Source organism: Pseudophryne corroboree, chromosome 10, assembly GCF_028390025.1.
Source record: "Pseudophryne corroboree isolate aPseCor3 chromosome 10, aPseCor3.hap2, whole genome shotgun sequence".
Taxonomy (NCBI): Eukaryota; Metazoa; Chordata; class Amphibia; order Anura; family Myobatrachidae; genus Pseudophryne; species Pseudophryne corroboree.
Window position 1 is genome coordinate 257,491,620 of NC_086453.1, and position 144,179 is coordinate 257,635,798.

A 144,179-nucleotide genomic window follows, 5' to 3' on the forward strand; every position below is an offset into this window, starting at 1 on the left:
GCATCTCAGAGGCCATCAGGGGCTCAAAAACGCCCGCTACCTCAGATGGCAGACACAGATGTCGGCACGGAGTCTGACTCCAGTGTCGATGTGGATGAGACAAATGTACAATCCACAAGGGCCATCCGATGCATGATTACGGCAATGAAAAATGTGTTGCACATTTCTGATATTAACCCGGTTACCACTAAAAAGGGTATTATGTTTGGGGAGAAAAAGCAGCTAGTAACTTTTCCCCCATCTGATGAGTTAAATGAATTGTGTGAAGAAGCGTGGTGTTCCCCAGATAAGAAATTAGTGATTTCTAAGCGGTTACTAATGGCGTACCCTTTCCCGCCAATGGACAGGTTGCGCTGGGAAACATCCCCTAGGGTGGACAAGGCGCTCACACGCTTATCAAAAAAGGTGGCACTGCCGTCTCAGGATACGGCCGCCTTAAAGGAGCCTGCAGATAGAAAGCAGGAGGCTATCCTGAAGTCTGTGTATACACACTCAGGTACTATACTGAGACCGGCTATTGCTTCAGCATGGATGTGTAGTGCTGCAGCAGCTTGGTCTGATTCCCTGTCAGATAACATTGATTCCCTTGACAGGGATACTATTTTGCTAACCATAGAGCATATTAAAGATGTAGTCTTATATATGAGGGATGCACAGAGGGACATATGCCGACTGGCATCTAGAATTAATGCAATGTCCATTTCTGCCAGGAGAGTATTATGGACTCGGCAGTGGACAGGTGATGCAGATTCTAAAAGGCACATGGAAGTTTTGCCTTATAAGGGTGAGGAATTGTTTGGGGATGGTCTCTCGGACCTCGTATCCACAGCAACAGCTGGGAAGTCGACTTTTTTACCTCAGGTTCCCTCACAGCCTAAGAAAGCACCGTATTATCAAGTACAGTCCTTTCGGCCTCAGAAAGGCAAGCGGGTCAGAGGCGCGTCCTTTCTGCCCAGAGGCAGGGGTAGAGGGAAAAAGCTGCACCAGACAGCCAGTTCCCAGGAACAAAAATCCTCCCCTGCTTCCACTAAGTCCACCGCATGACGCTGGGGCTCCACAGGTGGAGCCAGGTGCGGTGGGGGCCCGTCTCCGGAACTTCGGCAACCAGTGGGTTCGCTCACAGGTGGATCTCTGGGTGCTACAAGTGGTATCTCAGGGATACAAGCTGGAGTTCGAGACGTCTCCCCCTCGCCGTTACCTCAAATCAGCCTTGCCAGCTACTCCCATGGAAAGGGAGGTAGTACTGGCTGCAATTCACAAGCTTTACCTTCAGCAGGTGATAATCAAAGTTCCCCTCCTTCAGCAGGGACGGGGTTACTATTCCACAATGTTTGTGGTACCGAAACCAGACGGTTCGGTAAGACCCATTCTAAATTTGAAATCCTTGAACACTTGTATAAGGAAGTTCAAGTTCAAAATGGAATCGCTCAGGGCGGTTATTGCAAGCCTGGAAGAGGGGGATTTTATGGTGTCCCTGGACATAAAGGATGCTTACCTACATGTCCCCATTTACCCACCTCACCAGGAGTACCTCAGGTTTGTGGTACAGGACTGCCATTACCAATTCCAGACGTTGCCGTTTGGTCTGTCCACGGCACCGAGGGTATTTACCAAAGTAATGGCCGAAATGATGATACTCCTTCGAAAGAAGGGAGTTATAATTATCCCATACTTGGACGATCTCCTTATAAAGGCAAGGTCCAAGGAGCAGTTGTTGGTCGGAGTAGCACTATCTCAGGAAGTGCCACAACAGCACGGCTGGATTCTGAATATCCCAAAGTCGCAGCTGGTTCCTACGACGCGTCTGCTGTTCTTGGGCATGATTCTGGACACAGAACAGAAGAAGGTGTTTCTCCCGGAGGAGAAGGCCAATGAGTTGTCCTCTCTGGTCAGAGACCTCCTGAAACCAAAACAGGTGTCGGTGCATCACTGCACGCGAGTCCTGGGAAAGATGGTAGCTTCTTACGAAGCAATTTTCTTCGGAAGGTTCCATGCAAGGATCTTTCAGTGGGATCTGTTAGACAAGTGGTCCGGATCGCATCTTCAGATGCATCGGCTGATCACCCTGTCCCCGAGGGCCAGGGTGTCTCTGCTGTGGTGGCTGCAGAGTGCTCATCTTCTCGAGGGCCGCAGATTCGGCATTCAGGACTGGGTCCTGGTGACCACGGATGCAAGCCTCCGAGGTTGGGGGGCAGTCACTCAGGGAAGAAACTTCCAAGGACAATGGTTGAGTCAGGAGACTTCCCTACATATAAATATTCTGGAACTAAGGGCCATTTACATTGCCCTAAGTCAAGCAGAACCCCTGCTTCAAAACCAGCCAGTGCTGATTCAGTCAGACAACATCACGGCTGTCGCCCATGTAAACTGACAGGGCGGCACAAGAAGCAGGATGGCGATGGCAGAAGCCACAAGGATTCTCCGATGGGCGGAGAATCACGTGCTAGCACTGTCAGCAGTGTTCATTCCGGGAGTGGACAACTGGGAAGCAGACTTCCTCAGCAGGCACGACCTCCACCCGGGAGAGTGGGGACTTCATCCAGAAGTCTTCCAGCTGATTGTAAATCGTTGGGAAAGGCCACAGGTGGACATGATGGCGTCCCGCCTCAACAAAAAGCTAAAAAGATATTACGCCAGGTCAAGGGACCCTAAGGCGATAGCTGTGGACGCTCTAGTGACACCGTGGGTGTACCAGTCGGTTTATGTGTTCCCTCCTCTTCCTCTCATACCAAAGGTGCTGAGGATAATAAGAAAGAGAGGAGTAAGAACTATACTCATTGTTCCGGATTGGCCAAGAAGAACTTGGTACCCGGAACTACAAGAAATTATCTCAGAGGACCCTTGGCCTCTGCCGCTTCGACAGGACCTGCTGCAGCAGGGGCCCTGTCTGTTCCAAGACTTACCGCGGCTGCGTTTGACGGCATGGCGGTTGAACGCCGGATCCTAATGGAAAAGGGCATTCCGGTTGAAGTCATTCCTACGCTGATAAAGGCTAGGAAGGATGTGACAGCAAAACATTATCACCGCATATGGCGAAAATATGTTGCTTAGTGTGAGGCCATGAAGGCCCCCACAGAGGAATTTAAGCTGGGTAGATTTCTGCACTTCCTACAGTCAGGAGTGACTATGGGCCTAAAATTGGGATCCATTAAGGTCCATATTTCGGCTCTATCGATTTTCTTCCAGAGAGAACTGGCTTCACTACCTGAAGTTCAGACTTTTGTTAGGGGAGTGCTGCATATTCAGCCCCCTTTTGTGCCTCCGGTGGCACCTTGGGATCTCAACGTGGTGTTGAATTTCCTAAAATCACATTGGTTTGAGCCACTTCAGACCGTGGAGCTGAAGTATCTCACGTGGAAGGTGATCATGCTGTTGGCCTTGGCCTCAGCTAGGCGTGTGTCAGAATTGGCGGCTTTGTCCTGTAAAAGCCCTTATCTGATTTTCCATATGGACAGGGCAGAATTGAGGACTCGTCCCCAATTTCTCCCTAAGGTGGTATCAGCGTTTCATTTAAACCAACCTATTGTGGTGCCTGCGGCTACTCGGGACTTGGAGGATTCCAAGTTGCTGGACGTAGTCCGGGCCCTAAAAATCTATGTTTCCAGGACGGCTAGAGTCAGGAAAACCGACTCACTGTTTATCCTGCATGCACCCAACAAGCCGGGTGCTACTGCTTCTAAGCAGACTATTGCTCGCTGGATCTGTAGCACGATTCAGCAGGCTCATTCTGCGGCTGGACTGCCGCATCTTAAATCAGTAAAAGCCCATTCCACGAGGAAGGTGGGCTCTTCTTGGGCGGCTGCCCGAGGGGTCTCGGCTTTACAACTGCTTCTACAAGTTTGATACCCTGGCTGAGGAGGACCTTGAGTTTGCTCATTCGGTGCTGCAGAGTCATCTGCACTCTCCCGCCCGTTTAGACAATAACAGCATAATTGCTGCACCAAATAACCAAAAAAGGTACCGTATATACTCGAGTATAAGCTGACTTTTTCAGCACTTTTTTTTGTGCTGAAAAAGCCACCACAGCTTATACTCGAGTCAGTGCAGTGACAGGGAGTGCAGTGTGAAGGAGGGACACAGAGAGCACAGCGCGCGGCTCTACTGTGTCCCTCCTGCATCTCCGGCGGCAGCGCCGGGTCTATTAAAGGAAGTACCCGTTCGTGACCTCTGACGGAGGGGTAAGTAACAGCACTGGGGGAGCATATTTGGCACTTGGGGAGGGGGCATATCTGGCAGCAGCATGAGGGCATATCTGTCAGCAGCATGAGGGGCATATCTGGCAGCAGCATGAGGGGCATATCTGGCAGCAGCATGAGGGGCATATCTGGCAGCAGCATGAGGGCATATCTGTCAGCAGCATGAGGGGCATATCTGTCAGCAGCATGAGGGGCATATCTGGCAGCAGCATGAGGGCATATCTGGCAGCATGAGGGGATATCTTGCACATCTGGCACTGTGGGGCATATTTGGCAGCATGAGGGCATATCTGGCACATCAGGCACTGTGGGGCATATCTGGCAGTATGAGGGCATATCTGGCACTGTGGGGGCATATCTGGCAGTATGAGGGCATATCTGGCACTGTGGGGGCATCTCTGGCAGTATGAGGGCATATCTGGCACTGTGGGGGCATATCTGGCAGTATGAGGGCATATCTTTCACTGTGGGGGCATACCTGGCACTGTGGGGGCATACCTGGCACTGTGGGAGCATACCTGGCACTGTGGGGGCATATCTGGCAGTATGAGGGCATATCTGGCACTGTGGGGGCATATCTGGCAGTATGAGGGCATATCTGGCACTGTGGGGGCATATCTGGCAGTATGAGGGCATATCTGGCACTGAGGGCTGTGTACGGCTAGAGCTGCATTTCCCACCCTAGGCTTATACTCGAGTCAATAAGTTTTCCCACGTTTTTGTGGTAAAATTAGGTGCCTCGGCTTATATTCGGGTCGACTTATACTCGAGTATATACAGTAATCTAAAATGTTCTCTGTGAGATCTGTTCAAAAATGAACCAACAAATATTTCTCTGACGTCCTAAGTGGATGCTGGGACTCCGTAAGGACCATGGGGAATAGCGGCTCCGCAGGAGACTGGGCACAACTAAAGAAAGCTTTAGGACTACCTGGTGTGCACTGGCTCCTCCCTCTATGACCCTCCTCCAGACCTCAGTTAGAATCTTGTGCCCGGCTGAGCTGGATGCACACTAGGGGCTCTCCTGAGCTCCTAGAAAAGAAAGTATATTTTAGTTTTTTTATTTTCAGTGAGATCTGCTGGCAACAGACTCACTGCTACGAGGGACTAAGGGGAGAAGAAGCGAACCTACCTGATTGGAGCTAGTTTGGGCTTCTTAGGCTACTGGACACCATTAGCTCCAGAGGGATGGAACACAGGACCCGACCTCGATCGTTCGGTCCCGGAGCCGCGCCGCCGTCCCACTTACAGAGCCAGAAGCATGAAGATGGTCCTGAAAATCGGCGGCAGAAGACTTCGGTCTTCATCAAGGTAGCGCACAGCACTGTGCGCCATTGCTCCTCATGCACGCCGCACACTCCGGTCACTGATGGGTGCAGGGCGCTGGGGGGGGGGAGCCCTGAGCAGCAATATTAACACCTTGGCTGGCAAATTAATCACAATATATAGTCCTAGAGGCTATATATGTGAAAAATACCCCTGCCAGAGATCCATAAAAAGCGGGAGAAAGTCAGCCGAAAAAGGGGCGGGGCTATCTCCCTCAGCACACTGGCGCCATTTTCTCTTCACAGTGCAGCTGGAAGACAGCTCCCCAGGCTCTCCCCTGTAGTTTTCAGGCTCAAAGGGTTAAAAAGAGAGGAGGGGCACTAAATTTAGGCGCAAAATTGTGTATTATAGCAGCTATAAGGGAAAAATCACTGCGGGAAGTGTGAATCTCTGTATTATATAGCGCTTTGGTGTGTGCTGGCATACTCTCTCTCTGTCTCCCCAAAGGACTTTGTGGGGTCCTGTCCTCAGTCAGAGCATTCCCTGTGTGTGTGCGGTGTGTCAGTACGGCTGTGTCGACATGTTTGATGAGGAGGCTTATGTGGAGGCGGAGCAGGTGCCGATAAATGTGATGTCACCCCCTGCGGGGTCGACACCAGTGTGGATGGATATGTGGAAGGTATTAACCGACAGTGTCAACTCCTTACATAAAAGGTTTGATGACATAACAGCTGTGGGACAGCCGGCTTCTCAGCCTGTGCCTGCCCAGGCGTCTCAAAGGCCATCAGGGTCTCAAAAAGGCCCCTACCTCAGATGGCAGACACAGATATCGACACGGAGTCTGACTCCAGTGTCGACGAGGTTGAGACATATATATACACAATCCACTAGGAACATCCGTTGTATGAGCTCGGCAATGAAAAATGTATTACACATTACTGACATTAACCCGAGTACCAAAAAACAGGGGTTTTATGTTTGGGGAGAAAAAGCAACCAGTGTTTTGTTCCCCCATCAGATGAGTGAATGAAGTGTGTGAAGAGGCGTGGGTTCCCCCTATAAGAAACTGGTAATTTCTAAAAGTTACTGATGGCGTACCCTTTCCCGCCAGAGGATAGGTCACGTTGGGAGATATCCCCTAGGGTGGATAAGGCGCTCACACGTTTGTCAAAAAAGGTGGCACTACCGTCTTAGGATACGGCCACTTTGAAGGAGCCTGCTGATAAAAAACTGGAGGCTATCCTGAAGTCTGTATATACACACTCAGGTACTATACTGAGACCTGCAATTGCCTCAGCATGGATAGTGCTGCTGCAGCGGGGTCTGTTACCCTGTCAGGACAGGGATACTATTTGGCTAACCATAGAGCATTTTAAAGACGTAGTCTTATATATGAGGGATGCACAGAGGGATATTTGCCGGCTGGCATCCAGAATTAATGCAATGTCCATTCTGCCAGGAGGGTATTAGGGACCCGGCAGTGGACAGGTGATGCTGACTTTAAAAGGCACATCTGCCTTATAAGGGTGAGGAATTGTTGGGGATGGTCTCTGGGACCTCGTATCCACAGCAACAACTGGGAAGAAAAATTTTTTTACCTCAGGTTTCCTCACAGCCTAAGAAAGCACTGTATTATCAGGTACAGCCCTTTCGGCTTCAGAAGAGCAAGCGGGTCAAAGCGCTTCCTTTCTGCACAGAGTCAAGGGAAGAGGGAAAAAAGCTGCACCAGACAGCCAGTTCCCAGGATCAAAAATCTTCCCCCGCTTCCTCTGAGTCCGCCGCATGACGCTGGGGCTCCACAGGTGGAGCCAGGTGCGGTGGGGGGCGCATTTCGGGAACTTCAGCGACCAGTGGACTCGCTTACAGGTGGATCCCTGGGTTCTGTAAGTAGTATCACAGGGATACAAGCTGGAGTTCGAGGCGACTCCCCCTCGCCGTTACCTCAAATCAGCCTTGCCTGCTGCCCTCGGAGAAAGGGGAGGTAGTACTGGCGGCAATTCACAAGCTGTACTTCCAGCTGGGGATAATCAAGGTACCCCTCCTTCAACAAGGCCGGGGTTACTATTCCACAATGTTTGTGGTACCGAAACCAGTCGGTTCGGTGAGACCCATTCTAAAATTGAAATCCTTGAACACTTATATACGAAGGTTCAAGTTCAAAATGGAATCGCTCAGGGCGGTTATTGCAAGCCTGGAAGAAGGGGATTACATGGTATCACTGGACATCAAGGATGCTTACCTGCATTTCCCCATTTACCCTCCTCACCAGGAGTACCTCAGGATTGTGGTACAGGACTGTCATTTCCAATTCCAGACGTTGCCGTTGGTCTGTCCCCGGCAGGAGGGTATTTACCAAGGTAATGGCCGTAATGAGGATACTCATTCAAAAATAAAAAAAGGGAGTTATAATTATCCCTACTTGGATGATCTCCTTATAAATGCGAGGTCCAGGGAGCAGTTCTTGGTCGGAGTAGCACTATCTCGGGAAGTGCTACAACAGCACGGCTGGATTCTGAATATATCGAAGTCGCAGCTGGTTCCTACGACGCGTCTACTGTTCCTGGGTATGGTTCTGGACACAGAACAGAAAAAAGTGTTTCTCCCGGAGGAGAAGGCCAAGGAGTTGTCATCTCTTGTCAGAGACCTCCTAAAACAAATACAAGTGTCGGTGCATCAATGCACGCGAGTACTGGGTAAAGATGGTAGCTTCTTACGAAGAAGTTCCATTCGGCAGGTTCCATGCAAGGATCTTCCAGTGGGATCTGTTGGACAAGTGGTCCGGGTCGCATTTTCAGATGCATCGGCTGATAACCCTGTCTCCAAGGGCCAGGGTGTTGCTGTTGTGGTGGCTGCAGAGTGCTCATCTTCTAGAGGGCCACAGATTCGGCATACAGAACTGGGTCCTGGTGACCACGGATGCCAGCCTTCGAGGCTGGGGGGCAGTCACACAGGGAAGAAACTTCCAAGTACTATGGTCGAGTCAGGAGACTTCCCTACACATAAATATTCTGGAACTAAGGGCCATTTACAATGCCCTAAGTTAGGCTAGACCCCTGCTTCAACACCAGCCGGTGCTGATCCAGTCAGACAACGTCACGGCGGTCGCCCATGTATACCAACAGGGCGGCACAAGAAGCAGGATGGCGATGGCAGAAGCCACAAGGATTTTCCGATTGGCGGAAAATCATGTGTTAGCACTGTCAGCAGTGTTCATTTCCGGAGTGGACAACTGGGAAGCAGACTTTCTCAGCTGGCACGACTTCCACCCGGGAGAGTGGGGATTTCATCCAGAAGTCTTCCAAATGATTGTACACCATTGGGAAAGGCCACAGGTGGACATGATGGCGTCCCGCCTCAACAAAAAGCTAGAAAGATATTGCGCCAGGTCAAGAGACCCTCAGGCGATAGCTGTGGACGCTCTAGTGACACCGTGGGTGTACCGGTCGGTTTATGTGTTCCCTCCTCTTCCTCTCATACCCAAGGTACTGAGGATAATAAGGAGAAGAGGAGTAAGAACTATACTCATGGTTCCGGATTGGCCAAGAAGAGCTTGGTACCCGGAACTTCAAGAAATGATCTCAGAGGACCCATGGCCTCTGCCGCTCAGACAGGACCTGCTGCAGCAGGGGCCCTGTCTGTTCCAAGACTTACCGCGGCTGCGTTTGACGGCATGGCGGTTGAACACCGGATCCTGAAGGAAAAGGGCATTCCGGAGGAAGTCATTCCAACGCTGATTAAAGCTAGGAAAGAAGTGACCGCAAACCATTATCACCGCATTTGGCGAAAATATGTTGCGTGGTGTGAGGCCAGGAAGGCCCCAACGGAGGAATTTCAGCTGGGCCGTTTTCTGCACTTCCTACAGTCAGGGGTGACTATGGGCCTAAAATTGGGTTCCATTAAGGTCCAGATTTCGGCTCTATCGATTTTCTTCCAGAGAGAACTGGCTTCACTACCTGAAGCTCAGACTTTTGTTAGGGGAGTGCTGCATATTCAGCCCCCTTTTGTGCCTCCAGTGGCACCTTGGGATCTCAACGTGGTGTTGGATTTCCTAAAGTCACATTGGTTTGAGCCACTTAAAACCGTGGAATTAAAATATCTCACGTGGAAAGTGGTCATGCTGTTGGCCTTGGCTTCGGCCAGGCGTGTACAGAATTGGCGGCTTTGTCATGTAAAAGCCCTTATCTGATTTTCCATATGGATAGGGCAGAATTGAGGACTCGTCCCCAGTTTCTCCCTAAGGTGGTATCAGCCTTTCATATGAACCAACCTATCGTGGTGCCTGCGGCTACTAGAGACTTGGAGGCTTCCAAGTTGTTGGACGTAGTCAGGGCCCTGAAAATTTATGTTTCCAGGACGGCTAGTGTCAGGAAAACTGACTCGCTATTTATCCTGTATGCACCCAACAAGCTGGGTGCTCCTGCTTCAAAGCAGACTATTGCTCGATGGATCTGTAGTACGATTCAGCTTGCACATTCTGCGGCTGGACTGCCGCATCCTAAATCAGTGAAAGCCCATTCCACGAGGAAGGTGGGCTATTCTTGGGCGGCTGCCCGAGGGGTCTCGGCTTTACAACTTTGCCGAGCAGCTACTTGGTCGGGGTCAAACACATTTGCTCTACAAGTTTGACACCCTGGCTGAGGAGGACCTAGAGTTTGCCCATTCGGTGCTGCAGAGTCATCCGCACTCTCCCGCCCGTTTGGGAGCTTTGGTATAATCTCCATGGTCCTTACGGAGTCCCAGCATCCACTTAGGACGTCAGAGAAAATAAGATTTTACTCACCGGTAAATCTATTTCTCGTAGTCCGTAGTGGATGCTGGGCGCCCATCCCAAGTGCGGATTGTCTGCAATACTTGTATATAGTTATTGTTTAACTAAAGGGTTATTGTTGAGCCATCTGTTGAGAGGCTCAGTTATTATTCATACTGTTAACTGGGTATAGTATCACGAGTTATACGGTGTGATTGGTGTGGCTGGTATGAGTCTTACCCGGGATTCAAAATCCTTCCTAATTGTGTCAGCTCTTCCGGGCACAGTATCCTAACTGAGGTCTGGAGGAGGGTCATAGAGGGAGGAGCCAGTGCACACCAGGTAGTCCTAAAGCTTTCTTTAGTTGTGCCCTGTCTCCTGCAGAGCCGCTATTCCCCATGGTCCTTACGGAGTCCCAGCATCCACTACGGACTACGAGAAATAGATTTACCGGTGAGTAAAATCTTATTTTCTTTAACATTCTTATTGTGGCACAATACAATAGTATGCCACAATTCTCTTCCTTGCTAATAGTAAAAATATGTTCTATACATAATATGGTCTCCATGTAAATGTGTAGGTACTATATATGATGTCTAAAAAATGGTATTTTAGAGTCCTATACAATATGGGAGGAGATAAAAATTAAAACAATGTCAACAGGGTTCTATGAATTATTTTAGTTATTGGCACTGAAGACCTGGGGGTATATTTACTAAAGATCCGATTTTGTCCGATTTTTTTCTTCTTTTTTTTTCAAAGTGTCAACACAGGAATTAGTAAACACAAATCTCAGCAGTGTTGGGGCTGTTCATAATGTTTTTCACTGCAGAGGTCAGAAATATGAATGAATAGACCATCGCTCAAACACGGCTATTATTTGATACAACTCAGTAATTTACTAAGAATTTGTATTCTCAATCACTGCCGACAATAGCCAAACACTGCCGGGAAAGCATAGAATGCGTAAAAAAAAAGCAGCTTAAAAATAGACCTGCTTTTTCCTGTCGTGTTTGGATATTCATGCACGGATCAGTGAGAACCATGCATCCTTATCTGTGGGAAAGGGTCTGTTTGCCTTAAACATGTAAAAAAAAAAAAAAAAAATTGCATGGGGTCCCCCCTCCTAAGCATAACCAGCCTCGGGCTCTTTGAGCCGGTCCTGGTTGAAAAAATACAGGGGGAAAAATGCGTAGGGTCCCCCCATATTTATACAATCAGCATCGGGCTCTGCGTCGGGTCCTGGTTCAAAAAATACGGGGGAGAAAAGATGTAGGGGTCCCCCGTATTATTTAAATCAGCACTGGGCTCCACTAGCCAGAGAGATAATGCCACAGCTGGGGGACACTTGACCCCAATTAACTTCGCAGTTTACCGCAGACCGCGAAGTTTCCATCATTGGGTAGAATGGAGATGCTAAGCTCCATTCTAGCCATTGCGCTCCCCCTGATTGACAGGCTAGGAGTGCACAGCCAATCAGGAGAGCGCCATGACGTGGCGCTCCCTGATTGGCTGGCGGAACCTTCCGTGACAGAAGTCACGGGGGTCCCGACATTCGGGGAAATGGTTCCATGTGTAAACATGGAACCCCTTTAGGTGCGTGGATCGGGTTTTCGGGTTGTTATTTTATTCAAGTCCCTAGATTACTTTGTGAAAGAAGAGGACAAATCTTCACTGGATTGGTTATAAGTATAATTTTATTTTTACAGGTACCCCGTGGATTCTACATGGACAAGTGGACGTGATTTTCAGCGTTGGATGTAGGTAAGTATGTGACTGTGTAAGTGTGTCTGAGTAAAATGTTACTTTCACGGTGTGTGTCTTGTGTTTTTTTGGGGGTATTTTTTGTTGTTGTAGAACTACAGGTACCAGCAGGCCCATTATTTCCCTGCATGCTGGTACTTGTGGTTCTCCAAGTACCAGCTTGCAAGGGAGGCTTGCTGGGACTTGTAGTTCTACGACAAAAAACAATATTCTCTTTTTACACAAACAAAGGCAAATCAGCCCAGCACCTACGGCCCAGGGGTGCCAGGGACAGCCTCGGGCTTCACCTCCAGGGAACCTCAACCAGGGGTGATTAGTTGGAGGGGTTAAGGCCACAGGGACCTATATAAAAGTGTACCCCGGCTGTGGCATTATCTCTCTGGCTAGTTGAGCCCGGTGCTGGTTTAAAAATGTCCCCCGTATTTTTTGAACCAGGACCGGACGCAGAGCCCGATGCTGGTTGTATAAATATGGGGGGACCCTACACATTTTTTCCCCTGTATTTCTTCAACCAGGCCTGGCTCAAAGAGCCCGAGGCTGGTTATGCTTAGGAGAGGGGACCCCACGCAATTTTTTTTATTTACTTTAACACTTTAAATACTGTACACAATGAAGACCTGCACGGATCTCACTGATCCGGCCGGGCTTCATTGTGTGATGTCCGGCAGTGTTACTAATCACTCCCGTAAAATACTGCCCGACAATACGAAGGACATCGACATCGGTGAGAAAAACTCGTCAGTTTAGTAAATTCCCGAAAATTAGTTCAAAAAGTTGCAGTAAAATACGTCCGTTAAAATTCGAGATTAAATGCCCATCAAATCGGTACAAACACGAATTTTAGTAAATATATCCCCTGATGCCTACTTAAATGCAAATTAGCCATATATGCTCTCACATTCCATGCGTGGAAGTAAATGCCTAACTTTGGGGGTCATTCCGAGTTGATTGCTCGCTAGCTACTTTTTGCAGCGCTGCGATCAGATAGTCGCCGCCTATAGGGGGTCATTCCAAGTTGATCGCTCGCTAGCTACTTTTTGCAGCGCTGCGATCAGATAGTCGCCGCCTATAGGGGGTCATTCCAAGTTGTTCGCTCGCTAGCTACTTTTTGCATCGCTGCGATCAGATAGTCGCCGCCTATAGGGAGTCATTCCGAGTTGATCGCTCGCTAGCTACTTTTTGCAGCGCTGAGATCAGATAGTCGCTGCCTATAGGGGAGTGTATTTACGCTTTGCAAGTGTATGAAGGCCTGTGCAGCCGAGCTCTGCAAAAACATTTTGTGTAGTTTCTGAGTAGGTCTGGACTTACTCAGCCCTTGCGATCACTTCAGCCTGTCCATTCCCGAATTTGACGTCAGACACCCACCCTGCAAACGCTTGGACACGCCTGCGTTTTGCCAAACACTCCCAGAAAACGGTCAGTTGACACCCATAAGTACCTTCTTCCTGTCATTCTCCTTGCGATCGGCCGTGCGAATGGATTGTTCGTTAAATCCATCGCTCAGCAACGATCCGCTTTGTACATGTGCGACTCGCCTGCGCATTGCTGTGCATACGCATGCACAGTAGTGACCTGATCGCTGCGCTGCAAAAAAAAAACGGCAGCGTGCGAACAGGTCAGAATGACCCCCTTTGTAAGTACAAGGACCCTATTTAGCTCCAGTTGCAGATTCTGCTATAAAGCAGAATCTGCAACTGCTTCTGTAGCATGCTAGGGAACACCCAGTGTAGGGCAAGGCCACTCAGCATGATAATTGGTGGCCAGCGATGCGATTGCAAAACAATTGCGATCGCATCGCCGAGTTCAGAATTAATGATGGCCCCCTGCAGATGCAGCTAGGATGTGTATGCAGACGGTCCGCTGCCATTTTCTTCATCGGAGCGGCTGTGTATGACATCATGCAGCCGCCCAGAAAACAGTCCGGCCACGCCTGCATTGGCCGGACCACTCCCCAACAGCCATCCCCGCAGCGTCCACCGCTGTCAATCATATTGTGAGTGCATCCTTCAGGGATGCGATCACAAGTGAATGCTAACGCATGCGCTGTACGCAATGTACTGAAAATTGCTCAATTGCGATCTGCAATCCACCCACACACTCAATCTATCCAACCTTGAAAAACCAGCATGTCTACTAAAAGGCTGTCAAGGAGTCTTTACTGCTTCTGTTCGTTACTATTATTCCTCTGTAATACCCCTTTCAGACCGATATGCCAGGTCACACCCGGGATTTTGTACAAGGGTCCTTCCCGGGTGCGACACAGCTAAGACCCCTTTCAGACTTGTTGCTCGACCTCGCTTGCTGCCTGGTTGGTGACGTCATTGACGACTCGTCCTGAGGCGGCGCTTGGAGATGAGATGATCTCCAAGCACCGCCTATTCCTATGCATTGAATGGGTCCCGGGTCACATCGACTGGGCTTACCCATTCACACTGCACTGAGAGCTGAGTTGAGCTCGTGTTCAACCCTGCTCACCACCCGGGCTATTTCAGCTGGCCCCTTTTAGACTGCGCCACAACCCGGTGACGCCTTCATTCTTTGTTGGTGAGCACCTATAAAGGTATGTTTGTTATTTGGTTTTCTTATCCTGATGACAACGGCCCTCATTCCGAGTTGATCGCACCAAGCAACTTTTTGCTGCTGGTGTGATCAACTAATCTCTGCCTATAGGGGTGTGTATTTTAGCATAGCAGGGCTGCGATCGCTTGTGCAGCCCTGCTATGCTAAAAAAGTTTCTCACAAATCAAGACCAGCCCTGGACATACTTACCCTGTGCGATGGATCCAGCGATGATGGGCTCTGCTTTGACGTCAGACATCCGCCCTCCGTTCACCTGGACACGCCTGCGTTTTTCTTACTACTCCCTCGAAAATGGCCTCCAATGGTCAGTTGACGCCCCCAGAACGCCTTCCTGCAGTCAGTCTTCTTGCGGTCGCCGCTGCGACCGCTTTCTCCGCTGTCAGCATTGTTGCCCGGCGACGGCTGTCACCGGGCAACGATGCAAGTACGCAGCTCATGTGCATTCCAGACCCAATCTCACCGCTGCGAGGAAGTGCAGAGTGCGATTGGGTCGGAATGAGGGCCAATATGTATAAATATTGAAACGTTGATCAATATCCACCAACTCGTGAAGTTTGTAAAAGCCTGAGTGCCGCACCTCTGCACTTTATTTATATATATATTTATTTATATATATATATATATATATATACATCTATAAAATACTAACATTAATGGTAATGTATGGATGCATGTATTATAGAATATTTAAATAGAATGTATAAGACACAGTGCTGTATCTGTAACTCACAGTAACAGTTCTCAGCTCAGAGTGCTGCAGCCTAACAGACTAGCTCCCAACGAGGTGACCAGCCCTGCTGCTGATTCTTACAACTAAGCTAAGCTGCGCCACCTCTTAAACCCATTGGCCATGCCCAGCCAGCTGCATGTCTGCTCCTTCCAGTTCCTGACCACCTCCCGGAGCTTGCTGATTCTGAAGAGGTCATCCAGAGCAAGCTGCAGAGATTGACTTGCAAGAAGATGAAGATGATATCATCTTGCGAGATCCTAGCAGTGGTGCGGCAGCTGGAAGTGGCTGTGATTGACGTACACAACAAGGGATAACACACAAACATGACACACACAAACATTCCCCCTCCCGGCGTCCTGACCCGCCGCTCACACACCTGCCCACTGATTTATAATAAAGAAAAAAAAATTATCCCACAAAAAAAAATGTCTACTGGTGTGCTCTGGCCCTGGCATGCCCGGGCCCGGGTAATCTGTACCCCCTCCCCCACTCTCTCGACACCACTACTCCTACCAGTGACAGCCTGCCTCCCTTGCTCTCTCCTGCATGTGCCTGGCTACCTGTCCACCTCTCCTGAAAGTGACAGCCTGTCTCCTCTCATACTCTCTTTCAAGTGTATAATAGCAAGTCAGTCCGTGTCCTCTCCTGCTTTTAACATCAGACTCCCACATGTGTCCCCTCCCCAATATGTGTGACATCTTCCTTCTCCTACCTAACTCTTAGCCCTTCTGATACACCTATCACACTTCACCCTTCCCTGTGTGTGACAGCTTGTCTTCACCCTTTGTGTGCACAACAACTGTCTGCCTCTTTCCTGCTAATCACTGACTGCATAATTACCCACTGCATGTCACAACCTTTTGTCTCCTACCTGTCATCACCTAACCCAGCGTGTGTCAGCTTCTGTCTCCTCCCCATGTGACAGTTCTCTGTTTCCCACCTTTGTGTGTGACAACTGTCTCCCTCCCCATCCCTTCTATGTGTGACAGCTTCTCTCTGTCCCTTCTCTCTACTCTGCATCACCTTCTGCTACTATTCTTACGCCTGTGCCAACCAACATTTTCATATTGCACCCAGGTCCGCCCTAACCGTTGCACGGCCACGGACAGCACCACACGTGAAGACCGCTGCCGCTGCCTTCCCCATCCCGACTGCTGACCACTGCCATCTGCTGCTGCTTACCGAGAAGTGCTCGCACTTCTGCCGCACTGCATGCAGAGAGAGCCCGGGCCGTGGGGTTAGGCGGGGAGCCGGGGGGCGTAAAACCACTGGGACAGGGTTACACGCTGCGGGCGACATCTTTCTGTAAGCACACTCATTATCTCCATGTCACCCCTTCCTCAGTCACCCACTATCTATCTGTCACCCCTGCATAAGTCACCCACTATCTCCCTGTCACCACTGCCTCAGCCAACCACGATCTCCCTGTCACCCCTGTCTCACCAGTCACTCACTATCTCCCTGTCACCCCTGCCTCAGTCACCCACTATCTACTTGTGTCACCCACTATCCCCATGTCACCCCTGCCTCACCACACCCCTTTTTTGTGGATGCGCACTTTCTTTTTAAAAGGTTTATCCAATCGGGGGGTGCCAAAATTTATATTTGCTTACCCAAAATAATAAGCTTGGGCCGGCCTTATAAGAGGAGTGTTTGTATATAAACTGCTTCCCCTTACACAAGTTTACAGTATGTCTGCTGTACAGATACAGTATATTGCTGCCCTGATTTATACCTGCAGCAGGGTACGCTGCACAAAGGCATTCATCTATGGGAAAGGTGGGAGATAGGTTTGCTGAGCTGCTGTCTTTGTACGTGAGACAGGGAGGCTGACCCCAAACCTGCCCCCTCTCCATTCCCTTCTACTTTCCATCCTCTTCCCCTGCTTTTACTTATTGCTGATGCCCATACATGCCTTCTCCCCCCAAAAGACTGGGAGGCTCCAGAAAATTAGTTGGTGCTCACGAATGCCTAGGAGAGCAGGCAATTCTACAAGTGCCGGGTTCTAACCACCCACTTCATTGAGTCCCGCAGGTGATGACGTGGTTCTCACTAAATCGTCTAATCGTAGCCACACCCCCGCTATACAATGGCAGTAATATCTGCATTATGTGTGTGGGGGCATGATGACACAATCGCAGTTACCACGTCTGTACCGCCTCCTCTTATGTTTTACCCTATGCCTTGCCATGCCCCCACATATATTGCCTCATGTGCAGACCTAGCTGCAGAAAGTCGGAAACTTTGCTGATGCCTCTATAACAGCAGAAGAGATTTACCCTTTTAGGGGCATGTTTACTGATTATATGGTTTTCAACCCGATAATTAGAATTTCTTATTGCCGCTTTTCAGCTACTGACAGAAATGAAGGGACTACAGCAGATATTTGCAGGTATCCGCTAAATATAAAGCAGACACCATATACTTACCCACAGGTGTAATTACAGATGCTTATCCACAGGTGTAACTGTATAGCACTTTGTTTTGTGTTTTGAGTCCACCACATACCTTTGTATTCGCACATAAGTCTCCAATATACAGATAATATATGCTCATCCAGTGTAAGGTATTCACCGCTGCTTGCCATATGATGTATATTGTCCATCACAGATAAATAATTGGTATATGTTTTATACTGTTCATTCAATTTACCTATAGTCTGGACTAAAGGTCTGGCAATAATACTTTCACCGCCCACAGGTTGGAAAGAAAATAACCCCTCTCATATTCCCTTTTCACCATCAGGGACTCTCATTGGTGATCCAGTACCTTCACCTACGGCTGTTTTCCAACTGGTAGGTTTATCTTACTGCCTAACACCAACAGCAAATCCGGTTCTATATCTTCTATCTGAATATTTCCTATGAACTCTCATCAATGATTCTGGAGAAGAGGTGATTAAGGACTCCTGTGACCTACTACCACACCATACTGCATGTGCCCAATCTCGTCTGATCTTGGAAGCTATATAGTATAGGGCCGTGCCAGTACCAGGCGGGAGACCACCTGGGAATACCCGGTGTAGTAGGTCAGAGACTTGGGGACACTCCGGTCTAACATTGGCAGCAGATTCACTCTGTCACTATACCCTTATCCATTACTAACCTGTGGCGGATAATCCAGATGCCATCCCACCACATATCTCTAGGTGGATAAGGACTATCACCTTGACTCTCAGATGCATTTGGACCCACATACCATATGTGGTTAAGTAGATATCAGGTACAAGTGATCCAATACTACAAGGTAGCATAAGTTTATACAGGTTGCGCATAATAATCCAATTCAGGATTCTTAATACCGGGTAATCACTCCCGTTACTACTGCCGCTTATCTTTATACTGATATTCATCAGTGTGTTTTAATTTAATTTCTTTAGGGTACTATATTTTAATAAATAATGAATAAAAGTTAATTTTTATACCTCTATTATAATACATATTGACATACGTCCTTTTCCTAAGAGTGCACCAACCAAAAGTCTTCTTCTTGCCTTGTACAGTATATCAAATTGTATACTGACTTTTTGGTGCACCACCAGCAGGATTGATAGTGACTATTTAGCCACATAAATGAGCAAATGCTGTTTTTCCCTCTATCCATAATAAATTAGGATTTATTCTAGACTGGTGCGGAGTCACCCCCATTTTTTTGAATTAGGTGTCGGGATTCCCAGTGTCGAGATGTTGCAGTTGGTATTTTGACTACTGGGATATTGTATGTATTCCGTATCCAGCTTGCCTCAACATTTTAGTCAGTTTTGTTAAGTAAAACCATCTAACTTAAAAATAAGTGGAGAGAGTATACTGTATACCCCTCATCTGCTGGTTTCACATATCTGGCTCCTAGCAAAGTCCAGCCTTCCCACATCGCTGTTCTCCATGCATCAGCTAAACTTCCAAAACTGAAACAAACAACCAAGTCATGTTGGCCTCTGTCAGGTGATTCACCTGAGTATTCCAGCCACTCAGGGCCGGCTCAGGGTCTTTTTGCGCCCCGGGCGGCCATAGGGGGCGTGGCTTCATACAGGGGGCGTGGTCAGTTACGCCCCTGTACAGTAGTAGCGCCGCTGAATTGATGTGCAGTGCACGATGACGTCATCGCGCACCGCACAGCAAAGGTCCTCTCCACGAAGGAAAATTAGACGCTACGCGTCTAGTTCCCTTCGTGGAGAGCACCTTTGGTGTGCGGTGCGTGATGACGTCAACGCGCACCGCACATCATTACAGAATAGGTCCTCTACACGGGCAGCGTGGGGGCACATCAGCAGCGGATCTTGCCGTGGTGCGGCGCCCTCCGGATGGCGGCGGCGCCCTCCAGAAGGCGGCACCCCGGGCAAAAGTCCTGCTTGCCCGTGGCAAGATCCGCTACTGCAGCCACTATCACCTGATCATCTGCACCAGTGAGCTTGAACTGCTTCCTATTAAAACCTGCAAGCCACCACATTGCCAGAATAACTTATGCCTTCCAGAAATATGTTCTTGACACCAGGCCTCAGTATTTCTAGTGTTTCCTGTTCACCACTGTGACTTCTGTATTCTCCATCAATTCCAATGCGTGTAATTGTTGTCTTCACTTGCTACATTCCAGTACCATTCTAATTCATCTGCCTTCTGTGTAGTCTGCTGACGCTATTACACCTGTGTGCCTGCAGTTACCAACTGATGCTGCGAGCACCTTAAGCCATAGGTCCCATCTGTGCCTGTCTCTGGTGTTCCATCTGTGGGGGTAATCCAGATCTGATCGCTGGGCTGCAAACTTTGCTGTCCTGCAATCAGATAGTCGCCGCCCCCAGGGCAAGTGTAAATTCATTGTGCAAGTGTGCGATCGCATGTGTATGCCGAATTGCGAAAATCCACTGTGTGCAGTCTGTGCGCAGCCCAGGGCTTACTCCTCCAGTGCAATGAGAACAGGCTGATCCGGCCCAGAGGTAATGTCAGACACCCTCCCTGAAAATGCTTTGGAACGCCTGCGTTTTCCCTGACACTCCCAGTGAACAGTCAGTTACCACCCCCAAACGTTCACTTCCTGTCAGTCACCTTGCGAACGCCTGTGCAATTGGATTTTTCGCACCATCCCGTCGCTGACCAACGATGCTCTTTGTTGTTGTCTGACGTGCGTGCGCATTGCGGTGCATACACATGCGCAGTTAGGACCTGATCACCCGCTGGTGTTTCTGTATCATCCTGCAGAGTCTGGGCTTATCACCTGCACTGGATCTGCTCATCATTGGGTGTCTGTACAGCAGAGCCGGATTAAAGCAGGGGCGACAGGTGCGGTCGTCCCTGGGCCTCCACACATTAGGGGCCCCCACATGCGTCTGTGTCCTGGGAGTAAGCCGGCAGCACTGAGCATCAAAGCACTCTGCTGCTAGCTCAGAGTCAGATGCTGCACCTGTGTGATGCGCCGTATGACGTCAGAGGTCAAGCAGCGCATCCCCAAGATGACCCGCCCATTCAGCCGCGCCTGCGCAGCAGTGCTCACTGTCCCTTTGCTAATGGAAGCAGGCACCGGGACTCGGGAGGAGGAGGAGGAGGGTACCCTGCTGCTGCTGCAGATGAGACAGTGCCACATCCTGTTGCGGACCGGGGGCTGGGTGAGTCTATTAATTAGTTATTTTATTCTGGGGAAGGGGTGTGTGATTATGGAAATATGATTATGTATTGTGTGTGTGAGGGTCTGGAGCGGCAGGCCTGTCTTCGTGTGTGTGTGTGTTATGCACAGGGGGCGGGGGTTGTTTATAAGCAGTTTACTGGGGGGGCCCCCACAACTTTATTGCCCCTGTGTCCCCACCAGACATAGGGGGACATTTACTAAGCAGTGATAAAAATGGAGAAGTGAGCCAATGGAGAAGAGGCCCATGGCAACCAATCAGCAGCTCTGTACATGTTTGTAGTATGCAAATTATAAATGTTACTTCAATGCTGATTGGTTGCAATGGGCAACGTCTCCACTTTTAGTACATGTCCCCCTTAATCTGGCCCTGTTGTACAGGATATTGGTAACACGATCCTGTTAGCTAGTGACAGGTCTCCTTGCTATGGTGTTCTCATACCCAGTGCCGTAACTACGTGTGTGCCAGGTGTGCCTGGCACACAGCGCAGTCGCACTGAGGGTGCAACGGCTAGCGGCTTGTAATGAGTCAATTTGACTCATTACAAGCCGCCTGTGCCGGAGGAGGAGAGGGAGCAGCGGAGAAGGAGGAGGAGGGAGGGGAAGGAGGGAGCCGCAGCAGCGCTATGTAATTGGTAGTGGCGCCCCTGCAGCATTGACTGGCCCGACACTGCTGTGAATGCTGGGATGCGCTTCCCTCATCCCAGCATTCACAGCGGCGGCGGCCAGTAATTACAGTGCGCTGCTGCGGCTCCCTCCTTCCCCTCCCTCTTCCTCCTTCTCCCCTGCCACCGGAGACTGCCTGAGAGATGGTAAGTATCATCTATTCTATTCTATTCTATTCTATTCTATCTATCTATCTATCGGTCTGTCTACATAATGTGTAAAAGGGGGATGCTGTCTGCCGTCATGTGTAAAAAGGGGGACGCTGTCTGCCGTAATGTGTAAAAAAGGGATGCTGTCTGCCGTAATTTGTAAAAAGGGGGACGCTGTCTGCCGTAATGTGTAAAAAGGGAACGCTGTCTGCCGTAATGTGTAAAAAGGGGGCGCTGTCTGCCGTAATGTGTAAAAAGGGGACGCTGTCTGCCGTAATGTGTAAAAAGGGGACACTGTCTGCCGTAATGTGTAAAAAGGGGGGTGCTGTCTGCCGTAATGTGTAAAAAGGGGACGCTGTCTGCCGTAATGTGTAAAAAGGGGGACGCTGTCTGCCGTAATGTGTAAAAAAGGAGGACTGTCTGCCGTAATGTTTAAAAAGGGGACGCTGTCTGCCGTAATGTGTAAAAAAGGGAGGCTGTCTGCCGTAATGTGTAAAAAGGGGACGCTGTCTGCCGTAATGTGTAAAAAGGGGGACGCTGTCTGCCGTAATGTGTAAAAATGGGGACTGTCTGCCGTAATGTGTAAAAAGGGGGACTCTGTCTGCCGTAATGTGTAAAAAAGGGAGGCTGTCAACCGTAATGTGTAAAAAGGGGACGCTGTCTGCCGTAATGTGTAAAAAGGGGACGCTGTCTGCCGTAATGTGTAAAAAAGGGGGACTGTCTGCCGTAATGTGTAAAAAGTGGGACGCAGTCTGCCGTAATGTGTAAAAAGGGGACGCTGTCTGCCGTAATGTGTAAAAAGGGGGCGCTGTCTGCCGTAATGTGTAAAAAGGGGACGCTGTCTGCCGTAATGTGTAAAAAGGGGGCGCTGTCTGCCGTAATGTGTAAAAAGGGGACGCTGTCTGCCGTAATGTGTAAAAAGGGGACACTGTCTGCCATAATGTGTAAAAAGGGAGGTGCTGTCTGCCGTAATGTGTAAAAAGGGGACGCTGTCTGCCGTAATGTGTAAAAAGGGGGATGCTGTCTGCCGTAATGTGTAAAAAAGGAGGACTGTCTGCCGTAATGTTTAAAAAGGGGACGCTGTCTGCCGTAATGTGTAAAAAAGGGAGGCTGTCTGCCGTAATGTGTAAAAAGGGGACGCTGTCTGCCGTAATGTGTAAAAAGGGGGACGCTGTCTGCCGTAATGTGTAAAAAGGGGGACTGTCTGCCGTAATGTGTAAAAAGGGGGACGCTGTCTGCCGTAATGTGTAAAAAAGGGAGGCTGTCAACTGTAATGTGTAAAAAGGGGACGCTGTCTGCCGTAATGTGTAAAAAGGGGACGCTGTCTGCCGTAATGTGTAAAAAAGGGGGACTGTCTGCCGTAATGTGTAAAAAGGGGGACGCAGTCTGCCGCAATGTGTAAAAAGGGGGACTGGCTGCCGTAATGTGTAATAAGGGGACGCTGTCTGCCGTAATATGTAAAAAGGGGGACTATCTGCCTTAATGTGTAAAAAGGGGGACTATCTGCCATAATGTGTAAAATGGGGACGCTGTCTGCCGTAATGTGTAAAAAGCGGGATGCTGTCTGCCGTAATGTGTAAAAAAGGGGGACTGTCTGCCGTAATGTGTAAAAAGGGGACGCTGTCTGCCGTAATGTGTAAAAAGGGGGGACGCTGTCTGCCGTAATGTATCAAAAGGGGACGCTGTCTTCCGTAATGTGTAAAAAGGGGGACACTGTCTGCCATAATGTGTAAAAACGGGGACTGTCTGCCGTAATGTGTAAAAAGGGGATGCCATCTGCCGTAATGTGTAAAAAGAGGGACTATCTGCCGTAATGTGTAAAAAGGGGGACTATATGCCGTAATGTGTAAAAAGGGGGATGCAGTCTGACGTATTGTGTAAAAAGGGGACGCTGTCTGCCGTAATGTGTAAGAAGGGGGACGCAGTCTGCCGTAATGTGTAAAAAGGGGGACGCTGTCTGGCGTAATGTGTAAAAAGGGGGACTGGCTGCAGTAATGTGTAAAAAAGGGGGACACTGTCTGCCGTAATGTGTAAAAAGGGGACGCTGTCTGCCTTAATATGTAAAAAGGGGAAGCTGTCTGCCACAATGTGTAAAATAGGGGGACGCTGTCTCGCGTAATGTGTAAAAAGGGGGACTGGCTGCTGTAATGTGTAAAAAAAGGATGCTGTCTGACGTAATGTGTAAAAAAGGGGGACGCTGTCTGTCGTAATATGTAAAAAGGAGAAGCTGTCTGCCACAATGTGTAAAAAAGGGGGATGCTGTCTGCCGTAATGTGTAAAAGGGGGAAGCTGTCTGCCATAATGTGTAAAAGGGGGACTGGCTGTTGTAATGTGTAAAAGGGGACGCTGTCTGCCGTAATGTTTAAAAAGGGGACGCTGTCTGCCGTAATGTGTAAAAAGGGGAATCTGTCTGCCGTAATGTGTAAGAGGGGCTGTACCTGGTGTAGTGGCGCTACTGTGCGGCGTAATTTGAATAATGGAGACTACTATAATATGTAATGTGAATTGGTATTATTTTGTTGCCACACCCCTTCCCCATTAAGCCAGGCGCACAGCCCTTTTTTTACAAAGAGGGGGGCGCCGATGCCCTATCTTGCACACAGCGCTAAAATGTTTAGTTACGGCACTGCTCATACCTAATTAGAAAAGATAGTGACATGGCTGAATTGATGTCCTTAAGTTCACTAGATATAAAGATTTGAATTTGTTGTTAAGTTATGTACATCTTGTTGTTCAAGTTGTGGTCGATTTGTCATGTGTTCTTTGTCAATTCAAGTGAGGTCCAAGTCTAACCACCCTGTTCCAGTGATTGCCTGCATTTGTTTATATAATCGTTTTGCTCTTGTATTGTATATACAAAAATGTACCAGATGTGTCTGCATTATGAAAAAAGAAAGTTGGATAATTTAGGGAACACAGTGGAAATGTTCTACATTACAGAATCTACACCAGTTGCTTGTGATCATATATTACTGTATTTGGGCAGTGAAAGGAATTTGTTTGTCGCTACCTAACCACATCTTCGGATAACGATAAGAGTGTCTGGCCTCCAAATTATATTTGCTGTATTCATATCAAATAAAGAAACATGTGGTAAGAGACACACACAAATCTAGACACTTTGACAAGAAATATATTGAGAGTCATCCAAACTTCCATTTATCTTTTTTTACTGCAAATGGCACCATTCTGTTTGCTAACAGATAGCAACGTGTTTGTCCATTTTGCAACAAAGTTCAGATATATTGTAAAATGTTTGTAATCTCGTGTTTTATCAGACACAAAGGCCTTGCAATTAGGGTTGCAAAGCCAGACTTTCCAAATGATGAAAGAAGTCTAGACAGAAAAACCTGTGGCAGAACAGAGTATTTCACAAGTTGGATATGTTAATGTTTCAGGAGGCAGTGACCTGAAAACTCATGTGATTTAGTAAGTTAGGACAGGGCTGCATATGACAAGTTGTTTTTTTTGAGGGGATATAATTGAAGCCAAGTATGAAGCCACAGACTGAGGGTTGTATTCTCATTGTAGGTTATAATACCATGATGATTGTAGAAGGTTCAGTGGGCCTGATTTAGAGATGAACATCCGATGGTTTCCGTACATCTCTGATGTTTGTAGACTACGAATGTGCAGAGTGAGTCCTGTGAGAGCCCACAAAGGACTCATGATTGACATGCTGCAGCCATTTTGGAGCTACGGGGGCTGCCAGCATCTCCAAAAGATGTGGGCATGTCAGCACTGGTGAGACCAGTGTCTGTGTCTTCTGATGCAGATTTACTGGCCTAGTAAGCGTGCAGAAGGGTGACTATTCTGAGCAAGCTTAGGCTTACTCAGATGGCCGGTGCTGCAAACGTCATGACAGGTGGATGCGATTGTGATCCAATGCGGTGTCTTCTGACGCAGCACTCGGATCTGAGATGTTGGCAAGAGGCGTCTTTTTACTTCAGACGCCTCCTGCAGGCATTAACATATTTTTGCATAGCAGCTGCGTCCCAGGGGATTGATATAAGCCTTGGGACTATTTGGAATATTTGTGCAGGAAGGTTTTTGCATTAGATAGCTTATAGCCTTGTTGAATAAACATTATGTCAGAGATTTACAGAAATTCAATATTTAGGTAAATCCCTGATATTATTTGATCTGCACGCGGCCACTCTGAGCTTGTGCAGATCAGGTTCTACAATGTCACTTGCAGTACCTTGAAAGCCGCAGCATAATTGACATCCTTCTAGCGCTTGGGGGTGGCAACGGGCAGTGTTCCAGAAAATGGAATTGTGTCAGTCTTGTTTTCTTGGAGTGCCAAAGCCAGTTGCTTCAGCTTCCCTGGCTCTTGCATTGTGTTTTCTCCGGACTTCCTGGGTACGCTCAAGGTTAAATGTATACAGTAGGGAACCCAATCCCAGTCCATTTTCTCAATCCCGAGTATCGGGATTGAAAAGTGGTCAATCACGGAATTAGAGATGGGAGGGTTCGGTTCGTCGAGATCCGAACCCCCCCGAACTTCACGTGGTTTACACGGGTCCAAGGCAGCCTCGGTTCTTCCCGCCTTACACGCAAAACTCGAATGGGGGAAAACGTCATCATCCCGCTGTCGGATTCTCGCGAGATTCGGATTCCATATAAAGAGCCGTGCGTCGCAGCCATTTTCACTCGAGCATTGTAAATTGAGCGGAGAGGACGTGGCTACGTTCTCTGCCTGAATAGCCCAATATCAGCTAAATATCAGCTCAATATCTGTGCTCAGTAACAGTGCTGCATTGTGGTGACCAGTATAGTAGTCCATTGCTGTACCTTGCTGCTCCGTGTCAGTTCTAGTATCCTGAACAGTGCTCAATATCTGTGCTCAGTATCAGTGCTGCGTTGTAGTGACCAGTATATAGTAGTACAGTGCTGTAGTCCAGTGCTGTTCTTGCTGCCCAATGTCAGTTCTAGTATCCTGAACAGTGCTCAATATCTGTGCTCAGTATCAGTGCTGCATTGTGGGGACCAGTATATAGTAGTACAGTACAGTAGTCCATTGCTGTATCTTGCTGCTCCATGTCAGTTCTAGTATCCTGAACAGTGCTCAATATCTGTGCTCAGTATCAGTGCTGCATTGTGGTGACCAGTATATAGTAGTACAGTACAGTAGTCCAGTGCTGTTCTCGCTGCCCAGTGTCAGTTCTAGTATCCTGAACAGTGCTCAATATCTGTGCTCAGTATCAGTGCTGCATTGTGGTGACCAGTATATAGTAGTACAGTACAGTAGTCCAGTGCTGTTCTCGCTGCCCAGTGTCAGTTCTAGTATCCGGAACAGTGCTCAATATCTGTGCTCAGTATCAGTGCTGCATTGTGGTGACCAGTATGTAGTAGTACAGTACAGTAGACCATTGCTATATCTTGCTGCTCCGTGTCAGTTCTAGTATCCTGAACAGTGCTCAATATCTGTGCTCAGTATTAGTGCTGCATTGTGGTGACCAGTATATAGTAGTACAGTACAGTAGTCCAGTGCTGTTCTCGCTGCCCAGTGTCTGTTCTAGTATCCTGAATAGTGCTCAATATCTGTGCTCAGTATCAGTGCTGTATTGTGGTGACCAGTATATAGTAGTACAGTACAGTAGTCCAGTAGTCCAGTGCTGTTCTCGCTGCCCAGTGTCAGTTCTAGTATCCTGAACAGTGCTCAATATCTGTGCTCAGTATCAGTGCTGCATTGTGGTGACCAGTACATAGTAGTACAGTACAGTAGTCCAGTGCTGTTCTCGCTGCCCAGTGTCAGTTCTAGTATCCTGAACAGTGCTCAATATCTGTGCTCAGTATCAGTGCTGCATTGTGGTGACTAAAAGTCCAGTGTCTTGTGCTGCATCTTGCTGCTGTAGGGTGCTGTGGTAGTGTCCTGTCACTGTGCATAGGTCATCATCATTCCAGTCACAGTGGTATCTGGTATCAATTCCAGACATTACTGCCGTCTAATTCCAGATATATTACTGGCATATAATTCCACACATTAAAAAATGAAGAACAAAAATGTGTAGGGTAAAATAGGGAAAGATCAAGATACACTTCCACCTAGTGCTGAAGCTGCTGCCACTAGTCATGGCAAAGACGATGAAATGCCATCAATGTCGTCTGCCAAGGCCGATGCCCAATGTCATAGTAGAAAGCATGTAAATTCCGAAAAACAAAAGTTCAGTAAAATGACCCAAAAATCTTAATTAAAAGCGTCTGAGGAGAAGCGTAAACTTGCCAATATGCCATTTACGACACGGAGTGGCAAGGAATAGAATGCACCATATTCTTTTGCAGTATAAGGTAACATATGTATAATGTATAATTTTTGCAGTCTACAACCAGATGCCCAGAGGATAAGATGCCCCCCCCCCCCCAACCCCCTCCCCCCCTTCCCGGCCATATCACACCACAAATCATAGAGATGCTGCTTTTCGTATGATTATATAATCACTTCTACTTTCAAGGTTGAAGTATAATTACAGTACTACAGGTATTAACTAGAAATAGTTAATTTAGGCAAATTGTCCATATGATTTATACCTGGATTTCTGGCAGAAACAGATAAATGGAGAGTTTTACTGCATACAAATTAAAACATCACTTAGATATGCATAAAAACTCTGTGAAAATCATTAGGGATATTAGTAATCTTTCCAGCATGAATGTACCATTGATATATTGTTCTGATCAGTACATGCAGTTTTTCTGTATTCTTCACATCCATACAGAAATACAGTAGCTTTGATCACAATATAATACATACACATATATGTCTGGTATATCTCTTATAACTCTATGTTGATCATACAACACCCATTGCACATACATTTTTAAAACAATACAGAATCATCATCTATACTATTAATAAAATTGTTCATTTGTATGTATGTCCGCAATAGGCAGTGGTCAGCCACACATGGGTAATGGAGGGGGGGAGGGGGGGAGCAGAGGCACACATTTCGGAAAATATTTTATTTAAGTGCAGCAACACAGTGTGCAAAGGTGCGTGCTTGTAAGGTTGAGGGGGGGGGGGCAAGGGGGCACAAGTCAGTGACGTGGGGTGCAGTGCACTGGGGGAACATAATATGATTTGCTGGTTGCCTGCATGCTCCTTACTGTAGTGGTGATGACTTTGCCAGCTACTGGCTTGTTACTAAGGGTCCCGACAGGAGGAGGAGCCTTTCAGGACCTTGAGCAGCCAGACAGATACCTCAAGATGGCTGCTGATCACCCAAATCAGCAGCACTGCAGTCAGCGACATGCAGGTGAAGGTCAAATGTTATTAGTTCCTTCAGTGCACTGCATCCAGCAACAATGACTGTCACCCCCTGCCCCACCCCCACCTCCACCCCACTTCTCCTGTACTGTGTGGGTCTTTGCACACTGTGTTGCTGCACTTGAAAAATACAATAACATTTTTACAAAATGACTTGGTGCCCACCCTACCCCCTGAATCTACGCAAGGCCAATCCTTTAATGCTGTTGGTGTGGAAATCTGCAGCAGTGTCTTCTCACAGCCAATAGTCTTCTCACTAAAGTACCAGCCAATAAGCTCCTAACTGCCATGTTACAGGCTGTGTTGAAAAATGACAGGAGCTTATTGGTTGGTAGTTTATCACTCTCACCTTTATCACTCGCCAAAGTTTAGTACATCTGCCCCTTGGTCAGTTATACCTGGATCTCTCCTGTATTGATAATGCCACCAATCAAATCATACCCATAACTGTTGACAGTAATAAGACGCGTAATGTGGTTTACAAAGAGGTCTTTACAAACTGAAGGAACTAGTAAACAATAAGACAATAAAAATAATTTTTTATTGCAGAAGATATTAAGACAGATGACTGAACTACAAAAATGGGAAATAAAAAATGTATCAATTAATAATCACTCAGCAAGCATGAGTAGGCATTGCTACTGTAGTATATTAACACAATGGAAAAAATGTGCAGCAACAGTGTAATAGATAATAGTAGAGCACACAGTGTCCCTCTGTTTCTGCTGTCATCTGTCATACAGTATAGTGTGTGGATGCTGATAGAACAGTGGGGCTGTGCTGATAGAAACATTAGTAGAGGTGGGTGACTCTTCATGGCTGCAAGGGAGTTAGATGACCCCTGATGCCATTTGGCAGTGCAAGGGTCAAATGCACCCAGGTTGAGCTGTTGCACCACCAGAAAAGAGAGATACTGTAGTGTATCATTGTTATGAGGGTTTAATCCCTCCACAGTATAGCTCTGAGTAATACTGTGATTATAAGGTCTCGTGCAACTAGTGAAAAGATTCCGATGTCCACTGAGGGCAATACTCTCTTCTGAAAATCAGCGTAGTATTGGATACTGACTTGCAGACAACTGACCAGAACCAAAAGTGACACGCTTTTACTGTTTGGCTTGTTCACAAAGGATGCCCAGATCCCAGTGTGTACGCAGTAACAGCACTGTCCCTGCTTTGGAGATAGGACAACGACATCTGCAGCTGACGAAATTGATAGCTGCAGGTGTTGGAATGGTCAGTGCCACTGACCGTTCACACATTGCCTCTATGTTAAAGATAGCAGCATCGAAGATGACAGGGACGCATAGCACCCCTGTAACTGAGCACACACCGCTGCATTAATACATAAGGGAAATGGTATCAGCACTCATAGTATGTGCTGATACCTCTCCCACCATACTGAATGTTCATACATCTAACCATCTATCTCTGTCCACTTTATCTCTCATCAAGGCTTAGTACATCTAGTGATGAGCGGATTCGGTACCGAACCTCGCTCATCACTAAGTACATCATTTTTCAGCCAAACCTGGATTTGTGAGTAAAATGGGCCAGTATTCCTGGACATTATTTTTAATTTCCCTCTAGTCTCTGGAGTCTCTGATTTTATCAGTGTTTGGCATCAAAGATAAGATACTCTCTTTTGGTTAGAGAGGCAAAATGTTGGGCTACTTTGATGGTCTTACCACTATACCCCAGTTCCTTCAAACAATTGGTAATATCTGTTGTTTTGTCTTTGAAGGAATTATCATTAGAACAATTCCTTCTCAATCTCAAGAACTCCTCTTTGGGGATAATATTTAGAGTGGGAGGAAAGTGAGAACTAGAATGATGCAGCAAGCTATTAGTGACTGTGAGGTCTATTCATGAAACTGTGAAAAGGTTGGAGAAGTGAGCCTGTGGAGAAGTTGGCCACGGCAACCTATCAGCTGCTCCGTACAATTGCATACTGTAGTATGCAAATTATAAATGTTACTTCAATGCTGATTGGTTGTCATGAGCAACTTCTCCACTGGCTTACTTTCTACACTTTTCACTGCTTCATAAATAGGCCGCTGTATTTTTTTTATATATATATATACACATGTATATATATATATATATATAGCTCGGTGGCTATCATATCCTGATCATCCCTATAGATCTTTATATCAAAGTATGAATTGTTTATTTTGTTTGCTTCATAGTTGAGTTTTAGATTGACATTATTTCTTTAAAGATCATTAACATATTTAAGTCACATAATGACATATTGAGTGTGGTGGTCATTATTCTCCCCAAAAACAATCTCTTGCTCCCACCACCCCAAAAAAGATTAGCAAATGTGGGGGCAAAAGCAGCCCCCATAGCCATACCTCTAACATCAGGGTTACTCAGATGTCCGATGTTTATGCAATTGATACAGTGCTGCATCTGTAGACCCAGCAGTGGATCACAAAAGACTGCAGTGGGCATCTTTTTACTTAAGAAGTCTTCTGCAGATTTTACATATTTTAGCCCAGACCAAGGGTGTAGCCACAACTTTCTGGGCCCCATAGCAATATTTTGAAGGAGCCCCTGTACCAATGCTTCTAGAGAAACACCTCTCCACAGCATTTGTTAATTTTATGCTCCATAATAGTGACCTTTTTAATTTTCTGAGCTATAGTAGTGACTTAATTTATGTTATGCTCCATAGTAGTGCCTAGTTTATTTTATGACCCATAGTAGTAGCCAGACCCCAATTCAAATGATGACATACAGTACCCACAGTTCATATTATGTCATACTATCAGGGCCGGCGCAACCATTAGGCAGCTTTAGGCAGCTGCCTATGAGCGCCGGCCACTGGAGGGCGGCGCCGCACGCTGCAGATGATCATGAAAGAATGCTTGCTTCCTTTATTCCCTTAACTTAGCTGAGCTTCACAGCTGAGCAGGGATGCTGCATCGCCCACAACTGTTCTCATCCGTCACTGTTGACAGCGTGCAGTGGGTAAGTATAAACGATCAGGCGATAACCAGGGCAGCGCTTGTTATGTAAAATGTTATTGTCTGTGGCATGCTCCTTCTCTTTCCGCAATCTCCGCCCCTCAGCAATAGAACCCTGCATATTCCCACCCAGCACAATGACAGCACCCACCCTCCTCAAGTTAGACTCCCTGCAATTGCCTCCTGAGTCCCACATGATACCCAGCCACCCCCCTCCCGCATGTTCCCCGCCCCCCTTCTCGCAATTGTATCCTACATGTTGTTACCCTTCTGCATGTTGCACCCCCACGGCGCGATTGCCTCTCGCATGTTACCGGCCTTCCTGCCTCCAGAGACTAGAACCTCCCGCATGTTAACAGCCGCAACTGTCTCCTGCGACTACCCCCCCCCCCCCCCCGAGTGCCAGTCTGTTGATGGATCTGGCACCTGCGGGGACATATAAGAAAGAAAGCAGCACTGCTCCGTTGTGTCAGCACCTTAGAGAAGGTGAGCATCCAGCACACAGAAGGGTACTGTATGTTATCATAATTTTTGTGTACCTGGAGGGGACCAGGACAACGTCCTCCAGAACACACCACCTAAAAAATCATTCACGATGCTAATATCTCAGTTAGAATTTGGGATTAAGAGTTTAACTCAAATTAGGGATTTGTGGAGAGATTAATTAACTATAAAGATGAGTGCTATGCACATGAACTCAGTATCAATATTACTGTTAGCATCAATGTTAATTCAGGGGTTACTAAATCTCTCCAGAAATCCCTAATTTGAGTCAAACTCTTAGGGCGGGATGTACTTTAAATTAATTTATTAATTTGGGATTAAGGGCGGGATGTACTATCCTTTGCCCCTGCGTTAAGTGACGTTTTCTCTCCGTTCACACTCACTGCTCCGCTGCCCGCCGCTACCCCTTTAACTCCCCCGTCTGCTTTCTTATTTCCCTCTCCCTCCTCTTCACCGCCGCGGCCACGGAGTTCAAATTTATTGAAAACATAATGTTTCTCCTTTGAAAGGTCTTGCTCACCTTCTCATTCTAGGCTCTGGCTGCTTTGTTAAAGCCATCAATCTCTTCCTGCAGCTTACCCACTAGAGAGATAAATGTAAAAAATGCCCGTTTTGCACCTATGTGCGTCTGGATACTTTCATTACCAAATTTTCTTTTTGGTGACAGATGTGTCCTTTCTAAAGATGCATACATAGGCAATATCACTCATTTTCTCCCTTCTGAGCGATATTGTTTGGAATATCGCTTAGTGTGGATGCTATGAACGATGTGCGGGCCCGCGCATCATTATTGAGCCCTGCTGTCGCCTGTGCATGCAGCTTAATTTAGACTTATCATCCAAAACTGCATGTACGGGTCGGCCGCGGTGTGACATCACTGTACTATATCATTAGCGATATCGTACAGTGTGTATGCACAATATCGTCCACCAGAGAGGGTAGAGAAAACACTATGCGATATCTCTCATGGAGCATGTTGCCTAGTGTGCATGCACCTTTACTGTTTCTAAATAGACTCTATCATGGCATTAGGTCTATGAGACTCGGCCCACCAAGTGTTTCTCTCGCTGAAAATGTGTGACAAGACTACATTGCTAGCTTACACTAATCAATGTAATGTGCGAAATTAGTACGCCTGTGCGCGACCAAGGGTTAAAGTCAGGGACGTGCAGTCAGGGGAGGCAGTGCCTCCCCTGTCATAATAATTAAAATAATAAAAAGAAGATATTTATAACAGAGTCTGTGATAAATATCTTCTTTTATTATTTTAATAATCTCCCTCCCCCCCCCCCCGTGAAAATGTTGGGCTGGGAGGCAGCGGGGGGCAGGCAGGGGGCGAGGCGCTGCAATGGGCTGTGAAAGCCCATTGAGAAAGTACAGGTAAGCGGCACCTATACTGGTGCCGCAATGACAGGGGCGTGCATTCAGCCCCGATGAATGCACGCCCTTGTCACTGCCCCAGATGTGATTGGCCCAGCGGATCTAGTGCTGGATCCGCTGTCCAATCACTAGCGAGCCCCCTTCCCGACTGCAGCAGGCGCCGTGGGCTGTGTGGGCGCCCGCTGCAGCCGGCGCCGCTGACTGACAACAGGTGTCATAATTGACCCCTAGTGTCTGAGCGGCGCTACAGTGGGAGAGACGTCTCTCCCATAGTACAGCAGAGACGAGCCGGCGGCCGGAGACGGAGGACGGCACTGCAGGAGCGGTAAGTATGTTTATTTTTATTTTTATATATGTGTGTGTTTGAGGCGCAGCTACGGGGGGCACAACTACCAGGGGCGCAGCTACGGAGGCACAACTACCAGGGGCGCAGCTACGGGGGCACAACTACCAGGGGCGCAGCTACGGGGGCACAACTACCAGGGGCGCTTCTACGGGGGCACAACTACCAGGGGCGCAGCTACGGGGGCACAACTACAAGGGGCGCAGCTACGGGGGCACAACTACCAGGGGCGCAGCTACGGGGGCACAACTACCAGAGGCGCAGCTACGGGGGCACAACTACAAGGGGTGCAGCTACGGGGGCACAACTACAAGGGGCGCAGCTACGGGGGCACAACTACAAGGGGCGCAGCTACGGGGGCACAACTACAAAGGGCGCAGCTACGGGGGCGCAACTACAAGGGGCGCAGCTACGGGGGCACAACTACAAGGGGCGCAGCTATGGGGGCACAACTACAAGGGGTGCAGCTACGGGGGCACAACTACAAGGGGCGCAACTACAGGGGCACAACTACAAGGGGCGCAGCTACAGGGCACAACTACAAGGGGCGCAGCTACGGGGCACAACTACAAGGGGCGCAGCTACAGGGGCACAACTGCAAGGGGCACAACTACAGGGGCACAACTACAAGAGGCACAGCTACAGGTGGCTCAGCAACTGGGGACACAGCTACAAGGGGCACAGCAACTGGGGGCACAACTACAAGGGGCACAGCTACAGGGGGCACAGCAACTGGGGGCACAGCTACAAGGGGCACAATTACAGGGGGCACAGCCACAAGCGGCACAGCCACAAGGGGCACAACTACTGGGGGCAATGCTACAGGGGGCACAGCTACTGGGGGCACTATTACAGGGGGCACAGCTACTGGGGGCACAACTACTCAGGGCACTGCTACAAGGGGCACAGCTACAGAGGGCACAGCTACAGGGGGCACAACTACTGGGGGCACAGCCACAAGGGGCACAGCTACTGGGGGCAAAGCTACAGGGGGCACAGCTACAAGGGGCACAGCGACTGGGGGCACAACTACAGGAGTCACAACTACTTGGGGCACTGCTACAGGGGACGCTGCAACAGCGGGGAAAGCTACTGGGGGCACAGCTAGAGGGATCACAACTACTGGGGGGCACAGCTACTGGGCTCATAACTATTGGGGGCGCCTGCTCTATCCTGCCAGCCGGCAGCAGCAACTGGGGGCACAACTACAAGGGGCACAGCTACAGGGGGCACAGCAACTGGGGACACAGCTACAAGGGGCACAGCAACTGGGGGCACAACTACAAGGGGCACAGCAACTGGGGGTACAACTACAAGGGGCACAGCTACAGGGGGCACAGCAACTGGGGACACAGCTACAAGGGGCACAGCAACTGGGGGCACAACTACAAGGGGCATAGCTACAGGGGGCACAGCAACTGGGGGCACAGCCACAAGGGGCACAGCTACTGGGGGCAAAGCTACAGGCCAGCCGGCAGCAGCACTCTCCCCTGTCTGTGCTAACGTCTTCCCGGGTCATTCCGAGTTGTTCGCTCGCAAGCTGCTTTTAGCAGCTTTGCACACGCTAAGCCGACGCCTACTGGGAGTGAATCTTAGCTTATCAAAATTGCGAATGAAAGATTAGCAGAATTGCGAATAGACACTTCTTAGCAGTTTCTGAGTAGCTCCAGACTTACTCGGCATCTGCGATCAGTTCAGTGCTTGTCGTTCCTGGTTTGACGTCACAAACACACCCAGCGTTCGCCCAGACACTCCTCCGTTTCTCCAGCCACTCCCGCGTTTTTCCCAGAAACGGTAGCGTTTTTTCACACACTCCCATAAAACGGCCTGTTTCCGCCCAGAAACACCCACTTCCTGTCAATCACATTACGATCAGCAGAACGAAGAAAAAACCTCGTAATGCCGTGAGTAAAATACCTAACTGCATAGCAAATTTACTTGGCGCAGTCGCACTGCGGACATTGCGCATGCGCATTAGCGACTAATCGCTCCGTTGCGAGAAAAAAATAACGAGCGAACAACTCGGAATGACCCCCAATATTCATTCATCTCTCTCTCTCTCTCTCTCTCTCTCTCTCTCTCTCTCTCTCTCTCTCTCCTCCTGTGGATTACTTTGTTTGTAAGTATAATTTTCATTTTTACAGGTACCCCTATTGGATTCTACTGGACAAGTGAACGTGACCGGCGTGGGATGTAGGTAAGTATGTGTGAGTGTTTAAGTGTTTTTTAATACATTTTTACTTTCACGGTGTGTGTGTGTTGTGTTTTTATTTGGATATTTTTTGTTGTTGTAGAACTACAGGTACCAGCGGGCCCATTATTTCCCCACATGCTGGTACTTGAGGTTCTCCAAGTACCAGCAAGCGGGGGAGGCTTGCTGGGCCTTGTAGCTCCACAACAAAAAACAATATTCTTTTTTTTACACACTTATGGCTATCAGCCCGTCACCCACAGCCCAGGGGTGCTGGGGACAGCCTCGGGCTTCACCCCTAGCCCTTGGGTGCCTGGAGGGGGGGAGACCCCTTGATTTAAGGGGTCCCCACTCCAGGGAACCCCGGCCAGGGGTGACTAGTTGGGGAGGTAATGCCACGGCCACAGGGACCTACATAAATGTGTCCCCCGGCTGTGGCATTATGTCCCTGGCTAGTGGAGCCCGGTGCTGGTTTTAAAAATACGGGGTACCCCTACATCTTTTGTCCCCCGTATTTTGGAACCAGGACCGGTGTAAGTGCCCGGTGCTGGTTGTCTAAATACGGGGAACCCCTGTCCAATTTTTTCCCAGTATTTAAACAACCAGGACCGGCTCAAAGAGCCCGAGGCTGGTTATTTTTAGGAGGGGGGACCTCACACATTTTTTTTTTACATTTTTTAACCCATTCAGACCCTTCTCCATTAAGTTAATGGAAGCCATGGACAACAAAATTGCATTCATATCCTCCTCCCACTCCCTTCCCAAACACTAATTTTTATTTATTTTTCTATAAAAATGTACAATATATCACAAGTATGATGAGCAGGCAGGCAGCGGGCATTGGCGGCATCGGACTGAGATGCAAATGGAGGGCTGGGTCAGTTGATGGTAGGCAAGTTTGTAAGCCATTGGCGGTGGCAGCAGACATTGGCTCAGAGGCAGTAGTGGGCATTGGCTTGGCGGCGGTAGAGGTCATCGGCAGGATCTGGCGGACATTATGGCTGTAGTGCCTCACCAGCCACTGACCTCACCGCACGCCACTGGTTAAAGTGGTCAGGCAGTTCTAATTGGAGGCGGAACCAGTTCCACATCCACTTGCCCACCTTTACTACACACAGCGCCACAAATAGATAGTGCTCTACTGGGCTGCGACTAGGGAGGCCAATCCCGGGCCGTTTTTTCAATCCCGGGATTCAGGATTGAAAAACGATCAATCCCGGGATTCCCGGGATCCCGGGATTGCAGTAGGGATCAGTGAAGAAGGGTGTAGGGAGCAGCGCTGGAGGGTAGGTAGCGGTGCGGGGGGTGTAGGTAGCGGCGGGGAAGGGAGGGAGGGTGTAGGTAGCAGTGCAGGAGGGTGTAGGTAGCTGGACAGGGGGGTGTAGGTAGCGGTGCGGAGGGTGTAGGTAGCTGGGCGGGAGGGTGTAGGTAGCAGTGCAGAGGTTGTAGGTAGCTGGGCGGGAGGGTGTAGGTAGCGGTGCGGAGGTTGTAGGTAGCTGGGCGGGAGGGTGTAGGTAGCTGGGCGGGAGGGTGTACAGTAGGTAGCGGGGAGGGTTGGTAGCGGCGTGGGAGGGAGGCTGGGTTTAAGTAATAACACTTACTATTAGGTGGGCGCCAGCCATGGACACACTGAACGCGGCGGCATTTCAAATGAAGCGCCGGCCGCCAGCCAACCAGAGCTGGCGGACCAGCAGCCAATCAGGGAAGCGCCCGCAGCAGTCGGTCCTGACTGGCTGCCGCGGCAGCTTCCCTGATTGGCTGGCGGCCGGCGCCACATTTGAAGTGTCGCCATGTTCAGCGTTCGTCTATGGCTGCCGCCCGCCTAATTGTACGTAGTATTACTTACACACACTCCCTCCCGCACATGCGCAGTGTAATCCCGTGAATCCCGGCATTTTTGGGCCCAAATCCCGGGATCCCGCCGATCCGATCCCGGGATTGGCCTCCCTAGCTGCGACAAGTCAGCAGGCAGCCAGTACCACTAACACAGCAGCACCAGCCTGTTTGGCTCATTTGTATGCAATGTGCGGTGTGACATTATGATGTCACGCCACAAATTGCAAGAAGCGCAAACTGTGCTGGGGCTGGACCTCGCCGCAGATGGACATGGAGACACGTATGTAAGCGGCACTACTACTTTGTGTATTATATGTAATCAGTACTACTACTGTGTGTATTATATGTAAGCGGCACTACTACTGTGTGTATTATATGTATGCGGCACTACTACTTTGTGTATTATATGTAATCAGTACTTCTACTGTGTGTATTATATGAAAGCGGCACTACGACTGTGTGTATTATATGTAAGCGGCACTACTACTGTGTGTATTATATTTATGCGGCACTACTACTGTGTGTATTATATGTAAGCGGCACTACTACTGTGTGTATTATATGTAAGCGGCACTACTACTGTGTGTATTATATGTAAGCGCCACTACTACTGTGTGTATTATATGTAAGCGGCACTATGGCTTTGTATATTATATGTAAGCGGCACTACTATTGTGGGCATTACATGTAAGTGCAGGGCTGGCCCTACCATTAGGCAGCTTTAGCCAGCTGCCTAGAGGGCAAGGATCTGATGGGGCAGCCCTGGGTCTATTTATCACAAATTTAAGGATAACTCTGACAGATGTATCCTTGTTAAACTTAATGCAGATGGTAGCTGTTGAACGTCTAAGATGTTACCTACACACTTTCTCCGGAGGGGCTGGGTAATGGTTGGGGGGGAGGGGGGTGCATGCTGAAGTTTTGCCTAGGGTGTCGAAAATCCTTGCACCGGTCCTGCATACTATAGTGCTCCAGCTTCATGTTTTGCCACATTCCCATGCCCCAGTTTATATTGTGTCACATTATAATGCCCTCCAGTTTATTTTATACCACATTACAATAAGCATTTCCAGGGGCATAACTAGATATATTTCAGGCCACACGGCAATCATTTGTAAGGTCCTCTTTGTGCCACCCAATGGTGCAAAATGTAAATAACATGTGTAACTTTTTCAGGGAAGTTGGGCCTCTCAGCTCTGGTCTCCATAACAGCAGCACTCCCTGCATCTATGGTAGCTACGCCCTTGGCTGTGCTTCTGCATACAAAGATGCAGAGGCTGTGCCCTTAATGCAGAGGCTGTGCCCTTAGCATCCAACTCTGAATCATCCACATAGAGTAGTATGTAAACACAAATTTATTTATGTTTCACTTGTGGAAAGCCCATAATCCCACTTCCAAAGATTTTACCGTCTATTCCTCCACTGCTCTTACTCTTGGACAGCACTTTTCCTGGCCTGTAGCACTTCTCTGCTACTTTTTTCTGACACACCTTCCTTCGCCCATATGCACAATCCCTGGGAATGACCCTTTTGTCACCTTAAAGAGACTTTGCACTTAACAAACTTTTCTATAATCTAGGTGGCAGCATGAAAGTGTAGGAGCTAGGCCACCGCCCCCCCCCCCCCCCCCCACCAGAAACACAAACAAAAATTAACTGAACCCCTCCTCCCCTGCAGCAACATTACTAAGCAGCTACCCCCACCCCCCTGGGCAACCAACCCTCACGGCCATACAGCTAAGGGGTACCCCCAGGCAAACCATCCCTCTGTAGCCACTCCTGGGCAAACAATCCCCCCTGCCCTGTGGCCACGTCACTACCCCTTTTGAGCCACAATCCTTGGCCACGCATAGATCCTCTTACCGGAGAGCTCTATGCAGTCGGAGCTTGGAGACCGCAAGCAGCGCAGGTAGGAATGGGCAGGAACAACAGTCTGCGCAGGTTGGGACAGACAGGTACAGCAGTCAGCGCAGGCCAGGACAGTCACGCAGCACATGCACTCCTGTGCATTAAATGTTTGCCATTATAAAGGCACGTCCACAAATCTCCGTTGGTCTGCTGGGGCTGAAGAGGCTTTGCTTCCACCCTCCCTGCATAATCTGGTAGCCAGGCAGCGAAATCTAGGGCCCATGGAGACCTGGCTCCTGGGATTTGTTGAGCCCTGCATTAAGGAATATTTTAATCTAACTCACCAGCCTGTCAGCTCCACCTTCTGTAATTCGACTGCTGCTCAGCGATAACTTGTTCAAAACATGACAAAATGATGGCCTCCGAATTGTACTTAGACTGTATGGAATAAGAAGCTGCTGAGTCACGCAAGACCCTTATGTCCTCTAAAGCCCCAGGGCCCGATGGGCTACCTATGTCCTATTATAAGGCCTTATTCTCCATTTTGCTGACTCATTTAGTTTTCAACCTTCAACTTAGTTATGCATGGTGGTTTAATTTCATATTGAATTTACCTGTTCCAATTTAATTGTGATCCACACACCCAATAAGGACCACTCTAATTGCACTAGTTACAGGTCCATTTCCTTCCTTAATACAGATATTAAGCTGTTTGCAAAAGGCCTAATAGACTTAATCACCATTAACCTTCCCTAATTGATCCCATCTAAGTGGGCTTTGTTCCTACATAGCAAGCTCCTGATAAAACCACGATAACTGTTTGCAGTACGGACGGTGTAATGGTTAGAATTACTGCCTCACAGTACTGAGGTCATGGGTTCGATTCCCACCATGGCCCTAACTGTGCAGAGTTTGTATATTCTCCCCGTACTTGTGTGGGTTTCCTCCGGGTACTCCGGTTTCCTCCCATAATCCCAAAAATATACTGGCAGGTTAATTGGCTCCCAACAAAATTAACCCTAGATTGAATGTGTCTGTGTGTACATGTGGTAGGGAATATAGATTGTAAGCTCCACTGGAGCAGGGACTGATGTGAATGGGCAAATATTCTCTGTAAAGCGCTGCGGAATATGTGTGCACTATATAAATAACTGGTAATATCTGTGTAACCCTGATCATTGGTTATTAGTATACAGCATGTGTAGAGTATAAAGTTTGTAAGAGCATTTGTATAACACAGCCTTGTTATTTATAGTTATGTATAGTTTAGGTTTGATAATAAACCTTAGAAATGACGTTGAGGGCTGAGGAAGTTTCTAGAGTCGCCGCGAGGAGAGAAGGGAGTCACGGGTTACAAGACCCGCAAGCGGCGGGTGCCGGGAAGAAAAACCGTTGAACGTTAAGGTGAGGGAAGGAGGTGACGCAGCACAGAGAGAAGGAGAGGGACGGGGGAGCTACGGGCATCATCCAGAGGGAGAGAGGCGGTATTGCCGTAGACGCTGCAGTGCCCCATATTACGATACCTCCGGGAAAGGACAGGGGACGGACCGCCGCTACCGCTGACCAGACACCTCACGGACGGACCGCCGCTACCGCTGACCAGACACCTCACGGACGGACCGCCGCTACCGCTGACCAGACACCTCACACTGTTGGTAAATACGTAAATACCGGAGAAGTTACTAAGGCGGCTAGGAGTGAGCGTGAGCGTGACTGGGGTGATCTCAGCGTTAAGCTGCATCGAAAGCTGCACAGTTATCGGAGGAACATCCGAGGAAGGCTGCTAGAGGAGAGCAAGAGAGCAGTGTGGCACCATAGTATCCCGCATGCATATAGCCGATAGCCCAGGTGAGAGGGGAGTGTCGGAGTATATAGAGGCAGACAGAGAGGCGAACCACAGCTAACAGAAAGGGAGCCAGAGAGGAGAGGGAAAGAGCGTCTGCTGGGCCACCTACTAATCATACACACAGCCTGGATCTCCACCCTCCCTCCTGAGTGTATTAAGCATCCCCAGCAGCAGCTGTGGAGGTAGGGGAAGCTTCAGTTTAACTGAAAGCAGTAAAGGACAGGCAGGCTAATAAATATTGCTCTGCAGGGACGGTCGCACCTGGTCCTCAAGTAAGACTGTTGATAGGAGTGTTCCTTCGAAGGAGGCGGTCAGTCATTCAGCACAGAGAAGGGGGAGTGGCAGCAGTTAAGAGAGCCAGCCAGAACACCCTAAATCCAGGTATGGATTAGAATAAGGGTCAGCTCCAGTCCATGTGGAAAGTAATTCTTCACCCCTTCAATTATTGAATTACCAGTCCTCTTAGTCTCCAGATATACTTACCAGCATAGCATTGTCGCAATGGGAACCTATACGGTTCTATATTACTGACCGGAGATCTCAAGACATCGGGTCTCCGCAACCAGGCATCCACCAGTCATCTAATATTTAAAGCAGACTGACTGAGTAAAGTCCCTAGGGAGGCTGAATCCAGCACGGAGGGTACGGTTCGGTAACGTTTAATATAGCTGAATCCCTAATTTCTGCTGCCTGCCCGTATATGCTATTTAATGAAGCAGTACATCTAAACAAAGGCATCATAACTGTAAGAACGGTAGAATAAGGAGCATCCTTTATTGCCCAGTTGCCCAGATTAATTTCATTGCAGCTGAACTAGAGATATTATAGCGGCAATCGGTCGTTGTGGATTTACAAATCTTCGGGTAGAGAAGCAAGAGGCGTTCATCGCTCTGAGTCTGGCATCCAAGCGCTAAGTAGCTGTACTGGGCCCCAACTGTGCACCAACGTTCTGGTCAGGTATACCTAACGAGTGAACCAAACTCCAAATGCTGGTTACGAGTATAATTGTTGAATACTGTGAGCATATACAAGACCCTAACTGTGCACTAATATATATTGTATAATATAAAGAGAGTACCCGGGTTACTCTGGTACCAAAGGTGCCCTTTTTGAAAGAAAAGTGTTTTTTTGTCTATTGCATGCAAGATAATTGTATAAGAGAGAGTAAGCAAAATTTATTATTCAATTAACTGTTATGTATATATATTACATTAAAGTATTCTATGTGTAATACTTACCGTATTGTCGGATCATATTGGGATTGTCGATCTGAAGAATCTGAAAACCAGAAGAAACAGGTACTTAATTATAGTTATTTGTACAGTTCATATTGTTCTGGAAAAGACAACACTACATCAATCTATATAAGGTTTAGGCTTACTCAAGCGAGCCTTACCAATAATAAATTATATTCACTATTAAATCAGAGAGAGGAAGCTTGAGTGGAGGCACAATTGTAGTATATAATAACCCATGGTTACTATTGGAGAATAAAGCCCATATACAGTATTGAAAGCAGGGTTACAAGTGGAGGCACTGCTGAGATCTTTAGTTCTCACTACCTACTTAGGAAATAACAATGGAGAGATTCACTGAAGAAGATATAAGTGAGTGGTGCTGCAGGAAAGGGAAAGATCCCAAGAAATGTTTTGGTATAGGGGGAAACTTTACGGAGTTTTCTGATGAAGAAATTACAGAGAGATTGACACAGTTGTATGGAGTATTTAGACCCAAAATTGTCGACAAGTGGATCGGAGGGTTGGGGAGAATTGCAGCTGTATTGATAGAAACAGACAGAGAATTGGACGTTGAAGTGATACCCTCAGTGGTGGTAGCTAGTGAAGAGTCTGGAAGGAGATGGAGTGTTATGTGGCCTAACACGCAAGATAAAGAAGCTACCAGTGCACCCGTGTCAGCTGTTATCGGCCCTATACTGAGCAACCCTAGTAGAGGTGAAGAGAATGGTGAAGGGGGAGATGCTCATAACAGTAATACTAATACTAATGAAAACAACCAGTTTGAAGCTGTCATGGATAGAGTAGTAACTCAACTGGAGAGGTGGCATTATGAAGGGAGTTACCGACGGTTACGGATATTTTCTGGAATTACCCCTGTGCCTGTAGGAGAAGAGACGTATGAGGCATGGAAAGAAGCTGCAGTGCAGCAAACAGAAGAGTGGCAGTGTCCGGACCGCATTAAGAGACAAAGGGTAGTAGAGAGTCTGAGAGGACCAGCAATGGGAATCATACAAGCCGCTAGACGTAGCAATCCCAATGCCACCTTAGATACTTACTTTGAATCATTAGATTATGCGTATGGGACTTTAGAAGATGTAGGAGATCTTACTTCCAGACTGCATCATACATTTCAGGAATCTGGAGAGAAGTTGAGCGTATTCTTAATAAGATTGGACAAATTATTATATAAAATAGTAGATAAAGGAGGCATAGCTAAAGAAGAAGTTGACAAAAGCAGGATGAAACAACTACTCCGGGGTGCTTCTACTATGGATCCTGTTGCCCAAATATTGAGGTGTTCAAGTATTAGAGATCCCTCTCCCTCTTTTAATGAATTATTGAAGGAGATAAAGCAAGACGAAGTGTTAATAGATATGAGAGAGAAGGTCGTGAAAAAGGTTAAAGTGGTTATGCCAGTAGCCGAAGTCAATACTTTTGAGGATAAAATCCTAAAAATGATGGATGAACAAAATAAAAAAATTGAACAGTTTATTACCAGGCAAAGTGCCAACGCCGAGATTCCTCCACCAAGGTCTTCCAGTGATAATACTCTAGTAAGGGGCCTAGGTCGAGGGTGTAATAACTATGGGTATGGGCGAGGGTGCTTTAGGTGTGGAAGAACAGGACACCGGGCACTTGAGTGTAATGCGACAAGAAGTATTAACCGGAATAATTCTAGGATCACCTCGAATGAGAATCAAGACCGAGAGCAAGGGCCGGGAAACGGTCGAGGGCGGTCTGTGGACCCCGCACAGGCCCCCTAGAAATCAGTAGTTGTGCCATGGGGAATTCCTGGTGGGGTGGAAGATTACCTGAAGGATTGATTGGACCCGCTCCATTATTAACAGCAACAATAAATGGGTGTCCCTGCAAAGTCTTGATAGACAGCGGTTCTCAAGTCTCTATTATATTCCAAAACTGGTACGACAACAACATCCCTAATATACCCATTCAACCATTGAGTGGTTTGGTAATATGGGGTCTAAGTGTGGAGAAATACCCATATTTGGGGTATGTACAGGTTACCCTGGAGGTTAATAGTGATACCCAGGATAAAGCAAGGTTACAAGTACCTCTCCTTGCTTTGGTGTGCCCCGAGATTCCTGAAGGAAGAGACGAACCCCCTGTGATAATCGGGACTAACACCAGGATTTATCACATCCTCACTGAATGGCATAATAAAGAAAATGAACACTCGGCTGCAAGTTATTGTGTATCTTATGAAGAAGAGAAAAAAAGTTCTGTAGGATGGTTGGACAGATTCGGTCCATGTTTTCAGGGGAGCGACATCGCCCAGGAGGAGAAGTTTATATTAATTAAAGAACTGGAGTCCAGAAGTCAAGTTTTTTCCAGCAGAGAGTGGGATCTTGGAAAAGCAAAAGGAGTGGAACACTGCATTAGATTGACCGATGAAGCACCTTTCCGTGAGCGATCTCGAAGAATTGCCCCTGCTGACTTCGAAGACGTGAGACAACACCTCAAAGGTCTATTAGAAAATCAAGTGATTATAGAATCTAGAAGTCTCTATGCCTCCCCTATAGTGATTGCTCAGAAAAAAAATGGAAATATAAGAATGTGCGTCGACTATCGAACGTTAAATTTGAGAACTGTATCAGATCAATACACAGTACCGAAGGTGGATGAGGCTCTTGACTGCTTACAAGGGAGTTCATGGTTCTCAGTATTGGACCTAAGAAGTGGATTTTATCAAATTCCTATGAGACCAGAGGATCGGGAAAAGACCGCATTTATATGCCCTCTAGGATTCTTTGAATTCATACAAATGCCACAAGGAGTAAAAGGAGCCCCCGCTACTTTCCAGAGGGCAATGGAAAAAACGGTAGGAGACATGAATTACCGTGAGGTCATCGTATACCTAGATGATATTATCGTTTTTGGGGCTACTTTACAAGAGCATAATAATCGACTCCTCAAAGTTCTAGAGAGACTGATGGAAGCAGGACTAAAATTGTCTCTGGAGAAATGTCATCTATGCCAATCCAAAGTTAAATACCTTGGTCATATAGTTAGCAGAGAGGGGGTGGCTACCGACCCCGATAAGGTGGAAGCTGTCCGGAATTGGCCCCGCCCAACTAAACTCAAGGAGCTGAGATCTTTCTTGGGATTTTGCGGGTATTACCGCCGATTCGTCCCGAATTACTCTAATATAGCCAAGCCTTTAACGGACCTTACGAAAGGATATCCGCTCTCCAACAAGAATAAGAAGATAGGACAGAAGTTGGAAGTATCGGGACTAAGATTTAAAATTAGTGAACCTTTTGGAGAGCGATGGACTCCTGAGTGTGAGAATGCTTTTGTGACATTAAAACAGAAATTAACTACTGCTCCTGTTTTAGCTTACATTAACCCTGAGCTACCCTATGTTCTGCATATAGATGCATCATTAGATGGACTAGGAGGAGTTTTGTATCAGAAACATCAAAAAGAATTGAGGCCAGTATCTTTCATCAGTCGAGGGCTTACTAGTAGCGAAAGAAGATATCCAGTTCATAAATTAGAATTTCTCGCTTTGAAATGGAGTGTGGTCGATAAATTTCACGACTATCTATATGGGACTACTTTCGAGGTACATACGGATAACAATCCATTGACATATGTGCAGACGACGGCCAAATTAGACGCAACTGGTCACCGATGGTTAGCTGCTCTAGCTTTGTACAATTTCTCCTTAAAATATCGGCCTGGCGTCAATAATGTAGACGCCGACTCTCTCTCAAGGATCCCAAATCAACAACTATCGGACGATACTGAAAGGGAAGATGCATGGATTGAAGTACCGGCGGGAGAAGTCAAAAGTATGTGTCACAACATATTTGTGGATACTACTACTGGGAACAAATATGTTGGAGCATTAGGTACGAGGCCTACTGCATTACCTTTGTCCTATTGTTGGATTAGCCATGTGGAATTGGAAGGCCTCCCTAGGATAAAACGGAGTCAATTATGGCAAGAACAACGACAAGATCCAGGGATTAAATATGTGATTCAGGGGAATGTGGGTCAAGCTATCCCGACTGAATTGAGGGAAGAAGTCATGTTATTAAAGAGGCAAGAGAGGAACTTGCACTTTAAGAAAGGAATCTTGTATCGTTGCGTAAGACAAAGAAATGGACAACAACGATTTCAACTAGTATTACCACAGAAGTATCGGTCTTCAGTAATGCATGCTCTACATGATGAACATGGTCACTTGGGATTCGAGAAAACCCTGAATTTAATAACTGATAGGTTTTATTGGCCCAACATGAGGAAAGAAATTCATAAATATTGCCAAACCTGTGGGAACTGTGTTATCCGGAAAACCTTACCTATTAGAACAGCACCATTAGTAACATTTAAAAGCTGTGGACCCATGGATCTTGTTTGTATGGATTATCTCACGCTAGAAGTAGAGCCGGGGAGAAAATGTAACATATTGATAGTAACGGACCACTTTACAAGATACGCTCAAGCATATGTTACCCCGAATCAGAAATCATCTACTATAGCAGACACACTTTGGGATAAATTTTTCATTCACTACGGTTTGCCCAACAGATTACATACCGACCAAGGGAGAGACTTTGAAAGCCGATTGATAAAAGAATTGTGTCGAAGTTGTGGGATTGCTAAATCCAGGACTACTCCCTATCACCCGCAGGGTGACCCGCAGCCTGAAAGGTTCAATCGGACTTTGTTGGATATGTTGGGAACACTAAATCCGTTGAATAAACAACACTGGAAAAAACACATTAATCGCCTAGTCCATGCATACAATTGTACTCGTAATGAATCAACTGGGTTTTCACCGTATTACCTGATGTTCGGAAGAGAGGCTAAGCTTCCCATTGATGTATGTTTGGGAACTTCATCTGATGGGTGTCCTTTCAGGTCACATATAAAATATGTAGAAAATTTGAGAAAAGAATTAGAGGAAGCTTACATTTTAGCTGAACAGGTTGCCAAGCGATCAGGAGCAAAGAACAAAGTCTACTATGATCGGAGAGTTCGCGATCTAGTATTATCTCCTGGGGATAGAGTACTATTGAAGAGACTGGGAACATCAAAGAAGTTCAAGATTGCAACTCGTTGGAAAGAAGAACCTTATATAGTGATTGAAAAGTTTGAAAATTTACCTGTGTATAAGATATAATTAGAAAGTGGGATGGGTGCTGTTTTGACCCACCATCGACAGAATCTACTCCATATAGGAAGAGAAGTACGTATAGAGGGTCAAAATCAAGAGAAAAAGGTAATCAATATAGCTAGAAAAGAATCAATTGGTAGCATAAGTAATCAGCTAGTACAAGACGAAGATATGGAAGATGAACCAGATATGGAAAATGGAGGAAGTTGGGGATATTACTATACTGAACAAGATACAGATTTTAAAGAGGTTAATGGAGTGAGGGATGCGGGAGAGGAACCCGGGCCTTCGAGAGTTCAGTTGGAATTCAACCAAGGAATTAACTATGCTTCCGATATGGATAATAGTATATCGGGTAATGAAAGCAGTAGTATATATGGGGGTTTGGATATTTATCCTCCCTATAATGAAGAACATACAGAAAGTGAATCTACAAGTAGACCTCAAAGACAGAGAAGACCCCCTTTAATACTTACCTATGACCACCTGGGATCTCCACGAACAGTCCCCAGAACTGTTCACCCCAATACTATACTTACCTGGCCTTACTTTGACAGTTGCTATCAAGTAGCTGATAACATATCAGAAAATAGTTATATTTATTCATGGTGATCGAATTCAAATTAATTTAATTGATCACCAGGGGGAGAGTGTAACCCTGATCATTGGTTATTAGTATACAGCATGTGTAGAGTATAAAGTTTGTAAGAGTATTTGTATAACACAGCCTTGTTATTTATAGTTATGTATAGTTTAGGTTTGATAATAAACCTTAGAAATGACGTTGAGGGCTGAGGAAGTTTCTAGAGTCACCGCGAGGAGAGAAGGGAGTCACGGGTTACAAGACCCGCAAGCGGCGGGTGCCGGGAAGAAAAACCGTTGAACGTTAAGGTGAGGGAAGGAGGTGACGCAGCACAGAGAGAAGGAGAGGGACGGGGGAGCTACGGGCATCATCCAGAGGGAGAGAGGCGGTATTGCCGTAGACGCTGCAGTGCCCCATATTACGATACCTCCGGGAAAGGACAGGGGACGGACCGCCGCTACCGCTGACCAGACACCTCACGGACGGACCGCCGCTACCGCTGACCAGACACCTCACGGACGGACCGCCGCTACCGCTGACCAGACACCTCACACTGTTGGTAAATACGTAAATACCGGAGAAGTTACTAAGGCGGCTAGGAGTGAGCGTGAGCGTGACTGGGGTGATCTCAGCGTTAAGCTGCATCGAAAGCTGCACAGTTATCGGAGGAACATCCGAGGAAGGCGGCTAGAGGAGAGCAAGAGAGCAGTGTGGCACCATAGTATCCCGCATGCATATAGCCGATAGCCCAGGTGAGAGGGGAGTGTCGGAGTATATAGAGGCAGACAGAGAGGCGAACCACAGCTAACAGAAAGGGAGCCAGAGAGGAGAGGGAAAGAGCGTCTGCTGGGCCACCTACTAACCATACACACAGCCTGGATTTCCACCCTCCCTCCTGAGTGTATTAAGCATCCCCAGCAGCAGCTGTGGAGGTAGGGGAAGCTTCAGTTTAACTGAAAGCAGTAAAGGACAGGCAGGCTAATAAATATTGCTCTGCAGGGACGGTCGCACCTGGTCCTCAAGTAAGACTGTTGATAGGAGTGTTCCTTCGAAGGAGGCGGTCAGTCATTCAGCACAGAGAAGGGGGAGTGGCAGCAGTTAAGAGAGCCAGCCAGAAAACCCTAAATCCAGGTATGGATTAGAATAAGGGTCAGCTCCAGTCCATGTGGAAAGTAATTCTTCACCCCTTCAATTACTGAATTACCAGTCCTCTTAGTCTCCAGATATACTTACCAGCATAGCATTGTCGCAATGGGAACCTATACGGTTCTATATTACTGACCGGAGATCTCAAGACATCGGGTCTCCGCAACCAGGCATCCACCAGTCATCTAATATTTAAAGCAGACTGACTGAGTAAAGTCCCTAGGGAGGCTGAATCCAGCACGGAGGGTACGGTTCGGTAACGTTTAATATAGCTGAATCCCTAATTTCTGCTGCCTGCCCGTATATGCTATTTAATGAAGCAGTACATCTAAACAAAGGCATCATAACTGTAAGAACGGTAGAATAAGGAGCATCCTTTATTGCCCAGTTGCCCAGATTAATTTCATTGCAGCTGAACTAGAGATATTATAGCGGCAATCGGTCGTTGTGGATTTACAAATCTTCGGGTAGAGAAGCAAGAGGCGTTCATCGCTCTGAGTCTGGCATCCAAGCGCTAAGTAGCTGTACTGGGCCCCAACTGTGCACCAACGTTCTGGTCAGGTATACCTAACGAGTGAACCAAACTCCAAATGCTGGTTACGAGTATAATTGTTGAATACTGTGAGCATATACAAGACCCTAACTGTGCACTAATATATATTGTATAATATAAAGAGAGTACCCGGGTTACTCTGGTACCAAAGGTGCCCTTTTTGAAAGAAAAGTGTTTTTTTGTCTATTGCATGCAAGATAATTGTATAAAAGAGAGTAAGCAAAATTTATTATTCAATTAACTGTTATGTATATATATTACATTAAAGTATTCTATGTGTAATACTTACCGTATTGTCGGATCATATTGGGATTGTCGATCTGAAGAATCTGAAAACCAGAAGAAACAGGTACTTAATTATAGTTATTTGTACAGTTCATATTGTTCTGGAAAAGACAACACTACATCAATCTATATAAGGTTTAGGCTTACTCAAGCGAGCCTTACCAATAATAAATTATATTCACTATTAAATCAGAGAGAGGAAGCTTGAGTGGAGGCACAATTGTAGTATATAATAACCCATGGTTACTATTGGAGAATAAAGCCCATATACAGTATTGAAAGCAGGGTTACATCTGATTGCCCACATTAACTGAAACTCCCCTCGGTTGTTTTGCTATTGGTCACAGAGAAGACCTTTGATACTCTTTCTTGCCCTTTTATGTGTCAAACCTAAGGTGCTTTAGGTAGCATTTTCGATGACAACTGGGCCTTATATATCAACCCCACCTCTTTTGCGTTAACAAGCGGTCTTTGTTCCCTTATGTTTAACATTAGTAACTGGAATTGTTAGGGCTGTATCCCCTTGTTTACACTATTTGTATGAAGCCATTAGCTGACAGGATTCAACAGAACCCACATATAAAAGACATTCTGGCAGCTCACTCTCAATACAAAATCTCATTACTTTTGAATGATGTTTTGCTGACCTTGTCATCTCCTTTTACTCTTCCTCCTTGTTTGGAGAACGTGATTTGTATGCAGTGTTGGACGGTTGCAAGAAGGGCTCACCGGGAAAGGTAGTGGTAATGGCCCATGCTTAGAGGCTTGGCTAACCATTAGAGAGCGCATTGCTTGGGCCCCTTGATATATATATATATATATATATATATTTATAGTAAATACTGCTAGTGCATGCATGATAATGTACCAGATTAATAACAGCAACGCATTTTAGAGAATGCACCATAGTCCTGTGCAGTATAAGGTATCATATGTATAATATATAATTCATGTGCATAGTCTGGAATCAGATAGTTTGAGGAGGGCAGTGGGGCCCACCGTGGGGTTCCCCTGTACCGCTATCAGCCAGTCCAACCCTGTTTGTATGGAACTGTAAGTGTTAATTTACAAACTTCATAACACAAACTTAGAGGTGCTTGCACTTTATCTCCCTCCCCACTCTCTGAAGCTCAGGAAATGTATTTTTTTCCTTTGGAGACCAATGGCGATTTGATACCTTGGTTTCTCCATTATTGAAACTTGACCAATATTTTTGCCTTAATTACCCTCCTTGATGCGTATAGTCACATCCTTGGATCCCCATTTTGTGAAGGTCAGTTTCGTAAAAATCAACATCCTACCCAGGTTTCTGTTCTTTCTCAGAATACTTCAGTTGATATGTGATAAATTTGAGTGGAAAAGGACGAAACCAAAATATAATAGAGTAATTCTACTTCAGTTGACTGTTAATGGTCTTTAGGTCTCCCTACTATTACGCCACTTACCTAAGCCACATACTGTACTTTCTTGGCATGTTCCATTGTGATGCAAAAAGTGAATGGTCATATAAACAGCTTTAACTAAAGACATAGTAGTGCAATTCCTGTCTTGGATACCAAGACGCATTAGGCCAGCCTCGGCCCAGCCTATCCCCCACTGTACAATTTATGTTGGCTCTTTGGGATCACCTGAACATACAGCTTAATTTAGCTCTCTATCCATCTCTCTTGACTCCTCTCTGGCACCATCCACACTTTCCTTTCAGATGTAACAACACTTAGGCTCATTAATGGCTTTTCTCAGGCAAAGAGAGGGTGTTACACTTGCTCCACGTAGACATGTGTGACAAATGTGATGTATCTCTCACATTGCATTTTCAATATCCATTTGAAAACTTCTATTCAGCGTCAATGTAAAATACCCAAACTGTAGCACTCTACTGAAAGGAAGTGTATATGCAAACGTGGTCAACCTCAGCTTGACTATTCACACCCACTATTAGCTTGCCGCGATTAGTGTGCGTATGTGTGTGTATTCGCACCTGCGGCTCAAAGAAAATGTATAAGCTAATAGCTGGTGCGAATAGTCATAGCCAGGCACATCTAGTCATAGCCTCCATGCATGTGCATGTAAATATGTATCATGGGATAGATGAGCCTGGCTACATCTTTATAATCCTGAAGGTACAGGGTCAGCTTCTCTTCTTTATGCTATAGTTGTCCCTATTTACCTTGTTCTGAGGAATCCTTCAAAGTGGCCTGGGAGAGGGATTTCAGGGATTCGAGGGGCCAGGAAGCGTAATCACTCAACCGCAAAGCTTCAGCTCATGTGAGTGAGCCAGATGCAGTCTGTGACTTCACTGGCTACACCGTGACTGAGAGTGACTTCCTACCTGCCAGTCACTCGCAGGACAGGTAGTCCCATTGGGAGGTGCTACCTGCCTCTGGGACTGCCAGACCAGGCTGCGATTAGCAGAGAGCTGGCTTTCTCTGGGAAGCCACTCCCTGCCTTTTGGGCAGCCTCAGCCGGCTTTTATGGGCTGCAGGCAATGCAGTCCATAGATGACGTGGTTTTGCACATGCGCTGTCCCACCGCCACTGGTGCGTATGTGCCATTCCTAGTGCATGTCAGCGGTGGCCAGGACCAGGCATTTTTTTTTCAGAAGAAATGGAGCGTATACCATATCCCAGTTAGTCATTCAGCTGACAATACAGGAGAGGCTGCACATCAGTGTCACACACACTGTTAAATCTTGATAAAGACGCCGGTGAGCGTCGAAACGCGTTGATACAGTGCCTATTGATGTTCTAACCTGTCATATTCATGGAGGAAAACTTATGACATATTGATACCTGGGTCATATTGTGTCAGCTGGTTTCCATCTCAGTTTTCTTCCATGGTATGGCTGGTCGTCTATTTGTATTTTATTCTCAATAAAGGGGTTAAGCTTTGCCCTAATTGGCTCCCTTTCTAATTTTTTCATCCATTGCACGAGTGATACTCTTCCTCACCATATTGGTTAAAGAAGAAAGTTAACACTTCTAACAAAGAAACCTTTATGTGTTTTCTACTTCGCCTATACAAGTAAGCATACATGTACGAATTCCCTGTTCCGTGGTCATGACATCACTTTGGTTGATCCTATAAGAAGGCGGATGTTTGAATTCTCTCTGGGATTATTTTCCATCACCTATTCTTCAACCCCACACAGTGGAAAGAACTTTTTCATATAGACAATATTACACTATGTTGTGATTTATGTCTTTCTGTTTCATGTAATACCATTATCTTGGTGAGAACTATACAATCAAGGGGACATTTGGAGCGCAGAAAGTGAGGTTGTACTTTTTCTATTATCTATCGTTTTATAGGTTGGTGACCTATTTTTGTACCGCCCATTGCTGCTCCATTGTGCAGCGCCACAAGAGGTTTTTTCTTTTTTCCATTGTCATATCCCAGTTATGTTTATCAACTACAGAAATAGTGCAGCCTGTAGTGTTTCTATAATGCAGTGGTTCTCAAACTTACTCCTCAGGACCCCACACAGTTCATGTTTTTCAGAAACCTAGCAGGTGCACAGGTGTATTCATTACTGACACATGAGCCTGCACATGGGCGCCTTCCTCTCTTACTGTATATTGCCCCTGTATATGGTGACTGTGGTTAAGGTTGTTTATCTGTTCTTTTTATATATTTACAGTCACCCTTTTTCTTTATTCTGTTATTGAGCAAGTGTGTACATAGTTGTTGGAATTTTTTATTGTTAGAATGTTATTATGTAATGTGTGATTATACCTTTTATATAAGCTTTTAAAGCACATCAACAAAATAACAGTGAAATAAAAACAAAACCATACACCTCAATGGCCTGACCAAGTGGAAATGTGGACAGTTCAGCATACAGAGACCGATGGTCCAATCTTTCTGTGAACTGGGCATTTTGGGTGGCAGATGAACTGCAACATTTTGGAGGTATAGAACCGTCTAGTAGGAATATTATGTAAGTGTTGTGGGAGTGTACACTGACTTTGATATTCATTGTTAGTGTACAGTATGGACAGCAATGGATTTCCTGTGTTTGTCAAATATTTTGCACCCAGCATGTGGTGGGTGTAAGTCTAGATACTAAAGATGGTAGCTGTGGCTGTGAACAGAAAAACAGAAGGTGGGACTCAGCAAATGTGTCACCAAATTCCATTATAACTTTCCAAGCCTCAAAATTAACAGTGAATTTAAAATCACAATAGTTTTACTTACTGGGTAAAAAAAAGGAAACTCTAGAAACGTATTGTTGATCATGGACACTTTATAGTTTTTCAAAGTGTCACTTAAGGACAAAAAGTCTGAGAAGCATTTTTGTTTCTAGAATGGGTGCAATGTGTACAGTGTACACGGGCTCCTGGGTCCAAGTGGGTCCTCACTGCACACACTGCACCCATGTTTTTTTTACTTACCTTTCAGGAGTTGCATATCAGAGCTTCAGTAGCGGTAATAAAAATGACCGGCAAAATGTCCGCTGTGCATGCGCAGTAAGGTTTTAGTCTCCGGAACATGGCAGCGTCATGTTTCCGGAGACCTGCGCATGCGCAGTAGACCCCGCCGACCCTCTGTTAAAATGGCCAGCTGAGAAGTAGATTTTTGTCTATGACCAAAATATAGCTTACTGTTGTTTAATACCGTATATATATATATATATATATATATATAGATATATATATATATATATATATATATATAGATATATATATATAGATATATATATTGAAATCTGTCACTAATTATGTTCCAAAGGGTCATGGGTAGTGGTGGCTACTGCTTTGTATGGCTGAGGCTCTGCAATTGTACACATGCACAGGATCGTGATTCCGCATGTGTGCACAAATTAGCAAGCTAGCATGCTTCTAGGTGCATTTCTTTTTTTTTAAACATTAACCCCAAACAACAAGACGGGGGAACACATTTTATATTGGGGGTTCCAACCTTCTGAGGATTTCCAGTACTGGGCTGACCAGTTTGGGGCTGGTTAATGTTATGATGTGAGAACCCCACGCTATGTGTCTCCCTGCTGTGACATGATCCTCCCAGCTGTTCCAGCACAGTGCTGATTATAGGAAAATAGGGGCGCCTCACACCATTTTTTCCCCTATTTTCCTGTATTTGCCCGGTTGAAAGGTCTAGGGCTGGTTATTGATTTGGGGGGGGGGATTCCACATACTTTTTTTTTTATTTCACACCGTCATTGCTTTTTAACCTAATGAAGCCTGCACTATGCACTGCATAGTGATCTAAGCAGTGATTCTATTTTGATGGGTTCTGTTATCATTTTTTCACTTCTATTTGCTGTTGGTTTTAAACTAAAATATCAAAACTGATGGCATTTAGAGCTCCAAAACCAACTGACATCGATGTCGGGTTTTAATTGAAGATGAAACCGGACAGATGATAAATGACCAGTTTTTACTCTTCTAAACAGAGGCAATATCTGCCATTATCCATCAGTGCCATCACAATATTAGATGGCACTACTGTCTTTGTAAAATTAATTCCGCTGAGCAACAACAGACATCCACGTGAGTGAAGCCACGGGCAAATGCTAGTATACAATAAAGAAATGATAAATACTTAGGGGTCTATTTACTAAACCTTGGATGGAGATAAAGTGGACGGAGATAAAGTACCAGCCAATCAGCTCATAACTGTCATTTTTAAAACAGCCTGTGGCGTGGCAGCTAGGAGCTGATTGGCTGGCACTTTATCTCCATCCAAGGCTTTGTAAGTAGACCTCTAATAAAGGAAGTACTTTATATACAATCAGAGAACAATGCTTGGGGACAGAAATGATGATGATGATGATGATGATGATGATAATAATAATAATAATAAATCTTCTGATAGGTGGGTTGCAGCAGGAAAGTTGATGCAGTCTCTCCAACTCAATTGTGCCCCACCGTACAAACAGTACCTTTTAAAATCTTCACCACATCACTCTTGACGTCAGTCCCATCTCTCCTTTGACTGATTTCTGTTACTGTTTTATTATGGTTGGGACATCTTAGCCAGTTTCCATCTTAAACGTTAAGTATCAATAATAATATATAGGACACTTGGAAACTAAACTCAATCTATTTTTTATAAATGAATCTCTAGAATGATACCAAACAATAGGTGACTGAGCATATACCGCAGATATACAGATACTCCCTTCCCCATGGCGGTATATACCCCTAATGTAGATTTATGTAAGGGATTGGCGATGGGCTAATAGAAGAGACCCACAGACTATGGGTTCTATTCATCATCCTTTCATTTCTAAAAAAAAAACGTAGTTGGCTCGGGCAAGGAAATAGGCATCAGAAGATTCAGAACTTGGCCTTGACACTTTTACAAACAAATGTTAATAGAAAAACATGAAGAATTAGGCAGTGTCCGTCTACCTCTGTAATATCAAGAGTTGCACAAAAGTTGGATGGCCTGCTAAAAAAGTTGACTGGTTGGCTGGTTTGATGAAAAGGTTGGTTAGGTGTGTGGAGCACCGTTTTAGCTGTAAAGAAAAGTTGAATGGTTGGAGGAAAGTTGGTCTGTTGTTTGGCCGACAATAAACTCAATTTAAGTTTTCATGCTGACACCATCTTCCATCATTTTGTGTTGCAAAAACAAAACTTTTATCTGATATGACAAACTCTGTTCCTACCTTATCAGGTTACGCAGAGGCCAGTCTGTAGATTGGAAAAATTTAATAAATCTCCAGCACGTTCCCAGTGAATATTTGATGCATGACTGATGGTCTAAAGTGGCATAAATTATAGAACTGTGAATGGACCATCTACTACTCTCTGTAACGGAGAGCTATAACTGAAGTACGTCTGTCCAATTAGTTTTCACAACTTCTTACCACGTCTACTGTAGGTCAAAACCTTTTTACTCACTACTTATGTGAGCTGCACATTGCAATATGACCTGAGAATAAAATAGTATACATTCTTTGATTAATCAAGGAATATCAAATAAACTATCAATTTTTTATTTTTTATACTCTTTATAAAAGTGGAGAGTAAGAGTCTAAAACACATGCAAAATCAAAAGAATACAATGTCAGAATACAACTGGATGCACCATGAAATACTAAACAATAAAGTACATCTCAAACAATGCAAATGTTGTCAAGTCAACTTATTTTTACATTTTTTGGGGGGCGTTAACAAACAAGTCGACAGTATTAAAACAACTACTGAATATTAGGGAATGAGAGGGGGGAAAGGGAGAGGAGGGGGAAAGGAGAAGGGAGCGGGGGGTGGGGGGGGACGACAATACCGCTTCAGTCTGTGCTAATTAGGATAAGGTGGAATAAATAGGATAAGAGGGGCTAGAGTCTTACAACAATAGAGGATATTAGAATTTATAAGGTACACGTCAGTTGGGTGCCAAGTGTCTAGAAATTTGACCACTGAATCATGGAACAAGGCAGTAATGTATTCCATTGATGCTGCAAACCAAATGTTATTTATTGCATTGTGTAAAGATGGGGCTGCACGCTGCTTCCATTGTGACGCAATTAAATGCTTGGCGGCATTAAGGATATGATTGCAATTTTGTCTGAGAGAATGAAAAAATTACTCCCAAGTTTGATTAATGAAGATCAAACTGGCTTTGTATGACGGAGTCATTCAGTGACTAATATCAGGAAGATTTTAATGATTAAAAAGGCCTTGGAGTCGTCTCGGGTGGGTGGTCCCGCTTTCCTGTTGTCTTTAGATGCTGAGAAAGCCTTTGATCTGGTTACGTGGGATCACCTGTTCGAGACTCTCCGGAGATTCGGCTTTCCCCCACAGTTTCTTTATACGATACAGGCCCTATATCATAATCCCCTCACTCAGATTTTCACCAACAAATTCCTTTTGACTCCATTCCCCACTCAGAGAGGCACTAGACAGGGATGCCCACTATCACCTCTCCTGTTTGCGGTAGCCCTGGAACCCCTAGCTGTTGCCCTTCGACAACTTCAAACTTTCACAGGTATTATGGTAGGTGATGTGCACACTAAATTGAGTTTGTTCGCAGACGACATGCTCTTGTTTGTAAGCAACCCTTTGACATCTATTCCGGCCCTTTTTGATACCATAGCTAAATTCGGTTCATTTGCTGGATACCGAGTGATGCTAGCAAATCGGATCTTCTCCCTATTGGCCCCCAGATAGTCCCCACAGATCTCTCAGGACTTGTGCCCCAACTCAAACTTAATACGGCCACACTGAAGTACTTAGGAATACACATTCCTTCGCAGACTTCTCAAGTATACTTAGCTAATTATGCCCCTATCTTACACAAACTGAAGCATCAGTTGGAAAATTGGATGGAACTCCATCTTTCCATTCTTGGTAGGACTGCAGTGATAAAATCAGTTTATTTCCCCAAGTTGGCATACCTGCTCCAAATGCTTCCTATAATAATATCCAGGAAGGATGCTTTACTATGCTCTAGAATGTTCTCTAAATTTATTTGGAAAAATGGAAAACCTTGTATGCCCAAAACCCGTACGTACCTTAGTAAACAGAACGGGGGACTCAATGTCCCGAATATCCAGTTATTCGCTAGGACAACCTTGTTCCGGTACTCCTCGGACTGGCTCTTAAACCAAAACTCTTACACCAATCCATCCCTGGAAGAAGCGCTTTTCTACCCGTATTCCCCGGCTGCTCTTTTACATATGCCTATGAGAGATATCCCAAAGGATGTCAGGTCTAACATCTTATTTAACAACACTTACAAAGCTTGGGTAGCAATCCACAAAAACCTCCACAGTAATCCCTACTCTACCCCTTATATCCCTATTTGGGGCAACCCTGGTTTCCAACCGTCATTGCTAAATAAAATGTTCTATACATGGAAATTGCAGGGCATCCATGCAATTAAAGACATCCTTGACTCAGGTGGTCACCTCCTTTCTTTTTCCCAACTACGCGAAAAATTCCCCATACCATAGAGACAGTTTTTCATGTATCTTTAGCTCAGGCACTATATTAATGCCCTAGATGACCTTATGGGTCTGTCTTCTTTGTCTAAAATCATACAGAATATCTTAACATTTTGTCGCACACATCCATTCAAAATCAGACCTCTGTACACTAAATGTACACTGATTGATGCTAACACCCCTTCTTGGAACTCTCTCTCTTCGGCTTGGCAGAGAGAGATCCCGGATCTCCCCGACATCTCAATTATATTAATTAACACGAAACACGCTCTCAAACATTTGAAACCAGCCAAGTTGCAGGAAATACACATTAGAACCATTAATAGAATGTATGTGTCCCCCTCGCAATGGAGACACTTTAACACCTCTGAATTGGGTTTATGTGTCAGATGTTCTATGTTGAATGCCACCTTCACTCACAATTTCTGGTTTTGTTGCAAGGAAAAACAATTTTGGCATAAACTTCGCAATTATATTGATGGGATATTCAGACTGACTTTGCCGCTATCTATAAGATCAGTGTTATTTGCAGATTTCTCAGAATTGCTGGAGACTTTTGATATTACTACCTTCTTCCCAGCGCTCACTGTCATGGTAACTGTAGCAAAACAAATGATTCTCTCGCATTGGATACATCCAACGGCCCCAACGATTCGGGAATGGGAAAATGCTCTGCTAGAGGTCATTTATCATGAACGCCGCATGATAACTTTAAATGCAATTAATGGTACTAGTCTTTTTCAAGAAATGGGGTACACCACTAGCTAATATGTCCGAACATACATGGGAACATATGCAGAAAATATTTGACCCAGTCTCAGGACGGAGACGGTCCTCTCCTCTCCCTCAATAGATGTGGCTGACTATGGGATAGTTCTGTAAGAATGCATCGCATACCCTTAGAGAGTTTTAAAAATATAAACGTGGTAAATTAGAATTCTTCTGTATGGTGTTGATCCGGCCCATCCCCCCGCTTTCTTTCTTTTTCTGATCTCTCTTTTGCTATACCTCTAAAATAAAAATACAAAAAAGGAACTGTGTAAATGCATGTTTCACTCTGTTAGAAATGCATTATGTTATGCATGTCACTGGTATCATATTTGTATATTAACCTGACATATGTGTATTTCCATTTCTGTAACTGTTGACAGTTCAATAAACAGACTATTAAAAAAAAAAGATATGATTGCAAAGTCTGCTCGAGGGCCTAGAGATCCCTTCCAATGGTTTACACAGCAAGGCATGTAGGGAGCTAATAGGAGTATGAATCTGGAGAATGTTCCAGATAAGGGCTAGGATGCTATTCAAATAAGAGCTAATAAAAGGGCAATCCCACCACACATGTAAGAAAGGGCCCTTAGATCCACACTGTCTCCAGCATAGATCTAAACTTGATGGAAAAATGTGGTGTAGTCTTTCAAGAACCGTATACCACCTCGAGTAGACTTTGGAGGCATTTTCCTTAAAATTCATGTTTAGAGATGTCTTGGCAATCAAGCACCCGATCTCTGTCCATTCCTCCTCCTTCAAGGTTACTCCCAAGTCATGTTCCCAGGCCAATTCAAATGGTTCCTTGGGAGAGGAGGAGCTGGCCAGAAGAGAGTATAAAATAGAAATAACGCCTCGGGTCATAAATACATATACGTTCAAATGGGTGTGGTTGTTTAAGTTTACCAGACTTATTCAATGAGCGTACAAAGCTGGTGATCTGCAAGTAATCAATGTACAGTACGTGGCTTCCTGTATACTGTATTTCTAACGTAATGCTGAAAAAGTTTGTGGAGCAAAATCCCCAGATATATATAAAACCAAGGGTGCATGCAGGAAAATATACAACCCATAAGAAAATGGGGGTTGGTGCCATAAAGGGGTCAGAGGAGAAGGATAAGGTGCTAGATCGAATTTCTTATTCAAACTGTCCCATACTTTCAGAACAGAATGGACACAGGGGGTATCATGTACCGAGGCTGGTCTCAAGTGCGGAGGGAGCCATGGAAGGAAACTAACCGAGTAATAATTAATAAGGTCACTTTCCAGGGACATCCACTTCCTACAACCCTCAGGTGAAAGCCAGGTTGCTAAGTGACTCAGCTGCATAGCCTGAAAATACCGTTCACATATCGGAAGGCCTAAACCTCCGGCAGTCGTTGATTTGGAGAGATAAGTTCTCCAAAGTCTGGGCCGTTTGTTTGACCAAATAAATTTACCACACATACTGTAGATTGCACAGTACGGCAAATAAACAAATTTTAAAATTCAAATAAATATTTTCATAAATGCAGACCACAAGTGACATTAACAAATAGAAATAAATAAAAATAAATATATAATAGTAAAGAAATAATCAAAGCATCACAAGAAAAGCAGTTGTTAAATAATAAACCTAAAAATAAGCCATAAAATAAATAACAGTTCACACTATAATGTTGCTTTGCTACACGTTTAATGGCATCTAACTGCTTCTTCCGGCAATGCAGAGTGAATAAGACATGTCCACAATGGAACCATGTTAAATAGGCTGTAATTAGTTAAAAAAAAAAAAAAAAACAAGTATACATAATGGAGTACACAGTTAACAACAAAATTAGGTAATAAGATTGCAAAAAAACAAAAACAAAACAAAACTATTAATATGCAACCAGATGCTACTATAAAATGGATGCAATATGGTGGAGCTTAATATACATTTTGCTGATATTGGAGTGTGCTTGTTCACATACTCTATGTTAGTCCTTCCTAATCATACAAAGAGTAATACTTTTGCTCTGACTGTATCTGTGGTTAACTTTTCTGTGCTTGCCTTCAACACCACAACTAGGAAGTCAAACTTAGGTGTTAAATTCTGCAACATTGCTGTAGCTATTGTGTGTAACCTGTGAGACTAATGCTGAGAAAACTGCATTACATTCAGAGTGAAAAATTCAGAAAGTTCAAGTTTTAGAATTGTCACAAGATAAAGTAGGTCCCATAGCTATTGAAAATTGGAACAAGAACAAAACTCACTGTGATCCAAGACATGCTTTATGTACAAAAAAACTGGGACCAAGTCTAATTGCCATCAGTATCCTAGTACAGAGAGGCCACTGGAATTACTTCATGAAAGGAATGAACATTGTGAGAAACAGAAGTGGGACAGTCTAGCTACAGGCATAAAGTGTCAGTAATTGCACGTCCTTGATACTCAGCACTGGTACGAGATGATGACAACTGAGTCACAGTCACTAGAACTCTAGTATTGAAGATTTGGTCACCTTGGATATGACAATGTGCAAAAGCTATAGAACGGGATAGTCACAGGAATGTCAGTGACTAGCACAGAGAAACTCATCTGTCAGAGCTGTATTGTGGGGAAACAAAGACGCCAACCATTTCCAAAGTCAGCAAATAGAACTACAAAGCCACTAGAAATAGTACATTGAGATGTGTGTGGTCCAGTGGATGTGAAGTCTGTGAGTGTATTATACTGTAGATACTTTATGGCATTCATAGATTACTTCACAAGGGGGATACATGGGGACATCATCAGAGAGAAAGCTGAAGTTGCAAAAAAGATTGCAGATTACAAGAGACTTGTGGAAAATCAATCTGATCACAGAACTGAGAACTGATAATGGTGGTGAATACATACAGTAAACAGAGAGGCGGAATCGTTCTTAAGAAAATATGGAATAGAGCATGAATTGGCCACTTCCTATCCTCCTCAGCAAAATGGAATAATTGAATGAGCAAACTGTACACTAGTGGAGGAAGCAAGATGTGTGCTGAAGGATGCAGTACTAGACAAACCGTTTTGGGCAGAAGCAGTGTCTACAGCAGTTTATCTTAAAAGAGTTCTACACTTGTCCTAAAGGGAATAACACCTATTGAAGCATGGTCATAGAGAAAACCAAGTGTGAAACATCTCAGAACCTTCGGAAGTACTGCATATCTATCTACACTCACCAAAAGAAAGAAGATGCAAGTTGGTTTTAAAATTAGTAACATCATGCCTGGCTATTACCTTGAAAATAAAGGCTACAGCTTGTGGAATCCAAGTGCCAAGTCAAGAGATATCATATTCAAAGAAAAAGTACAAAGTACACAAAAGTCGGATTTTGATAGGCAGAACAAGAATGTGTCACTGGACATGCCAGCAGCTGGAGAAGTATTTCAACCAGAGACTATAAGCATGGAAGTTCAACTACATCTCCTGCAAGGTCAAATTTCAGCCACCTCAGGGGTATGATGAGCAATTTGCATACTGTACATCACATTCAGTGAGCCTCGGGACATCCAGAAACTAAAGTCAAGGTCCGATTGGTGTGAGTGGTAGTATAAAATAGGAAAAAAGACTTTGTAAGATTTTAAAGCCACAGATCCACAGATGTGAAAGAGATCAAGAATCGTGACAGTGACAGCTGTCCCAAGATTGTAAGTTGAGAGACAGTTGCCATGATCCATGCTCTCATACTGATAGGTCTACTAAGAAGACAAGACCAAAGTCACTTTATATTATTATGCCTTATTATGTGTTAACCCTACCTATCTTACACGTTGCTGTGAGAAAGCTTTATTTAGATGTTTGTGTAACATGGAGAAGCATGTAGCTAGAGGGGGTGTTGATAATGGAGTGCACTACGGGAAGAAATTCCCTCTGCCTAAACTGGCTTTGGTTTGCTATCCTCTCCCTGCAGAGTTATGTAACAAATGGGAGACTCCACCACCGGTGGATTCTCACGTCACCCGCCTCGTGGTGTCGTCCTCTCTGCCTGTCACCACTGTCACGTCACTAAAGGAACCAACAGATAAGTGTGTGGAGGGAAGCAAGATGACCACCTAGAACAGTACTGTGCATGTTCAGCGACATCTTCTCATTGTGTAGTAGTGACATGGTGAACGGATGTCTCCTACTTAGCTCCAGTGAGAACCTGCTATTACCTGCAAATTACGGCTGTCCCAGCATCCCTGCACCACTACAGACATATATAGAGACACCAGTTGGTGAACTGAATCAACCCCACTCCTCTAGATTCCTATCCAGTGTTTAACAATGAGCACAGCTGTACCTGCTATCTTCAATAAACCATAAAAGTGGTTAAGCAAATGGGCTATCACAGTGTCAAAACATTCCACTGGTGTGTACATACCTTCTGCCATTCCACTCCACCTGTGCACACATTATTTCCATCACATTTTATAAAAAGTATATGTGTCTAAAGAAATTAAACTAATACAGGTAGGAAAACCATAAAGACCTAAAAAGAGCAGAACAGTTAATATGATAGTGGAAGAGGGAATAGGGTATAGGGTAGAGGGTATAATTGTACATAAAAAACAACAACTGAATGCATAGTAGATCTGTGTAAAAAGAAAAATTAGGGCTTTGCTCACCTTTCATCATGCCAGCACCAAAACAGACTGAATAAGAGATGCTGGCTCAACTAAAATGGTTGTCATGGTGAAGTGGGGGCGAGGCTGAGCCAATGTGTTTAGCGGAATGATGTGTATTGTTGGATATCACGGCTCCAAGTATTAAGAGGTTTCCATGGTGAGACATGACTAAAACTAAAAGTGTACAGCGGAGTAAGCTGATTCATCAGTGACTAAAAGCCACACGTGATCAATGATTGTGCTCTGCAGGTACCTGATACAATCAGCTGCTCAACAGAAGCGGAATGCCAACCAGATGAAGTTGGGGCACTTGATGCTGCAGTACAGGAGAGTGCTGAGGAACATGGTACTGGGGTGCATGATGCTGAACTGCTGGGCTAAGCTAAGGAGGTGACCCAAGATTTGCAGAGGTGGGGTTATTTATGTATTTAGGACTGTATCTGAAAAGAAACGTATATGTGACCATTGTGTAGTCCATGATATTAATACAAATGAGAAAGTGAAACCCAGCCAGTAATAGCATCTAAGCCATGTTATAGCCTACAACATTTCATCACATTACCTCTGTATTTTGTATGTTTTTCCTCTTCTTTTCTTCTGTTTTTACTTCATTGGACACAAAAGTGCTATGGAATTTTTGATATGATATGACTGGCACTTGCAATAAATCCTAGTGCAAAATAAAAAGTATTTAACTTTAAAGAGAGTTACTGGTTCTGCACCCAGTTGTGCCACAAATTGATGCCCTCCTCTCTCCTTCCTGGTGGATGGTGCTAAAGTGATCATGCACATCCAGCCAACTACTCACTGGTGGACAAACATATTGAGCAGAGGATCTCAACGTGGTCCTCAAGGCACCCGAACGGTCCAGGTTTTAGGTATATCCATGGACCAGCACAGATGGTTAAATCAAATTGACTGAGGTGCTAATTAAGTCACGTGTTGTCAAGCATACGTGTTGTCAACTTAAAACCTAGACCGCTGGGGTGCCTTGAGACCGCATTTGAGAACCTCTGATGTAGAAGATTAATTGGCAGACATGACCTCTCCCAGCATCAACGCTACAGTCAGACCTTTTTTTGCCATTATTACACTGCTGGTCGATGTGGGGGACAGGCTACCTGCAGAATGCCCCTTGAAGCAATGGTGCCCACCTACTTGAACTACATACAGAACTGACTCTGTAAACATTACTGGTAATGTATTGTGGCTAGAATACTGCTCCAAAAAAATCACTGGCTGATAAAGTTCCCCCACTGACCTTGTTCAATATTATGACATATTTTATATCTAATAAAAAAAATAGATTTGGATGCCATGGTATACAGATTACAATATCGGTTCTTTTGATATAGTTGCACAGTCTTCCTGTTGCTTTATTCTGTAATTGAGCAACTTTGCAATACATGGGTTTATGTGCATAGTTCTTTGTATTTTTATTGTTACAATCTTTAACTGTGTACTGTTTGATTATAGCTGTAATATAATCCTTTGAAAAACACCAAAAAAAATCAGTAATAACAAAAATATATAAAATACAATGTAACTACATGCTATTACAACTTTCCAAGCCTGTACACTACCAGTAGGTTTAAGGCCACACTGGTTTTACCAAATTAAAAGTGTAAATTGTTAAAATATATTGTTGATCTAGGGCAGTTTACAACTTTCCAAGACTGTACATTACCAGTAGGTTTAAGGCCATACTGGTTTTACCAAATTAAAAGTGTAAACTGTTAAAATATATTGTTGATCTTGGGCAGTTTACGTTTTTTTTGTTTGTTTTTTTTAAACGTTACTTAGGGACAAAGAGTATGAGAAGTAGATCTGTGTCCAAGTCTGGCTGAAAGATTGCTTATCTATTGTAAAATACTCTGCAAATATATTTTGAAATATGTCACCCGGTGTGTTCCAAAAGGTCATGAGTGAAATAACTTTATGCATTTTTCAAAATTAATAGGATCACCTAAGCTTAATATCATATAGAAATATATATACTGTATATATATTAAATAAACATCAGCTACTTTTATTATTATCTATCAGTGTTTGTTATTACTGAGGGTGACATGTAATAGGATGAGATTTTTAGACTTTGAGACTTTTAGTCAAAAAACTTCTGAAATCGCCTGTTTTGAGTAAATTGCAAATGTAATAGGATGCAAATTGCAGTCTAATTCTCATTTTACCCAGAGAAAATCGCATATTTTCACATGTCGATTTCATTTCGCACTTCAAATCGCATCCAGATGTTTTCCCATTCAAAAGTATACAACTCGCAAATGTAATAGGATGCGATTTTGGAAATCACACTTAAAAATTGACTAAAAACCGCACACAAAACAGACCAGGTAGAGATAGGCGATTTGGAGTACTTCCACCATCCAAAAAAAACAAAGGGTTACATTTTGCACAGGTGAGCCATACTTTCATCAGAGACACGCTTACAAATACAATAAGAATTTAGAAAAACTGTCCCGTGCGCAGAAGCAGCCTGTCAATTGTACACTTCTAAAGGTATCCTTCACCCTTCACCAATAGTGCAACCACAAAAAGAAATGAAGAGACAACTTAACCAGCGCTTCCTTGTTGGTTATCTTGTACTATATTTGAGACAACACCTTTGTATAAAGTCTTGGAGAATAGACAACATAGCACACTGCCAATGCACTATGTTACTTTAAAAATACGATATTCTGAACAAGCTTATTCATTGCTTTGCATTTCAGCACATCTGTTAACTAGATGTACAGTATACATTTTAGAGATGAGCAGCTCTGTTTCAGAAAAGTCAAACCCACCCGAAATTAAGGTATCCGAGGGAATTCAAGCACCAGCTTGGGTTTCCCCGTCATACTTGAATTCCTTATAGAAACAAAGCGTCATCATCCTGATGTTAGATTCTCATGGGTTTTGGATTCGATATAAGTCCCTGTGGTAGCAATTCAGGTGCCATTTCACGCAGGACCGCCGGAGAGCTGTATGCTCTGATGGTCTATGCTGACTTCATGCTGACTCCATGTCAGTGGCTGAGCTGAACTATCTGTCCACTCGGGTGCTGCTGAGCTCACCTAAATGTCCATTGTCCATCCACCTAAGTGCTGATGAGCTGACTAATATGTCAAGTGTCCATCCACTCCAGTGCTGAGTTGACCTACAGTATCTGTCCAGTGTTCATGTACTCCAGTGCTGAGCTGACCTATCTGTCCAGTGTCCATCCACTCCAGTGCTAAGCTGACATATATGTCCAGTGTCCATCCACTCCAGTGCTGAGCTGACCTACAGTATCTGTCCAGTGTCCATCTACTCCAGTGCTGAGCTGACTTATCTGTCCAGTGTCCATCCACTCCATTGCTGAGCTGACGTATCTGTCCAGTGTCCATCTACTCCAGTGCTGAGCTGACCTATCTGTCCAGTGCTCATCCACTCCAGTACTGAGCTGAAGTATCTGTCCAGTGTCCATCCACTCCAGTGCTGAGCTGACCTATTGGTCCATTGTCCATCCACTCCAGTGCTGAGCTGACCTATCTGTCCAGTGTCCATCCACTCCAGTGCTGAGCTGACCTATCTGTCCAGTGTCCATCCACTCCATTGCTGAGCTGACCTATCGGTCCATTGTCCATTCACTCGAGTGCTGCTGAGCTCACTCCATTGTCCATCCACCCAAGTGCTGCTGAGCTGACCTACAGTATATGTCCAGTGTTCAGCTACTCCAGTGCTGAGCTGACCTATCTGTCCAGTGTCCATCCACTCCAGTGCTGAGCTGACTTATCTGTCCAGTTTCCATCCACTCCAGTGTTGGGCTGACTTATCTGTCCAGTGTCCATCCACTCCAGTGCTGAGCTGACGTATCTGTCCAGTGTCCATCCACTCCAGTGCTGAGCTGAGCTATCGATCCATTGTCCATCCATTCCAGTGCTGAGCTGACCCATCTGTCCTGTGTCCATCCACTCCAGTGCTGCTGAGCCAACATATCAATCCAGTGTCTATCCACTCCACTGCTGTTGTGCTGACCTATCCATCCATTCCAGTCCCCTCAGGCTACTTTTAGTGTTGTTAATATTGGCCAAGCTAGGTTACAGTACAGACAGTTATTTTTTTAAAGTGCAGGAACTTAGTTACAACTATTGTCTAAGTGTGTCACACTGGTAGTGCACTGTGAATCCGCATGACGTACCAAATTGTGTTCACATAAATAATATAATCACTGTCACTTCACAACTTGTGTGTGCTGCACCCCACTGCATTCACATAAATATAACTGGTGAGACTCCACCGTGTGAGTTGTCATTTGTGAGAAGTAAAAAAAAAAAAGTAAAAATAAGTTTTAAAAATGTTTTTTTTTTAGTAAAACTTGTGTGCGCTGTATATACCCCACTGTGTTCACATAAATCTAAGCAGTGTGATGCCACAGTGTGAGGTGACATTTGTGAAAAAAAATTACCAAACACAAAAAGTAAAAGTTAAAAATATATATTTTTTGCAAAAAAGTAAATAAAATGTTCTTTTGTTTATATAACCTATATGATCTATACCCCACCCACTGCGACATCCTTTACATAAATAAAAGCGGTGTAACTACCTGCAGTGTAAGTTGTCATTTGCGAAGTAAGTTATAACAAAGTTCTTTTGTTTGTACGAATTTGTTCACATAAATATAAGCAGTGTGACTCCCCATGGTATGAGTTGTCATTTGGGGAAAAAAAAAATTCTTTTGTTTGTACAACCTGTGTGCATATACCCCACTGCAACTTTGTTCATATAAATCTAAATGGTGTGACTCCCCACAGTGCAAGTTGTCATTTGTGAATTTCTTTTTATTTGTCTGTACAACTTGTGTTTTCATCAATATGGATAATGATCAGTCGAGAGAAGAGCAAGAGAAGCATCCAAATACTAGTGCTGCAGCTGCTGCCACCAGTCATGATGATACTAGTCATTCAATGTCATCTACTAAAGCTGATATCCAAGGGCATAGAGCAGGGCTGGCCAAACCAGTCCTCGAGATCTTCCAACAGTTCACATTTTCCTGACCACCTAGCTAGTACACAGGTGTAGTCATTACTAATTAAAATGTGCTGCATTTATTCCTAATTGACAATTCTACAAATCTCCAAGAGGCCTGGAAAACATGAACTGTTGGTAGATCTCGAGGACCGGTTCGGCCAGCCCTGGCATAGAGGGATTAACTAAGGGCATCTGAAATAAAAAACAACAACAATATTTTACAGTGGAAAAGAAAAAAGCACCTATAATAAGGGGAAAGTTTACTGCAGAAAACATAAAATTACCAACATGTCATTCACCACACACAGTGACAAGGAAAGGCTCAGGACTTGGCCTTTATTTAAGTAGTGGTGGTTCTACAACTATCAGGCATCATCTTCTGCCTCTCACAACAATGCAAGCCCTTCTCACTCAGAGTATAAAAGTATAGCTGGTGACATAGAAATTGAGGATGCCACTGTGGAAGTGCAACAGGATGATGAGGATATTTGTGTAGTCAGCGCTAATGAGGATGTTAATGATGAGGATATGGATGTTGTTTATATAAGTTAGGCACCAGTGGAAGCAGTTCTTGCCTGTGGTAAGAAGACCATTGTCATACCTGGCCATAAGACAAAGAAATCCGAATCTTATGTTATATTATCCACCTCTTCTGGTGGATGTTATATTATCCACCTCTTATGTTATATTATTCACCTCTTACCCAAAATCCTGACAATTGTTTAGTCATCTGTAGTGTTTGTAAAGCTAGAGTAAGTCGAAGTAGGGACCTTAACCATCAGGGAACCTCCTCCCTGTTACGTAATTTGCAGCGAGTTCATGATAAGGTTTTGTAAAATAAGAAATACTGTATATACTTAAAAAATAACAACAAACCGTCCAGCATCAGCTGCCTCTCTTCTCCCAGCTAGATCTCAGCACCTGCATACTGCACCTTTATCTTCAATATCCTCAAAAATAATAATGATCTGAGGTAGTCCTGCATCCAATTTGATAAAGCTAGGTGACGCCTTCCCTATCCATGATTCCCCAGAAGAATCCTTGAGTGCTAGGCCTGCTACTGGGGATGGATTCTTATCCCAGAAGGTGACCAACAAGACTACTAGTTGCTTCAAACAACAATTGACTGTAAACAATCCTTTGCAAGATTAAACAAGTATGACATCTGTCACCCAGTCGCACTGACGTCATGACAGCTATGCTAGTATTAGATCTGCATCCAATATCTGCTATTAATGAAGCAGGTTTTAGACAGTTAATTGAGGTCCTGTGTCCCAGTACCAAATTCTATCGCTATCCATTTTACTAGAAAAGTTATTCCTTGCCTGTACCAGGACGTTTAAAAAATATGACCAAATTATTTGCATACAAAATGCCATTGAAAAGTGCCAACTAAAGATTACAGTACATGACTGTGAAAGCCCATTGGGTGGGTGAATCACCTTCAGCAGCAGGAACAGCATTTAACAGACAACACCAGATCATTCAGAGACAGGCTACTCTCTGAATCACCAGCTTCACTAAGAAGCATACTAACTAAGCATGTCATAAATGGCTTACCCCGCTTTCACTCTTCTCAGGATTTGCAATTCCTGATAATGCCACAAATATTTTAGAGCATTACAGCTGTGTGAATTCCAACACATCCCATGTTTTGTTCACACAATCAACTTAGTGAGACATAGGGTGTGTACAGGGCCGGTGCTAGGGTGTTCGGCGCCCCCCTGCAAACTATAAATTTGCGCCCTCCCTCCGCCACACAAAAGGGGTGTGGTATCTCAAGGAAGGGGAGTGGCCACACAATAGTACCCCCAATTCAGATTACATCACATAGCACAATCTTATTTACATAAAACCGCACATAGTGTCCCTGACAGTGGCGGATCTAGACTTAACTTTTAGGGGGGGGGGGTGTTTAAGAATTATGACTCCTCCCCCTAATCATAGCCCCTCCCACTTAGTAATGCCCTTCCCGTTCGCTTCTAAATTTCCTATTGTTGCCATTACTAATAAAATGTTGCCAGTTAGTGGAGAGAACCCTGCGCACTGGTGATACAGACTGGCGAATTGCCATTCCTTCCATCAAGACAGTAGGGCAATTTAAACATGCATGGGATAGACATAAGGATCTCCTTACAAAGAAATAAGGATCAGATAAGGTTAGAGATAAGAAATAATGTAAAAAAAAAAAAAAAAGGGGCAGACTAGATGGGCCAAGTGGTTCTTATCTGCCGACAAATTCTGTTTCTACAGCACACAGAATGAGCCGAAATTCACATTATAGCACACTGTATGAGCTGAAATTCACATTGTAGCACACAGTATGATCCAAAATTCACATTATAGCACACTGTATGAGCCGAAATTCACATTATAGCACGCAGAATGAGCCAAAATTCACGTTATAGCACGCAGAATGAGCCAAAATTCACATTATAGCATGCAGAATGAGCCAAAATTCACGTTATAGCACGCAGAATGAGCCGAAATTCACATCATAGCACACTGAATGAGCCGAAATGCACATCATAGCACGCAGAATGAACCGAAATGCACATCATAGCACACTGAATGAGCCGACAGTCACATCATAGCACACTGAATGAGCCGAAATGCACATTATAGCACACTGAATGAGCCAAAATTCACGTTATAGCACGCAGAATGAGCCAAAATTCACGTTATAGCACACTGAATGAGCCGAAATTCACATTATAGCATGCAGAATGAGCCAAAATTCACGTTATAGCACGCAGAATGAGCCAAAATTCACATTATAGCACGCAGAACGAGCCAAAATTCACGTTATAGCACGCAGAATGAGCCGAAATTCACATCATAGCACACTGAATGAGCCGAAATGCACATCATAGCACACTGAATGAGCCGAAATGCACATCATAGCACGCAGAATGAGCCGAAATGCACATTATAGCACACTGAATGAGCCAAAATTCACGTTATAGCACACAGAATGAGCCAAAATTCACGTTATAGCACAGTGAATGAGCCAAAATTCACATTATAGCACGCAGAATGAGCCAAAATTCACATTATAGCACACTGAATGAGCCGAAATTCACATTATAGCACGCAGAATGAGCCAAAATTCACGTTATAGCACACTGAATGAGCCGAAATTCACATTATAGCACGCAGAATAAGCCAAAATTCACGTTATAGCACACTGAAAGAGACGAAATTCACATTATAGCACGCAGAATGAGCCGAAATGCACATCATAGCACACTGAATGAGCCGAAATGCACATCATAGCACGCAGAATGAGCCGAAATGCACATCATAGCACGCAGAATGAGCCGAAATGCACATTATAGCACACTGAATGAGCCAAAATTCACATTATAGCATGCAGAATGAGCCAAAATTCACGTTATAGCACACTGAATGAGCCGAAATTCACATTATAGCATGCAGAATGAGCCAAAATTCACGTTATAGCACACTGAATGAGCCGAAATTCACATTATAGCACACTGCATGAGCCAAAATTCACATTATAGCACGCAGAATGAGCCAAAATTCATGTTATAGCACACTGAATGAGCCGAAATTCACATTATAGCACACTGAATGAGCCAAAATTCACATTATAGCACAATGTATGAGCCAAAATTCACATTACAGTACACTGAATGAGCCAAAATAATGCAGGGACACATACACTATTACACTTTAGTTAGGAGAAGAGGGGGGAGACATGGAACACAGGCACTTTAGCTAGGAGCGGAGGGGGGAGACATGGAACACAGAGGGGGCACACACACACACTTACTTAAAGTTTGGAGGGTAGGAGACATGGCTGGCAGACAGTGACACCTGCTGCAGCCAGCAGCATGAGGAGTCGGATGGAGGCCGGGTGCCGCCGCGGCATTGGGAACGAGGTGGAGAGCGGGCAGCGCGGCGGGGGACGGGGAGAGAGAGAGAGCGTCCTGACGCGCGTACAGGAAGGAGGGGGCGTGGTCAGAACAGAGGCCGCTCAGCCGCTGTATGCGCGTGAGGACGCTCTCTCTCTCACCCCTTCCCCCGCCGCTCTGCACCGCTCTCCACCTCGTTCCCAACACCGCAGCGGGACCCGGTCTCCATCCCGGTGCCGGTATGTGTAGGGGGGGCGTTCGCCCTAATCGTCCCCGCTAAATCCGCCACTGGTCCCTGATTCACATTACACCACACAGTAGTGCCTCATTTTCACGTTATGACACACAACAGTCACACATAATGCCCACAGTAGTAGTGCGGCGCACAATGCCCACAGTAGTAGTGCGGCGCACAATGCCCACAGTAGTAGTGCGGTGTACACACACACACAATGCCCACAGTAGTAGTGCGGTGTACACACACACACACAATCTCCACAGTATTAGTGCCGCTTACACACGCACAATGCCGACAATAGTAGTGCGGTGTACACACACACACACACACACACAATCCCCACAGTAGTAGTGCCTCTTATGCACATAGGGGCTAATTCAGAGTTGATCTCAGTTTAAGCAAAATTACTTCTCACATGCTGGGGGCTGCCTGGAACAGGGCAAGGCCACCCAGCATGTATGGCGCCACCCTGTGATGCGATCACTTCATGAAAACCTCAAATAGAGTACCGCCACCATGTTTCCACTCGCAGGAAACTCAGGCGTCTCATTGCCATTTTCAGGGCCTGCTGATGAGTGGAAACATGACGGCGGTACCCCTGCGTACGCAGCCATGCTGCATAGGCAGAGGTCAAACTCTATTTGAGGTTTTCGCGATGCATCAGCCTGCCCCGAAAAGGCCACGACACGCCTGCAGTTCCGGCTGTCCTCCCCTGTTGCTGTCCCTGGATGCTTGTCGCCTGTCAATCACTACACAATTGCATCCATCCGGGATGCAATCGCATAGTTAAGGGTTGCGCACGCACACTACAGCCGCGGTGTGTGCGCAGACCTTTTGGACGTGGCTGTGCGTGCAAAATGCAACAGCTGCGTCCAACTCTGAATAAGGCCCATAGGTGGTCATTCCGAGTTGATCGCAGCCAGCAACTTTTTGCTGCTGCTGCGATCAACTAGTCCACGCTCATGGAAGTGTGTATTTTTGCATAGCAGGGCTGCGATCGCTTGTGCAGCCCTGCTATGCTTAAAAAATTTAAAGCAGAACAAGACCAGCCCTATACCTACTTACCCTGTGCGACGATCCCTGCGATGCTGGTGCCAGCTTTGACGTCAGACATCCGCCCTCCGTGACACGCCTGCATTTTCATCACCACTCCCCGAAAACGGCCTGGAGACGCCCAGGAACGCCTTCTTTCTGTCAATCTTCTTGCCGTCTCCTCTGCGACCGCTTTCTTCGTTCTCTGCGACGTAACCCGCAACGACGCGCGTGCGCAGTGTGGTATTCCAGACCCGTTTGCACCGCAGCGACAAACCGCTGCGTGCGAACGGGTCTTAATGACCCCCCATAGTGCAATAGTAGTGCCCCTTACACACATAATAACCATACACATAGTAACCGCAATAGGAGAATTAAGGAGACAGGAACAGAAAACTGCAGTGTGGAGCTGACAGTGGAGAAAGGAGTGGGAGATTTGGTGCACAGAGGAAACTGGTGGGAAGCAGTGGATCATAAAGGGGTTAAGCAAAGAGAAGAAAGCGCAGAGATCGGAAAAGGGGATATTAAAGAAGCAGCTTTCCTCAACTTACCCTATCCACGGGGAGCCGCGGGCCGTGGAGGTTGCTGGGCTTGTGGGAAGGGGCAGAGCTTAGACTATTTGACGGCTAGTCTGAGTCTGCTGCAGCAGGAAAACACCTCCTATCTACAGCAGCAGCAACAGCAGTAGGGGATCGGCGCTGAGGCGCCTTGATGCTGTTGCTCTGCTGCTGCATGTCAGGCTGTCAGTTTGACAGGCGCAGCAGAAGCGGATGCTGTAGCACAACAGCTGAGTGGGGAGAGCGCGTCGGTAGTTCGGCGCCTCCCTGCATTGCGGACCTCGCTGAGCGCTTTGCCCCGGCTCTGGGTGTGTACACACGGTGAGATCCTTGCTATGCCCGATTTTCACTTGCGATTTCCCTTGAACTCCCCGGAGCCCAGCACCACCGATTTTGACTAACTTTTCTTGAGATATGGACTATGTGTGCTTACGAATTTGGCTTATGTGAGATTTTGGCTTATGTGAGATTTTGGCTTATGTGAGATGTCATTGACATGTGAGATGAACTGGATAGTACACCGATCTAGCAAGGATTGACTTGCCTGCACAGTCTATCTTTTCTTGCGATGCCGACCTGGTGGGACCGCGCATCAGGATCGAATCGGGATCGCAAGGTGACTTTCACCTTGCGATCTGCACTAACTTTTCTTGCGGTTTTGACTATATCTCACCGTGTGTACACACCCATAGTTTTTTTTATTAAATGACAGGGGCACGCAGGAGATGAGCCGATTTCAGGACATTGTTGGCATTCGGTAATAGCATGTAGGAGATTGCAACGCCTGCAAGAACAGTTAAAATTTCACTGCCACCAACTGAAGCAAGAGGTGGTAACAAGGTGGAATTCTACTCTTTATATGCTTCCACAGATGGTGAAAGCGCAACAAGCCATCCAAAGCTACACAAAAAACAATGACATTGGGAAAGGAGGGGGAATGTACCTTAGTCCGACATAGTGGAAAATACATTCCTTGTTGTGCAAGGTGCTGAAACCATTCAAAGTAGTCACCTGTGATGTGAGTTCAGACACTATCTTGAGTCAAGTGATTCCCCTACTTAGACTTTTGGAAAGGCAGCTCAAGAAAAATGTTGGAGGAGATAAAACAAAGTGATTCCACTAAGTATGTCAGATTTGTAGACCAAGTCCTTTTTTCGCTTTGTCAGGATCCAAGGGTTGTCAACATCGTGAAATCAGATCACTACATTGTAGCCACTGTGCTTGATCCTAGGTCTAAGTCTTATGTTGTTTCTTTCTTTCCAGCTGTCCCAGATCTTAAGTGATGCATAGAACTCCTGGTAAGGAAATTGACAGCAACAAGTGGTACATGACACAAACACATCTCCTTCAGTTTCTCTGGTAAATGCTGCTGCCACAAATAGAAAAAACAAGCTTTTCCATGAAACCCACTGGTGATTCAGAGGAGTCAACACAACATTTTGACATTTGGTTGTGTCTAAAAGAATTGCCCAAATTAGTGACAGCTACTGTGACTCCACCTGATACGGTCAACATCCAAACAATGGTGGAGGATTCTTTTAATGACAGCATACAAATAGCCATGTCACAGAGTCCCTTTAACTACTAGAAGGGAAAAAAAAGCCAATTTGGAGGCCCTTGTACAAACTTGCATTGCATTACTTAAGTTGCCTCCATTGTGTACTCAGAAAGAGTTTTCAGCACAGCCGGGAACCTTGTCAGAGATCAGCATAGGAGGCTACTTCCTCAACATGTGGAAAAGATGATGTTCATCAAAATTAAGTGCAAATTCCATGAAGAAAACCTTTAAAAGCAACTACATCAAAGTACAGAGACTTCCGTAATGGTGGATTCCGGTGGGATTTAATTATTTTTTTAAGGATGCTGTAAACACTGATTAGGGTGAGAGCAGTGACGTAACTACAGGGGGCACAGGGGTGCAGCTGCTTTGGGACCCCCTTCACCCCCGCCTACAGGAAGAATTGCCGCAACAGATAGCAACCCCCCCACCGCTCCCTTTAGGCTGCAGACGCACAGATGGTGTAGCAAGGAGGGGCCCTACCTGACTGGCTCCGAGTCCCGACAACAGAGCAGAGCAGAGCAGTGCCATGATTCATGGGTATTTACTACAAAAAGTGCTAAATGAAATATTACAGTGTGCTACCCCAAAGCAGCCAAGCCCCACCAGTCCAGTGAGCACCGCACCACAAACTCATCCCCAAAACTAATAAAAGCTATGGCAGGCACAGCATATTTCCACATAAAGTCAATGTGGAATGTCAGGATTTCCCATGTGTAGAGCAGCAGCAGCTGCTTTTGCCTCAATCAGTTGTCAGCCAGAAGCTAGGCTAAGAAATTAGCAGCACCTGTAATCTGCCTTTAAGCACGTGTTCAGTGAACAAAGACATTGCTTCTGATGGTGACTAGCATCCAGAAGAGGGTGTGGGGATATCAGGGCCGTTGAATCTGTACTGATATGATCCTGTACAACTGTGAACTTATGCTGATGTAATCCCGCACTGCTATGCACAAAAATTAGATATATAATAAATAGTCTCTTAGGACCACAAGGCACAGAAAAGTGTTTTCAAAGTAGCACTCAAATTGTTGCAAGCATCTTCCTGGTCAGATATTCCTGACTTCTTTAATGAGATGTAAAATACTGTATCAGATGTTTCCAGCTGGAAAGCAAAGCGTCTGGGTATAATGAATATTGTGGGTATTCATGTACAACCAGGGTTGGACTGGCCCACAAGGGCACAGGTGAAGACCCCCGGTGTGCCCCCACTGCCTGGAGGCCCTCCTCCTCCTCTAGAGATCAGGTTCCACATTGTGAATTTGAATTATACATTATATTGTACGTATGTTACCTTATACTGCACAAGACTATGGTGTATTTTCTACAGTGCATTGCTGTTATTAATCTGGTACATTATTATGCATGCATTAACAGTATTTACTAGTATATATATTTATCAACCCAGACCATGCACTCTCTAATGGTTAGCCAATCTTCTGTGGTTGCTGGCCACACCACCTCTGGAGACTGGCCACACACCTAACCATTGGCCCTTACCACTGCATTCCACCAGTGGGCCCTTGTTGCCGCAGTCCGACACTGTGTACAACAAAGAGCACAAAGCATAGAATGTACAGTATTCTGCAGCTTCCACAAAAGTGTTGTTTTTTATTTTAAATGACAGTATATGGAAACAGAAATAATGCAGCTCTTCCAAGTGTAATATCATAAATGTACCCGGCAAAAGTCTGCATAGACTCATCTTGGAGCTATTAGTAGACAGTAGATAGTACATAATACTAGGAAATTATTGTGCAACAATTTATAGCCCAGTTTGCTAAATATTGTAACTAGTAAAACTGAAGTGCAATTGTAATGTGCTAAAATGTGTAGTAGTGAGATTACTTATTAACAGCTTTGCTGGGATCAGCCCATTTGATAGAACCACAAGAGGCAGCAATAAAAGGAACCAGCCACATCAAGCAGTCTCCTATCACTCGATAAGGGTATCAAGTAACAATGGCCTCTGAATTCACTGGCACTCAAGTCTACCAGGATAATTTTGACCCCAAGATTTATTTAGATACATATTATGGTGCTGTGTCTGGAGTCTTCATTAAAGATGGATACCTAAATTTCATTTTGAGAAAATTACACAAAGCTTTCACAACAGGTAACGTATTTCAGTTCTAATTTTACTAACCAAATGAATAAAAAATTACAAGAATTAATTAATTGTTCATTCCAACGCGAATGTTGACCCCTCTTGTGAAAGTGATATGGGTATGATTATATATACTTCAAATCATAGCTTTTGATTATAGCACATTTAATAAAATTATAAACCAAGTTTTATGTTGTTTGAAAACTAATTTATGAAGCAGTCTTCTGTTTGCTAGATTCATTTCAGTGATACTTTATGAAACACTCTTTCATAGGTTATCTACTACTGTATATACAGTACAGTATCATTTAGAGAATAAAGTGCTCAGCTATATATGTACCTTTCAGTATACCAAATACATGGCAAGCTGCTGTCAATGCTTATTCTCACCGGTGCAAATATGTATATGTCACAAAAACGGATCCGGTCGAAATACCGATGCCAGAATCCCAACCCCACTGGGAATGGTGACATCAGCATCCCGAATAGGGTCAAACACCCGGCATCGGAATCCCAACCGCCGGGATCCCAAATGTGCGAGTGATGGTATGTAGGACAGGTAAGCCACAGACGGGGGTTTGTTAGGTTTAGGCTGCGGGGGGGGGGGGGGGGGGGGGTTGAGGGTTAGGTTTAGGCACCCCCCATTAGGGTTAGGCTACAGGAAGGGTTAGGCTGTGGGGGTTTGAGAGGTAGGTGTAGGAGGCAAAGAGTTGGCGTTAGGTTTAGGCACCCCCTAGGAGGGTTAGGATTAGGAGAAGGTTGGGCTGCTGCAAAGGAAGGGTTAGGGCTAGGGGGCCATTGGGGGAAGGTGAGTATTATTACCTTCCCCCTTTCTGGAGTCTCAATAGCAGGATGCCGTGGTCTGTATTCTGACTGCCGGCATCCCACCCACCGGCATTTCAATTCCAACCTCACAAAAGAGATATTTGTTCCTATTTTTACAAAAATCATTTAAGGGTCCTCATTGTTTTGTGTGCAGCTGTTAATATATTATATATTATTATAATAATGTGTCCCTTACTGTAAAATATAAGCTATTCATAGTCACAATGCCAATACCAAGTAGCCTTCTGACCATCTTTTATACAGATCATGGAGGTGAAATCATATATCCATGTTAATATTACAGTAAAGAATGTATGATTTCATGTAGAGGTGGCCCAAGGCACAGGAGGTATTTGCTGCCGTAGGCCTCGTTCATCAGATTGGTTTCCAGGCTGATAGAGTGGAGCCATAGCACAGCCCAGCCGCTTCGTGCCTTTCCTGTCAGATGCATCTCCCTTTCGGCTCTCCTCTGCCTGGGTAATACAGTGGTTAAGTTGGCAATGATGTAACAATTGTGCATTTCTGGAAGAAATCATGAGACTTTCACCACTTCATCTACACATATTTGCTAATTATTTTTTTGGTACGGCCCAAAGTTCACGACAGCAATTTTCAAAATGGTGTCTGTTTTGTTAAAAATAGTGCACCAATATTTACTATTTATTAACAGTTTCTTATATAGCGCAGCACATCCCGTTCAGTAAGAATGGTATGACAAATAATAAACTAAATTGTTTGAGAAACACTTTTATTTTGCAGAAACCCATTTTTTAAACATATAACTATAACAATTTTAATACAAATTCTAATTGTATCTATTATAAGAGCTGTCGCAATGCAGCAAAATTAACAATTAATATCCCGTGCCATCAGGCTTGTCATTACTATTATCAACACAGGTGTTTACTTCTAGTCTTTCAGTATCATTTTCACAGTTAGTATATTTACAAAGCATTGTACATTTTAGCCTTACCTTTTTACACTTACAGTGGCTGGTGCTGCAAGTAGTACAGGATAAACTGAGTAATTCTCTGCATACCAGGGATGACTGAGGGATGATGGTCCACATGGTCCCATTCTAGAAACACTTTGTTGACAAATATATCTGCATAGTCTTCAAATGTCATGGCACCTCCAGGAGGTATCATGTGTACTATGGCTGGGACATCACATATGGCACATGATGCTGAAGATTGGTCACTGAGGTAGAGAAATTTCTGAAACTGATCACATTTCTTAGTTTTTCTAAAGTACCCATAATCTGACAAAGACGGTGGAAATGTATGATTTTCATGGGTGAAGAATTTGTTAAAAACTTTGCTGTTGGCAACAAATGTAGAGTTCTGAGAAAATGCTGACATACTTTCTCATGGCTCTCATTGCCAATTGGGCTTTGTTTTGTACAAGAGTTTTGGGGGTCTATTCATAAGGCAGTGAAAGGTGTGGGGAAGTGAGCCTGTTGAGAAGTTGCCCATGGCAACCAATCAACTGGACAATTGTATAATATGCAAATTGTAAATTTTACTTCAATGCTGATTGGCTGCCACGGGCATCTTCTCCACTGGCTCACTTCTCTACACTTTTCACTTCTTTATGAATAGATCCCTTAGTCTTAAACAATTTCACTTGCTTGTGCTTGAGTACAGTATTCATTCATTTCATTTTCTCTTCAAGTCTGTGTTGAATTCCTTAAACTGCTGAATTCCAAAAGCTTTAGTTCCCTTAAATCATCAGTCCTAATAAGAACCAATATCATGTAGGCTACAGAGATCTTGCTGCTGCCTTGAAATGGATTTCCTAATTCTTGTAATGTGTTTATTAAAGCCTTGATAAGTCTAAAGATTGATGTTTGAGTGCTGGCTGAACATTCATGTTGTTGGTTTGAATGCATGCTACATTTTTTAAACTCTTCATCAAACTCCTGTATACTCTGGTTACTTTGGGCCCAGATACCATCCTTCATCTTAGTGCATCAGGGTTCTCTGTCAGTCTGATTGTGCCTCCATCTCCCGTTTCTCTTGTATTGCACTGCTCATGTGCCTGGTCTAATGTCAGTGCAGGAAACTTTTTCCCACTAATCTTAGCAGCAAACTTCCCTACTGTAAATTCCTGGAGAATTTCAGGATGTAAATGCAGTAGATTTTGCATACCTCGCAGATGCATTGGATGCCACTTGGCATACAGTAGTTATGGTGGTTGATTAAAAAAAAACAACCAAGGAACAAATCTTGTCAAAGACTTCACATACAGTTCGAATTTGAAACTTCTGATTGCTTTATTTCATAAGTAGAACAATGCACACATTGGCTTCATTGTCATAGCATAATTTGATTACTTTTTAAGCAGAAACATTTTTTAGCATTTCATTTACTTCTTTACACCATTATTTTAATGGTTTTTCCATGGTTAAAATGTCGTAACCTGAAAAATGTTGACATCTACAAAATGTCAATACAGGTCGAGTATCCCATATCCGGAATGCTCTGGACCAGGATGGGATTTTTCCAGATAACAGAATATCTGTTATCAGATAGGTCCCGGAGGTCCATGGCGGGTCCGACGCATTGGCCAGAGGGTCCAGCATGTTGGCGGTGGGGTCCAGTGATCGCGAGGGAATGGCTGCAAAGCCACTCTTCCACCTGTCTGTGATTGGCGGCGGACTCCAGTAACGTCATGACACCGGCCACATCATGACGTCACTACAGGTCCGTAATATTCCTGTTTTCTGAATATTTCTACTAGCAGATATTCGGATAACGGATACCCGACCTGTATATAACATGTCAACATAGTGGAAATGTTGACATTAGGATTAGGGCAAGGTGTCGACATTTATTATAATGACATACACTACATGTTGTCATTATGTAGTCAACCTTACGGTACGATGCCACCAGTGGTGGTTCCTACCTCTTCCAGTCCATGGGGCTGCCAGGGTTGCAGCTCAGGTCAGCACAGACCCGGACTCTAATCTTGCATTGCACATGCGCAGCAGCTGGGCTTGGGGAAGACATAAAGGGGTTAGGGAAGAAAGAATAAAATGTGCATGCGCAGCTGAAGTATAACTGCTTCTATGGGCTGCACAGTGTGCAGCCCATACGAGCACATTACAGCAAACGATCAGTAGCACAGTGTGGGCTTCCTGCTGGCAGCTCTGTGCTAATCACGTTCTGTACTGGCAGTCCCACAGGGGAAGGAGTTTACACCCCTGAGACAACTAGCCCTGTGTTAGATTAGCACGTAGGGCTTCCAATTGGAAACCACTACACTGCCAACACATGCAGGTCAGATCTATACAGGGAGACCGTCGCCTGCTCTACTAGCGATCGCAGTCCCGCAGCACCTACAGTAGGTAGAATCCGCTACTGGTCATAACGTATATGTATCCCATTTTTCAGTATGTGTGGATATTTACATTTATGTATACAGTAGTATCTGTCCCAGTGTCCCTATTGGTTAGTTTTGACCAGTTGGCCGATATTATATTTCTTACTGATGTTGTTTTATAGGGCCCTGTAAAAATCTAGGTCTACCTTTGTACACATGTTATATAGTTATAAAACAAAGCAATTTCCTTTCATAAATTCAATAATTCTCATATCCAGGTGTGCTCCACCTCCACTGGCAGGATTACATTCAATTATTGTGCACATTCAAAATAGTTTACGTGAAAGAAGTGGTCTCAAAGCACAGATGGTAATATTACTACTCACCAAATATATGGATATAATTCACAGGATACATTGCATGTTATTTAATGGGAATTACATCGATATTAGACATCACAATAGAGTTCTGTTACCATATAAACAGAAGTACTCTTATACAAATCACATACATCTGTGCATTGAGGGATGGACTGTCATATTGAAGTGTAACATATATTTCTGTGGGTCAGTGCTGAGCAACAGGTACAGCACACCATAGCTTTTATTGTTGTGTCACAAACCCAAGATAGATAGATAGATAGATAGATAGATAGATAGATAGATAGATAGATAGATAGATAGATAAACAGATAGACAGACAGACCAGACAGAGACAGATAGATAGATAGATAGATAGATAGATAGATGTAGGATGGTAGATAGATCACACTTGACTAGTCTCTCTGACTCAAATAAATAAAGGGAAATTAATTATTTATTCCTTTATTTATTTGTTTCATGTTTCGTTTCTCTGTACACAGCTTGGCAGGCGGTGCTCACTCAGCAGCTGGAATACTGATAGACATTTAATTGATTTAAAGCGCTGGTGTGATAGCCCACTGGTATCTGGGTATGCAAGATCTGCAGTCACTGTGTATAGTACATCACCCTTACCTTGCCCCGGCTTGTCATGGGTTCAGGCACAGTTACCAGAGGGTCCCCTGAAGAATCAGGTCTTTAACTACAAGTGCATTGTGGGTGTGGACTACAGGTGTCGGTGCAGCGCATAAAGAATTGGGCGCCAGGCCATCTCAGAAAAACAGCATAAAGTTGATTTTAACATCAAACAGAGATATTGCAGGGATAACTTGTGAACACTCCTCCAGCACAAAGCATAAGTTACAGTGGATCCCATATCAGGGCACCTCCTCCAGCGCATCGCTTAGTCGCAGCGGCATATACATGGCAAACAGCATTACGTACCAGGGCATTCTGTGACCAGTAGTGCTACACATCAGGTGACCGTCTCTCTCTCTCTTACTTAGCGAGGATTCTTTTCCTTGGGGGGCGCTTACTCACGCCGCGTGGCTTTCCGACCACTTCACCCAGATACCTCTCGAGATACTTTTCCATGGGGGCGCTTACTCACGCCGCGTGGTTTCCGACCACTTCACCCAGATACCTCTTGAGACTCACACCATTAGCACACTTTTCTCCTGGCATCACCCTTTCACTGGATTCTGCATACTGCTGCTCTCACACTGCGATGTCTCCCTCTGTCATCAAGTGCTTTGCTGTGGCTGGCATCACTCCCCACCTAAACATGTGGGGAGCCCTCACTGGGGCTACATCTTTCTGGCTAAATCCACCTCACTGTCTGCTCACTCTCCTCACTGACTGTCCTCCCCTCACTGACTGTCCTCCCTCTAGGCTGCTGCAGGACAACCTTTTTATAACCCTGCATTCCCAGGTACACATTCTATCTGGGATTTCCCGCTCTGTGTTTCCCGCTCTCAGTTTCCCGCTCTGAGTCTGCAAATGAGTGAGTCATGCCCTTTGCATTTTGCAGACTAATCTGTATAGCTATGAGCTGTGCTGTTAACTCCTTCTGTGCTGCAAGCCGTAGGCTGCTGGCACAGTGCTATGCAACTCCAGCAAACATTTTACTTTTATTAAAGTCATGCTGGCACCTGTAGTGCCACAGTTGATTTGGGCTGCAGTTTCAGGGTATCACACTGGTACTTAACAATCTGTTACCTAGGTCTCAGTTTGCTTACTTTTGTTATAATTATAGTCTCTCTGACTGTCTGAGAGGCTCCAAGATCCAGCCCACTTCACCAGTAAAGTGGCTGGGTCAGAGCAGCGATGTTATCATTCACTAAGAATTTCACCATGAGGCCTCACTTCTACTGGACAGTGCCACAAATTGCAGCATTTTGGTTTAATAGGATGGGGAAGTGTTGACATCAATTGCATCCCCTCACAGCTTCCCCTTACACCTTCGCTTCAGCATCACCCAAAGAGGTGATAATCGAAATAGGTAAGCACTGTAATCACTTCTCAATTGCAGTAGTTTGTTAATGATTCAAAGGAAGGTCAGTGTTGAATAGTTTTAAATAATACAGAAGGTAAGCAGTACTGTACACATATTAGGCGTATGAAGGAAAGTTATTTCTCTACAACATATCTTCATCTTGGAAAGTACTTTATTATCCAGGGAGCTCAACAGTATATCCCTCTTATGGTTATGACCTTCTTTATCTATGGTGGCCACCAGCATAACCTTGCATTCAGAGTGATACTTTGTATTAAAGGCTATCTTCCATTTGTCCCTTTCCTGCTGCCTGCCAATCTGCGTTGAGAGGCTCCAAGATCCAGCCCACTTCACCAGTAAAGTGGCTGGGTCAGAGCAGCGATGTTATCATTCACTAAGAATTTCACCATGAGGCCTCACTTCTACTGGACAGTGCCACAAATTGCAGCATTTTGGTTTAATAGGATGGGGAAGTGTTGACATCAATTGCATCCCCTCACAGCTTCCCCTTACACCTTCGCTTCAGCATCACCCAAAGAGGTGATAATCGAAATAGGTAAGCACTGTAATCACTTCTCTATTGCAGTAGCTTGTTAATGATTCAAAGGAAGGTCAGTGTTGAATAGTTTAAAAAATACAGTAGGTAAGCAGTACTGTACATATATTAGGCGTATGAAGGAAAGTTATTTCTCTACAACATATCTTCATCTTGGAAAGTACTTTATTATCCAGGGAGCTCAACAGTATATCCCTCTTATGGTTATGACCTTCTTTATCTATGGTGGCCACCAGCATGACCTTGCATTCAGAGTGATACTTTGTATTAAAGGCTATCTTCCATTTGTCCCTTTCCTGCTGCCTGCCAATCTGCGTTGTATGGTGGTGAACAGTGATTTATTATTCCATATGGTCTCTGCTGCAAGAGTCCAGATTCAATGGCACGTTGCTCAATCCATGCCAAACTGCATTGACAGTGTACAAGAACAGCTTTTTAATGGTTCTTGATCCTTCCAGAAGAGACGCTTGGCTTGAATAACTATCACACATACTGTACACCACATCAAGCTAAGTCTTAGTCCAGAGAAGACAGGTTGTGAGGACAATAGTACTGGTTGCTGCTTTGAGAGAATAACTTTCTTGGGTAGCTATAGTATCATTGGGGGAATTCAATGAAAAGTGATCTTGAATAGCACTGGGACTGAGTGCCTGGAACTATTTAACTAGCCACACCGAGCTCGACATTTAAGTCGAGATGCAGGTTACTGGGCCTAAAGAAAGTAATTTACTCACGGTAAGCAGAATTCTCTGACTTAAGTGCGGTAAGCCTGCAACTGACATTGAGGCACTAGTTTTGGCAGGCTCGTACCTCAAGAGAGTAGAGCAGAAATCCTCTAGTCGCAAGTTTACAGCAAGGCTAATTAAATAACTCCGGCACTCATTCCCGGTGCATTTAATGGAATTCCCCACATTTACGCAACACAATCAAGCAAGCAACAAAATCCAGAGCGGACAGGCCTTGATGAACAAAGCTGAATTTGCTGTGTTAGACAGAATCATTTGGGACAAGGCAAAAGTTAATGGGTTAGAGAAAGTAGAATTGTGGGGCATGACTCATTAGCAGGCAAGCAAATCAAGGATGTCTGTCTCACCAGCATAGAAATTAAATTCCAACAATGCTTCTGCAAAGATTTCTTGGAGTAAAGGATTTATAAAGACAGCAATCCAGGTTGAGGTAATTTATCCTTAATTGACTTGGTTTTAGCAAAGTGCTGATTACACTAAGTAGAAAGGTATCCAGTCGACAGTACTATGGTCGACAGTCCATAGGTTGACCACTATTGGTCAACATGCATTAGGTTGACGTGGCAATATTTGACACAGGAAAAGGTTGAGACAAGTTTTTATAATTTTCTTTCATACTGTACCATCCACGTGGACTACGATTGGAAATAGTCAAATTTTGTCGAGCGCATCGGTAGCAGAGCGAGGCACCTTGGTCACAGCAAGGCGAGCAATGCAAGCCATGCAAAGGGACGCAATGCACTAATTGGGGTTCCCGGTTCTTTTACGTAGAAAATGACACCCCCCCTCCCAGAAAACAAACCTCGTGTCGGCCTTTTCTTGTGTTGACCTTTTCCACTTTGAACTTTTTACCATATCGACCCCCTTTCCCATGTCGACCTTGGGCATTTCGACCTTTTGGGGTCAACCTAGACACTACCGACCTTTACAGGTCAACACATTGATCCATAACCAAGTAGAAAAGGATGTTTACTGTCAATATCACTAGTGCATTGCCACCTGTCTTCTGTAGCTGTTGTGACTGATCCTCACAATATGATAGATACTGTAGAACAGAAACTGTCTCTATGCCAGGCATTCCAATATATTGCTGAGAGTGGTGCTTGACCTAGTGGAGAATACGTGGAAAAGCTACAAACAACAGTTTATTGTAGCCAGTGCAAGTGACATTTATGTGGAGGAAAGGACTGAGCGACTTTGGGCCCTCAGTTTCTGTGGTAAGGCTCCATTTCATTGACCCTACACTGCGAAAGTCACTGGAGTACATGGAGACAAACAGGAAATAAACCATGCATAGGTTAATTATAAAGGGTTGGTCAGGAATGTGGCCGGTATGGAACACCGACCAAAATATAATCCTGGAAAACAATCTTGAGTAAGGGAAACATGGCGTCAGTTGTGGTATCTATCATCAGGAGTTAATCACCCCACAGAATTAAGCCATTACTTCCTCAACTATGCACGGTTTTAAGTAGCCATCATGTGTGGATAGAGCATCATGATTTCTTAGCCAATTCATTAGCCCTAGAGATCAGGGCCGGTTCTACACCTTGTGGCCCCCCCGCATCAAAACAGTTCATGAAAAATAGGGGCATGGCTTCATAGGGGAGGGTCGTGGCCACAGTTATGCCCCCATTAGCTGTGCCCCCAGATTTGCCCAAAGTAGGTGTGCCCCCCAGTTGATTTTCCCCCAGGAGATTTGCCCCCTGTAGCTGTGCCCCCAGTAGTTGTGCCCCCTGTACTTGTGCCCCCTATAGATTTGCTCCCAGTAGCTGTGCCCCCAGTAGTTGTGCCCCCAGCGGCTGTGCCCCCAGTTAATTTGCCCCAGTAGATGTTCCCCCTGTAGCAGTGCCCCCTGTAGTTGTGCCCCTAGTAGTTGTGCCCCCTGTAGCTGTGCCCCTTGTAGCAGTGCTCCCTGTAGTAGTGCCCCCAGTAGCTGTGCCCCCAGTTGATTTGCTCCCTGTAGCAGTGCCCCCAGTATGTGCCCCCTGTAGTTGTGCCCCCTGTAGATCTGCCCCCAGTAACTGTGCCCCTTGTAGCTGTGCCCCCTGTATGTGCCCCCAGTAGTAGCGCCACTTTGAAACCCTAAAAAAAACAATACTATACTTACCAGCCTCGCTCCTGCTTCCGGACCGCTGCTGCTGCTGCCGCTGCTGCTGCTGACTCCAGGCGCCGGCTCCTCTCTATGGGCGAGACGTCATGACGTCTCTCCCATAGCAGTGCTGCACTGACACTTGGGGTCAATTTTGACCTCTAGCGTCAGTCAGCGATGCCGGGGAGTGGGGAGGGAGGATCAGTAGTGGCTATTGCCACGGCGGCGGCACCCTCAGGCAAAAAGCCTGCTTGCCCGTGGCAAGAGCCGCTACTGCTAGAGATACAATGTCCCCTATTGTTGATTGAAGTAATGTTATTTTCTAATTAGTACAAATGCCAAGACCATAAATAAGTTGTTTATGCACAATAACTTTCTGCACATTTCAGCATAATAGCAACATTCTGCATAAAAATAACCTTTCTTCACATGTCAAATCAGTTAAATAGAATTTTACTTTTGTACTGTATTAATGTCTATTTTTTTTTTTTTATATCATAAAGGTGGTGTAAGAGGGACCTCATTGATTGATATTGGCCCTGGTCCTGCCATTTACCAGGAATTGTCAGCCTGTGAAGCTTTCAAGGAGATAACTGCAGCAGATTTTACTGACCGAAACAGAGATTACTTGGAGAGGTGGAGGAAGAATGAGGCTGGCATGTTTGACTGGACACCGGCTTTAAAATTTGTCTGTGACTTGGAAGATCGTAGGTATGCATTTCAGTTAATATTATGGAGCTCAATGAAAATTGGATGCACCACAAATCATTTGCATATGATACACAACTTTGAACTTTAAAGAAATATGCCTGCACATATTGAACATGATACCAGCTGCATGGCAGTATTAATGCCATATATGTATGCAAAATACATGTAGAAAGACTTTTGCTATCGGCGCTACCAATATTATGCTGCAAATCTATGTGTATCTAGCAAATAAAAGCATGGGGAATTTGTCTATATTTTGATGAAAACAATTCTCTGCAAAATCCTTCACTAGCATATAGTATGCCTAATACAACAGTAAATTGCAGTTAACATCTCACATCTCAAGTACAAAGGGTGATCTATACAGGGGCTAGCTTGTAAGCCACACCCAACTAAGGGCCTAATTCAGACCTGATTGGTGCTGTGCGTTTTCGCACTGCAGCCGATCAGGTCTGAACTGCACATGCGCCGGCACCACAGTGCACCGGCGCATGCCAGATAGCCGACGGCTGTCTCAGCCCTGCGATCGCCTCTGCCTGATTGACAGACAGAGGCGGTCACTAGGCAGGAGGGGGCAGGCCAGCGGCATTTGACCACCGTTTACAGGGCACGGTCCGGTGCGGGGGGTAGCTGCGCTGGTAGGGAGCTACTCTTGAAGTACAAAAGCATCGCCGCTGTGTGATGCTTTTCTACTTGTACCGGGGGGAGGGGGGGGGGTGTCGGGCCTGACATGCGGGGCGGACTAGCCCTGTGCTGGGCGGGCCCCCCCGTATGTCTGTGTGACTGATCGTAGATGTGCTAAATTTAGCACATCTACGATCAGGGCTGAATTAGGCCCTAAGGACCTTAAACAGTAAGGATTGTAAAATTTGCAATGCACAATCTGGCCGATTATGGATTGACTGCACATGTGCAGAGTTCGCATTCTGTACGCGTGAGCAAAAATAGTAACAAAAATTGCGTACAGATCGTGATCGCAATGCAGCCGCTGTTTGACTGACAGGAAACCTGCCGTTTTCTGGGTGTGTCTGAAAAAACGCAGACGTGGCCAGGCATTTTTAAGGAGGGCCTTTGACGTCAGCGATGAGCACTTCCAGCCTTTTGTGTCACAAGAATTGTGGATGACCTTGCCTGGTGCAGATAGGAAAAATCTTTGATGTTCGGTAACTGCGTATGGTTTTGCGATCAGCCCGCATATTGCGATGCAGTCGCAATTTCTGCAATAGGCGTTTTTTCTATATTTCTTGGCGGCAACTATTTGATCGCAGCAACTGCTTTTTAGCAGAAACTGCAATCCTTACTGAATAAGGTCCTAAGTGGGGGTAATTCTGAGTTGATCGCAGCAGCAAGTTTGTTAGCAATTGGGCAAAACCATGTGCACTGCAGGGGGGCAGATATAACATTTGCAGAGAGAGTTAGATTTGGGTGGGTTATTTTGTTTCTGTGCAGGGTATAATACTGGCTGCTTTATTTTTACACTGCAATTTAGATTTCAGTTTGAACACACCCCACCCAAATCTAACTCTCTCTGCACATGTTATATCTGTCCCCCCTGCAGTGCACATGGTTTTGCCCAACTGCTAACAAAATTGCCTGCTGCGATCAACTTGGAATTACCCCCCATGTGCACTGCAGGTGGGGCAGATATAACGTGCATGTGTATTAAGGGCCTAATTCAGACCTGATCGCAGCAGCAAATTTGTACTCTACTGGGCAAAACCATGGGGGTAATTCTGAGTTGATCGCAGCAGGAACTTTGTTAGCAGTTGGGCAAAACCATGTGCACTGCAGGGGAGGCAGCTATAACATGTGCAGAGAGAGTTAGATTTGGGTGGGGTGAGTTCAATCTGCAATCTAAATTGCAGTGTAAAAATAAAGCAGCCAGTATTTACCCTGCACAGAAACAAAATAACCCACCCAAATCTAACTCTCTCAGCAAATGTTATATCTCCCCTCCTGCAGTGCACATGGTTTTGCCCAACTGCTAAAAAATTTCCTGCTGCGATCAACTTGGAATTACCCCCCATGTGCACTGCAGGTGGGGCAGATATAACGTGCAGAGAGATTTAGATTTGTGTGGTTTTGCCCATTAGAGAACAAATTTGCTGCTGTGATCAGGTCTGAATTAGGCCCTAAATGCATACTCATACACTTGTATATAGCTTTGTACATGCCACCTACTTGAGTTCCCTCAATCCTGGAAGTGGATAAGAATGCCATCTGAGCCGCAGTGCGCACATGCAGTGAGTGAAATGTTATAGTGGTCACAACAAGGAATTAGCTGCAAAGTGAATGACAGGAAGACAGCATTTGGTGATGGGAATGGGGAGTGGTCGGATAAATACAGGTGTGTTACGGCTGTTCAGACTCCATTTTGTGGGCGTGCATAAATTAGCAGTTGTGATCTTACTAGCTACTGGAGAGCCCTTTGCGTTCCGGGAGAATAGCTCAGCCTGTGCGTCTACAGAGGCACTTAGACCCTGCGACATGACCTAATTGGCGACAATGGCACTGATGTTTCAGCAATTATATGCCATCCAGGGGCATCGGAATGGGGGGGGGCAAGGGGGCAGCTCGCCAGCCACAAAGATGAGAGAGGCGCCTATCGATTGCACCAGAGGAGCGGCAGATGGTCAGGTCACGTGAAATACCGCTGCCACACTTCCTGCTTCCTCATCCTCACTGGTCCCGCACACCTCCATTGTGCCACCTCCTCCCCCACACAGTGGCTCTGAATTGCAGCGGCTCCTCCGACGCTCACATTCCACAGTAGCAGTAGTGACAGTACTAGCCCAGGGTCGGGTCCTCATCAGGCGAGGCTGTCCTAGCCGATGCCTGTACTGTCCCTGTTCTGAGCTCCGGGTCTCCTGCAAGCCACCTGCAGACAGTTAGGAGGGGATCACACTCAGTTGGAGCTCCTCTCGTCCACGCTGGATCTTCTGCGCCACCTCCTCAGCAGGATCACCTCCAGCACCAGGGTCCTGATCGTCAGGCACCGCTGCAGGCAGCCCTCACTCGAGCACAGGGGTCCTCCCAGCTCTCCTCCTCACAGCAGTCCCTCAGTCAAGGCATTATGGGGAAAGGTCCTCCCGGCGAAGGGGATCTAGGCCTAGATGAAGGGGATCTAGGCGCTAGTGACAGGTGACCCCAGCCAGCAATCAGCTAGGGGTTATTTTCCCTGGCTACTAGTGCTGCTGGCTGCAGAGGAGAGTCTGAGGCTGTGCAGACTGAGAGGCACCAGGGAGAAAGGGTGTGGGGGTCACTGCAGCCCTACTATAGAATCCTATGGGGCTGCACCAGGCTTGCCGACTTTCTGGCTGGCTGGCAGGCTCATGCGGGATGGGGTAGCTGGGTCGGCATTAGAGGGTGCATGGTCTCATTGGAGGTGGACAGTTCGGGGGCATGGATGCCCGATCGCATCATCATGGCTCCACCCCTGCTATTCAGTGCCCTGATTAGCGCCATTGAATAGCAGAGGTAGGACTACAATGACGTGATTTAGCACGGATTGCGTCATCTGCCTCCCCGGACCACCCACTGTGAAGGATAGGGGTGAGACTGGGTCTGGGAGTTTAACATGAATGCAGCAAAGCTGCAGTGCTGTAGACTAGTCAGGTAGTCCCCCCCCCCCTCCCCCTTCTCCCTATGCCACTGTCCCTCTCCTCTCTCTCCCTGACACTGTCTCTCTGTCCCCTCCCTACACTCTCTCTCTTTGACATCATCTCCCCCACTCTCTCCCTCACTTTCTTCCTGACACTGTCCCTCTCTCCCTGGCAGTCTCTCTCTCTCTCTCTCTCTCTCTCACAATGTCTCTCCCTCTCTCCCTGATGCTGTGTCTAGCTCTCTCTCTCTCTTTGACACTGTCTCTTCCTCTCACTCCCTGAACCTATCTCTCCCTCTCTCTCTCTCTCTCTCTCTCTCTCTCTCTCTCTCTCTCTCCCTGACAGTCTCCCTCTCTCCCTGAGTCTGTCACTCTCTCTGACACTGTCTCTCCCTCTCTCCTCCTGACACTATCTCTCCCTCTCTGCCCCTGACGCTATCTCTCCCTCTCTCCCCCTGACACTCTCTCTCTCTCTCTTTTTCCCTGACACTTTCTTTCTCCCTTAAGGAGGGTACACACTAGGCGATTTTAGCCTAAAAAAATAAACAATAATGACATAAATGTCGGTATTGTTTATTTTAAGGCTTATATCGTCCAGTGTGTATGAGGGCAATTTTGGTGACCGATGAACGATGCGCGCTCCCGCATGCTGTTCAGCGATCACCAATATTGAGCTGACATGTAGCTTAACCCATCAATGTCGGACTGAGCCGCATGTTCAGGAATGCCGGCGGTGATGTTACTGATTGTTATCGTTGAACGATAACGATCAGTGCGTACACTTTATATCATTGAACACTATATAGTCAATGCCGGCATTTCCCTGTCACCTTGTGTATATATAGTACCCGCCTTTACACCCTCTCTCTTTCGCTCCTATCTTTTGTTATTCCCTCTTTTGCCATGAAACCCTCTCTCTCTCCCTGACCTCTCTCTCTTTCTCGCACTCCTCTCTCTTTCTCTCTACCCCTGATACCCACTTTGTCTTTCTCACTCTCTCCTTCTCCCCTAACGGGCATTGAAGTGGCAACAGTGGGGGGCAGGGGAGGCCCTGTTAAGATTTTTCTATAGGAACCACAAAGTTCTAGTTACGCCCTGCCTTACACCATCCTGCATCACCCGCCTTGTAACTGCCTATCCTCTCCTCCTGCCACCTACCTCCCCCCTTCCCCCCAAGGCCACCAAATTTTTGTTGGACTACTGCCTACATGTGAATGATGGCCTGGGAACCCACCAGAGACCCTGCAGAACCGCTGCCCGGCCGGAGAGACAATGCAACCTCCTCCTGGAGACTTCCTGGTAACTGCTCTCCTGGGCACACATTCTGCTGATGATGATATACCGCTTTCTCTCTCAAGGTCTCTCTCTCTCAATGTCTCTCTCTCTCTCTATGTATCGTTCTCTCTCTCTCCATATATCTCTCTCTCTCCATGTGTCTCTATCTCCATGTGTCTCTCTCCAGGTCTTTCTCTCTCTCTCCATGTCTCTCTCTCTCTCTCGCCATGTTTCTCTCGATTTTTGTTATGAGGTATAACACAGAGGGGGCGACATTTAGATATTTAGGGGTGCCAAACTGAAATTATATCTTGGCGCCCCCAACCTAAAAACGTTCTGACACCACTGATGCCATTAGCCAGAAATTATGTGAAAGCTATGGACGTTCCAATGCTCAGGTTAGCTTCTGCCCATATTAGCATATAGGGCCTACCGTATTTTTCGGACCATAAGACGCACTTTTTCTCCCCAAAAATGTGGGGGGAAAAGTACATGCGTCTTATGGTCCGAATAGAGCAATAAAGACCTTATGGAGCGCTCTCAATGCGCTGGGTGGGAGCGCACTGGGTGGGAGAGGCAGCAGTTATCGGGTGCGGGTAGCGGCGGGTCCTGTCTGCTGCTGCTGCTTTGCCGTCATCTCAGAGCCCGTCATCTGAGAGCGCCGGCATCACGTGACTCCTCCGCTCCCTCCCCTCACCTCCTCCGATTCCTTCCTGCTTTGGGCAGCGTAAACTGACAGGCTGTGACAGGCAATAAAGTGAGTCCCCCCGCTCTCCCCCCCTCACCTCTTCCTTTCTCAGAGCCTGTAAAGCTGATGTCTGTGTCTACAGTATAGATTGTAAGCTTGCAGCAGGGCCCTCTTACCTCCAAGTCTGTCTGTTGTTACCCAATTTGTTTTATCTCGGTTTACAATTGTAAAGCGCAAAGGAATTTGCTGCGCTATATAAGACAATGTAACAGAATCTATTTGGTTCAGAATATTTTTTTTTCCTGTTTTTCTCCTCTAAAAACTAGGTGCGTCTTATGGTCAGGTGCGTCTTATGGTCCGAAAAATACGGTAATTCAGACCTGATCGCTGCTGTGCGTTATCGTAAAGCAGCCGATCAGGTCTGAACTGCGGATGCCAGACATCCGATGGCCATCTCAGCCCAGCAATCACCTCTGCCTGATTGACAGGCAGAAGCGGTCCCTGGGAGGGAGGGGGAAGGCCGACTGCATTTGGTGCCATTTTGGGGGTGCGGTCCGGGCAACGCAGGCATGCCCAGACCATGCGGGGGAGGGTGTTCCGCCACGGCTGCATGACATCACAACACCCGGGCAGCAATAGGTAGCTCCCTGCCAGCGCGCAGGTAGGGAGCTACCAGTCAAGTTCAAAAGCATCGCTGCTGTGCAATGCTTTCGTACTTGTGCTGGGGGGGGGGTGTAAGGCCAGACATGCGGGGTGGACTGGCCCTGTGCTGGGCATCCCCCCGAATGTCTGGATAACTGATCATAACAATCAGGTCTAAATTAGGCCCATAATTGCAATTGCATTCATCAAAGCTAGCAACAGCAGCAGCAAGAACAACCGCATCTGAATGAGCCTCATGATCACAAAAATAGCTGCAGTATTTAGAGGCTTACTGCATGACTGGCTCGTAGTATATTGATCCCTCCAGCTGATAGTACTTAAATCTTTAGTCTTGCATCTACTGTGTATTGGTGCTGATTCTGAGTTGGCCGCTTATGCGGCCACAGTGCAGTTTACCGATGCACCCACATCAAAGCTGTGCAGGCACACACATTGCGGTCGCATCCCTATGAATGCGACTGCAATGTTATTGACAGTGACGGGAGCTCACAGGGTGCGACCGTTTTCAGGGGGGGCTGCGTGGCGTCACACGCAGCAGCTCCAATAAAAAAATGGCGGCTGACAGCGCAACCGGCATGCGCTGCCAGGGGTCAACCTTAGTTCCGATGCATCTGCAATCTAATTGCCGTCGCATTGGGAGGCAGCCTCACACATGCTGGATGGCCTTACCCTGTGCTGGGTGGCTCCTAGCATGTAAGGAGATGAGAGCAGATCTGGCTGTGTATACAGCAATCTCCGTCCATCTCTGAATGAGCTCCATTATACGAAGCCTAGCACATAAATTCACATTACTAGACTGGCATTTCCACTTGGACTGCTACAGGGAAAATTATTGTTTTTTCGTTTTTTTTAAAGGGTGCAACAAGAGACTATGGGGTGTTTTCAATTCAATTCGGATTTCCCAACTTGTTGGAAAAATAGAAGTTTAAGGTCGAATCCAGATTCGACCTAATCAATCATTCTCAAGTCAGAAAATCCGACTTGTCGGAAAGCACGTCGGATTTGGTCACGAATTGAATACTGAAATACTGAATACTGAAATGTCGGATCCTTTCCGTTGGAAAGGATCCGACATCAATTGAATATACCCCTTGGAGGTGTTTGTATTTAATTTCAATTTTATATTGAAAATATCACATTTATAATTGTTGAGAAAATACATTCTTCTTTGTGTATATGACACATCACTATTATATTGTGTACAAAAAGAGTAAGTGTGACCTAAGAGTTTTCTATTACCTTATTACTATTTGTATTCTTGTTTTTGAGTTTATCTTTAAATACTGTATGTCTTAATTGAAACCAATATATTTTTCTTCTTTAACTAGTGGGAAGCCAGCTGAGAAGGAAGAAAAACTGAGGAAGACACTGAAAAGAGTGATACCATGCGATGTGACCAAGAGTAACCCTCTTCATCCACTTGTCCTACCTAAAGCTGATTGTGTTCTGACCGTGGGATGCTTGGAATGTGCCTGTAAAGATGAGGATGCTTATGGAAATGTCATAAAAAATCTCTCATCCCTGCTAAAAATAGGAGGCCACCTGATCATCGGTAGTATATTAGGAAGCACTGTATTCAAATGCGGCACTAAGCAATTCTCCCTCATTAACCTCAGTGAGAAATTTCTTAGGAAAGTCATAACAGATACTGGGTTTGTCATTGAAGACCTAGAAGTTCTCCCGAGAGAATTTGATAAACCTATGTTTGATATTTGCAATCATACCTCCGGTATTTTTATCCTAGCACGCAAAGTCAAAGATGTGTAACACAGAGAGTTCAATAATATCCATAGACAAGCAACTAATTACCTGAAATGATGGTGCATTGTTTTCTTGATGCCAGAAGGTAGCAGTAATTGCTTATAATATAAAAAGATAAATGTTATTCAGAACTTGAAATCTTTTTTGTGTTCTTTGAATCATGAATTCGATGTTTAGATTTGGAGCTGCAAATAAATAATTTCTCTTAAAGCTGACATACGTTTTATTATTAATGGTCATTATAATATGTTAAGTATGACTTTGTCATACAGAAGTTTCCACTTTTGTTGATATGAAGAGGCCACATCGATCCACTAATCCAGTTATATAATATGTGGAAAGTACTGTTATAATATGTGGAATATGTGGAAAGTACTGTTTCTGCATGTGTAACAGGCCTATTCAGCTTGATGAAGAGAACACATAGGACCCTATTCCATAGTTGCCTACCATCCATAATTCTGCAGGAGACTCCCTGAAATAGAAGCAATCTCCCTCACTCCCTGAATAGTCCAGCAATCTCCCTGATTACACCTTACCCCCATTATGCAGCTAGTACATTTCTTTGGGGTAAAAAATAAATCAGATATATATACATTAAAATTGGATCATCAGCACCATTTCCCTGCATTGGTTATAAGGCACAATTATCCCTATGGCTACATGCATTTTAAATAAGGTTTCTCGTGGCCACTTACAGTATATGGAACCTCTTGTAAATCACAATATACAAACAAATCCTGCAACAAATCAGTGTCTTTTCTTGAACAAATTGATCTTAACTAACTTTGGGGCTTATTAACATTTGGATTTAAGTAATTTTCATGACACGCCTCTCAGATGTAGCAGTACACGTCCACACTTATAGGTGTTACTTTCATAATCTCCCTGAAATGCTTTTTCAAAAGTAGGAAAGTATGCCCTATTCACGTCGGATCGCAAAATTTGAGACTCGCAATCCGACTGAGTATCGAATGACTGTGCATGCGCAGCGTTTGCATTGCATGTGCACACCTGCAGTTAGAGAGTATTTCTGCGAATGCATTGTGCTTCAACACGATAGTATTTCTGCAGCGGGGTACACTGGGATTCCACAGGGATAACATCGGGGTGTAGAGTTGGGTCTTGAGCTGAGGCACCAACATGCTAAAAGCTTTGACTGTTCCCAGGATGCTTAGCACTGCCTCCTCTATAACCTCGCCTCCATGCACAGGAGCAGGGCCGGCTCCAGGCATGTCCGACTCGAGCGCCCGCGCAGGGCTCCACCCTTAAAGGGAGCTGCACGCTGGCGCCGTCATGTTGGAGCCTGGAGCCGGCCCTGTCCTATGCTAAAGTGATCTGTGTGCTCTGTGCGGCTCCGGCGTCTGATGTCAGACACCGGCGCCACACAGTACTCACAGATCACTTACAAGTTACAGGCACTGGCGCCGCACTGGCGCCGCACAACGCGCACAGATCACTTTAGCATAGGACCGCCTACAGCAGCACTCCCCTCCCTCATTGCCAGCAAAGCAGGTACTCTGGGGGCATATGTGTTACTGTGGGGGCATTAATGTATCTGGCACTGTGGGGGCATATCTGGCACTGTGGGGTCATTTATCTATCTGGCACTGTGGGGGCATATCTGGCACTGTGGGTCATTTATCTATCTGGCACTGTGGGGGCATATCTGGCACTGGGGGCATTAATGTATCTGGCACTGTGGGGGGCATTAATGTATCTGGCACTGTGGGGGGCATTAATGTATCTGGCACTGTGGGGGCATATCTGGCACTATGTAAGCATTTATGTATCTGAAACTGTGGGGGCATTTATGTATCTGACACTGTGGGGGCATATCTGGCACTGCGGGGGCATTTATGTATCTGGCACTGCTGGGGGGCATGTCATGTGCATCTGGCACTGCTGGGGGGCATGTCATGTGCATCTGGCACTGCTGGGGGGGCATGTTGTGCATCTGGCACTGCTGGGGGGGCATGTTGTGCATCTGGCACTGCTGGGGGGCATATCATGTGTAGCTGGCACTGCTGGGGGGCATATCATGTCTATTTGGCACTTCTGGGGGGCATATCATGTGTACCTGGCATGGCTGGAGGGCATATCATGTAGTGTTCCCATGTCTCATTGCAATACCTGGTGCAATGTGTCGCAGTGCTCTACCTGGCGCAAAGTGTATAACATTCTCTGCCTGGCGCAAGGTGTATAACGTGCTCTGCCTGGCGCAAAGTGTATAACGTGCTCTGCCTGGCGCAAAGTGTATAACGTTCTCTGCCTGGCGCAAAGTGTATAATGTGCTCTACCTGTTGCAGTGTGTATAGGAGGTTCTACCTGGTGCAATGTGGGGGCATTAATGTATCTGGCACTGTGGGGGCATATCTGGCACTGTGGGGTCATTTATCTATCTGGCACTGTGGGGGCATATCTGGCACTGTGGGTCATTTATCTATCTGGCACTGTGGGGGCATATCTGGCACTGGGGGCATTAATGTATCTGGCACTGTGGGGGGCATTAATGTATCTGGCACTGTGGGGGCATATCTGGCACTATGTAAGCATTTATGTATCTGAAACTGTGGGGGCATTTATGTATCTGACACTGTGGGGGCATATCTGGCACTGCGGGGGCATTTATGTATCTGGCACTGCTGGGGGGCATGTCATGTGCATCTGGCACTGCTGGGGGGCATGTCATGTGCATCTGGCACTGCTGGGGGGGCATGTTGTGCATCTGGCACTGCTGGGGGGGCATATTGTGCATCTGGCACTGCTGGGGGGCATATCATGTGTAGCTGGCACTGCTGGGGGGCATATCATGTCTATTTGGCACTTCTGGGGGGCATATCATGTGTACCTGGCATGGCTGGAGGGCATATCATGTAGTGTTCCCATGTCTCATTGCAATACCTGGTGCAATGTGTCGCAGTGCTCTACCTGGCGCAAAGTGTATAACGTTTTCTGCCTGGCGCAAGGTGTATAACGTGCTCTGCCTGGCGCAAAGTGTATAACGTGCTCTGCCTGGCGCAAAGTGTATAACGTTCTCTGCCTGGCGCAAAGTGTATAATGTGCTCTACCTGTTGCAGTGTGTATAGGAGGTTCTACCTGGTGCAATGTGTATGAGCTGCACTACTGTGTGGTGTAATGTGAATTGCCACTATTGTGTGGCCACACCCCTTCCCCACAAAGCAACGCCCCTAAATTTTTGGCGCGCACTGTCCATGTTTTCGCCAGGTGAGCACCAAGCATTATGGTATGTACATAATTTTGCCCTTCTAACTTAAAAATGTGCCCTTCCCAATGCATAATGTACCCTCCCCGCGGCGTGATCAGCACCCTGCCCTAAAAAAATCCTAGAGTGAACACTATCATGTGTATCTAGCACTGCTGGGGGGCATATCATGTGTAGCTGGCACTGCTGGGTGGCATGTCATGTGTAGCTGGCACTGCTGGGGGGCATGTCATGTGTAGCTGGCACTGCTGGGGGGCATGTCATGTGTAGCTGGCACTGCTGGGTGGCATGTCATGTGTAGCTGGCACTGCTGCGGGGCATGTCATGTGTAGCTGGCACTGATGGGGGCATGTCATGTGTAGCTGGCACTGATGGGGGGCACGTCATGTGTAGCTGGCACTGCTGGGGGGCATGTCATGTGTAGCTGACACTGCTGGGAGGCATGTCATGTCTATCTGGCACTGCACTACTGTAGACATTATGTGTAGCTGGCACTAAACTGGAGACATTGTGTGTAAGGAACACTACTGTGGCTGTTATGTGTAAGGCTGCTAATTCTGTGTGTCGAGGGGGTGTGAAAATATATTTATTTATAGTTTGAAAATATGAAGTTGCGAGGCCACGCCCACTTCTCCAGGAGGCCATGCCCACTTTTCCATGAACCAGCAAGTGGGTAAATATTGTTTGACTACACGCTGTTCTCACTGCACTAATAATACTGTGAATTATTTTGCGGAACATTTACTCTACAATACACTGGGACCAAAATGGGGTGGGGGTGGGGGGGGCAGGAATTCTGTTGCACAGGAATCAAAGTGATACCTTACCTAAAGAGGTGGTATTAAGAGACCCCTATTGTTAATTGGTACACAATAATTAAGTTGAAAAAATGGGGGTGCAACCACAGATCATATATGGTACAAGAATAAACAAAAAAAAGAAAGAGATCTGTTTAGTGGTGCACTTGAAATGTAAAATATAACATTTATTGATATCCTAAAAAGTGGATAATATATCACACTTGACAAAGAAAACATTTATGTGAAATATTGGTAAAAACATGTATAATCGTGAAACGATGAAGACATTGTGAGACTTTAAAGAGAAAAATGAGTAAAGAAATAGTGTTTTAAAAAACGCCATTAGTGTCTTTGTTGTCTACTATTTATATATACAAATGTATCAATTATTAGCAACTGTTAAATATTGATTCAGTCTGTGTTGGTCTAGATATAGAGATTCACAACTAATGTTGCTGTTTGAGCTCAGCTATGATTCTTGGCAGTCTGCCTATATTTTGTGTTAAGAAATATTTGACACAGTCACTGCTGGTGATATCTGACAGAGAGGAAAATACAAAGTAATTATTATTTCACTATGATTTTATAGAGACTCAAAGCCTCTCATGCACCAAAATGATGTTGAGAAGTACTGAGTAACTACAGGTATCTCTCATACATAAAAATATTAGCTTCAATAGTACCAATTTGTATGAGTTACCAATATCTTGTGGGGTCAAAGAACATTCAAATAGTCTGCACAAATTCTGTGTTAGGGTATTAAATAGTCCCCTTCTGCTCTACAATATAGTGTAGTACTGCTTAAAGCTTCCCCATGAGGCAAAGTATATTAGTAAGTGCTACTAACGCTCTGTGCCAGGTGTGGGGATACTAATGTTATTGATCCCCTATCCACACTTCTATATCAATTAAAGAGTTTTTGCATTAGTTTGTATTATGCTATAATTATTCTAATTGTGCAGATTCACCTGTGCTGAGTGCGTAAATCATTCAGTGTCTGTCATACTCAGTATTCCACTGTAATTTGGGATTCACTGTACCCTAAACCTTATGAAATAATGTCGTAGGCATATGGCTGCCCATGGCCCTCATTCCGAGTTGTTCGCTCGCAAGGCGATTTTAGCAGAGTTACACACGCTAAGCCTCCGCCTACTGGGAGTGAATCTTAGCTTCTTAAAATTGCGAACGATGTATTCGCAATATTGCGATTACAAACTACTTAGCAGTTTCAGAGTAGCTTCAGACTTACTCGGCATCTGCGATCAGTTCAGTGCTTGTCGTTCCTGGTTTGACGTCACAAACACACCCAGCGTTCGCCCAGACACTCCCCCGTTTCTCCAGCCACTCCCGCGTTTTTTCCGGAAACGGTAGCGTTTTTATCCACACGCCCATAAAACGCCGTGTTTCCGCCCAGTAACACCCATTTCCTGTCAATCACATTACGATCGCCGGAGCGAAGAAAAAGCCGTGAGTAAAAAAACTATCTTCATAGCAAAATTACTTGGCGCAGTCGCAGTGCGAACATTGCGCATGCGTACTAAGCAGAAGAACGCTGCGATGCGAAGAAAATTACCGAGCGAACGACTCGGAATGAGGGCCCATATACAGTATAATTATTGTACGTATGAGGGGGAGCCTGATGTTTGTATTGCATTCAGTTGACTACAGTATGCACCCGCAAATCCCACGTATACACAATAGGTAAGGTAATAATTATAGGGACCACTACCCCCAATAGGTATGAGCCTGTAATGTCAAATGTTCTGTATATTTGTGGTATGCAGATCTCAATTTAGAGGGCTCCGTGCCTGTACCCGTAATTCGAATGGATAAGGCAGAGAGAGCGATAGCAAGATGTGTCTCCAGGTCTTATCAATCACACAAATGTCAGTAACACTGACTGTATCTGATCTCATACGCAGCCACGATATCTACCATGAGGTGCACGTATCCATGGGAGTATAAGGTTAACACAAGCTGGTAGTCTGATAATTGGAACATAGTGTTCTAATACACTTTTATTTCAAGTTTATTATTTCCAATGTGGTACCCTCAAGATTAGACAGTGGAATCCACGGTGTATAATACAGAGTAATATGATCGTATTTAGGATAGCACAATACAGTATTACTATAAGGATGGAGAGGGTGACCTTCCGGTGCCCCGCTGGCTTGCTCTAATCAAATAACTGGAGACGAGACTGGTAATTTTGTGCAAAGAATAAATGGTCACAGCTTTATTTCCACCCAATACCAAAAAACACACCATTGCAGGGTAAAAAGGAGAGGAAGCGGTGCACGGCTCTCCCGCTGTTTAGAGAAACGACTGGGGCGTGCCTTATGCCGCCTTACCGGCGACGGCCATGCCCCCTCCCTGCCTGAGGCGTACCCGGCCCGCCCTTGCGGGCTGACGGACCACGCCACCATGTGCATAACACCCTATCACGGCGTGCAACCCGTATGGCCCCTGCCACATTTAGCTGGAACCAGGCGTACGGCCTACTAATTGGTGACTTATGCGAGGCATTCTGACAATCCCCCCTTACCATGCCTTGTGCACCGCTCCTTCCCCGCCACACGAGGTCCCAGCGACCTGCGGACCGAAGCCCAGCAAAAAGGGGCGTGGTTTCATTTGAATGGGCGTGGTTTCGCATAAAGGGGCGTGGCATTGCAGGAAAAGACTACCTTATACCCCAGTTTTGCAACCTGCACGCCCATACGTTGGCCACCACAGGAAAGAAAAATAATCCTGATTCATGCCCCTTACATTATTTGTCATTTTTCCTCCTTATAGTAATGCCCGGTATACATTATGCCACATACTGCAATGGCCCTTAGACATTATGCCGCACACAATAATGCACATGACACAATATGCACACACTGTAATGCCCCCGACACATTATGCCACACACCGTAATGCCTGTGACACATTATGCCACACACCGTAATGCCTGTGACACATTATGACAGGAATCGCAATGCCCGTTATACATTATGCTACACACTGCAATGCCCCTGATACATTATAGCACATACAATGTCTGTGACACATTATGACACACACCGCAATGTCCGTGATACATTATGCCACACACTGCAATGCCCGATACATTATAGCACATACAATGCCTGTGACACATTATGCCATACACTGCAATGACCTTGAGACATTATACCACAATGCCCGTGACATAGTATACCATACACCGTAATGCCTGTGACACATACCGCAATGCCCTGCTCATTATACCCTATGCCACACACCGCAATGCCCGTTATGTATTATGCCACACTGCAATGACCCTGAGACATTATACCACATACCACAATGCCCGTGATATAGTATACCACACACCGTAATGCCTGACACATTATGACACACACCGCAATGTCCGTGATACATTATGCCACACACTGCAATGACCCTGAGATATTACACCACATATCACAATGCCCGCGTTATAGTATACCATACACCGTATTGCCTGTGACACATTATGACACACACCGCAATGTCCGTGATACATTATGCCACACACCGTAATGCCCATTACACATTAAGTCCTACAGTAAGGCTTCTAATTACTTTTCAATTACCTGCTCGTTGTCAGGGGTTTCATGCACTGGGTGTCATGCTCGTTGCCTGGGGTTTCATGCTCTTGGTTCCATGCACGGTGCCAGGGGTTTTCATGCTCAGGGTGTCATGCTCGTTGCCAGGGGTTTCATGCACTGGGTGTCATGCTCGTTGCCAGGGGTTTCATGCACTGGTGTCATGCTCGTTGCCAGGTGTTTCATGCACTGGGTGTCATGTTCGTTGCTAGGAGGTAGTCCTTGTTGCTAGGGCTGTGCTCCCAGTGCCACATATGTCCCCAGTGCCAGATATTCCCCCACGGTGCCAGGTACTCACATGCCCCAGTGCCAAATATAGCCCCTCCCCCATGTGTCAGGTACACATTTACCCCCCCAGTGCCACATATGCCCCCAGTGCCAGATATTCCCCCCAGTGCCACATATGCCCCCAGTGCCATATATTCCCCCCAGTGCCAAATATGCCCCCAGTGCCAGATATGCCCCCAGTGCCACATATTACCCCAGTGCCGGATATTCCCCCCCAGTGCCACATATGCCCCCAGTGCCAGATATTCCCCCCCAGTGCCAGATATGCCCCCAGTGCCACATATGCCCCTAGTGCCAGATATTCCCCCCCAGTGCCACATATGACCCCAGTGCCAGATATTCCCCCCAAAGCCAGATATCCCCCCCGTGCCATATATGCCCCCCAGTGCCAGATATTCCCCCCCCAGTGTCATATATGCCCCCAGTGCCATATATGCCCCCAGTGCCAGATATTCCCCCCCGTGCCATATATGCCCCCAGTGCCAGATATTCCCCCCCAGTGCCATATATGCCCCCAGTGCCAGATATTCCCCCCGTGCCATATATGCCCCCAGTGCAAGATATTTCCCCCCAGTGCCATATATGACCCCAGTGCCAGATATTCCCCTCCAGTGCCATATATGCCCCCAGTGCCAGATATTCCCCAGTGCCAGATATCCCCCCCCCCCAAGTGCCAGATATTCCTCCCAGTGCCAGATATTTCTTCCCCCCCCCCCCCCCCGCCACTGCCGCCGCTTTTTGGAGGGACACGGAGGGCACAGCTCGCCTCTCCTGTGTCCCTCCTGCATCATCTCCGGCGGCCGCGGGTCTAATAGGGGGAAGTGCCAGTTCGTGAGCCAATTAGAGCTCACGGACGGCACTTCCCCCTATTAGACCCGCGGCCGCCGGAGATGATGCAGGAGGGACACAGGAGAGGCGCGCTGTGCCCTCCGTGTCCCTCCAACAAGCGGCGGAGGGAAGGAGACCGCAGACTGACATGCGGACGCTCGTCCGCATGTCAGTCTGCTGTAAATCAGTGGCGCCCCCGCAGCCCCTCGCCCCCAAGCCACCGCGAGGGCTGCGGGGGCAGTAGTTACGCCACTGCACGTTGCTCTAACTCCCTTTTATCCAGGCAATGTCCTCCCTGGCCTGCCTGATCAGGTCTAGCGACTTTGTTTTCCCGATATCGTTTCCCCCAAGGTGCAACACCAACACGTCCGCTGCCCAGAATATGTATGAATGTCCGAAGATCCAACACCGCTTTCCGGCGATCCCTGCGAAGAATAGAGGAAGCGGGGGGGGAGGGGGGGGGCGATCCCTGCGAAGAATAGAGGAAGCGGGGGGGGGGGGGTTAGGACAGTCGTCAATTCCCTTTATTGCGGCGGCGCCCTGGCCTGTCGTAAGATTTGTAACTGTTTGACTTCCACCCCCCTTTCCCCTTTATCTCTTCGGCTGAGCATCCCTGGCTGGAGGCGGATGTTGCAGTGCCGATCCTACATGAGTTGGTTCCGAACTTCCTTGGGTTCCAGCCTAACTCCTTGATGCATTTTTTAAATATGGCTGTGAACTGGAACCTCGTAAGTGCCGCCTGATCCACATGAATGAGGAAATACTCGCCCCCTTTTGGCCTGACCTCCAAAAAATGTTGTACCGCCTCGATTGGACAGACTGTTGTGTCCGGGTGCCTGCCCAACTGGACCCATCTTCCCTTACCTATCTGGTCTGTTTTTGACTTGTGAATTTTGCACAAGACCGCGCCCTGCGAGGCCACTACGTTTTTTACAAACAGGCCTGTTCCGGCGGCCATTTTTAACTGCGCTACTAGCTCCCCGTCCCTAAATGCTCCGCTAAACGCCATGATAAAGCTGCTTTAAACAGTTTTTCCTCGTACTCTCCGTTACATACTTTTGCCACTATGTGAATAATGCTCTTAAGCCTCTCTATGGTTACTGGCTACCGGGAGTCCGGTCTTCGTATCTCCACTCTGGCCCATCCCTTCATCACTGTGCGCACTACGAATGCCTTAGTTAGGTCCTCTTTCCCTAGCAACTTTGAAAAGAAAGATACCCCTGCCAGCCTGGTGTTTGCCACTGCCCTTGATGCTCCCTCCTCCTTACTCTTGCCTAAGAATTCCAACAATTGCTGCAGGGGCGTCTGGCCCTCTGAGCTTACATTTCCCTGGAACTGCCGCCATTTCTCCCATGCTGCCACGTACGCTTTCCAGGTCTTTGGCGCCAGGGACCTTTCCACCAGCTCGTTCAAACAGGCTCGGCTATCTGCCAAAGATGAGAAGGGCATGTTAAACCTTGGCCCCGCGCGAACGGCGCTGCCGCCCTAAACACCTCCCATTTCTGATGTGACAGCGCATCCGCGATAACGTTCTCGACTCCTGGTACATGCTTTGCCCTGAATGTGATGTTGTGCCTCAAGCATGCCGCTACCAACCACCACAGCAACCTAATCACCGGTGCGGACGAGGCAGATTGGCTGTTTATGGCCTGTACCACGCCCATATTGTCGCACCAAAACTGTATGAACTTATTCTCTAGCCTGCGGCCCCAAACCTCTATGGCTACCACTATAGGAAACAACTCCAAAGCTGCCAAGTTCTTAGTCAAACCGCTGTCCTTCTACCTTTGCGGCCATTCTACTGCGCACCACTCTCCCTGCAAGTACGCTCCGAAGCCTATGGCTCCTGCTGCGTCTGTGAACAGCTGTAGTGCATGGTTTGGCGATATCTTGCTCGGCCACATGCGCACCCCGTTAAACTGTTTCAAGAAATCTTGCCATACTAACAAATCTTCCTTCAATTCCCCGCTGATGCGGATGAAGTGATGTTTCTTCCTCACTCCTGCTGTTGCCCTTTCCATAAGTCGCTTGAAAATCCACCCCATAGGGATTACGCGACAAGAAAAATTCAGCGACCCTAGCAATGACTGCAACAGGCCCAAGGTAACTGACTTCGATTGGGCGCATGCACTGATCTCTCGCTCCAACTTTTCGATTTTTTCTGTTGGCAACCGGCACTCCATCTTCTCTGTGTCGATCTCTATACCTAGGTAAGAGATGACCTGTTTTGGGCCCTCAGTTTTCTCCCCCGCGATGGGGACTCCGAACTCGTTCAGCGTCTTTGTAAGCTCTTGCAGCAACTGCGCGCACTGCCCAGACTGAGCTGGACCTGCCAGCAAGAAATCGTCCAGGTAGTGCGCTACTGCCCTACAGCCTGTCCGTGCTTCCAAGCACCAGTGCAAGAAGGAGCTGAAAATTTCGAATAACGCGCAAGATATTGCGCATCCCATAGGCAAAACATTTGTCTACGAAATATTGGCACTCAAACTGGAAACCCATAAGGGAAAAACTGTCCGGATACAGGGGGAGTAGCCTGAATGCTGACTCGATGTCCAGCTTCGCCAACAAGGCCCCTTTCCCTTGCCTCCTAACCATTTTTATTGCATGGTCAAACGACTGATATTGTACCGAGCACTGTTCCACGTCCAGGGCATCATTAACTGATGCCCCCTCCGGGAAAGATAGGTGTTGAATAAGTCTGAATTTTCCCGTTGCTTTCTTGGGAATTAACCCCAGCGGTGACACTACCAAATTTTCTATTGGGGGGGCCGCGAATGGCCCGGCCCTCTTGTCCATCTCTAATTCTTTTCCAATTTTCTGTCGCGCCACCTGCGGCTGCTCCCTGATGGAATGAAGGTTCCTATTGCGGTCGCCCAGAAGTATGTCCCGTCTTATTGGGATCTTGAACCCTACTCTAAAACCCTCCTGCAACCGCTGGGCTTCTAAACGCTTGGAGTACCTGGCTAGCCATGCCTACATACCCTCCAGCCTCACTGGGCTACTTGCTTTTGACAGGCACAAGCGCTCCGGATACCTTTTCCCCTCTCTCTCCCTGTCGGCCTTTTTGCCGCGTGACTTCTGCTGCAGTGCGTGCATGCATGCTTGAATTTGCAGAAAGCCCGTGTGCACCGGGTGTCATTGAAGGCGTAGCATTTGAGCATATCTTGCCTATGCGTGCCAGGCCTCCCTGTCCCCTGCCTTTGCGCTGTCGCTTCTTTATCGTTAGCCCCTCTTGCCTGCGCCTTAAGCCACAGCTCGATATCCTTTGTCCCAAACTTGATGGGTTGCTGCCCTTGCCCTTGCACTCTTAACCTGAAGGACTCGTCGTATCTGCGCCACGCAGTTCCCTCATAATCCTTATACACTGAATAAACAAGATTGATGTATTTCATCATGTTCATTGCCATATTTGGGTAAGCTTCTACGTTGCAACCAGAGTATGCGAACATCCCGGTCATCCAATTGTCAATTGTCTTGTAGGATTCCCCACGCCCTACTCCCTTCTCGCTGCCCCGTCTCCTTGTCCCTGAGACCTTCCTCTGTAAGGGAGCATATGTCGATGAAATCCCCCTTCACAATTTCCTTCCTAATTTCTTTAGGCAAATGCCCTGCCAATGCGCCTAGCTCATGATCCAGTGTGCCTCCCTGCTGTAGGAAAACTGGCTTAGCTGCTCCGGTCTGACCTAGCTTACTCCACACTGTATCTGCACCTGGGGCTGACAACTTTTTCTTCTTGTGATTGGCCCTGGCCAACCGCAGTTGCTATTTCAATACCTTGCATGACTCGTCGTCGTCTGACTCGGACGCGCTGCTATTGCCCCGCTTGCCCGCCTGATTATCTGCGGCGCTGTTACCCTCCCATTGTGTGTTCGCTACCTCGTTTAAGGTGCCCCCCCACCATTTGCGCTGCTCGCGCTGTTTTGGTGCAACCCCTGCCTCTGCCCCTTTTCAGTACCACCCCTCACACTTTGTGTATTGCTATTATACACCGGCATAACATTCACATTCTGCATATTAAACACATGGTTCATCTCACCGTTCCTGAGTGATACTGTGGAGACGTCTTCTCTGGCCGGGCTGGTCACGGCACCGGCCTCCGCTGTACTCTTCTCCACCGCTCTTGCCACAGCAAGATGCTGCACTGACGGGCCGCTGGGCATGGCGAGGACCACACTGTCTCTGTAACTGTTGTAATTGTCTTGGATTCTCGCTTGTGGTTGTGATGTGAAATCTTGCGATTGTGATGCGAAATCTTGCGATTGTGATGTGAAATTTTGCGCTTGTGATGTGAACCTTTGCGATTGTGATGTGAAATCTTGCGATGTGGCTCCTTGCTCCCAATTGCTTGCTTGCGGCATTTCGTGGCCCCTGCTGTGTCCTGTGACTGGCGTTGGTGTCTGCTGATACATTCTCCTGGGCGGGGATGTAAACGCAGGGGAGCGGGCAAGCTGGTTTCGCAACCCCTGTGTAATGTCCCTGTCCTGTGCGCTCCCTGCGCCCTGTCCCCAGTTACCCCCTTGCCTAGGAGTGCCCTCTGGCTGCCTAGCCGGGCTATTATATTGCTGTGTCTCTGCCAGGAATACCCATCTCCCCCTCACTTCGGGTGACCCTGACCCGCTGGCTGTGTCGGCGAGAATAACTCCCCCTTCCTGGCATGCTGCTCCTACGTTCCTAGCCTGTGTTGGGGTATTCTGCAACCGCTGTGCTGCAACGTTTATAGGGGTTCCCCTGGACTGTAGTGGGCCATAGCCGCTCTGCCCCTCCCCCCTTGGGCCTAAAATGGCTGCCCCATTCCCCCTTGCTCCTATGCCTTCTTGCCCCGGCTGGTACTCACCCCCCTATTGCCCTTGCTCCTTTTGCAGGGCTGCTGGTCGCTGCTGCCTTTCCGGATCTAGCAGGTGCTGTTCCTGCCTTTTTTCTTTTTTCCCCTGGTTGTTTCTTCTTATGTGTCCTCCGACCACCAGATGGCGCCCCAGCACCATTTTCACTGCTCCTGTGCTGCCTCTCTGGAGAGGGACGGACGGATGTGCCTTGCAGCTGCTGGCCGGAAATGCTGACCTCCCTGCCCCTGTATCGCGCTGGAAGCTCCATTCTCCTCTCTGGCCACTCTGCCAAGCGCTGCCCGACCCTTGCTCCCTGCTGTGAGGGTGACCTGCCTCCGGTCACTGTGGATGCCATGCCTGGATCCCTGGAAGTGCAGCAGCCGCCGGACAGACACAGGTACTTCCTTTCCTGTGTGGGGAAAATGGAGCTATTAACTTCCTCCCCCCCGGCTGCTGCTTTTATCTGCCTCTCCCTCCTCACCCCCCACCCCCGCCTCTGGGCCGCACCTTTTACTGGCCCAGGGCTCCCTGCAGGTGATGAAAAGGGGAGGGGATCCCGCCGCCCTGCGGCAAACCCCCCCCTCCCCCTTATCCCGCTGCGGCGCCATTGCTGCCCCCTTCGCCCCTGTAAGCAGAAGTAATTTTCCTTCACACGGGGATCAGAAATTAGCCTGCACTAAACATCACTATACATTGGAATCTGGCTGCACATTGTAGGATTTCAACAAGATTAGCATACTCTAATGGTATCCTTTGCCCTGCTTGTTATTAATACATATAGCTGAGCTTGAAACACATATTTTCTAGACACGTAGGACACTAGGCTAAGCTCCTATGTACGTTTCACATATTAGCTTTATCGAGGTAACCGGAGGTGGCCGCCAACTATCCTCTTTATAGTCAGAGGCGTATCTAGGGTAGGGCGAGTGGGGCACTTGCCCTGGGCGCCTTGGCAGGCCCAGGAGAGGGGGGAGCCGCCGGCGACCAGGGCATCATGCCCCACTCGCCCCCGTAAACCAGTGGCGTGCGGTGGGGTAAGTGGCTGGTGAGGCACTACAGCCATAATGTCCGACGGATCCTGCCGATGACCCCTACCGCCGCCGAGCCAATGCCCGCTACTGCCTCTGAGCTGATACCCGCTGCCACCGCCAATGGCTTACAAACTTGCCCACCATCAACTGACCCAGCCCTCCGCTACTAATTTGCCTCTCAGTCCGATGCCGCCAATGCCCGCTGCCTGCCTGCTCATCATACTTGTGATATATTGTACATTTTTATCGAAAATAAAAATAAAAATTTGTGTTTGGGACTGGGAAGGGAGTGGGAGGAGGACATGAGTGAAATTTTGTTGTCCAGGGCTTCCATGAACTTAATGGAGAAGGGTCTGAATGGGTTAAAAATTTTTAAAAAATAAGAATTTACTTACCGATAATTCTATTTCTCGTAGTCCGTAGTGGATGCTGGGAACTCCGTAATGACCATGGGGAATAGCAGCTCCGCAGGAGACTGGGCACAAAAGTAAAGCTTTAGGACTACCTGGTGTGCACTGGCTCCTCTCCCTATGACCCTCCTCCAAGCCTCAGTTAGGATACTGTGCCCGGACGAGCGTACACAATAAGGAAGGATTTTGAATCCCGGGTAAGACTCATACCAGCCACACCAATCACACCGTACAACTTGTGATCTGAACCCAGTTAACAGCATGATAACAGAGGAGCCTCTGGAAAGATGGCTCACAACAACAATAACCCGATTTAGTTCACAATAACTATGTACAAGTATTGCAGACAATCCGCACTTGGGATGGGCGCCCAGCATCCACTACGGACTACGAGAAATAGAATTATCGGTAAGTAAATTCTTATTTTCTCTGACGTCCTAGTGGATGCTGGGAACTCCGTAAGGACCATGGGGATTATACCAAAGCTCCCAAACGGGCGGGAGAGTGCGGATGACTCTGCAGCACCGAATGAGAGAATTCCAGGTCCTCCTCAGCCAGGGTATCAAATTTGTAGAATTTAGCAAACGTGTTTGCCCCTGACCAAGTAGCTGCTCGGCAAAGTTGTAAAGCCGAGACCCCTCGGGCAGCCGCCCAAGATGAGCCCACCTTCCTTGTGGAATGGGCTTTTACAGATTTTTGCTGTGGCAGGCCTGCCACAGAATGTGCAAGCTGAATTGTACTACAAATCCAACGAGCAATAGTCTGCTTAGAAGCAGGAGCACCCAGCTTGTTGGGTGCATACAGGATAAACAGGGAGTCAGATTTTCTGACTCCAGCCGTCCTGGAAACATATATTTTCAGGGCCCTGACAACGTCCAGCAACTTGGAGTCCTCCAAGTCCCTAGTAGCCGCAGGTACCACAATAGGCTGGTTCAGGTGAAACGCTGAAACCACCTTAGGGAGAAATTGTGGACGAGTCCTCAATTCTGCCCTGTCCGTATGAAAAATCAGGTAAGGGCTTTTATAAGATAAAGCCGCCAATTCTGACACGCGCCTGGCCGAAGCCAGGGCCAACAGCATGACCACTTTCCATGTGAGATATTTCAAATCCACAGATTTAAGCGGTTCAAACCAATGTGATTTTAGGAACCCCAAAACTACATTGAGATCCCAAAGTGCCACTGGAGGCACAAAAGGAGGCTGTATATGCAGCACCCCCTTGACAAACGTCTGAACTTCAGGAACTGAAGCCAGTTCTTTCTGGAAGAAAATCGACAGGGCTGAAATCTGAACCTTAATGGATCCTAATTTTAGGCCCATAGACACTCCTGTTTGCAGGAAATGCAGGAATCGACCCAGTTGAAATTCCTCCGTTGGGGCCTTCCTGGCCTCGCACCACGCAACATATTTCCGCCAAATGTGGTGATAATGGTTTGCGGTCACATCCTTCCTGGCTTTCAATCAGGGTAGGAATGACTTCTTCCGGAATGCCTTTTTCCTTCAGGATCCGGCGTTCAACCGCCATGCCGTCAAACGCAGCCGCGGTAAGTCTTGGAACAGACAGGGTCCTTGCTGGAGCAGGTCCCTTCTTAGAGGTAGAGGCCACGGGTCCTCTGTGAGCATCTCTTGAAGTTCCGGGTACCAAGTCCTTCTTGGCCAATCCGGAGCCACGAGTATAGTTCTTACTCCTCTCCGTCTTATAATTCTCAGTACCTTGGGTATGAGAGGCAGAGGAGGGAAACACATACACTGACTGGTACACCCATGGTGTTACCAGAGCGTCCACAGCTATTGCCTGAGGGTCCCTTGACCTGGCGCAATACCTGTCCAATTTTTTGTTGAGGCGGGACGCCATCATGTCCACCTTTGGTTTTTTCCAACGGTTTACAATCATGTGGAAGACTTCTGGGTGAAGTCCCCACTCTCCCGGGTGGAGGTCGTGCCTGCTGAGGAAGTCTGCTTCCCAGTTGTCCACTCCCGGAATGAACACTGCTGACAGTGCTATCACATGATTTTCCGCCCAGCGAAGAATCCTTGCAGCTTCTGCCATTGCCCTCCTGCTTCTTGTGCCGCCCTGTCTGTTCACGTGGGCGACTGCCGTGATGTTGTCCGACTGGATCAGCACCGGCTGACCTTGAAGCAGAGGTCTTGCTTGGCTTAGGGCATTGTAAATGGCCCTCAGCTCCAGGATATTTATGTGAAGTGATGTCTCCAGGCTTGACCACAAGCCCTGGAAATTTCTTCCCTGTGTGACTGCTCCCCAGCCTCGCAGGCTGGCATCCGTGGTCACCAGGACCCAGTCCTGAATGCCGAATCTGCGGCCCTCTAGAAGATGAGCACTCTGCAACCACCACAGGAGAGACACCCTTGTCTTTGGTGACAGGGTTATCTGCTGATGCATCTGAAGATGCGATCCGGACCATTTGTCCAGCAGGTCCCACTGGAAAGTTCTTGCGTGGAATCTGCCGAAAGGGATTGCTTCGTAGGAAGCCACCATTTTTCCCAGGACCCTTGTGCATTGATGCACTGACACTTGGCCTGGTTTTAGGAGGTTTCTGACTAGTTCGGATAACTCCCTGGCTTTCTCCTCCGGGAGAAACACCTTTTTCTGGACTGTGTCCAGGATCATCCCTAGGAATAGAAGACGTGTCGTCGGGATCAGCTGCGATTTTGGAATATTGAGAATCCAACCGTGCTGCCGCAACACTACTTGAGATAGTGCTACCCCGACTACCAATTGTTCCCTGGATCTTGCCCTTATCAGGAGATCGTCCAAGTACGGGATAACTAAAACTCCCTTCCTTCGAAGGAGTATCATCATTTCGGCCATTACCTTGGTAAAGACCCGGGGTGCCGTGGACAAACCAAACGGCAGCGTCTGAAACTGATAGTGACAGTTCTGTACCACAAACCTGAGGTATCCTTGGTTAGAAGGGTAAATTGGGACATGGAGGTAAGCCTCCTTGATGTCCAAAGACACCATATAATCCCCTTCTTCAAAGTTCGCAATCACCGCTCTGAGTGACTCCATCTTGAATTTGAACCTGTGTATGTAAGTGTTCAAGGATTTCAGATTTAAAATAGGTCTCACCGAGCCGTCCGGCTTCGGTACCACAAACAGCGTGGAATAATACCCCTGTCCCTGTTGCAGGAGGGGTATCTTGATTATCACCTGCTGGGAATACAGCTTGTGAATGGCTTCCAATACCGCCTCCCTGTCGGAGGGAGACGTCGGTAAAGCAGACTTTAGGGGAGTGCCTGAGTCCGCTTGTAAAGCCCCAGCGTCATGCTGAGGACTTGGCAGAAACGGGAGAGGGCTTCTTTTCCTGGGAACTGGCTGTTTGCTGCAGCCTTTTTCCTCTCCCTCTGCCACGGGGCAGAAATGAGGAGCCTTTTGCCCGCTTGCCCTTATGGGGCCGAAAGGACTGCGCCTGATAATATGGCGTCTTCTTATGTTGAGAGGCTACCTGGGGTAAAAATGTGGATTTCCCAGCAGTTGCCGTGGCCACCAGGTCTGATAGACCTACCCTAAATAACGCCTCCCCTTTGTAAGGCAATACTTCCATATGCCTTTTGGAATCAGCATCACCTGACCACTGCCTCGTCCATAACCCTCTTCTGGCAGAAATGGACAGCGCACTTACTCTTGATGCCAGTCGGCAAATATCCCTCTGTGCATCACGCATATATAGAAATGCATCTTTCAAATGCTCTATAGTCAGTAATATACTGTCCCTATCTAGGGTATCAATATTGTCAGTCAGGGAATCCGACCAAGCCACCCCAGCACTGCACATCCAGGCTGAGGCGATTGCTGGTCGCAGTATAACACCCGTGTGAGTGTATATACATTTTAGGATATTCTCCTGCTTTCTGTCAGCAGGTTCCTTAAGGGCGGCCGTATCAGGAGACGGTAGTGCCACCTGTTTTGACAAACGTGTGAGCGCTTTATCCACCTTAGGGGGTGTTTCCCAACGTGCCCTATCCTCTGGCGGGAAGGGGTATGATGCTAATAACCTTTTAGGAATTATCAGTTTTTTATCGGGGGAAACCCACGCTTCATCACACACTTCATTTAATTCCTCAGATGCAGGAAAAACTACAGGCAGTTTTTTTTTTTTCACCCAACATAATACCCTTTTTAGTGGTACTTGTATTATCAGAAATATGTAAAACATTTTTCATAGCATCAATCATGTAACGTGTGGCCCTACTGGAAGTCACATTCGTCTCTTCATCGTCGACACTGGAGTCAGTATCCGTGTCGGCGTCTGTATCTGCCATCTGAGGTAACGGGCGTTTTAGAGCCCCTGATGGCTTTTGAGACGCCTAGACAGGCACGAGCTGAGTAGCCGGCTGTCTCATGTCATCAACCGTCTTTTGTAAAGAGCTGACACTGTCACGTAATTCCTTCCATAAGCTCAGCCACTCAGGTGTCGACTCCCTAGGGGGTGACATCTCCATTACAGGCAATTGCTCCGCCTCCACACCATTTTCCTCCTCATACATGTCGACACAATCGTACCGACACACAGCACACACACAGGGAATGCTCTGATAGAGGACAGGACCCCACTAGCCCTTTGGGGAGACAGAGGGAGAGTATGCCAGCACACACCAGAGCGCTATATATATACAGGGATAACCTTATAGAAGTGTTTTTCCCCTTATAGCTGCTGTTTTAATTATACTGCGCCTAATTAGTGCCCCCGTCTCTTGTTTTACCCTTTTCTGTAGTGCAGGACTGCAGGGGAGAGTCAGGGAGACGTCCTTCCAGCGAAGCTGTGAGGGAAAATGGCGCCCGTGTGCTGAAAAGATAGGCTCCGCCCCCTTCTCGGCGGACTTTTCTCACGCTTTTTGCTGTATTCTGGCAGGGGTTAAAATACATCCATATAGCCCTGGGGGTTATATGTGATGTATTTTCGCCAGCCAAGGTGTTTCTATTGCTGCTCAGTGCGCCCCCCCCCCAGCGCCCTGCACCCTCAGTGACCGGAGTGTGAAGTGTGCCTGAGGAGCAATGGCGCACAGCTGCAGTGCTGTGCGCTACCTTGGTGAAGACTGATGTCTTCTGCCGCCGATTTTCCGGACCTCTTCTTGCTTCTGGCTTTGTAAGGGGGCCGGCGGCGCGGCTCTGGGACCGGACTCCGAGGCTGGGCCTGTGTTCGGTCCCTCTGGAGCTAATGGTGTCCAGTAGCCAAGAAGCCCAAGCTGGCTGCAAGCAGGCAGGTTCGCTTCTTCTCCCCTTAGTCCCTCGATGCATTGAGCCTGTTGCCAGCAGGTCTCACTGAAAATAAAAAACCTAAAACTAAACTTTTACTAAGAAACTCAGGAGAGCCTCCTAGAATGCACCCTTCTCAGCCGGGCACAAAAATCTAACTGAGGCTTGGAGGAGGGTCATAGGGGGAGGAGCCAGTGCACACCAGGTAGTCCTAAAGCTTTACTTTTGTGCCCAGTCTCCTGCGGAGCCGCTATTCCCCATGGTCCTTACGGAGTTCCCAGCATCCACTAGGACGTCAGAGAAAAAAAAAATGCGTGAGGTCCCCCCTCCTAAGTATAACCAGCCTCGGGCTCTTTGAGCCGGTCCAGGTTGTTTAAATTCTGGGAAAAACTTGGACAGGGGTTACCCATATTTAGACAACCAGCACCGGGCTCTTAGTCCAGTCCTGGTTCCAAAAATATGGGGGACAAAAGATGTAGGGGTCCCCCATATTTTTTAAACCAGCACCAGGCTCTACTAGCCAGGGACATAATGCCACAGCCGGGGGATACATTTATATAGGTCCCTGCGGCCGTGGCATTACCCCCCCCAACTAGTCACCCCTGGCCGGGGTTCCCTGGAGGAGTGGGGATCCCTTAAATCAAGGGGTCCCCCCCCTCCAGGCACCCAAGGGCCAGGGGTGAAGCCCGAGGCTGTCCCCAGCACCCCTGGGCGGTGGGTGCCGGGCTGATAGCCATAAGTGTGTAAAAAAAGAATATTTTTTGTTGTTGTGGAACTACAAGGCCCAGCAAGCCTCCCCCGCTTGCTGGTACTTGGAGAACCTCAAGTACCAGCATGTGGGGAAATAACGGGCCCGCTGGTACCTGTGGTTCTACAACAACAAAAAATACCCAAATAAAAACACAACACACACACCGTGAAAGTAAAAATTTATTAAAACACACTTACACACTCACACATACTTACCTACATCCAACGCTGAGATTCACGTCCACTTGTCCAGTAGAATCCAATAGGGGTATCTGTAAAAATGAAAGAGATTACTTACCTACATCCAACGCTGAGATTCACGTCCACTTGTCCAGTAGAATCCAATAGGGCCGGTACCTGTAAAAATGAACATTAAACTTACAAACTAAGTAATCCACAGGAGGGGGGAGAGAGAGAGAGAGAGAGAGAGAGAGAGAGAGAGAGAGAGAGAGAGAGAGAGAGAAATGAATGAATATTATGCACTCGCTGACGCGGGAAGACGTTAGCACAGACAGGGGAAAGTGCTGCTGCTGGCTGGGAGGATGGAGCAAGGGCCCCCTGTAGTTGTGACCCCTCTAGCTGTGCCCCCAGTAGCAGTGCCTGAGTAGTTGTGCCCGCTGTCGCTGTGTCCCAAGTAATTGTGACCCCTGTAGCTTTGCCCCCAGTAGCTGTGCCCCTTGTGGCTGTGCCCCCAGTAGTTGTGACCCCTGTAATTGTGCCCCCAGTCGCTGTGCCCCGAGTAGCAGTGCTCCCAGTCGCTGTGCCCTGTCGCTGTTCCCCCTGTAGCTGTGCCCCTTGTAGTAGTGCCCCTGTAGTTGTGCCCCCAGTCGCTGTGCCCCAAGTCGCTGTGCCCCCTGTAGTTGTGCACCTTGCGGCTTTGCCCCCAGTAGTTGTGACCCCTGTAATTGTGCCCCCAGTCGCTGTGCCCCGAGTAGCAGTGCCCCCAGTCGCTATGCCCCAAGTCGCTGTGCCCCTTGTGGCTGTGCCCCCAGTAGTTGTGACCCATGTAATTGTGCCCCCAGTCGCTGTGCCCCGAGTAGCAGTGCTCCCAGTCGCTGTGCCCCGACGCTGTTCCCCCTGTAGCTGTGCCCCTTGTAGCAGTGCCCCTGTAGTTGTGCCCCCAGTCGCTGTGCCCCCAGTCGCTATGCCCCAAGTCGCTGTGCCCCCTGTAGTTGTGCCCCTTGCGGCTGTGCCCCCAGTAGTTGTGACCCCTGTAATTGTGCCCCCAGTCGCTGTGCCCCGAGTAGCAGTGCCCCCAGTCGCTGTGCCCCGAGTAGTTGTGACCCCTGTAGCTTTGCCCCTTGTAGCTGTGCCCCTTGTGGCTGTGCCCCCAGTAGTTGTGACCCCTGTAATTGTGCCCCCAGTCGCTGTGCCCCAAGTAGCAGTGCCCCGAGTAGCAGTGCCCCCAGTCGCTGTGCCCCATCGCTGTGCCCCCTGTAGCTGTGCCCCTTGTAGCAGTGCCCCTGTAGTTGTGCCCCGAGTAGCAGTGCTCCCAGTCGCTGTGCCCCCAGTCACTGTGCCCCCAGTCGCTGTGCCCCCAGTCGCTGTGCCCCCTGCAGTTGTACCCCCAGTCACTGTGCCCCTTGTAGTTGTGTCCCCAGTCGCTGTGCCCCTTGTAGTTGTGCCCCCAGTCGCTGTGCCCCCTGTAGTTGTGCCCCCAGTCACTGTGCCCCTTGTAACTCTGCCCCCAATAGCTATGCCCCCAGTCACTGTGCCCCTTGTAGTTATCCCCCAGTCGCTGTGCCCCCTGTAGTTGTGCCCCAAGTCACTGTGCCCCTTGTGGCGGTGCCCCCTGTGGCTGTTCCCCAAAGCCCAAACACATAAAATAAAAAAAAGCACACACACATACTTATCGCTCCTGCAGCGCTGCCTCCGTCTCCGTCCGCCGGCTCCTCTCCCACTGTAGCGCCGCTCAGACACCAGGGGTCAATTATGACCTCTAGTGTCAGTCAGCGGCGCTGGCTGCAACGGGCGCCCACATAGCCCACGGCACCTGCTGCAGCCAGGAAGGGGGATCGCTAGTGATTGGACAGCGGATCCAGCACTGGATCCGCTGGTCCAATCACATCTGGGGGACTGACAGGGGGCGTCATTGCGGCACCAGTAAAGGTGCCGCTTCCACATGCATTTTCAATGGGCTTTCACAGACCATTGCTGCGCCCCGCCCTCTGCCCGCCCCCTGCTGCCCGGACTGTAATGGTAGCAGCGGGAGGCACCTCTCCCGCTGCCTCAACCCAAGGCTGCAGCACAGGGGACAATGGTTAAAATAATAGAAGATATTTATACCAGACGCTGTGTCATAAATATCTTCTTTTTATTATTTTAATCATTATGACAGGGGAGGCACTGCCTCCCCTGACTGCACGTCCCTGCCGTAAACCCTAAATGTGAGGGGAGGAGAGCGCAGCGTCTCTCCCTCCCCTCACCGCCGCTGCCAGCACTAGCAGCACTGCTGTGTCCGGTCTCCGGCGCTAGCCAATCAGAGCTTGCGGACCGGCTCCTGATAGGCTGCCGGTCCGCGAGCTCTGATTGGCTAGCGAACCGGCGCCAGACAGCCGCCGGAGACATGGAGCGGTGAGGGGAATAGAGCAAGCGGTGAGTGACGGGGGGGGGGGGGGTGGCGGCGGGCTTGGCGGCACAGTGGGGCATGTATCTGGCACCAAATGGGGCATATGTAACTGTCACTGAGTGGGGCCTGACACTGTGGGGCCTGGCACTGTGGGGCATGTAACTGGCACTGTGGGGCAATGTAACTGGCATTGTGGGGCATGTAACTGGCACTGTGGGGCAATGTAACTGGCACTGTGGGGCAATGTAACTGTCACTGTGGGGAAATGTAACTGGCACTGTGGGGAAATGTAACTGGCACAGTGGGGCATGTATCTGGCACTGTGGGGCATTGTATCTGGCACAGTGGGGCAATGTAACTGGCACTGTGGGGCATGTATCTGGCACTGTGGGGCATTGTATCTGGCACTGTGGGGCAATGTAACTGGCACTGTGGGGCATGTATCCGGCACTGTGGGGCATTGTATCTGGCACTGTGGGGCATTATATCTGGCACTGTGGGGCAATGTAACTGGCACTGTGGGGCATTGTATCTGGCACTGTGGGGCATGTATCTGGCACTGTGGGGCATTGTATCTGGCACTGTGGGGCAATGTAACTGGCACTGTGGGGCAATGTAACTGGCACTGTGGGGCATTGTATCTGACACTGGGGGGCAATGTAACTGGCACTGTGGGGCATTGTATCTGGCACTGTGGGGCAATGTAACTGGCACTGTGGGGCATTGTATCTGGCACTGTGGGGCAATGTAACTGGCACTGTGGGGCATTGTATCTGGCACTGTGGGGCAATGTATCCGGCACTGTGGGGCATGTATCCGGCACTGTGGGGCATTGTATCTGACACTGGGGGGCAATGTAACTGGCACTGTGGGGCATTGTATCTGGCACTGTGGGGCAATGTAACTGGCACTGTGGGGCATTGTATCTTGCACTGTGGGGCAATGTAACTGGCACTGTGGGGCATTGTATCTGGCACTGTGGGGCAATGTAACTGGCACTGTGGGGCATTGTATCTGGCACTGTGGGGCAATGTAACTGGCACTGTGGGCCATTTTCAGTGGCCACACCCCTTCTGGGGCGTGGCCACACACCCTTCTGGTATGTGGCCACGCCCATTTTCCGTTGCACGTGCCTTCGGCGCACGCACATACTTCTTTTGCTATGTTTTTTTTTTTTTGGGGGGGGGGCGGCGCCATTTTACATCTTGCCCTGGGCTCCAAAAACCCTAGTTACGCCTCTGTTTATAGTACCCGCTGCCAATCAAAATACATCGCGGGAATTTAAAATTAATTAAGCGCCAAGGTCCGTTGTATTCAAATATTCTATTGTATGTTACTATTCTTGCATGTCAATGAGGTTGATGATCACGTGGGGAGCCCTGTATTCCCCCTCCCAGTATATATTTTCAGTTTCAGATCGAGATCTTGGCAATCCCTACAAAAATAGAGTGATACCTCTTTGCTGTCTAGCACTCCAAATGGCAAAAATACAATCCTGGTCCCCCAGCAACAAATACAATATTGGGGTGAAGCCATAACATATCAGTATTAATTATTAGTGATGTAAGTATATGAAACACGAGAATTAATATGGTACATTGATCCTATTTTCTATCATTTTAGTTATATTCTAATTATCAAATATGGTAGTAGTAACAGACATACCATGTATTGCATCTAATATTTTTTTATTTCTATTAACCAAATTATGTAGTCGTCTCGTTTTAAATAAACTTATTAAAATTAATTAAACTAATAAAAAATTTGAATACATTTTTATTGGAAATGTAATGAATTACATATTGCTAAAATGTGTGTATGGCTTACTTGTATCTATTGAGTGATATTGTGTATTAAGTATATTCTATTTCATTAATAAAGACTGGAAAAAGAGAATAAAAGCTTTTTTGTATCTTTGTTGAGTGCATAAACAGAGGAAATGTGTGTATGTATTATATTAATTGACAAATGATAAAGAGCTTAGTGTCTTATTATGTGCAGAAAAAACATGACATGCATACGTGTTAGCACTGCAAAATAAAAGGTGTAAAAAATATAGTGTAAAGAAAGTTATGAAATAAATGTGTATTCTGCCATAAATATTTTTTGTGATAGTGTAAAAAGAAAAAGTAAGGTCATAAATACTATCCTATATCTAAAAAGTAGTGTAGATCCCTTCGTAGTTTCTGGCCTCTCAAACATCAGTGCCATTAAATGCAATCTGGTTATGTCCATATAATAATCGACAATATTCTATATAACGTTATTTTAGTCATCTATATCTAAGTTGCTGTCCAACTGTCACCTTAGATGGACACACTTATCGACTTCACTGATTGAAGTCCATTGGATATTCCATATTGGATATTCTTGATTAAGTGGGAAATATCACTTTATTTTATTGTACCATCATTTCCATACAACACGGCTGTAGGGATTGCCGAGATCTCGATCTGAAACTGAAGATATACACTGGGAGGGGGAATACAGGGCTCCCCACGTGATCATCAACCTCATTGACATGCAGGAATAGTAACATACAATAGAATAATTGAATACAACGGACCTTGGCGCTTAATTAATTTTAAATTCCCGCAATGTATTTTGATTGGCAGCGGGTACTATAAAGAGGATAGTCGGCGGCCACCTCCGGTTACCTCGATAAAGCTAAGATGTGAAACGTACATAGGACCTTAGCCTAGTGTCCTACGTGTCTAGAAAATATGTGTTACTTCTAATTCTAATTTTTGTCAAGCTCAGCTATATGTATTAATAACAAGCAGGGCAAAGGATACCATTAGAGTATACTAATCTTGTTGAAATCCTACAATGTGCAGCCAGAATCCTATGTATAGTGATGTTTAGTGCAGGCTAATTTCTGATCCCCGTGTGAAGGAAAATAACTTCTGCTTATAGTAATACTGTATTGTGCTATCCTAAATACGATCATATTACTCTGTATTATACACCGTGGATTCCACTGTCTAATCTTGAGGGTACCACATTGGAAATAATAAACTTGAAATAAAAGTGTATTAGAACACTATGTTCCAATTATCAGACTACCAGTTTGTATTGACCTCGTACTCCCATGGATACGTGCACCTCATGGTAGATATCGTGGCTGCGTATGAGATCAGATGCAGTCAGTGTTACTGACATTTGTGTGATTGATAAGACCTGGAGACACATCTTGCTATCGCTCTCTCTGCCTTATCCATTCGAATTACGGGTACAGGCACGGAGCCCTCTAAATTGAGATCTGCATACCACAAATATACAGAACATTTGACAATACAGGCTCATACCTATTGGGGGCAGTGGTCCCTATAATTATTACCTTACCTATTGTGTATACGTGGGATTTGCGGGTGCATACTGTAGTCAACTGAATGCAATACAAACATCAGGCTCCCCCTCATACGTACAATAATTATACTGTATATGGGCAGCCATATGCCTACGACATTATTTCATAAGGTTTAGGGTACAGTGAATCCCAAATTACAGTGGAATACTGAGTATGACAGACACTGAATGATTTACGCACTCAGCACAGGTGAATCTGCACAATTAGAATAATTATAGTATAATACAAACTAATGCAAAAACTCTTTAATTGATATAGAAGTGTGGATAGGGGATCAATAACATTAGTATCCCCACACCTGGCACAGAGCGTTAGTAGCACTTACTAATATACTTTGCCTCATGGGGAAGCTTTAAGCAGTACTACACTATATTGTAGAGCAGAAGGGGACTATTTAATACCCTAACACAGAATTTGTGCAGACTATTTGAATGTTCTTTGACCCCACAAGATATTGGTAACTCATACAAATTGGTACTATTGAACCTAATATTTTTATGTATGAAAGATACCTGTAGTTACTCAGTACTTCTCAACATCATTTTGGTGCACGAGAGGCTTTGAGTCTCTATAAAATCATAGTGCAAATAATAATTACTGTGTATTTTCCTCTCTGTCAGATATCACCAGCAGTGACTGTGTCAAATATTTCTAAACACAAAATATAGGCAGACTGCCAAGAATCATAGCTGAGCTCAAACAGCAACATTAGTTGCGATTCTCAATACACTGGGACGCCAGTGTAATGATCTTTCTCTGTCATCCATCTTGGGGACGCTGCGCCGTTACTTGTGGGTTAGAGGTGTGTGGTTGTGGAGTTTGGCACAGAACTATTCAAAACCTGACTCCTCCCCCCTCTAACCCCTCCCATCTCCTTCCTACCTAGCCAGTACCTCAGTTTTAGTTTTGTGCCTGTGGAGTACAGACACAGATTTTATCTCTCTGAAGATTTTAGTTAGGTTTTTATTATTTTATTCTTTTATTATTTGTGTACCTAGTCCCTGTATACAGGTGACAGGTACTACTAGAGTGGGGTTAGATAGAAGCTCCCACTCTATTCTGCCACGGGAAGCCACCACACTTTGGTCACTGGGGCTTGATTCCTGTTTCTAAAAGAAGAAGTTCGGCAGTGAGAAGGTACAGGATAGACACAATCTGTCTCTGACAGTATTGGTCTATCCTTCATATGCTTCATAACCTTCATATGCTTTATTATTTTATATATATTTTATTTAAATTTTATTTATTGATTTCCCTCACCTCCCTCCCTCCCCTTCCCCCGGAGATGTGGGGCTGTACACAGTAGCGAGGGCTTTACTGATCCCTGCTACTGGTGTACGGATGGTCCGGAGCCCGGGAGAGCGGTGAGTCACTCCCTGAGGGGGGGGGGGGGGGGGCACTTGGAGCCGCTGTATGTAGCGGCGCGCACGAGCCGGGGACTTACGTATACGGCGCGCCTTCTCAGAGAGGACCCGGCGCGCCTTCTCAGAGAGGACCCGGCGCGCCTTTTCAGAGAGGACCCGGCGCGTACGTCAGTGGCAGAGGGGACGGATTCCCGCCCTGCACTACCGCGTACGCACTCCAGTCAGCGTCTACAGAGCTCCGGGGCGCCATCTTCTCCGGAGGGGATGCTGTGCACACACGCGGCTAAAACACTTCTTTGGCTCACTACTACTCAACCTACTTGTTCAGTGGGGGTCACCTAACAGCAAGTATACTTTGGGGGCATAGTGTCCTGTTATACTTAGTGAAGGTTATCTGTTTCTTTTGCACAGTATAACTTATATATTCTTTCAATATAAATTGCACAGAATAAGTCACAGTACTGTCCACTACTCTGCTGGGTTAGTTAGTTGTAGTACATTGTTCTTTAAAAAAAAAAAAAAAAGGGGGTTTTCATTATGACCAGTAAGCCAGACAAATGTACAAAGGGGAAGACATCCTCGTTGGTTTATTTTTCATGCTCACAATGTGGGTCAAAGCTGGCTAAGGGTAGCGCAGACGCGGGTACCCTATGTACTGCATGCTCTGGTGCATCTGTGGCGGACCAGCAGGGAGGTTCTACAGATCAGCCTATGCCTACTTGGGCCAGGAACATGGTAGATGCCATTTCTGAATTACGTCAGTCCAGATCGGAGGCTAATTCCGGTCAGAATACGGCGGAACCTCTCTGGGCGCAGAATATGGACAGGTGTCTTGTTGATTTGACTCAGACTCTAAACAACTTTGTAAACTCTGCCGGCAGTTCTTCTGCTGCTAAGCGGCCACAACCGTTGCCTGCTATAACTTTCCCGGGGGAGGAGTTGGAGACATCCCCATTGGAGGAGGGTGAAGTAGACCCAGAGTGGGACGAAGTTTCGACCTGGGAGGATGAGGAATTTTCTACTAGCTCAGGTGTTAGATTGCTGATAGAAGCAATCCGTCAGACTCTTAATATTCAGGATATGGAAGTGGCAGAGACTTCCTCTGGTTTTTTCAAACGACAGAAGAGACAGACCAAACAAAATGGTGTAGTTTGATCTGCGCTAAAATGTATATAGTGGCAGCCTATGTGGTACAAATGAGCCTTCACCAAGACCCCAAACAAGAACCAAACACACAATGTAGTGACCACACCCGGCGCTACTATTTTCACCCAATAAAACAATAAAACAAATCTCCTTAATAGCTTACTTTTTTGATAGTAATGATTACAATTGTTGTCGTGTACTTATTTCACAGAAGATACATGTCTGAAAAATTAAGACACACAAAACATAGTGCAACCAATTTTGGTAATAGATAAAAGGAGTATTTATTTGTTCAACTCACATAGATATGAGTAAATATAGCATGTCGTCCACCAGATGGCATTGGTCCTTAGTTCTCACAGGGACTTCAGTGCAATATGGGGAAACCTCCACTAGATGGCGTGGGACATCAAACTTCGCAGATATACTGGAGACTCAGAATGATAGATATATGGTGCAATACGGCTTAACCATAAAAGAGTTTTATTTTGACAAAAACACACTTACATAAAACGAATAATTAAAAGCATATATCACCCATCGGTGATCAATACCGGAGACCAGGGTCCAAACAGAGCCAGCTGAAACTGTGTCTTGGACGGGATTCCGGATCGTCAGAACCTTGTGCTTGAGCACGCTTTCGGTCTCAAAGACCTTCCTCAGAAGCATAAGGTTCAACACACCAGGAGCCATTAAATACCCTCTTAATTGCCCACCCTCCTGTAGACAATCGTGATCCTGACGCGCATCGGCTTCCTATGCGGAAGTGCGTCACCAGAAGTGACGTTTGCGTTCCACCGGCGTCATCGTTCTTCCTGTTTGCGTTCCACATAGCGGCGTTTTTCAAATGTATGTATTTTTATTGTTTTTTACATGGATTGTATTTTATCTTGTTTTTTTGGGATCCACGTCTCTTCTAAAATGATTATGACTTCATCGATGTATATATGGACCATTGAACACTCTCTTATTATGCGGACCCGTGCTGGAATTGAAAAACGCTGCTATGTGGAACGCAAACAGGAAGAACGATGACGCCGGTGGAACGCAAACGTCACTTCCGGTGACGCACTTCTGCATAGGAAGCCAATGCGCGTCAGGATCACGATCATGACCACTTTCCACGTGAGATATTTCAAATCCACAGTCTTAAGTGGTTCAAACCAATGGGATTTCAGGAACTCCAAAACCACATTGAGATCCCAAGGTGCCACTGGGGGCACAAAAGGAGGCTGAATACGCAGAACTCCTTTGACAAAAGTCTGAACTTCAGGCAGTGAAGCCAGTTCTTTCTGGAAGAAAATCGACAGGGCCGAAATCTGGACCTTAATGGACCCCAATTTGAGGCCCAACGTCACCCCTGCTTGCAGGAAATGCAGGAATCGACCCAGTTGAAATTCCTCCGTTGGGGCCTTCCTGGCCTCACACCAAGCAACATATTTCCGCCAAATGCGGTGATAATGTTTTGCGGTGACATCCTTCCTGGCTTTGATCAGGGTAGGGATGACTTCCTCCGGAATGCCCTTTTCCTTCAGGATCCGGTGTTCAACCGCCATGCCGTCAAACGTAGCCGCGGTAAGTCTTGGAACAGACAGGGCCCCTGCTGCAGCAGGTCCTGTCTGAGCGGTAGAGGCCAAGGGTCCTCTGAAAGCATCTCTTGAAGTTCCGGGTACCAAGCTCTTCTTGGCCAATCCGGAACCACGAGTATAGTTTTCACTCCTCGCCTTCGTATTATTCTCAGTACCTTGGGAATGAGAGGCAGAGGAGGAAACACATAAACCGACTGGTACACCCACGGTGTTACTAGAGCGTCCACAATATCTTTTTAGCTTTTTGTTGAGGCGGGACGCCATCATGTCCACCTGTGGCCTTTCCCAACGATTTACAATCAGCTTGAAGACTTCTGGATGAAGTCCCCACTCTCCCGGGTGGAGGTCGTGCCTGCTGAGGAAGTCTGCTTCCCAGTTGTCCACTCCCGGAATGAACACTGCTGTCAGTGCTAACACATGATTTTCCGCCCATCGGAGAATCCTTGTGGCTTCTGCCATTGCCCTCCTGCTTCTTGTGCCGCCCTGTCTGTTTACATGGGCGACCGCCGTGATGTTGTCTGATTGGATCAGTACCGGCTGGTTCTGAAGCAGGGGCCTTGCTTGGCTTAGGGCATTGTAAATGGCCCTTAGCTCTAGAATATTTATGTGAAGCGAAATCTCCTGATTTGACCACAGTCCTTGGAAATTTCTTCCCTGTGTGACTGCGCCACAGCCCCGAAGGCTGGCATCCGTGGTCACCAGGACCCAGTCCTGTATTCCGAATCTGCGGCCCTCTAGTAGATGAGCCCTCTGCAGCCACCACAGCAGCGACACCCTGGTCCTTGCCGACAGGGTTATCCGCTGTTGCATCTGGAGATGGGACCCGGACCATTTGTCCAACAGGTCCCACTGGAAAGTCCTTGCATGGAACCTTCCGAATGGAATTGCTTCGTACGAAGCTACCATTTTTCCCAGGACTCGTGTGCATTGATGTACCGACACCTGTCCCAGTTTTAGGAGGTCTCTGACTAGAGATGACAACTCCTCGGCTTTTTCCACTGGAAGAAACACTTTTTTCTGGACTGTGTCCAGAATCATTCCCAGGAACAGAAGACGTGTCGTCGGGACCAGCTGTGACTTTGGAATATTGAGAATCCAGCCGTGCTGTTGTAGCACTTCCCGAGAAAGTGCTACCCCCACTACCAACTGTTCCTTGGACCTCGCCGTTATCAGGAGATCGTCCAAGTACGGGATAATTAAAACTCCCTTCTTGCGAAGGAGTATCATCATTTCGGCCATTACCTTGGTAAAGACCCTCGGTGCCGTGGATAACCCAAACGGCAGCGTCTGGAACTGATAGTGACAGTTCTGTACCACAAATCTGAGGTACTCCTGGTGAGGAGGGTAAATGGGGACATGCAGGTACGCATCCTTGATGTCCAGGGAGACCATGTAATCCCCCTCGTCCATGCTCGCAATAACCGCCCTGAGCGATTCCATCTTGAACTTGAACCTTTTGATATAAGTGTTCAAGGATTTAAAATTTAAGATGGGTCTCACCGAACCGTCCGGTTTCGGTACCACAAACATTGTGGAATAGTAACCCTTCCCTTGCTGAAGGAGGGGTACCTTGACAATCACTTGCTGTGAATACAGTTTTTGGATAGCCACCAACACTGCCTCCCTGGCAGAGGGAGTTGCTGGTAAGGCAGATTTTAGAAAACGGCGGGGGGGGGGGGACGTCTCGAATTCCAGCCTGTACCCCTGAGATACTACTTGAAGGGCCTAGGGATCCACCTGTGAGAGAGCCCACTGTGTGCTGAAATTTCTGAGACGGGCCCCCACCGTACCCGGATCCGCCTGTGAAGCCCCAGCGTCATGCTGTGGACTTACCGGACGCGGGGGAGGACTTTTGCTCTTGGGAACTGGCTGTATGCTGCAGCTTTTTCCCTCTACCTTTACCTCTCGACAGAAAGGATGCGCCTCGAGCCCTCTTGTGTTTATGGGGCCGAAAGGACTGTACTTGATAATACGGTGCCTTCTTTTGCTGTGGGGTAGCCTGTGGCAAAAATGTCGATTTCCCAGCCGTAGCTGTGGAAACGAGGTCTGAAAGACCATCCCCAAACAGTTCCACCCCCTTATAAGGCAAAACTTCCATGTGCCTTTTTGAATCGGCATCACCTGACCACTGCCGAGTCCATAACCCCCTTCTGGCGGCAATGGACATTGCGCTTATTTTTGATGCCAGCCGGCAAATATCCCTCTGTGCATCACGCATGTATAAGACAGCGTCCTTTATATGCTCTACTGTCAGCAAAATAGTGTCCCTATCCAGGGTATCAATATTTTCCGACAGGGAATCTGACCACGCAGCAGCAGCACTGCACATCCATGCTGATGCAATCGCTGGTCGCAATATAATGCCCGTGTGTGTATATATAGCTTTTAGGGTAGCCTCCTGCTTTCTATCAGCAGGATCCTTTAGGGCGGCCGTATCCGGAGACGGTAGTGCCACGTGTTTTGATAAACGTTTAAGCGCTTTTTCTACCCTAGGGGACGTTTCCCAACATGACCTATCCTCTGGCGGGAAAGGGTACGCTGCCAATAACCGTTTAGAAATTATCAATTTCTTATCGGGGGAAGTCCAGGCTTCCTCACACACCTCATTTAATTCCTCAGATGCAGGAAAAACTACTGGTAGTTTTTTCTCACCGAACATAATACCCTTTTTTTTGTTACCTGGGGTACTATCAGAAATGTGTAATACATTTTTCATTGCCTCAATCATGTAACGGGTGGACCTATTGGAGGGTACACTAGTCTCATCGTCGTCGACACTGGAGTCGGTATCCGTGTCGACATCTGTGTCTGCCATCTGAGGTAGCGGGCGTTTTAAAGCCCCTGATGACATTTGAGACGCTGGAACAGTCACAAGCTGAGTAGCCGGCTGTCCTATGTCGTCAAACCTTTTATGTAAGGAGCTGACACTGTCACGTAATTCCTTCCATAAGTCCATCCACACAGGTGTCGACCCCACAGGGGGTGACAACACATTTACAGGCATTTGCTCTGCCTCCACATCATTTTCCTCATCATACATGTCGACACAGCGGTACCGACACACAGCACACACACAGGGAATGCTCTGACAGAGGACAGGACCCCACAAAGCCCTTTGGGGAGACAGAGGGAGAGTATGCCAGCACACACCAGAGCGCTATATACCACAGGGATATCACCTATAAAAAGTGTTTTCCCTTATAGCTGCATATATATATTATACTGCGCCTAAATTTGTGCCCCTCTCTTTTTTACCCTTTCTGTAGTGCAGGACTGCAGGGGAGAGCCAGGGAGCGATCCTTCCAGCGGAGCTGTGAGGGAAAATGGCGCCAGTGTGCTGAGGGAGATGGCTCCGCCCCTTTTTCGGCGGCCTTTCTCCCGCTTTTTGTGTTTTTCTGGCAGGGGTAATTTACACCTATATAGCCTCAGGGCTATATATGGTGTCAGTTTTGCCAGCCAAGGTGTTAATATTGCTGCTCAGGGCGCCCCCCCCCCAGCGCCCTGCACCCATCAGTGACCGAAGTGTGTGGTGTGCATGAGGAGCAATGGCGCACAGCTGCAGTGCTGTGCGCTACCTTGGAGAAGACAGAAGTCTTCAGCCGCCGATTTTCCGGACCTTCTTGCTTCTGGCTCTGTAAGGGGGACGGCGGCGCGGCTCCGGGAATGAACGACGAGGTCGAGTCCTGTGTGCGATCCCTCTGGATCTAATGGTGTCCAGTAGCCTAAGAAGCCAAAGCTACCACCACTTAGGTAGGTTCGCTTCTTCTCCCCTTAGTCCCTCGCTGCAGTGAGCCTGTTGCCAGCAGGTGTCACTGTAAAATAAAAAACCTAAACTATACTTTCTTTCTAGGAGCTCAGGAGAGCCCCTAGTGTGCATCCAGCTCGGCCGGGCACAGAAATCTAACTGAGGCTTGGAGGAGGGTCATAGGGGGAGGAGCCAGTGCACACCAGGTAGTCCTAAAGCTTTCTTTAGATGTGCCCAGTCTCCTGCGGAGCCGTCTATTCCCCATGGTCCTTACGGAGTCCCCAGCATCCACTAGGACGTCAGAGAAAATGGGATAAGAGGGGCTCCAGTCTTACAACAATAGAGGATATTAGAATTTATAAGGTACACGTGAGTTGGGTGCCAAGTGTCTAGAAATTTGAACACTGAATCATGGAACAAGGCAGTAATGTATTCCATTGATGCTGCAGAACAAATGTTATTTATTGCATTGTGTAAAGATGGTCTGCAGGCTGCTTCCATTGTGACGCAATTAAATGCTTGGCGGCATTAAGGATATGATTGCAATTTTGTCTGACAGAATGAAAAAACTACTCCCAAGTTTGATTCATGAAGATCAAACTGCCTTTGTATGGGGGAGGCATTCAGTGACTAATATCAGGAAGATTTTAACGGTTAAACAGGCCTTGGAGTCGTCTCGGGCCCGCTTTCCTGTTGTCTTTAGATGCTGAGAAAGCCTTTGATCTGGTTACGTGGGATCACCTGTTCGAGACTCTCCAGAGATTCGGCTTTCCCCCACAGTTTCTTTATACGGTACAGGCCCTATATCATAATCCCCTCACTCAGATTTTCACCAACAAATTCCTTTTGACTCCATTCCCCACTCAGAGAGGCACTAGACAGGGATGCCCACTATCACCTCTCCTGTTTGCGGTAGCCCTGGAACCCCTAGCTGTTGCCCTTCGACAACTTCAAACTGTCACGGGTATTATGGTAGGTGATGTGCACACTAAATTGAGTTTGTTCGCAGACGACATGCTCTTGTTTGTAAGCAACCCTTTGACATCTATTCCGGCCATTTTTGATACCATAGCTAAATTCGGTTCATTTGCTGGATACCGAGTGAATGCTAGCAAATCGGATCTTCTCCCTATTGGCCCCCAGATAGTCCCCACAGATCTCTCAGGACTTGTGCCCCAACTCAAACTTAATACGGCCACACTGAAGTACTTAGGAATACACATTCCTTTGCAGACTTCTCAAGTATACTTAGCTAATTATGCCCCTATCTTACACAAACTGAAGCATCAGTTGGAAAATTGGATGGAACTCCATCTTTCCATTCTTGGTAGGACTGCAGTGATAAAATCAGTTTCTTTCCCCAAGTTGGCATACCTGCTCCAAATGCTTCCTATAATAATATCCAGGAAGGATGCTTTACTATGCTCTAGAATGTTCTCTAAATTTATTTGGAAAAATGGAAAACCTTGTATGGCCAAAACCCGTACGTACCTTAGTAAACAGAACGGGGGACTCAATGTCCCGAATATCCAGTTATTAGCTAGGACAGCCTTGTTCCGGTACTCCTCGGACTGGCTCTTAAACCAAAACTCTTACACCAATCCATCCCTGGAAGAAGCGCTTTTCTACCCGTATTCCCCGGCTGCTCTTTTACATATGCCTATGAGAGATATCCCAAAGGATATCAGGTCTAACATCTTATTTAACAACACTTACAAAGCTTGGGTAGCAATCCAAAAAACCTCCACAGTAATCCCTACTCTATTGGGGCAACCCTGGTTTCCCTATTTGGGGCAACCCTGGTTTCCAACCGTCATTGCTAAATAAAATGTTCTATACATGGAAATTGCAGGGCATCCATGCAATTAAAGACATATTTGACCCAGGTGGTCCCCTCCTTTCTTTTTCCCAACTACGCGAAAAATTCCCCATACCATAGAGACAGTTTTTCATGTATCTTCAGCTCAGGCACTATATTAATAGACCTCTGTACACTAAATGTACACTGATTGATGCTAACACCCCTTCTTGGAACTCTCTCTCTTCGGCTTGGCAGAGAGAGATACTGGATCTCCCTGACATCTCAATTATATTAATTAACACGAAACACGCTCTCAAACATTTGAAACCAGCCAAGTTGCAGGAAATACACATTAGAACCATTAATAGAATGTATGTGTCCCACTCGCAAAGGAGACACTTTAACGCCTCTGAATTGGGTTTATGTGTCAGATGTTCTATGTTGAATGCCACCTTCACTCACAATTTCTGGGTTTGTTGCAAGGTTAAACAATTTTGGCATAAACTTCGCAATTATATTGATGGGATATTCAGACTGACTTTGCCGCTATCTATAAGACCAATGTTATTTGCAGATTTCTCAGAATGGTTGGAGACTTTTGATATTATTACCTTGATTCCAGCGCTCACTGTCATGGTAACTGTAGCAAAACAAATGATTATCTCGCATTGGATACATCCAACGGCCCCAACGATTCGGGAATGGGAAAATGCTCTGCTAGAGGTCATTTATCATGAACGCCGCATGGCAACTTTAAATGCAATTAATGGTACTAGTCTTTTTTTCAAGAAATGGGGTACACCACTAGCTAATATGTCTGAACATACATGGGAACATATGCAGAAAATATTTGACCCAGTCTCAGGACGGAGACGATCCTCTCCTCTCCCTCAATAGATGTGGCTGACTATGGGATAGTTCTGTAAGAATGCATCGCATACCCTTAGAGAGTTTTAAAAATATAAACGTGGTAAATTAGAATTCTTCTGTATGGTGTTGATCCGGCCCATCCCCCACCCCCCACCCTCTCCTCTTCTCTAACCCCCATCTGTCCCCCCCCCCCCCCCCGCTTTCTTTCTTTTTCTGATCTCTCTTTTGCTATACCTCTAAAATAAAAAATACAACAAAGGAACTGTGTAAATGCATGTTTCACTTTGTTAGAAATGCATTATGTTATGCATGTCACTGGTATCTTATTTGTATATTAACCTGACATATGTGTATTTCCATTTCTGTAACTGTTGACAGTTCAATAAACAGACTATTAAAAAAAAAAGATATGATTGCAAAGTCTGCTCGAGGGCCTAGAGATCCCTTCCAATGGTTTACACAGCAAGGCATGTAGGGAGCTAATAGGAGTATGAATCTGGAGAATGTTCCAGATAAGGGCTAGGATGCTATTCAAATAAGAGCTAATAAAAGGGCAATCCCACCACACATGTAAGAAAGGGCCCTTAGATCCACACTGTCTCCAGCATAGATCTGAACTTGATGGAAAAATGTGGTGTAGTCTTTCAGGAACCATATACCACCTCGAGTAGACTTTGGAGGCATTTTCCTTAAAATTCATGTTTAGAGATGTCTTGGCAATCAAGCACCCGATCTCTGTCCATTCCTCCTCCTTCAAGGTTACTCCCAAGTCATGTTCCCAGGCCAATTCAAATGGTTCCTTAGGAGAGGAGGAGCTGGCCAGAAGAGAGTATAAAATAGAAATAACGCCTCTGGTCATAAATACATATACGTTCAAATGGGTGTGGTTGTTTAAGTTTACCAGACTTACTCAATGAGCGTACAAAGCTGGTGATCTGCAAGTAATCAATGTACAGTACGTGGCTTCCTGTATACTGTATTTCTAACGTAATGCTGAAAAAGTTTGTGGAGCAAAATCCCCAGATATATATATAAAACCAAGGGTGCATGCAGGAAAATATACAACCCATAAGAAAATGGGGGTTGGCGCCATAAAGGGGTCAGAGGAGGAGGAGGATAAGGTGCTAGATCGAATTTCTTATACAAACTGTCCCATACTTTCCGAACAGAATGGACACAGGGGGTATCATGTACCGAGGCTGGTCTCAAGTGCGGAGGGAGCCATGGAAGGAAACTAACCGAGTAATAATTAATAAGGTCACTTTCCAGGGACATCCACTTCCTACAACCCTCAGGTGAAAGCCAGGTTGCTAAGTGACTCAGCTGCATAGCCTGAAAATACCGTTCACATATCGGAAGGCCTAAACCTCCGGCAGTCGTTGATTTGGAGAGATAAGTTCTCCAAAGTCTGGGCCGCTTGTTTGACCAAATAAATTTACCACACATACTGTAGATTGCACAGTACGGCAAATAAACACATTTTAAAATTCAAATAAATATTTTCATAAATGCAGACCACAAGTGACATTAACAAATAGAAATAAATAAAAATAAATATATAAAAGTAAAGAAATAATCAAAGCATCACAAGAAAAGCAGTTGTTAAATAATAAACCTAAAAATAAGCCATAAAATAAATAACAGATCACACTATAATGTTGCTTTGCTACACGTTTAATGGCATCTAACTGCTTCTTCCGGCAATGCAGAGTGAATAAGACATGTCCACAATGGAACCATGTTAAATAGGCTGTAATTAGTTAAAAAAACAAAAAAACAAGTATACATAATGGAGTACACAGTTAACAACAAAATAAGGTAATTAGATTGCAAAAAAAAACACCCAAAACAAAACTATTAATATGCAACCAGATGCTACTATAAAATGGATGCAATATGGTGGAGCTTAATATACATTTTGTGATATTGGAGTGTGCTTGTTCACATACTCTATGTTAGTCCTTCCTAATCTGTAGCCACTCTTGGGCAAACAATCCCCCCTGCCCCGTGGCCACGTCACTACCCCTTTTGAGCCACAATCCTTGGCCACGCATAGATCCTCTTAACGGAGAGCTCTATGCAGTCGGAGCTTGGAGACCGCAAGCAGCACAGGTAGGAATGGGCAGGAACAACAGCCTGCGCAGGTTGGGACAGACAGGTACAGCAGTCAGCGCAGGCCAGGACAGTCACGCAGCACATGCACTCCTGTGCATTAAATGTTTGCCATTATAAAGGCACGTCCACAAATCTCCGTTGGCCTGCTGGGGCTGAAGAGGCTTTGCTTCCACCCTCCCTGCGTAATCTGGTAGCCAGGCAGCGAAATCTAGGGCCCATGGAGACCTGGCCCCTGGGATTTGTCGAGCCCTGCATTAAGGAATATTTTAATCTAACTCACCAGCCTGTCAGCTCCACCTTCTGTAATTCGACTGCTGCTCAGCAATAACTTGTTCAAAACATGACAAAATGATGGCCTCCAAATTGTACTTAGACTGTATGGAATAAGAAGCTGCTGAGTCACTCAAGACCCTTATGTCCTCTAAAGCCCCAGGGCCCGATGGGCTACCTATGTCCTATTATAAGGCCTTATTCTCCATTTTGCTGACTCATTTAGTTTTCAACCTTCAACTTAGTTATGCATGGTGGTTTAATTTCATATTAAATTTACCTGTTCCAATTTAATTGTGATCCACACACCCAATAAGGACCACTCTAATTGCACTAGTTACAGGTCCATTTCCTTCCTTAATACAGATATTAAGCTGTTTGCAAAAGTCCTAATAGACTTAATCACCATTAACCTTCCCTAATTGATCCCATCTAAGTGGGCTTTGTTCCTACATAGCAAGCTCCTGATAAAACCAGGATAACTGTTTGCAGTACGGATGGTCTAATGGTTAGCATTACTGCCTCACAGCACTGAGGTCATGGGTTCGATTCCCACCATGGCCCTAACTGTGCAGAGTTTGTATATTCTCCCCGTACTTGCGTGGGTTTCCTCCGGGTACTCCGGTTTCCTCCCACAATCCCAAAAATATACTGGCAGGTTAATTGGCTCCAAACAAAATTAACCCTAGATTGAATGTGTCTGTGTGTACATGTGGTAGGGAATATAGATTCATTGTAAGCTCCACTGGAGCAGGGACTGATGTGAATGGGCAAATATTCTCTGTAAAGCGCTGCGGAATATGTGTGCGCATTATAAAATAACTGGTAATATCTGATTGCCCACATTAACTGAAACTCCCCTCGGTTGTTTTGCTATTGGTCACAGAGAATACCTTTGATACTCTTTCTTGCCCTTTTATGTGTCAGACCTTGAAAACCTAAGGTGCTTTTGGTAGCATTTTCGATGACAACTGGGCCTTATATATCAACCCCACCTCTTTCGCGTTAACAAGCGGTCTTTGTTCCCTTATGTTTAACATTAGTAACTGGAATTGTTAGGGCTGTAGCCCCTTGTTTACACTATTTGTATGAAGCCATTAGCTGACAGGATTCAACAGAACCCACATATAAAAGACATTCTGGCAGCTCACTCTCAATACAAAATCTCATTACTTTTGAATGATGTTTTGCTGACCTTGTCATCTCCTTTTACTCTTCCTCCTTGTTTGGAGAACGTGATTTGTATGCAGTGTTGGACGGTGGCAAGAAGGGCTCACCGGGAAAGGTAGTGGTAATGGCCCATGCTTAGAGGCTTGGCTAACCATTAGAGAGCGCATTGCTTGGGCCCCTTGAGATATATATATATATATATATATATATATATATATATATTATAGTAAATACTGCTAGTGCATGCATGATAATGTACCAGATTAATAACAGCAACGCATTTTAGAGAATGCACCATAGTACTGTGCAGTATAAGGTATCATATGTATAATATATAATTCATGTGCATAGTCTGGAATCAGATAGTTTGAGGAGGGCAGTGGGGCCCACCGTGGGGTCCCCCTGTACCGCTATCAGCCAGTCCAACCCTGTTTGTATGGAACTGTAAGTGTTAATTTACAAACTTCATAACACAAACTTAGAGGTGCTTGCACTTTATCTCCCTCCCCACTCTCTGAAGCTCAGGAAATGTATTTTTTTTCCTTTGGAGACCAATGGTGTTTGATACCTTGGTTTCTCCATTATTGAAACTTGACCAATATTTTTGCCTTAATTACCCTCCTTGATGCGTATAGTCACATCCTTGGATCCCCATTTTGTGAAGGTCAGTTTCGTAAAAATGAACATCCTACCCAGGTTTCTGTTCTTTCTCTGAATACTTCAGTTGATATGTGATAAATTTGAGTGGAAAAGGACGAAACCAAAATATAATAGAGTAATTCTACTTCAGTTGACTGTTAATGGTCTTTAGGTCTCCCTACTATTACGCCACCTACCTAAGCCACATACTGTACTTTCTTGGCATGTTCCATTGTGATGCAAAAAGTGGATGGTCATATAAACAGCTTTAACTAAAGACATGGTAGTGCAATTCCTGTCTTGGATACCAAGACGCATTAGGCCAGCCTCGGCCCAGCCTATCCCCCACTGTACAATTTATGTTGGCTCTTTGGGATCACCTGAACATACAGCTTAATTTAGCTCTCTATCCATCTCTCTTGACTCCTCTCTGGCACCATCCACACTTTCCTTTCAGATGTAACAACACTTAGGCTCATTAATGGCTTTTCTCAGGCAAAGAGAGGGTGTTACACTTGCTCCACGTAGACATGTGTGACAAATGTGATGTATCTCTCACATTGCATTTTCAATATCCATTTGAAAACTTCTATTCAGCGTCAATGTAAAATACCCAAACTGTAGCACTCTACTGAAAGGAAGTGTATATGCAAACGTGGTCAACCTCAGCTTGACTATTAACACCCACTATTAGCTTGCCGCGATTAGTGTGCATGTGTGTGTATTCGCACCTGCGGCTCAAAGAAAATGTATTAGCTAATAGCGGGTGCGAATAGTCATAGCCAGGCACATCTAGTCATAGCCTCCATGCATGTGCATGTAAATATGTATCATGGGATAGATGAGCCTGGCTACATCTGTATAATCCTGAAGGTACAGGGTCAGCATCTCTTCTTTATGCTACAGTTGTGTCCCTATTTACCTTGTTCTGAGGAATCCTTCAAAGTGGCCTGGGAGAGGGATTTCAGGGTGTCGAGGGGCCAGGAAGCGTAATCACTCAACCGCAAAGCTTCAGCTCATGTGAGTGAGCCAGATGCAGTCTGTGACTTCAATGGCTACACCGTGACTGAGAGTGACTTCCTACCTGCCAGTCACTCGCAGGACAGGTAGTCCCATTGGGAGGTGCTTCCTGCCTCTGGGACTGCCAGACCGGGCTGCGATTAGCAGAGAGCTGGCTTTCTCTGGGAAGCCACTCCCTGCCTTTTGGGCAGCCTCAGCCGGCTTTTATGGGCTGCAGGCAATGCAGTCCATAGATGACGTGGTTTTGCACATGCGCTGTCCCACCGCCACTGGTGCGTATGTGCCATTCCTAGTGCATGTCAGCGGTGGCCAGGACCAGGCATTTTTTTTTCAGAAGAAATGGAGCGTATACCATATCCCAGTTAGTCATTCAGCTGACAATACAGGAGAGGCTGCACATCAGTGTCACCCACACTGTTAAATCTTGATAAAGACGCCGGTGAGCGTCGAAACGCATTGATACAGTGCCTATTGATGTTCTAACCTGTCATATTCATGGAGGAAAACTTATGACATATTGATACCTGGGTCATATTGTGTCAGCTGGTTTCCATCTCAGTTTTCTTCCATGGTATGGCTGGTCGTCTATTTGTATGTTATTCTCAATAAAGGGGTTAAGCTTTGCCCTAATTGGCTCCCTTTCTAATTTTTTCATCCATTGCACGACTGATACTCTTCCAAACCATATTGGTTAAAAAAGAAAGTTAACACTTCTAACAAAGAAACCTTTATGTGTTTTTTACTTCGCCTATACAAGTAAGCATACATGTACGAATTCCCCGTTCCGTGGTCATGACATCACTTTGGGTGATCCTATAAGAAGGTGGACATTTGAATTCTCTCTGGGATTATTTTCCATCACCTATTCTTCAACCCCACACAGTGGAAAGAACTATTTCATATAGACAATATTACACTATGTTGTGATTTATGTCTTTCTGTTTCATGTAATACCCAGGGCCGGATTAACAATGGGGTGGATGGAGCTGCAGCTCCAGGCCCCCCATTGAAAATAGGCCCACAGCCCGCCGCAGTGAAGAGGCCCATAACCGCCGACATAACAATGAGTTACACTGATTCATTGTATGCCGGCGACAGACGTTGCCGCCGCGGCTCCCAGTTTGTAAATTCCGGCAAGAGCGGTTGGAGGGGCAGCTCTCCTCTAGAGCGTCTCCTCCCCGCAAGTTATTGAAGTGCCTGGGCGGAGTGGAGGAGGAGCCGCTCTCCTCTCTACTCTCAGCTCCTCCCCCCCAGACTTCAGTGCTGCTGAATGATGAGGACGGCCGCAGACGGGGAGGAGTGGCACAGCAAAGTAATGGCCGCATCACCTCCGCATCCACACCGCACTGGCCAGCACCCCCTGGCCGTCTCCCGCTTCGGACAACGCGCTGGCCCCTTCAGCCGTCTCCTGCTGCACGGTCCCTACACTGCTCTGGCCACCCTCCGGCCATCACCCGCACAGACTATAATGTGAGTGTCCATGTCACATTTGACAGTGTCCTGATCCCTTGGGGGGGGGGGGCTCTTCCAGCTGTATTTATATTTTACAACTAAATTCTGGAATGTGATGCAAAACTGGACCTTTATGACTGCGAATTTGATGTACCACTGCAAAACCTATATCTGTGTCCCTGAGAGTTGCATATTTCCCTGTTTCATACACTCTTGAGGAGCACACGTCCTATAATTTTTCTGTTCTAAGCCAGAGTAGCAAGTTACTACTATTCATACAATATGGCAAGAGATGAAAATACGCACATCTGTAGAGCATATCTTGCCTGAATTTGCTCTGTGCATGCTCCAGTAATGGGTGCTCCTAAGTACCGTCAATGCAGATACATGCACAATTTGATTTCATCTATAAAGTACTTAAGAGCTTCAGGGCCATCTGCACACACTGAGGGTCCGGGTAATAATGGGAACATGGCTACATCTGGGAGACATGTCCATGCTATTAGAATAAAGAATAGGGACCTTCAATTTGTGCAGACTTGAAGCAGCGATGCATGTCTTGGAGGGGAGTAAATCTCCTACAAAGCTTGCCATGCCCCCATCATTCCCAGGTATTTAGTACCGGCCCCCTCCCCCTGTCAGCACCCTATACTGTGGCAATGATTTATTACTGGACATTTTAATGGGGTGTGGTATGGCTAACCGATGGTCTCCTGACCGCCGGTCAGCTTACTGATGCCGGGATCCCAGCAGCATACCGACGCCGGGATCCCAGAGGGGAGGGGCGAGTGCAGCAAGCCCCTTACAGGCTCGGTGGCAACCTCTGGTCGCCACGGGTTCTATTCCCACTCTATGGGTGTCGTGGACACCCACGAGTGGGAACAGTCCCTGTTGGTTGGCATAGTGAGGGGGCGGGATGTTGGGGGAGGGTCATGTGACCGTCGGTCTCCTGACCGCCGGTCACATGAATACCACCCGTTTTAATGTAGGCACAGTGCAGCGATGTTGCAAATGCAGACTATGCAGAGCTGGGCAAAGCATTTGCTCCTATTACAGAGCAGGTGCAAGTCCACCGGGATGCTAAGGAGGAAGGGGGGGTTTGTAATGGACCCAAGCCATATGTGTAGGGGAGGAGGAGAACGCCCCCTCCTTGGCGTGCAATGTATGTCACTGCATATAGTTGTTTTTCTTTTCGAACTCCTATCACTTGGCCGGCCATTGCTTTTTACAATACTGCAAGTCCACACTGGTGTCGATGATTTCTAGTAAACCAGGCAGTAGAGACGTTAAGCATGCAAGCACAGACACATCTCTGGATGAATGCTACTCGGAATATGGGTGCATATATATGCATTTTTTTCTGGGTGCACTCCTTTGGAGCAGAGAACGTCTGCTCTACTCTGTGGTGTAGTGTGACTGACGGTCACTACTGTGTGGTGTAGTGTGACTGACGGTCACTACTGTGTGGTGTGGTGTAGTGTGACTGACGGACACTACTGTGTGGTGTAGTGTGAATGACGGACACTACTGTGTGGTGTAGTGTGACTGACGGTCACTACTGTGTGGTGTAGTGTGACTGACAGACACTACTGTGTGGTGTAGTGTGACTGACGGTCACAACTGTGTGGTGTAGTGTGACTGACGGACACTACTGTGTGGTGTAGTGTGACTGAAGGACACTACTGTGTGGTGTAGTGTGACTGACGAACACTACTGTGTGGTGTAGTGTGACTGGCGGTCACTACTGTGTGGTGTAGTGTGACTGGCGGTCACTACTGTGTGGTGTAGTGTGACTGGCGGTCACTACTGTGTGGTGTAGTGTGACTGACGGACACTACTGTGGGGTGTAGTGTGACTGACGGACACTACTGTGTGGTGTAGTGTGACTGACGGACACTACTGTGTGGTGTAGTGTGACTGACGGACACTACTGTGTGGTGAAGTGTGACTGACGGACACTACTGTGTGGTGT

The 144,179-nt window shown here is 46.4% G+C and overlaps 1 protein-coding gene and 1 pseudogene across 1 annotated transcript; both read left to right on the forward strand.

Annotated features, from left to right (window-relative positions):
* The first annotated feature begins 18,196 nt into the window (after positions 1 to 18,196).
* LOC134968191 (5S ribosomal RNA) lies at positions 18,197 to 18,314 on the forward strand (annotated as a pseudogene).
* Positions 18,315 to 79,312: 60,998 nt separating this feature from the next.
* On the forward strand, positions 79,313 to 98,317 carry LOC134966453 (indolethylamine N-methyltransferase-like). The gene is made up of 3 exons (XM_063943206.1): positions 79,313 to 79,511; positions 89,907 to 90,114; positions 97,670 to 98,317. The coding sequence occupies exons 1-3, from the start codon at positions 79,358 to 79,360 to the stop codon at positions 98,106 to 98,108; spliced, it is 801 nt and encodes a 266-aa protein (XP_063799276.1). The 5' UTR covers positions 79,313 to 79,357; the 3' UTR covers positions 98,109 to 98,317.
* The last annotated feature ends 45,862 nt before the right edge of the window (positions 98,318 to 144,179 follow it).

What these genes read in the sequence shown, in the direction of transcription:
- LOC134966453 (XM_063943206.1), top strand. Translation starts at nt 79,358, where the DNA reads ATGGCCTCTGAATTCACTGGCACTCAAGTCTACCAGGATAATTTTGAC. An exon ending in ACACAAAGCTTTCACAACAG is followed by an intron (nt 79,512 to 89,906) that starts GTAACGTATTTC and finishes TATATCATAAAG; the next exon opens with GTGGTGTAAGAGGGACCTCA. An exon ending in TGTGACTTGGAAGATCGTAG is followed by an intron (nt 90,115 to 97,669) that starts GTATGCATTTCA and finishes TTCTTTAACTAG; the next exon opens with TGGGAAGCCAGCTGAGAAGG.